Source organism: Rhamphochromis sp. 'chilingali', assembly GCF_963969265.1.
Source record: "Rhamphochromis sp. 'chilingali' genome assembly, chromosome: 6".
NCBI classification, from domain to species: domain Eukaryota; kingdom Metazoa; phylum Chordata; class Actinopteri; order Cichliformes; family Cichlidae; genus Rhamphochromis; species Rhamphochromis sp. 'chilingali'.
Genome location: NC_137933.1, coordinates 20,683,701 through 20,813,057, shown reverse-complemented (window position 1 = coordinate 20,813,057; position 129,357 = coordinate 20,683,701). Strand labels below are relative to the sequence as shown.

The 129,357-nt window shown below is 40.8% G+C and overlaps 1 protein-coding gene across 8 annotated transcripts; it reads left to right on the top strand.

Moving 5' to 3' along the window:
• The first annotated feature begins 22,783 nt into the window (after window positions 1-22,783).
• Window positions 22,784-126,631, top strand: tjp1a (tight junction protein 1a). Of its 8 annotated transcripts, none has more exons than XM_080885409.1 (30): window positions 22,785-23,292; window positions 48,448-48,661; window positions 99,131-99,187; window positions 100,153-100,277; window positions 100,415-100,517; window positions 100,626-100,947; window positions 101,167-101,270; window positions 101,944-102,112; window positions 102,426-102,561; window positions 106,485-106,621; window positions 107,214-107,319; window positions 107,624-107,774; window positions 109,078-109,186; window positions 109,284-109,503; window positions 109,937-110,121; window positions 110,491-110,586; window positions 113,481-113,563; window positions 113,894-114,104; window positions 114,713-114,813; window positions 114,896-115,246; window positions 116,268-116,516; window positions 117,734-118,552; window positions 118,679-118,761; window positions 118,892-119,068; window positions 119,176-119,282; window positions 119,401-119,660; window positions 119,977-120,125; window positions 120,211-120,431; window positions 122,028-122,171; window positions 126,206-126,631. In XM_080885409.1, the coding sequence occupies exons 1-30, from the start codon at window positions 23,201-23,203 to the stop codon at window positions 126,298-126,300; spliced, it is 5,376 nt and encodes a 1,791-aa protein (XP_080741535.1). In that variant the 5' UTR covers window positions 22,785-23,200; the 3' UTR covers window positions 126,301-126,631. The 8 variants fall into 8 exon arrangements, with proteins under 8 accessions (XP_080741538.1, XP_080741535.1, XP_080741534.1 ...); XM_080885408.1 differs by having other exon boundaries at window positions 22,787-23,292; window positions 118,889-119,068; XM_080885410.1 differs by having other exon boundaries at window positions 22,789-23,292; window positions 118,889-119,068; window positions 122,028-122,132.
• The last annotated feature ends 2,726 nt before the right edge of the window (window positions 126,632-129,357 follow it).

Genomic DNA, 129,357 nt, shown 5'->3' with positions numbered 1-129,357 from the left:
TTATTTGTGTGGATTAAATCTAATTGTTTCTTAAATCCCTAAATGGAGAACTGAAGCAGCCAGCTGATTATCTGATCAGTAGAGTGACAGAAGGCTGTTATACCAATATTGATTTGCCGTGGGTTGTCTTGTTTAGTGACCTAATGAAATATGTTTAGATATGAAATCCCTCTCAGACAACATGCAAATTAAAGATCTCACCTATTTTATACAATAAAACATTTTACAAATGTATTAGATTTTCACGATTATTTTTATTTTTTGTTTTGCATATCTAATAAATCTAGAGATGTATTATCACTTCGTTTTCACTGTTATATTTCACATGCGCCATTCTTTTCTTCAACTCTGGCCATGTCGTTGTTTGTTGTCCAGAAATTATTCAGAAAATCTCAGTTATGTTAATAAAAAAATAATAACTAAATACAGGGTTTTTCTCCTTCCCTTTTTGCCTCATGTCCTGATTTTGTCCTTTCAGTGTCGCTCATGCTGGACAGAAAAATGTTCTGTGGTGGCAGAGCTGAATGCCCAGAGCTCATCCATCTCTCCTCTGACCCTCATGATGTTGTTCCTTTGTGTGGTAGCCTGGAGTTTTGCGCAGTATTGCCATAGTTAGTGTGTTGTTGTTGTTGTTATTGTTAGGGCTTTAACTATTCATTCTCATTTTGTTCATTTGATAATTATTGTCTAGATTAACTGATCAGTATGCGTGTGCTTGCCACTTTGTTAGGTACACATTGCTAGCACTGGGTTGGACCTTTTTTCCTTTAAAACCGTCCTGATTCACATGACATAGATTCAACAAGGTGCTGGAAACATTCCTCGGAGACTTAGGTCCATATTGACATGATAGCGTGACAGAGTTGCTGCAGATTTGCTGGCTGCACATCCGTGATGTGAATCACCCGTTCCACCACATCCCAAAGGTGCTCTGTTGGACTGAGATCTGTTAACTGTGGAGGCCGTTTGAGTACAGTGAACTCATTGTCATGTTGGAAACATTTAGAGATGCTCTTCTGCATACTTTTGTTGTTACAGTAGTTGTTTGAGTTACTGTTACCTTCCTATCAGCTTAAAGCAGTATGCCCATTCTCATGTGATCATTGACATCAACAAGACCAACAAGACTCAGAGAACTACTTCTCATAGGACGTTTTCTCTTCTTGGATCTGTTCTCTATAAAACCAAGAGATGGTTGTACAGGAAAATCTTTGCTGTGTCTAAATCGAACTTGTCATGTGACTGGCTAATTCCATATTTCTGTTAGAGAGCAGTTACCTAATCAATAATTTTAACAATGTGTACAGGATTTTGACTTCATAAGAAAGAAGATTGGAAACCTAGTGAAAATTGTAGCTTTTTTTTTTTTTTTTAAGATGGCAGCACGTACACACACATGTATCGACACAGCACTCCCATCTAAAGTGCATCTTTTTATATTTTTGTGTTTTTTTTCACTGCATTTTCCTGCAATGCACTGAGCACTTTCAGTCGTCAGGAACTGATAGACTGGAATAGACAGCCTCAATATAGGACTACAGGTCTATAACCCTCACGTCTGTAGTCACGTGTAGCTGATAGTGTCTCAGCACATCAGAAACTGTTTACCCCCCTCCTCCCTTCCTGTTACATCCCCATGTAACGGGAAGAGTTGCATGGGGATGCTCTTCGTGGACTATAGCACAGCGTTCAACACCATAATCCAAACTGCAAGTGTTCCAGTTTGGACATCCTTACCACCAAACTGGAGCACCTCCACGTCCTCCCTGCCATTTCATCCTGGATCAAAGAATTTCTCATCAATCAGCCCTAATGAGTCCAATTTGCAACCCCATCACCAGCTCCTCCTGTCTCAGGAAAACCAGGGCCATGACAGGTGACTCCTCACAGTCCGATCACCACCTGTGTGACCTGCTGCCCTATGGCCGGTGCGTCAGGGCATTTAGTTCCCACACCTCCAGGCTCACAAGCAGCTTCTTCCCCTGGGCCATTCAGACTGTTAACACTATCCCTCCCACACACTCCACCTCTACATCCAAAGCACTTTGCAACTCGTTTTCTAATGTGTGTGTTTCTATTATTTTTGTAAAAATTTCTCGTTTTGTGTGTGTCCCTATCGATTGTTCGTTGTAACTGAAAATAAAGGGTTATTCTATTCTATTCTATTCTATTAGATCATAACTGACTTAAATTGTTGACCAGCTAACACATTTAATCCCAGATGACAAATTATTCAAGGATTTTAGCTCAGATTTCTTTCATAATACCGGTATATGAAAAATATAACATCAGTAGTCTCTATTTCTTTTCTTTTTTCTTTTTTGCACACTAGACTCATTTATAGTCCTGATTCGCTGATTTATCTGAATTTTCTAAATCCCTGCTGTGGATTCATTTTAGAGGGACTGAGATACATATGAAAGCTACAATCACAGAGGAATTCAACGTTGTAAATGGAGTTAAATGTTCAATGAAGCACATTGACCAGAAGCATTTAAATAATCAGCAGAATGACTATAAATCAAGATTTTAAAAAAAGGATAAGAGGAAAAAAGTACACTTGTCACTGACTTCCCTGCCACGTGGGGGCTGTAGAGGTGTTTCTCGTGTGAGGGGACTTTCCAGCACAGAGAGGTCTCGATCATGACGGGATGTGTATAAAATAGTGTCCAGAGGTCTCAGACAAGCTGAGTGTCTTTATGAATAGTTCCTTTCTCTGAATTTTATATACTGCTTCCAGACGTCACCAGATATCCAGTCAGCGGTCTCAGCGCAGCAGTTTATCAGTGCGATGGAACAGTAAACCATCCTAGCGTTACATCACTGAAGGTTTCATTTTCTATCCACACCGGTCTGTCACTTTAACTTGCATTCAGTTTAGTTCTGTGTTAAATGAGCAGTCTATTATCCACACATTTCTCTCTCCCTCTATCAAGTCTCTTTCTCTCCAGCTGAACCAACAACATCAAAGGAGTGTGCTTCAAATCGCAGGTGTTGAAGGATTAAGGCCACCGCAGGATGGGGTTTTTATTCTCGGTTTCATCTTTGATGTTGTGTCTCTTTCACTCAATCGTGTCTCTAACATGTAACATGGATTTGTAGCCTAAAGGCTCCACTGATAACCTGAAAGTATGGAGTGTCTTCAGTCTCACACAGCTATGCCTTAATCGATCAATGTTAGTAGCTGCACATATCAATCAGAGGAAAGGGAACAGGTAACAATTGTATTATTACTATTATTATTATTAATAAATGAATATTAATCATTATAAATTACATAATTGTGAGCAAAACGTTGATCCAGACAGTTTTATGTGACTGCTCTGTGAGGTAGATGGCTCATCTTGGTCCAAACCGAACAAGCTCAGGAACTTAGAATAAAAGCTGTAAAGTCTTCATCCATAAATCCATTCATGATGTCCAGAGAACTAATCCTAATGACTCTGGTGATCCCCTTAATTAAGAAGTGCCACCTAAGTTGATGTGTGTTTGCTGCAGAAAGGGGAAGTGAATACACTGACCATCTTTTCTTTCATTGTAATGCTGGGATACACCTTTAAGCTTGTTAATCATGTGTATGTTTTTCACATGAACTATCCACTTAAACTTCACTGGTAAGCACAATGGCAGCTTTCTGCCCCAACAGGATGGTGTACCTCACTACATCAGAACACCCAAGGCAATGATTTGACCTTTACATTCCCTAGATCGCAGTCCAATTGAACAAGTGTTACCCATGGAGACTCCCCCTTATAACCTGTAGAACCCAAAGGATCCACTGCTGCAAATCATCAAGACAGAACTTGAAAAACTTGAAACTTTCATGACAAATACTTTTATGACAAAAACTGACAAATAGTCATGAAAAGCTGTTACGTTTTTGTACATATAGACACAAATTGTTATGCTTTGTGTCAGGATATCTCTGTGTTGTCCTTTTAAAATTGCTCTCTGAATTCTTGGCAAGCAAAGGGGGGAAATAAGGGGGGAAAAGCATCTTAAATGACACATAAACACTGATATTAAAAAATAATGAATTTTTTCTAAAATATTGGGTTAGGGTTGGATTATCACCAGTGAAGCCATAGAACTTGGAAGATTACAAGTGTGAATTATTTATTCTTCTACATGAGGTTGTATATATGGGACTGTTCATATGACAATTTGTGTCAAGGAACACGAATCCATACATCACAAGACGTGAATACAAAAACAGTTGCCATCAGACTTAGGATCCAAAATGGAGGATGCCAGAAATGACAGGGAAACTCAGAAACGGCTTTATGGAAATTAAGACTCAAAACAAGGAAATTAGGCTAAACAAAAACTAAGAACTCTTGCACTAGGAAATAACACAGAACCTACAGGGTGCACAGCTACAGCAAAAGAGGGATGAAACAACACAGAACAAAGGGAGACGGAAACAATAAATGCACACACGGGATAGCGAGAGGACAGGAAGCAGGTGGGGGAACAGCTGGCAGCAATCAAGGAAGACAATACAGGGGAAGCAAAACGAAACATAACACACATGAGACAAAGACTAGCAAAATGGAAGTGGAGACTTGACAAGACACAGGGGAGGCAGGATGACGCAAGGAAATAAACAGAAGCCTATAACTGTAACTAAGAAAACCTGAGAACACGAATACTAGACACAACAAGAACAAAGAACAGCACTGAGGCGGATATACCTGAAGGAGAAATCAGGAAACTAAAGACTAGTATGTCTTAATGAACATAAATTAAAATGAATGAAAAAAAGTTCAGAAACACAAAACGTTGGATCAAAATCTAGGATCATGAAAAGACTGTGGTGCCCCATAGGCTTTAACAGGTTGTAGGATGTTTTGAGAGCATGACAGGGGCATAAAAATACAGTCTGAACAAAAGTATGGGGCTATGTATACGTTACACCTATAGGAGCTGCTGGACCATGAAAACCCATATAATGAAGCTCCTAGCGAACACATTTTGTGCTTATGCAAAAGCCAGAATAGGTCTGGAACAGATATCGAGACAGCAGGGCATTGGTGACTTTGTGCATTATTTGTAATAAAACCTTTCACAGATGATTGGGGAATATCTAGAATGGGAAAAATAACCACTCTTCAGTGAACTCTTTAGGGACGACCCATTTTTGGCAAATGTTTATAAAGACAGACTGCTTGGCTAGGTGCTTGGTTTTATACACCTGAAAACACCTGCATTCTCAGTTTTGTATTTAATCAAATTAAAATGTCTTCTTTGTTCTTCTTCTTTTTTCTGAGCAAATTTCCTTGTAAATGTCAACATGCAAACACACTAACCTGGTGATCACTGCCTTTATTATCAGAATAATTTCAGTTATGTATCCTGAGATTTTGGAATACATCCATCAGTCATCCTTGTCAGGGGCTTTTTATTTTTTAGTCTTTTTTTATGGAACTCAGTCTGGTAATAACTTGCAACACTGTGTGCTTATTTTAGCTGTAATTGCTGATTACCTAGATAGGTTTGAGCTGCTTGGACTGCCTATGGCCAAGTTATTTACATATAAAACTAATTTGATATTTAATGAAATGCTGCTATTGCCCCCACCCCCACATGTAGGCCACAGCCACCTTTTAAAGCAGCGTCTTTGAGTCTAAGGCCCATTTCAACAGGAAAAAGCCTCATCACAAAACTGGACTGTTTTCAAAATCAAACTCATTTTTACTTCATTGAATATCCTCAAAGTAATGCTCCATTTAAATAGCTTCAATATACACAAAGTGTCACTGTGTTGTTTGATTATGGAGCCACGAGACACAGCACTTTTTAAATGCACAGATCTTAGCCTGATAGCCAGAACTATCATGTTCATCTTGTTTTGTTCCTTTTCAGTCCAATGGAGCATCCGCTCAGGCTGATTTACACAGATGTGGAAATTTGAGTTTCTCAAACTGATCACTGTACACAAATGTATATGCCTGAAGCTAAAAGCATTTCAGGTTGACGCTGATGTGTTTATCCATACGTACAATATGCGGGTTTTGTTGGGGTTTTAAGACTGAAACGGAGTGGAGTAAAAACAGTTTGGTATATTCCTCCGTTTGTCGCTAAGTAGTGATGTCTCCAGTGTACCATATACAAAGTAATGTTCCCTGTCATGGCGCAGATTGGGTAATTGCTCATTCTGGTGCAGCACTCATTGGATAGATTGCTTTTTATTTTTTTCTAAATGAAGAAACCACCATTTAGTGTTACATTGCCTGAATCAGTCAGATAAATGGAAGATTCTGGATCCCGGCAAGCATCTTTTTCATCTTAATGAAAGGATCTCAAAACCCTACTTATGCTATGAGTAGCTGAAATCAAATTAGTTTTGTGAGAAATGCAAACTGTCACAGGCAAATACTGCTGTCCAACTTTCTAAAATCACGCTTTTTCACTTGTCGAAAGGGGGGACAAGGAAACTTTTCAGAGTGACCGTTCTGATGCTAGCTGTAGGCTCTGTGCCAACCTTTAACCCCGGTTGGGTCATTGGGGTATGTTGGTGTGCTGAGGAGGGACATTGCTTTCCCGACCGTATGAACCAGTGTAGACAACAGCCGAGCAGCATCTGACAGTAGGGTGAGAGGAAATGTCGCAGCCTCCACCGGCTAACCTTCAGGGCAACGGGCTCACTTTGAAGACTCATAGATGCATCACAGTCATGTGCAAACACATGGCACGTGTTCATCAATCTGCAAGACTGCACGGAGGTGTTGGTTAGGCAACACACAGAGAGAAAGATGCATTTGAACAGAGGACACCTGCGAGACACACACTGCCAGCAGAATCAAAGTTTTAACTGACTTGATGAAAGTTTGTGTCTCACCAAGGACTGTCGTGCTGCGAGGCCAGACCACGTGTGAATCTTATTTGCCCTTTTAGTTACTTGGGTCCATGATGACTCATCTTTTGGAGTTTGGAGGAAGGCATCACTAAGAAATGGTCACTCCCTGGGGTTAACATCATGTTGAGCACCAGCCATGTAGACTAATGACTTCACTCCCGTCATCTTCTGTCATCTCTAACTGTGCCCTTGAGTTTATGAACTTATGTTTCATCCAACTTTCCAACTAGTCATCCAGCTGTTATTTTCAGGCTTGAAATTGTAGTTGATTTTCACAAGTTGTTCTAACCTAGTCTCTCAAATTAATATGACTTTAATGAAGACGATGATAGAAACACACCCATCTGAATGATCTCAATGCACTCCTTATTAGAACCACACCTGTGGTTATCTGCTAGGGGGATCTCGGTGTTTATTCAAGGATAGTTATGTTAACTACTCTATAAATTACCTTAAAGCTGGTTGGTTAAAAGCAGTTGCAAGGAGACTCAAAGATAGCTCAGGTCACCATTAATCAGATCAGCACAAAAACTGAATTCTCCATTCTCCTTTGTCAACTTTTGGCTTAAAGTGGACTCAGTGAACAGACTCAAAAAAACTGTCAGTAGTTTTAAAAGGTCTATTGAAAGGATGGTGAGTTTTTGCAACCAACTGTGAGTGAATGGGGAGGTTGAATATTTCACAGGGCAGTGACCGGAAACTCTGCCAGAGAAGATGTTAGCAGCTGCCAAGGTGAGTTGAACAGTTTGAAATGAACTTCCAGTGGCTTACTTGTTTGTTTTCCTCAACAGGAAAACCAGAGGGGTACGCGATTTGCAGGGTCGAATCCGTAACTGACGAGGAAATGGAGGTGGAAAGTGGAAAGGCAGGTGGAGAGCTGGTAAGTCATTTCCCTCCAGGGAATAAAAGAAGTAAGACTGGAGGTGACAGGTTTGGCTGAAAGTTTTTGCAAGACTTCCTGGGATAAGTGAAGATGCAGAAGGACAGGTTTTCAGTTCAGGCTCCAAGCAACGAACAAGGAAGAAGATGGACATAAGGGGTTACAGAGCAAATAGGTAAAACGCCTCCAGGTAACAAGCAAGGTCTGATTAGCACCATAATGGCAATGATGATCTGGTGCAGAACAAGATGTATAATCCAGCATTTTAATACCAGGAGCCTAATTACATAACGCAGAACACTTATGGAAAGGAGACTCTGTGCAGGGCGGTCAGCAAAGCAGAGCCAGCCCAACAATTCCACCTGAGACTAGAGAGAAAGGGTCAGAGTTAAAACCAGATACAAGTCAGTGTGTAGACTATCTGCAATAAGACCAGTACGGCCATAAATTCAGATGTTGCAAAGAAGTTGTGCAATCTTGATTGAATCTAAATATCACAAAAGAGTGATTCAGTGCTAGTATCAGAGATACTGATATTTTTATAAACCACTGAATTACAAATAAAACATGTTATGTATATAAGTTTTAAGTAGCACTGAACGGCCTCTATTATTATTATGTGTATTTTATTACTACCACTGAATGAATGTCAAACTAACATTAACTAAGTACTACATTATCCTCCTGTCATTGTAATACAAGTACAACACAGAGAAATATAGTACATATGAATTTGACCAATTTAAGAGCTTTTATAGAAACATCAAAATGATTTGAGTAATTACCAGTACTAATAATTTAGGCCACCTGTGGCATAAACAGTACAACGGATCATGGTGTGATTAATTTATTTATATTAAACATAGCATTTTATTATTACTACTGACAAATTTTTGTGTCACCAAATGTCAAGCCAGTTAGTAAGTATTATTTTATCCTCCTATCACTGTAGTATAAGTATGAAGAAGAAAAATATCTTGTATAAATGAATAATTATACTACGTAAAAGTATGGTGCCTGGAGAACATTGGAGGGCATATGAAAGCATTCTCCAACATCCAGATTTTTATGCTCAGGTTTCTCAGATGTGCTTAGCTTCATCCTCTGTGATCAGATTTGTTGCTTGTTGCTTGCTGCGACTATAACAAATGAATAACAGCCCTTTAAATGTTTGAAAGGTTTTGTTCCCACATTAACAAGGTTTACACGCAGCATCCCTAAAACAGAAACTTACTTAAGCGTCAGCACGAACTGACGTAAACACGGGACAGTTGTGAATAACCTAAAGAATATTAATGGATGTCTGGCTTCTTTCACATTGCGACGCTGTGATCTCGAGACGCGCTCCCGCTCGTTTTTCCAGCGCAGGATGCCCCTGTCTAAACACAGGCCACATCCTCTTCTTATAACACTTAACACACATGCAGCTTGCGTTTTGGCAGTGTCTCTAAAACCTACATCTCTGTTTTCTGTTACCTGCTGTCACAGTAAAAGAAATGAACTAACCTAAACTGTATCTCTTCAGTAATAAGCCTCTGCCATATCAGGGAGAAGCTAACGGACAATTTACAACAATGTCAACAATAAAAAAGTTACATTAAGAAGAAAATAAAACGTTACTATGAATAGTTTAAAAGCATCCTGGTGTTTGTAGAAGGCTGCTTAGTTTACGGACAGTTTTTCCTGCTTGCGGAGGCCAAATAGCACAGAAGCTGAGGCTATCATTATTGTGGCAAATTCTAAACTGTTGAGACTTATCTGCCAGTTTGGGTTACTGTTGTAGATCTCCCCTGAGAGGCAGCAAAAGCAGGGGACAAGCTGACTGGAGTTTTACACAGAGGAGCGCCATTTTGTTTAAGTGTTTCTGACTGTTGCTCTGCATGCCTCCGTAGGGCATCGAAGCACAACGTGAGTCACTCCACTGTCAAAACCCCTGATGAAATGGCCCACTAATTTACCTGAGGTCATCTATGATTTCATCATTAACGTCTCGCTCCAAAACTTTAACTTTCTGTCGATGACATCAGTGATGATAAAACGCCTGGTGCGCTCCTCCACAGCCAGCTCGGATGTGATCCTTTATTAATAATTGAGGGTAAGCTGTGTCTAACCTTGACTTTATTGTGGATTAGTATGTGAAGTATTTATATATATATTACCATCTTTGATAGCCAGTGCCATATCTACCATATCCACCCATCTGAAACATTGAGTTTAAGTGTTTCTGACACTTCTATGGCCACAGATGGACATAATCAAGCAACTGGACATGCAGACTGCTTCTATAAACATTTGTGAAAGACTGTTGTGGTACCTGTGCAAGAAGTCCACTCATGAAATTTCCTTTTTACTAAATATTCCAACAAAGTGGAAGTGACTGGGAACGACAGCGGCTCAGCCATGAAGTGGTAGGCCACGTAAAATCACAGAGGTTGCCGAGGCACATAGTGAAAAGAGGCTGCAAACTTTCGGCAGAGTCAATCATTACTGACCTCAAAACTTCATGTGACCCTTAGATTAGCTCAACAACTGTGTGGAGAGAGCCTCGTAGAATGGGTTTCCATGCCCAAGAGCTGCATCCAAGCCTTACATCAGCAAGCACAATACAAAGTGTCAGATGCAGTGGTGTAAAGCACGCTGCCACTGGATTCTTGAGCAGTGGAGACGTGTTCTCTGGAGAGACAAATTTTGGAAGGATTGTCAAAAATTCCCACAAATATATTCCTTAACCTTCTGGAAAGGCAGAAGAGTTGAAGCTACACCCTACAGATGAAGAATGGGATGTTACTCAAGTTCATATTCCTGTGATGACACACGAGTGAATACTTCTGGCAGTACAGTGAACCTAATCGTAACATAATAAATGTCACGCTTGCTGAACTCTCATATCAATGAAATTAGCTGATACATAGATTTGATACAGTGAAGTAAAGTGGAAGCAACACGCATGCCATTAATGTCAAGATGAAATGTTACAGGATTATTTATTGACAATGGGATTTATAGTTGATTAGAATTTAACAAACGCCTCATCATGCACAAAGGTGAAAACAAGGCTCACAAAACTGAGCTCAGTAGTAGAACTAATAGACATTACCCTAAAAAAGAAAAGCGTCAGGCTATCTCCAACAAAGTCAGTCAATTCCCTTTGCTTGTATGTTAAAAATGTGCCTGTGTTTCCTCAGCCCTCTGTTCACACCGACACAAGGGCAGGCATTTTTCATTTCACACTCAGGCTGGAGATTGTGAGTTCTCTCTTGTGTTGCAGTTCTTGGTTCAGGTTACCGCTAACTCTGGCGGGAACTCAGCCTGCTGTGACCTTCACCTTGGCCCTGCATATCTGCTCAGTGCAGCAGGATCTCAAATAGCAAAATACCAATACTGTATGTATACGTATGTAGAGTTCCCTAATTAGGATGAAGCTGCAAATACACTTTATACTAAACATTCACTGATTACTGACTTAATGCGGGTGCGATATTGAAAAGCATTTGCCCCTTCTGAATATAATGCACTGTTATTACAAAAGGTAAAAAGTCTGTCAATTACGGTGTTGACCTTGATTATCCTGCTAATACTTGGTTAAATATTGATCCTGCTGTTATGTGTTTTTGAGATGTGAGCAAACAGTAACAATTCTTTGTGTAGATTAAATGCTGATCGGTTAAAAAAGTTAGTTTTAACAGTTCACCATGATGGGGAAGAAGTGTGAATATAATTACTGAGCTGGTAGTTATGCAATGCTTTTGTACTCTAAGCACTACAAGTGCTTTTTACTACTAGCCTAATTCATCCAATCTCCCACACATTCACATGAGCGCTTCTTTTGATACCTAAGGGCCTCGTCTAACATTTAAACACATACTTATACTCAAATGGATGCACCAGGAGCACGTCAGGGTTCAGTATTTTGCCCAAGGATGTCTCCACATGCTGACTGCTGTAGCTGGGGATCCAACCACCCACCATCTGACTGGTAGATGACCTGATCTACCCCTGAACCACAGCCACCTGCAAAGTCAGGGATGAGAAGCACAACAAGGGTTAAACTGTTTAAACTGTGTTTCACTTCATTACTCAAACTTCTCCACAGCAGGGACTAAGCTAAAGAACCAACAACAGCATCCACAAAAACAAGAGTACACACTTTACTGTCATCCACAGTTTTCCCTGTTTCCAGTTTGTTTTTGACGTGCAAGTTGACTGGCACTGCTATGGTTTGCTTGCTTGCAGAGTTAATTGGCTAAAAAACCAGACTATCCTTTCCAAGTGAATATCAAACGCAGCATGTTGAGCGACACTTTGGATTTCAGTTCTCCAAAGACACAAACCAACACACAGTGGTGCTTTTTTTCTTCACCCAGTCACTTATTTTGCTTTTCCCAACTGTTTTTATGCTTGCCTGACTAAAAACCTTCATCTCAGGATATTCTGCTGTAAATCTAATTTACCCAAACTCTTGAACTAAGTGCACTTTATGATACGAATAAAGCAGCAATCTTTAAGAAAAATATTTCAAGCCTGTGCATTAACATTGCAAAAACCATGCCTCCGCATAGCGTGCAGGGACATTACTGTAAACACATTCTTTGGCCCATTAGGTTTACAGTGAGTCCTCATGACATCAGTACTTTAATGTCTTCTTCTGGGCTTTTACTTGTTATTACTGTTTGTTTAAGAAAAGCCGCAAAGCACTTTTTTCTGCTAATATTCATTAAGAGAATGAACTTAAAAATCATTAACAATGACATTTAATCATACATTCTTTTAATTAAACACAACTATTGTCGCAAGACTTTATGTAGTCCTGTGAAAATGCCAGTCTGGAGTATTGAGATGTGCACAAAACATCACAACGTTCTCAACAAAGTCACTGACTGTTCAATGCTTTGAGGAATTGCAAAAAATAATAATAACTTAAAGTCCATGACAGAAAAAGACTGAACAAGTATGAAAGGGTTGGAGGGAAACCTGTTCTCTCTAATGGCAGCGCAGCTTAGGTTTGCAAAGCTGTATTTGAACAAACCACAAGGCTTCTGGAACAATGTCCTTTGGACAGATGAAACCAAAGTGGAGATGTTTGGCCATAATCCACAGCACCATGTTTGGTGAACACAAACACAGCATATCAGCACAAATACCTCGTACCAACTGTCAGTACGGTGGTGGAGGAGTTTGTTTGTTTTACAGCCAGGGGACACGGACATCTTCCAGTCATTGAGTCGACCATGAACTCTTCTGTATACCAAAGTATTCTCGAGTCACATGTGAGGCTATCTGTCTGATGACTAAAGCTTGGCCTAAGCGGGGTCATGCAACAGGACGATGATCCCAAATACAGCAAACCTGCTCTAGCAGCAAAGAAGAATGTCTGAAAAAGAAGAGAATCAAGGTGTTGATTGTTTTAACCTAAACCTGAAGCTAAATGCCCGCCAACCTCAACGAACTGAAGCAACACTGCAAAGAAGAATGAAACAAATTTCCTGTGATAAAGTCATACCTGCTTAAAGTTATTGATGCTGGAGGTGGTTCATGCATTATACTTTTTTATTTTTCATAGCACTGTGTAGTCCTGCAAAAATGTTATTTTTCATGACCGTATATTTGTTATGGCTGATCCAGAACTGCACTCTTAGAGCAGCACATTTCCATTCTGCATGACTTGCTTATATAAAGCAGGCATACTTAGAGCATATACATATTTTCACTCCGCTGAAAGTGCTGTGATAAGATGCATGACGGCAGCCTACACAGCACGCATATCGTTGCACGGCAGCACCTACAGCACGCCACTGTACCGCACATTCAACTATTATTAGTAAAAATAAATAAAATCGCTCTTGTCTCATATTAAAAATGTAACTCACGTAATACAAAACTAAGTAGATTAAATGATGATAATGGAAAATGTAGAGTGAGACTACAGATCTAACCAAACACTGCAGCTTCTTTGTGAGTATTTATGTATCTATGGGGATCCTGACCAAGACATTATTTAAAAAAACAAACATCACTAAGTAGCAAAGATCCATGGATTGTGTCATCTTTGTGGCAGCCGTTAAGCACTCAGGAATGTTGAAGCAAAGCTTATCTCATAAATCCTCTGTTATTTATCCTCTATTATTTATATTGTTCTTTAGATTGTTTTTGGATCCCTGTAGGCAGCGTACAGATTTCAGAAAAAGGAGCCCTAAAACTTTTAATATATATTATCTTTACAAAGGAGATGCACAGTAGCTAGTGGGATAGTAGCTAAAGTTAATGTGCAGCATGAATTCAGGTGGATCGTTCATGCTATAAAAGATTTAATTACATTTTACTTATTTTCATAAGAAATGCTTACACAGGGAGACAGACAACCATTCCCACACATTCATCCCTATGGGCAATTTAGAATCACCAGTAAACTTAATCTCATGTCTTTGGACTACGAGAGGAAGCCGGAGTACCCAGAGAGAACCCACGGAGTCACGGGGAGAACAACAGCCACACAACCCAAGACCTCAAAAGTAACCCACGCCACTGTGCTGCCTAAACTGGGGCTTTAGTCATCAGTTTCACAGAGACTGTCACTAACCTCTTGCCAGCCAGGTGGGACCTTTGTGTTTGCTTTCTGAAATTTTTAAAATGAATAAATGTCAACAAAAGCTGCGGTGAAGAAGAGGAAACCCAGACGCAGAGAAAGATGCAAATTTAATGAAATGATCGACAGTGGTCTTGTGCCTTTTTAGGAAATGCCTTTCTTCTTCAGTTATACTAATAATGTATCAAAATAGATAGCTATCAAGTATGGCAGAATTGCTTTTTTACGATGAAGTCATTAGTCTGGTATTTCCGCCTCTATTCATATTCAGTGAGGCTTTGTGTTGACTGTACAGCCTCAAAAAACCAGTGGGTACTAAGGAGTGGGTTTTATTACCTTCTACGGTGTCCTTGCATCCAAATATGCAAGATGCAATAAGTAATATAGTCATGTTAGCTAGATGAAAGACATAAGACATCAAATATGCTAACATTATGTTTTTTTACACGTCAGAGGGGGCAGATTAACTTACTTCAGTAATTCGGTCTACTGTATTGCAGTGTGGTAAACAGACTGTATATTACTGCTTTGTGGTACCTGTAAATAGTGCTTTTTAACACGAGACACCTGCTCCCTCCCACAGGCTCTTTGTACCTCAGCTCATCACTTATCTCAGCAAATCCGAAGCTACATTGGGACACAGGAGAGAAAGTCTGCACCTGGCAGACAGTTAATAAAGGTGACAGTGGGAGGGCAGGAGGAAAGGAAGCTGCTGGTGTGAAACCCTGCTAAGTGGAGGCACAGGAGTCGAGTATTACTATCTCTGAACACCTTCCGCTCCAAAGACAGTCTCACACACAAAATTCAGTTTTCTGTGCAACTGTCAGGCAGGTCATCTGTTTACTCGAGGATTCTTCTTCATGTGCAACCATTCTCTTTTTTAAAAAAATTCCCCACACACCCTACGCCACTGGACCGACACAATAAATCACTACAACAACAGCAGTCATTTGGTATCCAGGGATCCTGGCGTTCATACGCCGTCTCTCCGTCTGTTTGTCGTCTGCTCAGCTTCCTCACAGCCTCCATGCATCTTAAAACTGTGCAACACTTAATAACAGAAGCGACAGATGGTAGAACTTCTTTTTTTTAACCTAACATATCTTCAATGAAAAACTGTTTTTTAATCACATTTTTACCCTTTTCATTGTAAGTGTGACCAGAAATAGTGCAGAAACAGACAAATGAAAAACACCATACAGTGTGTGCATCTGTTTCTGCTGAATCTTGTCCCATGCAGATCTTGTGCACTTTTGCAGAAGTAACAGCAGGCGCTTTCCTTTCTACAAATGTTTCATTTACATATTGCATTACCCTTGGTTGGATTCATGTATTTCATGCATCCTCTGCAGCTGCCATATCTGGCATCACAACAATTCTCACCTCACAGGCGGGTTTTTGTCTTGCAGATACTGCTGCGAGTTATTGCTTTTTTCCCACTGTACATTCGTTGTAGTTCTGTACTGTATAGTGTTTTTCCCCCTTATCTTACATATAAACCAAGGATAAGGAAGGTAAAGTATACATTCCTTAATGACGCATAAAAGACATTTTAAAAACATAGCAAGCTCAACATTGCAATCTAGCAATACATCATAGTTACATTGTCCTGTAACTCAAGTCAAATCCATTTGTATAGCACTATTCAGGCAAGACTGTATATGAAAAATGTAAGTAGCCAACATGTCATCATCCATCCATTTTAAAGCTTACATTGTAGCATTTTGCACTTTGCTATTTTTGTTTCTACTGAAGTCAGAAATGACCATAATAGCAAGCTTCAAGATTCTTCACCCTCAATAAACATGAAGCTATCAGTTTGAGTAAAGCTGCTGATATGTACAAAAACAATGTTTTATTTATTATATTAAATAATTAATCCCTGAGGAAAATGTGCTGTGTAAACTGAACATATACCAATCAAATAAATTTCATATCATTTCATATATAAAGTTAATGTTAATGTAAAAAAATTACATGGAAAATTTACATGTACTTAAATTAATTAAATGTGCCAAAAGGGTACCACTTTAGGCAGAATTTGTTCCTTTGATTGTTGTTTAGGAATCAGGCACACAAGCCTAGATAGACCAGTCATGCTGTGACAACCTTCAGTCACTGGGAAAGATGTGTACTGGTTAGCAAGGTGTTGCTGGCAATGTGCTATATGGGTGCTGTACCAAAAATCTTTCCTGTGATTGCTTTGGATGCTAGCAGATGGCCGTAGTTTGAATGGGGGATGCTGACTTAGTGAGACTGTAGGGAAACTTGAAAAATGTGACATAAACCATGTGCGTGTTCACTGTACAGACAGATACTTGTGCTACGTAACATACAATTAAAATATTACAGGCTCACTAACAAGAACCTGAGTGCAGCCTTGCGGACCATCTATTTGTACATAAAGCACTCAGATAATAATTTAAAAGATAATTCAATTTAAATGTGTCAAAAGGTACCAAAACAAACACCTTTGACAGGTTCAGTTCAGTGACCCCAATTATCTGAGGTGACAGCCAGCAGAGAGGTAAGAGCCTAGTCATCATCCACTTGTCAAAGACGCCCAAGTTCATAATCATACATATTTAAATATACTTTAAACAAGTGATGTAGTTATATCACTTGTTTATTCAATTCAGTTTTATTTATATAGTGCCAAATCACAGCAACAGTTGTCTCAAGGCACTTTACATTGTAAGGTACAGACCATACAATAAACTATATGAACCATACGTCACCATAGGTACCATACGTACCTATGCAATGGATAAAACATTTTGATTTCCACCATCATGATTGATCACTTCTAACATGAATCTTTGGGGGATTGACTCCCATGAACAGCTGAGGAAGTTTTTGGTTTCTTTTTTCAAAGCTTGTCAGTTGATTCTAAGTCAGTTTGCAAACAGAGGGACTGAAATCTTAAATTTCATTTCTACTTTACAATAACAGCTCAAATTTACCAGCAGTCTTCACAGCCTCACAGTGACACCATTTTAGTGCTTATATCATCTTATTTAGTGTTATTTTAATAATACTTTCATGTGCATTGAGTAACTCAAAGTATTGAACTTTTACTTGTTTATCTTACATCATCTTGCTGTTGTGTATGAAGCCATATCAGGTGTCAGGGCAAAATGTGGCCAAGCCAAGAGACAGTGATGCTCTGCAGTGGAGTGTTGAGTTACAGCAGGAGTGCAGCATCCACATCGCACTGGGACACGGCTATCCTGGTTTTGAGTCTTTTTTTGGATCATCGATAGGATGTTTACGTGGAAGACAGAGAAATCAAGGTATTCATACCACCAAAGGTATCCTGGGTAATTCAAAAGTGGCTCACCCAACACTATATCCATTAAATGAACTTAACCGACTTTCCAGACTTTTCCCACTGTAACCAGAGTTGTGTAATCTCTGACTCTCAGACTTGAATCGCTCTGCTTTGCCTTTTGCTTCTTCACATCTAAATTTCACACTTCCACTACAGAAAGACATAACTGATTTTCTTCATCACTCAAAAAGTGACAATTTGGCCTCTGGCAGGGGTTTTTTTTCTTTCTTTGGCTGTCGTTGAAGGGCATGTGAGTACAGGAAACTTCAAAAAGCGGTCTATAATAACAACTGGGGCAGTCCCTGTGAGCTGTACAGACACCACTCAGAGCAGGGAGAGACAGATGACAGGTGAATGATGACACGCATCAGCCATTCAGTGACTAATTTTCTGTGCTTACTCAGACGTAATAATCTGCCGCTGTATGCTCAGCTGATGTGGTCCATGTGTCTGCTCCTGCTGTCTGCTTATTGGTATGAAAGAGAGGCAGAGCAAGAGTGAGACAGGAGAGCAGTCCAAGGCTACAGATTTAATCTGGCTGCTGTGGTCATGTGATTAGTCGTGGCCAGGGGCCAGTGGATAGTGTAATTTATGGCAGTGGGGGGGGGGGGGGATCAACACATTTGGATGGTTGCTGCTCCTGAGGGAAATCTCACTCTTAACCAAGCCACCATCCCTCTTTAACCCACCATAACATCACATCTGTGGCTGCCGGGCTTGGGGACAGTTAGCCTTGTTTTGTTTATCTGTGGCTATATAAGGAGGTGTAGTTTTATGTTTGAGGCCATAAAATGAGTACAGAAGAAGCTAAGTGAGACCCAGAGAATCTATTTTAAACATTTGGGGCTAATGGAGCCAGTAAATTGCATTTAATACCAGAGATTAAAGGGAATATTGACAGCCTGCTGAGGACTGTGCGTCAGTTTTCGCTGTCCTTTTTGGCTTAAAACCATATGACTGCTGTGGTGACCTCACCCTCCTTCAGACCACTGGCACGCTGGTGGGTGTATGTGTGTACATGTTAATTTAATCCTCTTCCCAACTCCAAGAACTGTAAATAAACATCAGAGGAGTTTCATGAGAGGCTGTGTTCAGTTTTTTGGGGTGAATTTTCTGTTTTCAGAGCTGCCAATATCAAGCAGTGCTGATAACAGCAGTTTCCTCCTGACCTTCCCCACCAGCTGCTCACCAGCTTGCTCCATCCAAAATTTACCTGCCTTTGCATTGGCTTGCTGGTCAAAGATAGAGTTTATATCTACATTTGCTTTTTTAGGGTGTATGGGCCGTCTCAAGGGGACTATGGTTTATACTCAGTCCTTCTCCCATCCTTCATTCTGTTTATTAGTCTGAACAAATATGTAAATACAGGGATAGGGACATGCTGTCTCCCCTCGTGGTGCAGCTTCATTATAAAATATGCAGGATGCAATCCAGCTTCATTGCCAAATTCTTTAATGGAAAGTGGTCCTGCCCAAGGGGTTCATGCAGAAGGAGTCTGTGAACTCTCTTTATGGTTACATTAGAGCTGGGCGATATGAGATTTTTTCATATCACGATATGTTTTTTTCATTTCAGGCGATAACGATATCTATCACGATATAAGCCAAATAACTATAATTGTAAGATTTAAATGTGCCGTTGCTCACAAGTAAAATGTGAAATAATCAGCAGCTTGTTTTTATTTAAATATTTATTTCCCATAATAAGTTCAACAGGGTAGATGTACTTAAGGAACATGAGACTTTTTCAGATAAATAAGGCAAATATTGCAAACTACATAAAAGGCAGCCGCTAAAGCGTTTAAGTTTCAAAATAGAACAAACGAAACAGACTAAATTGTCAATTCCACTTAGAAACAAAGTATTAATTCTAAAAATAAATCTTAGTTTGTTTTACAGAAGAACAGACAAAACTGACTAACTTTTGTCAATATCAAATAAACTGAGAACTAAAAGGAAATTCTCAATCTCTCCTTGTTGTATAGCTGAGCTTTTCAAACAGTTTTAACAGTTACTTTAGTCTGACAAAAGCCGAATGACGAATTAGCGCTTCCAGTCAGAGACTGAGGCTACGTCCACACGTACACGGGTATTTTTGAAAACGGAGATTTTCCGTTTTCGTTTTAAAAAATAATCCCGTCCACACATAAAGGCAGAAATGAAGGAAAACGCTGCTATGAACATGCCAAAGCAGCAGGTGGCGCTAGATTCCTAACCGTGCAGAAATGTTGGCCAATCAGAAGTCTAGAAGCCTCGGTGGGAAAAAGTAAACAAAGCTGGGGCATAGAAGCAGAACCGAGTCGTATGTGTGGACGGACAGTAACTGTGTGTATATGTAAGCATTTAAACACTGCAGAGAGTAGAATTAACAGTAACAGTATTGTAGAAATTCATTTCACCGAAACAATAACGTGGCGCACAGTGTGACGCATGCACCAGTTTATTGTATTTCCAGACTTGCTTTCGGCACAATTTACAGTGCACGCTACTCTGTTTTATGTCAGACTTGAAATAGCCGAAATACCTTCACACTACGGAACTTCTATGGCTCTTCCGTTCGACAATCTCTCCGGCATTGGAACCATCATCTGTTTTCTCTTCGGTCACGCTCGGTTGATTTTTCTAGTCGGCACACTCATTTCCTCCATTACCCGCTGGCTGCTTCCCAAACAAACACACGTGCGGCTTGGCACTTGTGCTGTACGTAACAAGTCACGCGACGTGACGCTGCGGCTGTGATTGGTTCAGCTCTGCGCTACTGAATTTGGATCGGCTGACCTTTTTTTTTTTTTTTTTTTTTTTTAAGAGGACAAGAGCGGCGAGGTCTATCGCGATAGCTTAATTTCTCTATCGAGTAAAAGTTATATCGCGATACATATCGTTATCGTTCTATCGCCCAGCTCTAGGTTACATCATAATCTAAATTATTCGACAGCCCTGAGAAATGCATTTCACTTGTTTGACAGATGTCACACACACGGGGAGTCATTCCCCCTTAGATCATGAGCGCACAGGCTCCTCTGAGTCCCCTCGTCCTTCAGGTCTCACTAAAGACTTGTGTTTACTGGGCATTTAAATTTGACACCGAATCAATCACTGAACTGATTATCATCTGTAGACACTCTGTGAACTATCAGCCCCTAAAGGGTAAGTAATTGTAACCTCAGCCTTGCATTTAGTATGGCTTGGCATTAGGAGGTATAGCATAGATGTTAAAAACAAAACACATTCGTAATCCATCATAATATCTACATTATAATGTCAACTATAATATTCTTTAATCTAGTTATTGGCAGAAAAATGTATTCATGTATGTATAATATGCACCATTAGCAAGTATATTAAAATAAATTAGGAGGAGATTTTTTTTTTTTTTTGCTTATTACACTAATTTTGATTGTCCATTTTATTCAGTTGGAGCTGTGTGGTGGTTTAAGATGATCCAAGATTTGAATGCACAGCTCATACTTCCAAAAAACTGGAAACTGAGTAAAATGTCTAAAAAAAATAGCATAATGCAACAGTTTGCAAACGTTTTAAGCTCTATATTTAACGGAAAATATTACAAATACAACATGTTGTTGCTTTTTTTCCACTGTTTTATCACCTCGTCTGTGAAAAAACAAAAAAAGAACTTGGGAAGTGGAGAGAATAATACTGAAGCATTTAAAGCAAAATGTTTTCCTACTCCAGGCTGATGTACGAGGTTGGCTTTAATAGTGTAGAGCAGGAATGTCAAACACACGTTACCACATACGGCCCCCTTTGATCTTACGAGGGCGGGACCAGTGAAACACCCCTTTCTCTCAGAGTTACCAACTTTACACATTCGATCCCTGAAGTATTTTAATGAAAGAAAAAGACATACAATTTCAACAGTACATCCCATTTGTTCTACGTGATAAAGAAAAGTCTGTCAGCATGACTCATTGGGATTAAATGTGTAAAATGATAGAAAAAGTTCTGGTAGCTCATTGTGTAGACGGCCCTCTAATAATATTTTTTTAATGTAAACCCATTATCAAAAGCACAAATTTCTATAATAGACAGTGAAAAACAAACTTTTAGTCATTTAATTGTTTATCTATTACTTAATTTGGTGTAATATGAATGGCTGTGGGAGTGTGTCCAAAATGTATGTTCTCCTTCACATATTCCAGAGCCGCCCAGGGACCCATATTGGTGTCTTTGGTGGGCCAGTTTTGGCCCCTGGGCCTTATGATTGACAGCCCTGGTCTAAAGCATAATTTTTTGTATTTTTAATTTTACTGAACATTTTTTCAGTTGGTCAACAGACATGCTGTTTTAATACATGTAGAGCGGGGTCATTAGTAAACAACATCATTAGTAAATGTTGCGCCAGAACTTGTGTTAAGCTTTAATGGTGCCTTCACAGATTTGCAACTTACCTCTGCTTCATGGTCAGATGTGCCTCATAAAATCATGGATGCTGACTTTTGTACTCATTGGTCTCTCTGTCTTTAGTCTGGAAAATAGGAGCTCAGTGGTTTAAAAAAACAAACATTTTTTTTCCGACTTTGTGTGAAGCTCAGAAAAAGCAGCCTTTTTCCTGTATCATTTGTATTTATGTTTTTAGTCTTTATATAGGGGCAGGAATACAGGAATAGTTCTCCTTTGCAATACATGGTTTTGTTTCCATTCTTTATACTTAAAGGTCCAGGTTACCAAATCTGGTCTTATTAGGTTACTTACTTGCCTCCTGATTATTTAATTCCATATGAGCTGATTTGTTCCTCTCCACCTCCACTTTATGATATTTAAATCCTGCCCATGCTTTAATTCGGCCTAATGGACCAATCTCACAGAAAGCAAGATCGAAAACACACCTTTGTCTCAGTTTTACAGTTCTGGGATTTCTCTAAGAATCACTTAGACGAACCCCCCCAACACACACACACACACACACACACACACACACACACACACACTAAAGCCATTACATAGCTTCCTCTCTCCTCCTCCTCCCTCCCTCCTCCTGTGTCACTCTCCTGCTCTCTCCCTCTCTGGCTGAACACACGCGCACTCTCTTTCCTACCTCGCAGACGCTTGGGTGCCGTCGCCGCTGCATCCTACCGCTCACTGTTGAACCGCCTCTTTCTCTCGACTCTTTTTCTCCACACAAACAAACCGGCATTTCACGGTTTGGCGGCCGGGAAAGTGTCCGCCATACGAGGCAAACCACAACAATGACCCGGTCCTGACTAAAATTGAATAGATTAGCCAATCTATTCTGAGCTCTAATGAGATTAGAGGGTCAGCGCGGGCATGGGTCGCGGCGGCGTGGCACTTTTCCTTGAACTCCTCCGGGAACGTCCTCCCTATCAGCGGTGTTTCCAGCGTGGAAATGGCGTTTTTGACACCGAGGATGCCACGGATGACGCGACAGGACAATAACAGACATTTGAATGCACGCTCACCTGTGCCGCTTTGGTGGCGCGCGGATTCCTAGAAGTAGCAGCACCAGCAGCAGTAGTTGTAGTTGTAGTAAAAGTAGCAGCAGAAGCGGCAGCAGGAGTTGCAGGAGAAGATGAAGTACCAGAAATATATAACGGTGATGCAGATGGCCATGGGAGTGACAGCCTCCAACAAAGACTGCCTCCCCACGAAGAGACAGCTGTGGTGAGTATGGACAAAGAGGAGGAGGAGGTGCGCGCTTTGGTTCGGAGCGTGTGTTGGTGCGCGTGGAGCGTGGGGGAAAACAGGTTTGAAATGAGCCTCTGGGCTTTGTTGTCTTGTTTGAGAAGCTCCAGTCGCGCTTTTCTGCTATGTCTGCTGTGAAGTTGAAGCTCAGCAGCTGCTGGCGGAAGCGACTACCTCCATCCGCCTCTGTGTCGCTCTGCCTTCAACGACAGTTTGATGTGCGCGCCGGTGACATCGACACCCAGCAGGTATTTAGGCGGGGAGGAGGAGGAGAGGGGTGGACAGTGCGCGCTCGCCCCTTCTCTGTGTTCCTCCTGGTGGTCTCTGAGTGTTATGATCCGCTGGTGAGGCTTTCACGAAACAGAGCAGGTGGATTTACAGGAACAGCGAAACGACGCGGACACACACCGCTTTCTTCTTTCACCCGCACGCGCTCGGCGATTTCAGTTTTCCGAGCAGCTCTCTGGTCTCGCGTCTATTTCTGCGATAGTAAAAAAAAACAAAACCGCTCATCTCTTATTTAGCAGCTTCTTGCCACCTGGATTTGTGTAGGAGCGGTGCTTGTGTTTAACTCTCATTGGCTGATCACGTCTCCGTGCGTTTCCATTTAAATATGTCCACCTAGTTTAATACACGTCCACGTTTGATACCATTTATCCGTTCCCTGGTGTTTCGGGATGAATCAGCAAAACGTAACAGGCAAAAGACTTCTAAAAAACATTTTTTTAGAAAGCTGTCTCTACATCTCACCTCTGTTGCAATTAATTCCCTATCGCTTTCCTTCTTTCCAAAAGTTCCCAGGTTGCTTTAATGCTGTAAGATTTCTTTTTTGAAACAAAACGAAACAAAATCTATCTTCTCTGCTTCTGGCTTTCACAGCTACACGACAAGATGACAGCAAACCTAAGATATTTTGAAGGAATTATGTCAACATTTATAAACTCCAGATATATTTTTACATCACAAAACTATTAAAATTTACCTGAAAAAAAGTTTGATAATGCTGCACTGTGCTTCTCTTCAAAGATAATTTAAATATGATACCAATGACAAACTGACCTATTTCTTTGTGCACTCGATGAATTGATTAGTTGGTGTCAGGGAGCAAGATGCTACTGCTGTAACCTTAGCTGGCTTCTGACAACCTGTCAGAGGCTGTTATACTGTGATACACTGGGAATGTGGTTGCACTGTAGGGCATAATAAAGGAAACTGTGAAGAACGCTTCTTTTACTAATTGAAATAAGGAGCATTATAAAGAAGAAAAGGAACAAAAAAAAGAAAACGTGACACAGCAGAGTAGTGTTCAGTCTAATTATAGGATCTTATCACAATGAGCAGATTCAGTCTTTCTTCTACTGTAATCCACGCAGATAACATTAAGCATGCAGCACAATCCTTACAGATTTGCACTGCTTTACACTGAGAAGAAAAACTCTGGTTCCTTGCGTAGGATGTGCAAGGCTTTGAGGGGGTCCATCTTACATGTGGGAGCAAATGGGTCCATTACTTTGAATCAGAAATGATCTCACATGGGAGAAAGGATAGGTTTTCTCCTCTCCAACCACTGTCAAACGTGTAGGACAGCGCACAGCGGCGACTTGGTTTTGACACTTCTCCCTTAAGAGAGGCGCGGTGGTATGTCCGGGGCCATCACATCACGGTGGGGGAAGGGACACGGCCATTGCCATTAAAAGTGGATTACTGTATCGCCTCCGACAGCCACTTTAACGGAGCGTAGCTGAGCCAGCGTGTAGCTGCAGTGTGTGTTTCATGGAGTCACCCTTGGATTCGCTTGCCTGCCATTTCCGTCTTTATTCAGTGAAGTCAGAGTCCAGAGTCAGTAGGCTCACGTTCACATAAGTAACTAAAATGTAAGGCCTGACTTTAGGTTGGAATACCGAAGCAATGACCCAACAGCGTCTTTTCAAAGGTTGAGTGAGTCGTCTGGTTTCCTTCCATTCATACCACAAGGTTGAGATTGCACAACGCAGGAATAAGCTGATGCTGGAGGACCTAGCTCATATATGATTTATATCAGACTCACTTGCACTCAGGTAATGGGAGATGTTGTTCCTTAACGAGCGTAAGAACAGGAAGAGACTGGCCGTGATGTCGCGACCAGAGACCACGAAAATGTCTGAAATTCAGCGAGCTGCAGCGATAACATCCCAAATAACTGCTGCCAACATCAAGTAGACGTGTAGAGCGATTAACTAATCCCAGCATCAAGGTTGGACAGCGACTGCCTCCAGTACTGTCGTGGTTGCGACAGTACTGCAACTGGTTTGAGTAATTTTGACTGATGTATAATTATTTTGTATAATATTGAGATGACAAATATTTGTCAGGATTCTTCACTGATTTTAGTGGCAAAAATTGTTTTATGTAAGTAGAACATGAAAAGATTTGTGTACATCTTCACGTATTATGAGATTATTAAAATATTAAAGGTAGGGTCTTTCACTCCATTCCTTGCACCTGCATGATGGATAATATTAATAGTAGCTGTGAGATCTCTTTATTTTACTCCTGCGACAGGTTTTGTCTCTTTGGAAAACAAAGTGTGTGAGGGGATAACACGTCTTTTGCACGGTGTGATTTTTTTTATCGACATGTGAGCATTGCACAATTTTTCTTTGACTTCATGCATTAATTATACTGCAGTTTTTGGTGTTTTATTTCAGACAGCTGAAGATGCTTTGTTGCTTTGCAGTGCAGACACACACCGCTCTTTGCAGATTTCCTTCACTTGCACTAAATCCAAAGTATTTCCAAACAACAGACGGTGATCTGCTTTGAGAAATTAGATTTTTGTCCCAAACATTTGATTGTTGTTGTATCTGTCTTTGAATGTAGTATTACTTACTAGTCCAGGTAACTTCACGGTATGTGGTGCAGAGAATGGTTGGTTACTTTGTAACCTTGGTTCTCCGAGTGAGAGACTATCTCTCCAACTTCATGCTGGAGAACAAAATTGTTTAGTGTTACCTTTACAACTATAGCTTAGCGATCAACTGTTGATCACTGACAGATGGTATGTATGCGAGCCAGTCTCTTTACATGCAGAACGGCTTTCTCTCTGCAGAGGAAACAGGAGGAAAGAATTGAAATAAAACTTTTTTCCACAGTCATATAAGCAACAAATATGAAGAGGCGGCTACGCAGCGGCCCAAAACACTCGACCCCCAGCGATTAATAAACGACTCGAGGCCATCGATCACGCTTAAAGAGCAGCTAATTGTACTGACACAATAACAAATCACAAAATAATGAACTTTATGTACCTCAGCTGATTTACATCAGATGCTACATTTGCATTTCGCTGTTTTTGTCACTTTGTTTTGTACCTGCGGCAGGAAGAATGAGATTTAAATAATGTGGAAAACAACAGCAGCATCTCACGTGTTTGTGTTTATGAAGCGTGTGTATTTAAAGAGCTCATTAAGAGCTTGTTATGTTTGCATTCCTGTGTTGTAATTGGTCTTTCATGACACAGTAGACATAAGGGCTAACACTGAAAACAGGCGAGGGAAAACAAGCATAAAAGACACCAAGTTCAGAGTGGAGTACTGTTTTGCTCCAAGTGCCAGACCAATCGAGCTTTATCACTGGCTTTATTCTTAATTGAATTACGACCTTAATATCAGATTACTTGGTTAAGGTGGTTAGCTGTAGTAATCTGAGCATTGTCATTCTCTTCTTATAATAAGATAAACGCAGTGAACCTCGAGCCACAGTACAGCCCCCCACCACCACAGTACAAAACAAGCCAGCACGTTGTTATTAAACAAAACACATGGCGTCCTGTGATAGCCAGGACACTGTAATTACTTTGTGATCATCCACATATGACAATTAGCCCAATGACGACTGTCTAATTTGTAGGCAGCTTTCCATAATATGTGGGTGTATCGCTGTGTATTGTGTGCCAGATGCCTGCTCAGCTTCCCTCCACGGTCACAGCTCCGCCTGGTGTTCTCAGTCCACCTGCCTAATGATGCATAAAGTCAGCGTCTCCTCTTCCCCCCGCCCCGTGCCACGGACACATACATGCAGGCGCCTTCTCTGCCCTCTGATTTGCCTCTCCACACTTCCTCCCTCCTCCACATTTAACAACTCCTGTCTGCCTCCCCCCCCTGCTCTCCACTCCTAGTCCCACTCACGGAGTCTACGATGCATAATCTCACACAAACTGACAACCCCTTGCATTAGTTACCTCGGCGGGAGCCCAAGTTTATGGTGGCCCTGCCATGATAATCAGTACTTTTCTAAAAACAACATGCTGACATACTATTTTTTTCACACCTACACTCAGTAAGTCTGATCTTATAAACACGAGTCATGGCTTTAATCTTTGAACATACTACTCTTACTCTACAGCCTTCACGGCCCTCGTATAGTAAGTATGAGGGTTCACACACGTGTTTGTGTGTCTGAGTGTGTGTGAGTGAGTATTCAGTGTTTCTGTCCATTAGGAACTCGCATGTTCTTACTTTGGCAGAACGGTTGTAATCGCCTCTCAGATGGTTTATGCCACTAAAGGGAACAGATTACACAGGGTTTATTGACTCGTGGCTCACCCCCTTACCCCCTCCCACTCTCCGAGCATCCCGTGGGTGTGTGGTTGTTGCTGTCGCTGTGTGTGAGTGTGTTTGTTTGTGTCTGGGTTAGGCCCTTTAGTGATAACTTTTCTGGTCTCATTTAAATGCTGCTAACTGAGGAAAAACCGTTATTTTTTCGTAGTATTGGCTTTGTTGGATGTGGTCACAATGGGAAATGAGTTTATATATACGCTGCACTTTATTCAGATGTGTTTTTGCACTTCAAATTGTGCAAAAAAATTACTATTTCTATCTTTGCATTAAGGCTCAGTGTAAATGTGCCACTGAGCTCAGTTCTGACTGCAAAAACATCCACTGGTCAATGCAGAAACGATGTCATCACATAACAGGTCTGTCTGAGCAACTTGGATTCAGTTGTTTACGAAACTGTCGACATCGTCTGCAGCACATGTAGCAACGTATCAGAGCTGAGCAGGTGGTGGCAACGCATATTTGTGTGTATAAAGGATGTATGGAGCTAATACAGAGTATGCCATTTAGTAGCTGTTTTAAAGCCTTGACCTTTTGGGCCATCTCAATGTTTGACTGATGAATATTAAAGCTTTCCTTATTTATTAGCATTTTGTATTGTAATGGGTATAAAAGTGTGGAAGATGAGTATTAGTTTGTATTAAATAAGACTTTAAATTAGTGCCAGAGGCCATAAATGCATCAACAAAGTGTTCACAAAGTTGATTTTTGAGGCTTTTTTTGGGTTGATGTTTTTTTCCCTCACAGAGATTTAGTATTTTTGAAATCAGAAGAGTCGCTTACCGCTGGCCAATATAAATAATGCACATTTAAGGTTAATGATAATTAAATGACCCCCGATGAGCAAGCAATTAGCGACAGTGAGAGGGAAAAACTCCCTTGGAACAAGAAGAAACCTCTGACTGAACAGCCATGACCGACTGGGAGTGAGGGGAGGGAGACTAACTGAGATGAGCTGAATAAGAACATATGATGCACAAACTACTTTACACAGTAAACATAAAGCCAGTGTAATAAAGTCTTTATAACACAGTATGCTGGAAAATTCTTAAAAGACAAAACTCTGAAAAAGTAGCATTCATAACAGAACAGCAAGATGCAAGATGCATGTGTGGTTTCGTTTTTCTCTCCACGCAACTTGCCGTAGGTCACTGAAAAACTCAATTGATGATGTTATTGCTGCTGATTAGTTACTGAAATTTGTCTCTGCAGCTGCATCCTCCTTTTAACATAGTTGCAACCCAGCGCATGTCTGCGTTCATGTAATGTTGAGTCTAAATAGGCGTCTGGTAATCGCTGCTTAAAGAGCCTGCTGGCGGCAGTGATGCTAGCAGAAGCCTATCAGAGACTCATCGTCTCCAGTCAGAGTCAGGAATGACTTTAAGAATCTGTGAGTCACACGTTCGGGGCCTCTGGTGACTCCCGACTGTCACAGTGGCTCACTGGGGGGCCGACAAGATGGGATCCATCACTGCTGCCCCACAAACAGAGAAGGACACAGCAGAGGGGATCTACTTAAATTTGACAGAGATCCGAGTGGGTTTTTTTTAGGATGTTATATTTGTACACGGCCCTGCCTGTCAACATTTTTTTTTACGTAGTTGAATAGTCATTCAGCAGCACGAGGGAGTGATTTAAAACACTTATAAGACTGATTTGGGTTTCAAAGATCAGAGTGTAATGATTTAACAATATTGATGCATGCAAACAGAAAATTTTGTTTGAAAAGCTGGACAGATATGAGGATGCACACACTGAACGGCTGCTCATCTATCACCACTAAATAGCAACAAATGCCAGGTTTAATTAGTCACTTCCTTTGACGTAACCACCTCAGTGATAAGAGAGAGTTGACAATAAGTTTGCTGAAAGAGCTGCAGTCGGTGGGTGAGGTGCTGATCATGCACACATTTGCACATGCAGAGTGGCCTGCAGCTTTCCAAACATGATGTATCAAGGGAGGTTCCCTGCTGAGACATCACTGCGTTTGACTGATGTCAAAGTTTAACGGTAAACAACTTCTAGCCAAAGTGTGAAGACTGCTTAGCTTGACCAAGCTATTTCAAATTGACACTGCACTTCCTTGGGTCTGCAGAAATACATCGTCCAAAGCAGTGAGTGGATTGGATTAATCGCACATACAGTCCTTTATTTATTAGACAGATGATATAATACCTGTAATCTGTGGAGAATGTGTAATGTTGTTTGATACTGCCTCAAAACAGGTTGATATGTGTCCTTACCCACAGGACCATCTTAGCGATTACACAATTCTCCTTATGATCTATTTCAGATTAAAAAAAATAAAAACTAACTCGTGCATAGAAACAGACCTAGCAATTAACTAGTTTATGACTACACAACAAATGCAACCACACTGGGATAGTACTTAAAAGATTAACAGCTGTCAGTAAACATTAGATACTTGCTGACAGCTGTTAAACATTTTAAATGGCTTTGGTTTTCGGTCTTCTGTGAAACACATATGTTGGGAATAAGTGTGATCCTGCTTGCAGCCATGGGTGGTAATAGTGTCATGATAAAAGCATTAGTGTTCCACTGGTACAGGTTAATTTAATTTAAGAAAGTTTTATGTCCTTAAAGGTTGACTTTGACAGAATACTGAGGTAAAACAGGTTTTGGGTATATATGATGTGCAGATTCTGAGCAGAAGTAATTTATGATGCCTAAGCATGCAAAATCATTACTCAGTCCACATTAACTATATGCTGCATTTAAACAGTTTATCTTATTTTAGCATTTTCTTGCTAACGTTTGGTTTTACCGTGACTTGTCTTCACTACAGATTTATGCTCATACCTGCATGGTTCAGTACTGTGCAAAGGGATTGAGTTACCCCTAATTCCTTTATATTTTGCTAGGAAACTGGGAAATAGTCGATTTAGTTAAACGTGTTTATATAAAGAAGTATTGAAATATAGTATTGATGCAAAAACTGTTCAATTCTAATTGCTTTTCTTGGCATTTCTTTATTAAAAGAAAGCTCTTCTTTGGATGTTGGCTCCCATTTGTTCTGTTTTCAGTCAAGATGATCCCACACTGTTTCAGTAATGTTGAGACCTAGGTTCTGGGGAGGCCTATCCATTGTTCCATTGTGTGTGTTTTTTATCCACATGTGCTCTTACTGCATTATTTTGAAGGTGCTGTCAATCAGATGCCTTCCAGAAGCGATACTGTAGCATCCACTGTGGATGAAAATTGGATGGTGTCTCTGTCTCTGTGTTCATAATTTCATCACTTTTAACAAGATGCTCAACTGGCTTAAATATAGCCCCAAACCATAACAGTCTCCTCCTTAGACCTGCCACTGTTTTGTCCATTATTTTTTCAGTTTACTTAATTTTTTAAGGACAAACTGAAAACTGTGTTGAAGGTCCTCTCTTACATTTTCAGATTATAAATCTTTAGGAATCACCAAAAATACTATTTCATGTCTGTCAAACCTTGTTACCTTTAGCATATTTTGTATATTCAACTAAAGAAATCTGGTCTTTAAATCTGACGTCATTAGCCATTTCCGGGTCCAAACTCCGCTTCAGGTCCCAAAGTAAAACGAACACTGCAGCATCACTGAGAGTTAAAAACTGTCTAAATTCTTTCATTTTTAGTAAAATGATCAGCGTTCTGCTCTACCAGGTGTAACAATTAAGTTTAACACCCAGGCATCCATAAAAACAGAATTTATTAAATTTAACGGAGAAGTTAAGTTAGCAGGAAGTTAGCTCGCTAGTTCCCACCTAAACATGATAAAGCATGTTCTGACTGAGGGATTTCTGAAAAATTAAAACGTACAGCTCTGCTATCACTTCCAACATAAATGAAGACAGAAAACTAAACAGCATTGACGCTTGTAAGGTTACTGAAGTTGGGCTAGCTAATGATGTGCTACATGGTGGCTAGCTACAAAGCTATGGTTAGCATAATATAAACACAGTGAAGCTGGGGGATGAACGCTAACTTTTTTCCACTCAATAAAAGTTAGCATGAGGATTCCCAATGGTTAGGGACAAATGCAATCGCATGGCAGGATGCTGTAAACGGACCAAACTTCAGTCAGGAGAACAACTGAGATAATCCATTTGTTGTCCAATGTCCAATAAAACACCTTCAGAAGCCCACTTTAAAAAGTTACAAGAAAGTCTGGCTCCTTGACAGCAAAAGATAAATTAATGAGATGAAATTTAAAACATTTGTAGAGTTCTGTACAAGTGCTTTGAAGTTGTGTTTGTGTAATGTTGGAGCAGCACTTTTTGAAATCAGCCGCTGACCTTGCTGTCACCCTCCTCTCTGCAGGGGTCAGACAACACTCAGACATGACCGTTGTCTCGCCTTGTTTGATACATGTCTATATGACTAATCTGGTCCGTCCATCTGTCAGGCCTGTCTGGCCTAATCAGAGTCTTGATCCTGCTGCAGATTTTCATTCCCGCTCGTTTCTGCCCAGGTGGCTTTCAAATGGCTTACAGGCTCCAGCTTTCAAAGATGTTTCCTTTATTTCTTTTGCTTTTAGACACCCAGTTAGTCATATGTTTCATTCCTCTGTTTGGGGACATCAGTGGGGTTTTCTAGATCAAGTAGGATGTGTCATGTACCTCTTGTCGCCACTTGTCCCATGTAGCAGGAGGGGCACCCAAGAGCAAAGTGATGCATGTTCATCGGCCACCATCACTTCGAGCTGAACAGTCAGGCATTATGGAGCAGTCAGGGCGACCTCTGAGCCATATGCTGACTGTGTCCCTCTGTGCTTTGTCCCTTTGCATTATGGTCATTCTCCTTCCTTTTTTCCTTTGTCCTCTTTCCACCAACTCTGCCTCTCAGCACCATGTTCCTTTATGCTTTGCTCACCTGTCTCCTTTATTCCCTGGTTTCTCTTTTTGTTCTCAATTTATTTTCCCCACCTGTGCAATGGGAGCAAATGGTAAGTGTTTGTGTTTATATGGAAAGTAAAATGCTGGCTAGGTAAAAGCTTCTTTGAAAATGTCTAGGAATATAAATGGAAAGAGAAAGTCACTGGAGCTATTTTGGACGCGCCGCTGCTGCCTGATGAGCTGGAAGATATGAACAAAGACAAATCCCAGGGTGGAGAGGCATCCCAGGACTCTATTTAACATTCTGGTTAGAGCACAGTCTATTGTTATTGGACATGAGCTAAAAACATAGATAAGGGTCAAAAATAGTAAGACACCTGCCTGTAGTTGTAGAAAGATCTGACACCAATGTTAACTTCTAAGTGCTCTCCAACTCCTCAGAGGAATTCTCCCAAAACTCAGACTTCACCTCGTTAACACAAATGAAGGAGGTTAGAGTTTAATTTAAAAATTGTCCTCTGCAAACATTTTTGAATGTTAAATGTTTAGATTCATATTCATCGCATAAAACAACAGTCAAAAAACAAACTACCTTGGCAACAGTTGGAAATTTTTCTAGTCTTCTGCTAACTAAATTTCATGGCAGGCCGTTGCTATAGTTGCTGCCACTCGGCAACATCATTGTTTGGTGTTTAGAGCTGGCAGCAGCAGCAGGGTGGTGGAATAAGTCTTATGACTCCCATAATTTCTTTTAAGATGTTTACTTAAATAAAAAAAAAAAGGCCACAGTACTTGAGTCCATGAAAATGAAAATTTACCCAAGTGGGGAAGAAACAAAGGGAATAAACTGAGGGACAGAACAATAATACTCTAATGAAGGCATAATCCAGCAGTGGGCAACAAGCTGTTGAACAAAAGGGTAGAACAGAGTTCTCGATGGACATGAAACAAAATGAAAGTAAAGTGATCTTACCAAATAAAACAGGAAATAAAACTGCCTCACTTAGTATATCTGTCTCAAATAAAACACAGCTAGCTGTGCACATACTGGAAACAGAGATTTTAGGGTTGGATTGGGATTATCAGGCCAGCTGGAGTTGTTTTCCAGGCTCTGAACACAGCATGAACTGCTAAATACTGAAGCTCACAGTTTAACATGCTTCCACACCAAGAAAACCCACAACCCATGTAGACTTAGTGCCTGAAAGAAATCAGTTGGTAACTATATAATCACCAATGGCAACTGTATCGGCATTGACAGTGCACTCTTTTCTAACTTTTCTAACGTTGTGATCATGTGTAGTTTCTACTTAAAATTGTTTGGTGACTACTTTTATGTTATATAGCGAAAATGATATGTACAAGTGTACAGCTCTCCACATTCAGTGCTCCACCAGGTACATGTTCCTATACTTGGTAATGTCAATGCACTTATGCAGAAGTATGAGATCATGTGTAGTTTCTACTAAGCCTACTGAATAGTTATTTTCTTGAGGGTGTTTGTTTCAAATGAAAGTTTGTCAAAAACTAACTTTTTTGCTTCTTTTGTTCTGCTGATGTTCTTCTGGTGTCCTAGCAACAATGGTGCCTGTATACAGTATTATTTGAGATACTATTATCTTTTTCATATCTAACTCTAAAGCTCTTCACACACCGAACACGTAACTTTGTGCAAATTTTATGAGCATTAAAAATACTTGTCAGACTCACCTGTTCTTAATGCATCCGCTCACACCAACCGCAGGTGTGATAATTTGGCAAGACAAAGTTGCAGCATTTATTCTTTTAGAATCAAGTTCAGTTTTTCAGATTTTCAAATGCATTCGGCAACAAGACACTCAAAACATACCCTGGTGCTGAATATGCAAGGATATCTACAATGCAAAATAATACTATTTTACCTCAGACACACAGCTGGGTCCTGCCCCGGATCAGATGTGGTTAGGTCTATTAACAATACTGCCCCACTGACATCCTTAAATATACACAATAGCGGTTGTGATATATCTTCAACTCCTGGATCAAAGCATGAAATTCTCCTTGCTGCTGCCTTCTCCTGAGAATTGGATTAACCCAGAATCTCAGTTTTTCCTTAATTTAAGCTTGCAGCTTTCAGAGAGCAGCATTTATAAGTCTGAGTAATACAAGGGCAATTTCCATCCTTTTCCAAAGAGCAGCTCTCATTGACAATAAACTTTTTACCTTGGTGTGCAGCATTATAGTATATTGTAGTGATGCAGCAGAAATAGTCAGAAATAAGTACAAAAGCAGGCTGGAAATTATAAGTAAAAGTATAAAAATAACTACTTAACACTCTAAGATGACAAAAAATAAAGTAACTTAACCTTGTAACTAGAGATGGCAGGATACCACTTTTTTAAATAATTTCCCCCAGGGATCAATAAAGTATTCTGATTCTGATTCTGATTTTATGTCCGATACCGATATCATAAATTTGGATATCTGCCGATACCAATATGAATCCGATATAGTGTTTTTTAATCAACAAAACTGTTTTTTTTTAAATATCTTGCTGCATTTTGTATAAGTTCATACTCAAGTTTAAAACAACAACTACACTAAAGCTATTCTGTTATACCTGTATGCAAAAAAAAATATTTCATAGTTCAGCAATACTGATCAATCTAATAAACTTAAACCTACACCATCCTCCCTATTCTGGTATTTTAAAGAGTACTTAGCGTAAATATTAAGCAACCGAACTAAGAGGGTTCCAACTCCCAGCAACAACAAAAATAAATAAATAAAAAATAGGGAACCACCCCTCACGCTCCACCTCATGATGCTTAATCGACGTAATCAACCTTAATTTGATGCAGTGTGAAAAAAAAATGCACAGAAATCAATTATTTTTCAATATATTAAAATATTAAATAGATTCAACATCTTTCTTCAACAAAATTGCAGACTGCACAGATGGTACCTTCCCAAAGGAAAAAGTACTATAGCTTACTAGGATATATATATTAGACTTAATAGTTACTATATACAGTAATTGACTTCTATTCATTTTACATCAAATTAAAACTTTGGGTGTCAGATAATTATTTATTAAAAGCTAGACATTTTAAATGAGAATAAGAAAGAAAAGTATGTCTTTGTGCCCCTTTTCCCTGTTAATGCCCTATCGGCCCCCCTGGCTAAACTTTGCTAGATCCGCCCCTGCACAGTTACCAGCGTCAGCTACGTAGAAAAAGATCCTCGTGTAGAAAGTAATATTAAATAAATTCTAACAACAGCTTTTCAAGCTTAAACGTGCTGCTGTTGTTTATCCGCTGGTTTCCTCTTTCTGGTGCAAAGTGGGCCAAAAACAAACCAGAGACACGGACTCACGACAGAAAAGCCGATCAGCTGATCATTAAGCAGTTTCATGATTGAAGTAGCAGCAGGAGAGGCAGTCGCTTGTTAAGCTTAACGCAGGAATGCTTTACAAACATTCAGAGATGGACTTACACACTTGCTTTACTTCTCTCGGGGATAACTTTGTCGGAGATGAAATGCCAGGTTGCTAGCGAAGCTCCAAATGCTATCCAGACCACGACAGGTCCCGCATGCCACAGCCGCTCTATCACGTGATGCATACTGCTCCGACGTGCTAACGTTCTGAGGCGAGTTACGGCGTGTTGCAAGTTTTGTGAGGTGCTTTCGTGATATTTAATGGATCGGATTACATTTTTTATTTTTCTCCGAAATCCAATCCAGTAATTTAGGTCAGTATCGGACCGATACCGATACGTAATATCGGATCGGTCCATCTCTACTTGTAACTTGTCAAGAGCTGCAAAATGTTGTCACCTAATAAGACTGAAAGATGTTCTCTACCTGGGATGCTGTTTCTTGGGTTGAGCTTTTTAAACAATTGCTTAAATCATGGCTTTTCCCACTATTTCCACATGTACTGTTTGCTCTTCCTGTCATATAGAGCGAAGCTAGCGAGCGTTCCTGCGAAGCTCAATTTAGCATCAATTGCTAGTTTTGTTGCTAGTATTGTTATTTCCACCTTTAGCTAAAACAGTTTTCGTGCATATTTTGCAAGAAAACATTTTGCTTTGTTAGAAGTTGTTGAAGTAGCTTCGTGGTTAGGTGTTAAATCTCCGCTGGGCTCTCGCTCTCAGACATGCCCGGGTTTGTCTCATTGTTGTGGCGCTAGGAAATTTAAATGCATGGCCTTCCTATAGCAATGATATCACAATATGACATTTTTATCACACATAAACATTTATACCAGCGTTATCACTGGCGATAAGATGTGGCACGGCCCTACTTAAAACAATAATCAAAGAATGTTTTTTAATATAAATAACATTACTTACTGGATGAGGTAATCTGTTAATCTTAGCTAGTGGTATTGTTAATCTGTGGACATGAGGGAGATTCTCTATTTTGGGCTGAAGTCTCATGTAATATTTATCCATTTCACCTCTCTCTACATTTAGTGCCTGATGTGTCTGAGTATTTCTTTACTTTTCGTGCTGTAAGATCCCGTCATTGTCTGTTCGCACTGGAGGGAACACTTTGAGTTTAGCTCCATGAGTGCACTCCAGCCTGTTTGTGAGTTTCTCTGTATTCCTCCAGAGGCAGTGAAAAGTGAAACTAACATCTGTCTGAACAGACAGAGAGACTGAGTCTAATCCACTGCCTTGCACAGCTAAAGATATCACACTAAATTCCTGCAGTATAGCTGAAAGTATAGTAAAAAAGTCCACAAAAAAACCCCAAATTGGGCTCAGAGGAAAATTGCTTTTTAAAGAGTTTGGTTTCAGCAAAATGCTTTGAAAAATAAACTTGCAATAGGGAGCTTACTGCAATAGGGCGTATTGCATTACCTCTTATTTTAACAACGCTGAGTATTTCAGAGCTCTGGCTTTCTCCAATAGTCCAGCATGTCTGTCAGCATAATAGGGGATTCCTAATTGGCCGCAGGTGTGAACGTGAGCAGGAATGTTTGTCTGTCTCTGTGTCACCTGTTTTCCAATATTTGGGAGTTTTATAAGGTGCCAAATATAAGTGACAGGTCCAGATTGCAGTCAGGTCAGTTTATCACCCCGACTCTTGTGCTGCAGAGCCGTTCTCCTGTTTAAATCTACAGAATTTGGCACCGTCTTGCTCACATTCACATACACAAGGTGTCATTTGGATGTCAGCATATATATTGTTTGTTCTTTAATGTCTCATTAATTAACAGCATAAACGAAAGACCACAGAGGAGGTTCGTGGATGTTGTGAAGGAGGACATGGAGAGAATTGGTGTGAGAGCAGGGCGATATGACCAAAAAACTGTAACAGTGCAAATTCCTTGCTGACAATTTAACCAAAAGGCATTTCCAGTGGAAATTGGCCGACATAACCATCAGCATAACCATGTATAACATCCACAAAACTTAAAAAGAGGTTACACACACACAATACGGTAATATTATGTTGAAGCACAGTACGTATCACTCCGTGAGGCGCCTGCCTAATATAGCCATAACGCTCCGACAATCCATCAAGCGGGTTCGTAGCTTAGCAAAGTTGTACTAAAACATTTGACAGATTTTCGAGCGCCGTGTACCACATAAAATCATTTCGAGGTCAGTAAACACAACCAGAATTCATACATAAGGCACACGGGATTATAAGGGGCTAGAGCTGGGCGATATGAGATTTTTTCATATCACGATATGATTTTTTTCATTTCAGGCGATAACGATATCTATCACGATATAAGCCAAATAACTATATTTGTAAGATTTAAATGTGCCGTTGCTCACAAGTAAAATGTGAAATAATCAGCAGCTTGTTTTGATTTAAATATTTATTTCTCATAATAAGTTCAACAGGGTAGATGTACTTAAGGAACATGAGACTTTTTCAGATAAATAAAGGCAAATATTGCAAACTACACAAAAGGCAGCCGCTAAAGCGTTTAAGTTTCAAAATAGAACAAACGAAACAGACTAAATTGTCAATTCCACTTAGAAACAAAATATTAATTCTAAAAAAAAATCTTAGTTTGTTTTACAGAAGAACAGACAAAACTGACTAACTTTTGTCAATATCAAATAAACTGAGAACTAAAAGGAAATTCTCAATCTCTCCTTGTTGTATAGCTTAGCTTTTCAAACAGTTTTAACAGTTACTTTAGTCTGACAAAAGCCGAATGACGAATTAGCGCTTCCAGTCAGAGACTGAGGCTACGTCCACACGTACACGGGTATTTTTGAAAACGGAGATTTTCCGTTTTCGTTTTAAAAAAGAATCCCGTCCACACATAAAGGCAGAAATGAAGGAAAACGCTGCTATGAACATGCCAAAGCAGCAGGTGGCGCTAGATTCCTAACCGTGCAGAAATGTTGGCCAATCAGAAGTCTAGAAGCCTCGGTGGGAAAAAGTAAACAAAGCTGGGGCATAGAAGCAGAACCGAGTCGTATGTGTGGAGGGACAGTAACTGTGTGTATATGTAAGCATTTAAACACTGCAGAGAGTACAATTAACAGAAACAGTATTGTAGAAATTCATTTCACCGAAACAATAACGTGGCGCACAGTGTGACGCATGCACCAGTTTATTGTATTTCCAGACTTGCTTTCGGCACAATTTACAGTGCACGCTACTCTGTTTTTGTCAGACTTGAAATAGCCGAAATACCTTCACACTACGGAACTTCTATGGCTCTTCCGTTCGACAATCTCTCCGGCGTTGGAACCATCATCTGTTTTCTCTTCGGTCATGCTCGGTTGATTTTTCTAGTCGGCACACTCATTTCCTCCATTACGCGCTGGCTGCTTCCCAAACAAACACACGTGCGGCTTGGTACTTGTGCTGTACGTAACAAGTCACGCGACGTGACGCTGCGGCTGTGATTGGTTCGGCTCTGCGCTACTTAATTTGGATCGGCTGACCTTTTTTTTTTTTTTTTTTTTTTAAGAGGACAAGAGCGGCGAGGTCTATCGCGATAGCTTAATTTCTCAATCGAGTAAAAGTTATATCGCGATACATATCGTTATCGTTCTATCGCCCAGCTCTATAAGGGGCACTGTCGATTTTCACAAAAATCAAAGGATTGATTTTAAGTGTGCCGTATTTTCCAAACAACACGGTAATAACGACGGCCCACTAGCATGCTCTACCAAAAATAGTGCTTTGTTGTGTATCTGACGGACGAAAGCTAAACCAGTTCCACACCACTGAAGTTGCAGCATTTTTACAAACCAATTCTGGTTCATTCGTTTCATTTAACGATCCACTTTCGCTCTTCTCATTCTGCGTCGCCACCATGTGCGTAAGTAAACAAAGGCACTGCGCATGCACGTTTTACCCATATTCTATCGTGATATTTCATTTTCTTATCGTTGCCCAAAATTACACCGGTATTACCGTGAACGGTATGATATAGCCCAGCCCTAATCCTAAATAAGCTCCTACCCAGAGGAGGCAGCAGCATTTCCTGGTAGTTCATGTCCATGTGCTTGTTTTCCTGTGTATGCCAAAGTCTCAATTCCTATTTTCGGATGAAGTGTGTTTACTGGCAGTGGTTTTCAGAAGTATTTCTAAGCCCATGTAGTGATTTCCAGCAGAGAACTGTGTCTAGAGTTTCTGTTTTGTTTTTTTCAAAGATCACGACCATTCATTATTGGTTTTTGGCCTTGCCCCTTGTGTGCAGTGATTTCTCCAGCTTCTCGTAATCTTTTAATAATATTGTGAGCCAGAAATGATGTGTTTCAGTGTGGCAAACACCCAATCCATCTTTCCTCAATCTCTCTGTGCACAATCCAAAGACCATTCACAGCCAACATGACTAATAATGCGTGATCATCATATAAATTAAAAGTCTGTTTTCCATGTTATGTCATATCATTGCTAATATGCTGATGTGTTTTCAGTAATCTGTTGAATCTACGGGTGATGTATGAATCTTGGTAACATCTGCATGAAGCTGCTGCCTTGTCTGAACCACATAACGATAATGAGCTATATTAAAATAATAAAAGTCAAATGTTGTAAGAAAAATTCAGTTTGCATTAGTTATGTCCTCATTGTGAGTTCTGCTTTATTGCCAGCAATTAATTATTATGATTGTCATTATTTAATGTGACTTTAGTCTCAGATGCTGAAAGCCTTTAAAAAAAGGCAAAAGTTTAAAAGTTAAACTGGATTTTCTTCAGCGGGAAGATCAAATATAAGCAGGCAGGAGGGTGAGCAACTTTACTTAATACAAACATTTCTCTTTGCCTTTTTTCTGGTAACTTGTTTTTTTTGTTTTTTTTTTAATTCCAGGCTTTTCAGGAAGTCACGTTAATCACTTTTACTACATTTATCCAGCTTGCATATAATATACTGCTAAGAATGCACAGGCAGACATGTGTAAGGTCTAAGTCTAAACATGGTAGTGTGACCACAGCAGACCCACATCAGCAACAGCTGCTGTTGCAAAGTTATGTAAGTGCAGTGAAACATTGAGCAGTTCTCTTGTCCTCATGGATTCTCTGTTATATCTTTCCTCGACCTCAAAAAGTATTTGACTGCGACTCCAGCCTTTTCTTGCTCCTGTTCCAACTTTCCTGAAACACGGTGTTGGCATCAAACCCAATATTACCACGTAGTTTTATTTTAAATCACTGCATATGTTGTTTTTGTAAAAGCTCCTGTAGGCTCCTCCCTTACATTTTTTATTTGGCAGATGTTTTACGCTGGAAACTCTTCCTGATGCAACCCCAAATGGATTCGTGTCTCCTCCCATATTTTCTTTGTACTTGCTCTAAATTAATCATATCAAATAGCACATCAAAGCAAACTATGGTGGTCTGGTTTTGTTGAAATTTATTTACAGGATACCAGCTGCTGTTGGAAGCAGCGTTGTGCCTCAGCTGCAAGCGTGAACTTGTTCATCTTCTGCTACTTCTAGTATTCTGTATAGTTTTTATATTTGTGCTCTGTTTTTACAGTTTTTGTGAAGCAGAAAATCAACAAGCTTACATTTTCTGACTTTCAGCATGTATGTTATCTATTGATTATAGTTCAATTACTGCAAAAATAAAAACAATTGTAAAAAAAAATGGCCCTATTCAAGGTATGTTACATTTTTATAAAGTCTCCTCACAGATTTCGGAAAGCACTGCTATAATGGATTTAGATGAAACAATGATGAGTCCATTAGGGATGCAGGACTGACAAGTCTTACAGTCTTTATTACATCATAAATTGTATGCTCTCGTACATGACTCAAAAATAAAGCTGCGGAAGGTCTTTCAAAGTTTTCTTTAGAAATTGGCTGCTCTTTCATTTTCAGTCCAGTCCCTGTACCTGACCATTTTCAAAAATGTGTTTGTTTTTTAGTCACTAAACACTGACCAATGAATTATTCAATCATAAAAAGAGTCTCTGTCTGAAGGGTTGAACCAGTGTTGTGGCTACATATAACAGACAACTTAGCAAAGAACTTATTTTAAATTGTATCTTTAGGCAAATTGTTACCAGCAGCCTGTCGCAAAAAAAGCTTCATTTGTCAGGATGGCAAGGATCCCAAACACACTGCCATTACAGTAAAAGCATATCTGGTAAGAGGAACACGATCAGTCGTGGATAGTGAAAGCTTGGACCTTAATATTATTGAATCAGTCTAGGAAAGTAGAGCTTTGAATGTCCTTCAAGAAACCTGGAGAACTATTCCTGAAGACTACTTAAAGGATTTACAAGAAAGCTCGGCTAAGAGAGTTTAGGCTGTGTTGAAGAACAAAGGTGATGACTTTCAAGCTCATTAGAGTTGTAAAGACTCTTTTTTTTTTTTTACCGTATGTGCTTTATTTCTGTGTTTATTTGCACACGTTTCAATAAATTACTTAACCTTTTTCTCATTTTCTTTGCATAATATAAAGAAATGGCTCAGGACTTTTGCACAGTATTATATCTTGCCCAAATAATAAAACAATTTTATTTTATGTAAATAGACATCATATTCATATGAACATAAAATGCAGTGCCATGTAAGCACTAATACCTCAAATCCTTGAGCCACATAGTTCCGGTTTCTGTTACCCTGTGATGTCATCTATTAGTGTAGGATTAGCAGAATGACCTACAGGTTGTAAACCAGCACACAGATACAGGCCCTATCAGCGCTCCTCATTCTTAGAAGTGTGTTGTTAAAACCAAAGAGCTTCATACGCTTTGTGTGTAAATGAAATCCCCTTGTGAAAGTAACACTGGGATTACAGTGACAGAGACTGAGCTCTGTACGTGCGTTCTAGCTGTTAGTAAATACAAAGATGAATCAGGTGCAGGTCGCATATAGAAAAGGCAAACCTTGAAGATGAAGTGCAGATAAAATGGCTTTCCTCGAGTTCACATTGTGTTAATGATAATTATCTAATGCTGGCATGATAAACTGAGATACTGAATATGGAGAAAACTGCCCTCTAACACAGCCTATAAAAAAAGAAGAATTCTACCTGATTTAATACCTAATTTAAATTTGGGTGAGTTTCCTCTTTAGTGTCATCACCTTGGGAAGCGCTTCCAGCACAGATGCTATTTTTAGATCTCTATTTTTAGATTTCTGTCTGAAGGTCCAGTTCAGACCAATTGCACCAGGGTCTCCGGCTCACACTGGATCTACTCCAGTATGTCAAAATAATCACAAATATGACAGATAGGACTGGTGATGATTGAAGATTGTGCTGGTGTGTCCAAAAAAACTAGCTGGCATGCACCCAAATTCACCCAGTCTATTACAATATATTACAGTAGAACGCAATGTACAGTTTGACCCTTGGGATGAATTTAAAGCACGTTGTTGACATTAAAAACATTATTTTTTAAAAATCACGAGCTTCCTCCTGGTCACTCTCCTGACCAGCTGTCCCACCTGCAGGGTTGGAGAATGTGAGCTCTTCCACTAAAAACTGCTTGGTCTCTTTGTCGTTACTCTAATAACCTGGGATCACTGAGAAGAAAGCTGAGTTAGTTCGTCACAGATATTTGCCATAATGTAATCACAGAGGTACAGAAGTGGTCATGAAAACCTTGTGGAGTGATGTGGAAGTAGCAGCCACACTGGTAGCCGTAGGTGCAGAAAGACATGACTTTGAAGAAGAGATCAGCCAAATTTAACTCCCCACCCCCCCACCCACCTGCAAAACACTATGTTAGCATTATCATCATTAGCATTATCATCGTCGGTATGTTAGCATGCGTTGGTTAGCATTTAGCTTCAATCATCTATGTGCACTAAAGGAAACGTCAAAGACCTGCTACTAAGATTTTAGAATCTCAACTCTTGTTAAGAAGTATGTTTTCAAAGTTGTTTAACGCATTTGCTAAAGAATTGGAGGAAAATAAAATCTATTAGCTTGGTCACCTTTTATCCATTTTTAAAGGATCAACAGGATAGCAGGACATGATGTCTACTGAGGTCTCAAGGCTTACATTAGTATTCAGCTCAGACACTGTGAAGCTATCGATATGCATTCTTTTTTTTATCCTGTTCCATATTAAAACAGAGTTGGAGCTGCAGAAAAGGGAACACAAAAAACACAATATATTCTATTTAGCTAATTACACTTGAAAGTGTTCCTCAGATTTCACCCCCTAAATGTGAGGCTATAACTGAGCCTTCTGTTACAGTTTTTGCCCACTGCTTGAACACATTTTGCAAAACCCCGCTCGCTGTGCCAAAACTGTACACACAAGTACACATGACACAACACTGGGAAATATACTATTCACATCTGTGCCAAATTGGAACTCTACTCCCAAAACCTAAACTCTGCTGTCAAAACCTAACATTCCTTTGTCAAAATGTAACTCTGTTGACAAAATGACACATACCTGCACCATATGCAAACACTCACAGATCAGGGGGAACACACTAGTCTGCTGTACATAAAACACTGCAGTCCTTGATTCCCATTGTTTATTCAGAAGGCACATTTACAGGAGACACATTTCCAAACAACCATAAACGCAAATAGACCTACTCAATACTGTACATTGCAGTACCATGAATACAGGTACAGCAAATAAAACAACAACAACACAATAGTACTGCAATAGAAAAAACACTATACTGTAAACACAAAAAACCATGACAATTGTGCATAAGTGGGCTCATGGATCCCGCCGTCTGTTGGGGTCTGGCCACAGGACCTCATCAACATCGCAAGCAATGTCCTCTCCCGCTAGGCACCGGGGTAAATATCCTCTTGCTCTCCCTCCATCCATGCTTGCAAAGTTCTTGGAATGGCTACGCTGAGGGCTTTTTGTGGTTGGCTAATTGGTGTTCGGTTTTGCAAGTAGGTGCCTTCAGGTGTGTATTTGAGTGGTTGCAATTACCCGATGTGTTTTGTATTTTGGATACATGTGTTTTCCGAATGGCACCCTGAGATTTCATTTTGTGAGCGAAGTGTCTTATGTATGAAATAGAGTGTAGCATGCAGGACCATGTGTGTTGCATGAGGGAGTAGGTGTGTTGCATAATTGGTACTGGGGTGCAAAGCAGCGCTTTTGTTTAAGGTAGGGGTACATGTGTTTGAGGTATGGTAACAACAGCTTCACTTTGTGTTACTTTAGTCTAAGCATGGGTTTATAGTGTTCAAGCAACGGGCAAAAACTGTAATAGACTCATCTTGAAATCCAAATCCTTTGCTGGACAAAAACAAGCAAAAACAACTTTTATTGACAGTTTCAGGTCTAAATGCAAGTGCAAAGTGCTTAATGTGCATGGATTAAGGCCTTCTGATACACAACACACCACAAATAAATCGTGCTAAAATTACCACAAAGCGTGTGTTTTCAGAAACTACTATGGCTTTTGCTTCAAAGTTGGCAGTGAGGAGACTAGCTGGGAACAAATACCATCATATAAGAGGCTTAATGAGCTTTAGAAAGGAGCAGCCAGATGTATTGACAGTATAGGCATATAATAAAGTGCTCTGTCATGTATGTTATGTAGCCATGTTGCCGTTGGTTAAGAAATAAGAATAAGAAATATTAGTCAAATATATGTGGTTAGGTTTTTTTATATGTTTGAATGGCATACAAATTATTACCAGGAAATCAGTCTTTAGTTTAAACGAGCCTTCAGAGGGATTGGATGGCTTTGAGCGCAGCATGTGTAGCATGTGGTGCTACCGTCTTTTGTTTTTACTTCTGCTTGGTAACTATAAAAACAGGCTGGCTATTAAAATGCTCAATAGACAGCGGAAACCCCTAATCATGCTCCTGCCGTCCTCATGCTCAGAAAGACTGACAGCCTGTCAGTAGGTTTATTTATTTTTTTCCTTGACACTGTCATGTGTTGTCAACTTTAACACATGACAGTATAATACTTTGGTACGAGCATCTGATTGATGACTTGTCATTACGATACATTTGAAGTGCAACAAATAGCCCAGTGTTTGTTTTAAAAGGCCTCTACTGCAGAGCCGAGATGGCTTAGATCTTAAAATGACTTAAATGCACTGTGTTATTGTGTATTTAAGAAATATATTCGTAAACACCATTATGAAAGCAGATAATTGGTCAGTTTGCTGGTCTGAAGCATTCAAGCGTGTGTAAACACAAAGCCACAGAGAAACGATATCAGCAATGATCTTCAGTTGTCATCAGTTATCATTAATCATTAGTTATTATTAATCTCTGGTGCTGTGAAGCCAGCCACCCCTCCCTGAGCCTGGTTCTGCCTGAGGTTTCTTCCTGTAAAAAGGGACTTCCCACTGTTGCCAAAACGCTTGCCAATAGGGGGTCGTGTGATTGTAATCAGAAGGTTGCCGGTCTGAGCCCCGGCTTGGACAGTCTCGGTCGTTGTGTCCTTGGGCAAGACACTTCACCCGTTGCCTACTGGTGGTGGTCAGAGGGCCCGGTGGCGCCAGTGTCCGGCAGCCTCGCCTCTGTCAGTGCGCCCCAGGGTGGCTGTGGCTCCATTATTTATGAAGCGCCTTGAGGCGACTTTTGTTGTGATTTGGCGCTATATAAATAAAATTGAATTGAATTGAATTGAATTGAATTCAATGTAGCTTGCCATCACCAGTGTGTGAATGTGTGTGTGAATGGGTGGATGACTGGATGTGTAAAGCGCTTTGGGGTCCCTAGGGACTAGTAAAGCGCTATACAAATACAGGCCATTTACCATTTGTATAAATAAAACTTGGATTAAACTGAATCAATCTGGGAAGGATTCTGAGAACAATTTGAAGTCTGTCATTCTACAGTGAGAATGATTTTTCACAAATGGAAAACATTCAAGACCGTCACCAATCTTTCCAGGAGTTGACGTGCCAGCAAATTCACTCCAAGGTCAGAAAAAATCAAAGAGCTAGATCTCAGACTCTACAGGCCTCAGTTGGCTTGTTAAATGTTAAAATCCATCACATTAAAATTAGAAAAAGACTGAACGACGAGCTTCTTCGCTCTAAAAAGGCCATGGCAGCACGGCTTTGGTTTGCAAGGAGAGCAAAGTGCAAATGCACACCTGCACACCACAACTCCTCTGCACACTAAAGCTATTGCCACTAAAGGTGGTTTTAAAAGCTACTGAATCATGAGGGGTACTTAGTTTTTCTCACACTGCTTCTGCACTTTGGCTTAGTTTTTGTTAAATAAGTAATGAAATGTGATATGTCACTGAGCTTGTCTTAAAGTAATTTTAAATTTTGTAAGGACCAGATTATTGTTTCATGATGTCTTAACATGTTAAACCTTTGAACTGACAGAGTGTTCTTTCTCTCTACCATGACTGTATCTTTATATCCTTTTCCTTGTAAACCATGTATGTAGGTGGTGTTTTTAAAAAGTATTTATTCCTTTGAAGAATTTGAAATAACTTAAACAATTGTATTCTGTTAACATTTTAAGGCGTGATTGAGGAAACAATCAAAATTGCAGTGACTTATTTTTCCAGGCAGTTCACCTTAAAAGACCTTTGCAGCCAAGCATGTAAGAAGCAAAGCGTCTTCATTGTGGCTTAATAATAGAAGACAAGTGGATGCTGCCTACCTAGTGCCCATCTGCAGGCTACCCGCTGACATTCAGCCCAATTATTCACACTTGCTTAAATGGCACTACAGCCAACAGGAGAAGATGTCCTTTAAAAAGTAAAGACAGCAAGAGGAAAGTTATGTCACTTTGATGCTTCAGGCATTTTTATGTTTTCCCTCAGATACAGCAGTGCTGTCTGCTAGCATGTGTGTTTTTTGTGGCTAGCTCTTGGGAGAAATCATCTTCATTGTGAGCGCTGTTGTTTTTAATATATGTAGCTACATTAAGTGTTTGAGCCCACGAGCAATGCATTATGGGAAACATTCAAGATTTTGGCAGATTTTGTCCCCAGAAATGTTAAATATGAGTGTAACAGGTGAATTCAAGTGAGACGTATGCGTGTGTTCATTTTCTCAATTTATAGCTATTTTCTCAAAGTTTTGAATGAGTAAGTTTAAATGCTGAGATACCTAGCTTGAAATTTTGAGATAATAACCAGAAATATTGACTTACAGATGGCATAAAATAAAACCAGGGGCAGAAAGGATCTTCCAAAGATTTCAACTAACTTTTGTAGATTTTTGGATTTTTATCAACTAAATGCAGTTTGGTGCTGAGTAGATACACTACATTTCCAAAAATAGAGTTGATTTGATGAGTGTGAAACTTAACCCCACTGACTCTTTACTGACTATTTCTTGACTTTTCATTGACTTTCTGTGTCTCTGTTGCAGGGTGACCCCGGCAGATGGAGAGTTATCCCCCTCAGGTGCTCCTGGATGTTTAGATGAGCCTACAGGTGCTACTGGTGGCGCTGGTGCTATGGCTATGCCTGCCACATCCACTCTCTCGTTGCCTATGAGCCAAGGTAAACCTTCCCTGCGTCGCATCAAAGGCCGCATTCACCGCAGCAAGAGCCTGGACAGCCTCGATCTGCTTGACTCCAATGTAAGGCCCATGCACAGCTTCACTCTAACTTAACTTGTACAGAAATAGGAGGAGGTGATAGATAGTAACAGCCCGACAACTGACCACGTTTAGGAGTTTGAGTCTTATAGGAAATGTGCTGTGTGTATAGAATAAAAGTGCGAATGAGGGAATGTGACTTGCAATGTGCTTTGAGTGGTTAATAAGATGAGGAACTTGCTTTTAAGCAAACTCCATTTTAACAGAAACAGAGATGTTGAAGGGAAATGATTTATTGTAGTTTCAATGCAAACTAAAGGCCCAAGAGATATCCTAATGATTTCATTCAGATTGAAGCCACAGCGTTAATACACACACACACACACACACACACACACACACACACACACACACACACACACACACACACACACACACACACACACAGAGGCTGACCTTCGGTTATGTAATATTTCTGTGGTTTTCAGATGAGCACAGTTTAACACTTTCCATATGTCTCTCTCTATGACTGGTTTATTCTCATGAAAAGTATTAATCTGATAAATGATTGGGTAAGCTGCTTGGACTTAAAAACCCTTCCTATCTCTGGGATTGTCTATTGAGCTGAGAATGGCGTTTGGCCCACTCTCACCGCTGGTTAACTCGAGTGTACTTGTGTGTGTTTGCTAGGGTGTGTGCGTGTGTGTGTAGGCAGTTTGGTATTTGGGAAAGAAACCAACGGTTTATGATGTTAACAAATGCCAACCTGCTACTAATGCATGCTGGGTAAGGCTGTGGTCACACAGATAAAGATCTCCTTCCCTGCACGGTGCTACTGTATGTCTTTCTTTTCCCTCTACTACTGTCTTTGTGTCTTGACCCTCTGTAGATGTCTCCCCTAATAAATGTTCGCAGCGTGATGTTTCCTCATCTGCACCCGACCTTCCTCTCCATGCTGACAGTCTGCAGTGTGTGTGTGTGTGTGTGTGTTTGTGTGTACACATGTGCATGCTTGCTTTACTTGTTCAGGGCATCAGCCGGCCTTAATTGAGAGTTGCCCGGTGTCTCTGTGCACAGAGCCTTTGTTCTTCACAACTGGGACTCATTAAGATTACGTTCAAGAGAGGCGGCATTTGCAGCTTGCACAAGTTAATCCATTTTTGATGTGAAGGTGGGTTGAAGGATGAGAGAAAAAGTCACAGGGTGGAGGTGACAGTCAGGAACATGCTCCGAGATGACACAGCACAGCATCGGTCTGAACGATGCAGCAAACGCACACAAACACACACTTACGACCGCTTTTGTCTGTTTGATTGACTGCTGGCATGAGGTCTCCTGTCAGTTTCTAATTTTGAGACAGAGGCGAAAATATCTCATAGATTTTTAAAGCAACCTTGAGTGCCCTGCTGCATAATACTTGGCAGTGAGCCGTCTGGTCTAACTCAGAGGATTTTTTTTTCCTACCTTGCAGACGTGATTGAAGTAAGACCAGAGGTGGGTTGCACTGGAGCTGTAGAGGCAGATGGTCAATGAAAGTTAGATGTGACTTTCCTGTTGTATCATCGAAGAAAACAAAAACGTGCAGCACTCACGGCAGAGCTTTGGTTGAGTGGGAAATGAGCCGTGCAACTACAGCAGTGCTGTTGCCAAGGATAAAAACAGGGCTGAAAGATTTAAGGAAAAAAGATATATAAGTAGGCATATATTAATTATTTTATCGACAGTAATGTGCTTTCCTTGTCCTTCCTTTTTATTAAACCCTTTTGACTGGTTTCAGAAGGGCTTAGGGTGGAAAAGGTGATGCTTGGTCTATTGGTTGTTTTTGCAAGTGTGAAATACTGAAATACAAAAGCGCTTTTTCTTTGCTTGAATCAGAATTTTTTTTAAATAAGACTGCCACCAATCTCAAGGGTAGAAGTTGTTTATATACCAGCAAACCCAACTTCAGCAACCTTACAAATGTTGCTGCCGTTTAGTTTTTTGTTTTCTATTTTCTTTTATGTCCAAAGTAACGTATTTGTTTTGTAGAAATCCTTCTGCAAGAACTTGAGATGTCGCTAGTTTCCGGAAACTAGTGAGCTAACTTCCTGCTAATTTCCTGCTAACTTCTAACTCTTTTAAACTTCGTCTTTTACATTGATGCCTGGATGTTAAAATTTACTGTAACACCCACTGAACATTTTAATGTAGAGTAAGGGTAGTGTGGTTATATTAAATATAAGGCAAAGAGAGAACTTTAAGGAATTCTAAAGTGACCATCAAAACCATGAAAAAATATTGCTGTAAACAGTTTATTTTGCGACACAATGAAACAAATGATAGCGTAATATGAAACGATAGACGTTTTCATATCGTAACAAACTGTTTATCTGTCCTATAGGTAATATGTATAAATATTAGCAGCACTGGCATGAATGTACATTAAAAAAAGATTCGAATTTTGTGTCACATCAAATTGAAAAAGAAAAAAACATTGCTTCATTTTCACGAACTTTTCACTTTTGTTCTGGCACAAGTCCTGCACTTCCTAATCTGTCAGCTAGCGCTCAATTTGTAACATGCGCCGATGTGACTCCTGCAGGAAGTATTTTAGGCATCAGTGTAGGGAAGCCAGAGTTGCTCTGAGACTCAGAGTCAAAGCGATGCTTCACAGTCTTGTCTTTAAAGACCATCCATCAGCAAAGATAGTCTTCAAACACAGCCTTGAGAAAACCTGTGATTTAAAGCAAGCCTTCCTTTCTTTCTTTATTTGTGTTTATTTTTTCAAGCTTACGTTCTAACTGAAACATAATAAAAGTAAATCTCAATACTTTACATTTTGCATTAAATATATAGACGCTGCAGACTATCCATTTCATCTCACTTGCTCCTCGCTCCATGTATCAGAGCATGTTACACAAATACATTTTCTCCCGTTCGCTTGCCCTGCTGTGGACCTCCGCATGACGTCCATGAATGTAAATTCGTAGCATGAATAATAGATGGAAGAAATGATCCACGTCGTAATGTAGCGTTTTCTTTCTTTCAGTTGCAGCTATTTTTGCACATTAAAAAAATCAGCTCAGTGAGGACTACAGAGAGGAGAAGCTGAAAAAACTGTGGTTAAACTGGGTGAACTGATATGCAGAGACCTTGAGCTGAAAGTACACAATGTTTTAGTGAAATCTGTGGGGCACAATGCCTCGTCTGCTGCACTGTAGCGTTTATTTATCACTTAGTCTGTCCAAATAAGAAAACAAGAATTGCAGATTTTAAAAAATAAGAAAAAAAGGTTCATAAGGTAAAGTTAATAGTACTTCCAACACCTAGTAGCTTCTGGACTTTTTGAGTGCGGTGTTAATATCTGGAAGGAACATATCCTGTGGACAGTGAATAGCCTTTGATGAGCAGTTGGCGATGAGGTAGGCTTGCCTGCTTTCTGTCAGGATAATGGCCAGACCAAAGATGGCAAACCCACAAACACAAACTGACAGACGGGTGTGAAAGAGAGATTACAAAATAGAGTCATAAATAAAAGGTTATGACATGAATGGCCGAGGGAGGGCTGAGCGAGTGGTTTGGCAGCGGGTGCAGCATGTACCTATTAGATGAATATATTTCCCCTGGACAGACAGAAGGCTCTGCAGACGCCTTATAACTCATTCTCCTCGTCCCTTGTTTTCAAGGCACAGTGGCACAAAATTGCACATCACATAAAGTCGTTTATTTCACCAGCGCTGAAACAGTCTGCAGCCTTTGTGGTTATGGAACGATATGCTGTGCCTAAAGAGTGTGTGTGTGTGTGTGTGTGTGTGTGTGTGTGTGTGTGTGTGTGTGTGTGTGTGTGTGTGTGTGTGTGTGTGTGTGTGTGTGTGTGTGTGGACTGAATATGGTATTACAGCAGCAACAGTGGTTATTTCTGAACAAATTATTAAATCTGCAGTAGCGCTAAGCTTCTGGTATCATCATCATCAGTGTGGGAAATTAACAACAAATAGGAGCCAAATGCTGGTGGGTTTTGTAAGTTGCATGGCTCAGCCAGCAATGGACTATGAAAAAAATACATGTCATCAAAATACATGTAAAAACTAAATCATAAAATGAAACAGATATACCTGAAGTTCACGACCTTAATAGAGAGGGAGTATGTATGCATGTGTCCTGTTGCCAGGTCAAACTCTTAAAGCTGTCCCGTTTCTTGGCTGTACAGTGTTACTGCTGTTCTGCACAAAAGCAGTCCTGATGACGTACACCAACACAATGAGATCGTTAGATGTGATGCAATCGTGAGAAATCTGCCACAAAAGTCAGCATGCAACATCTGTCAGAGACCACAGCTCTACTCGTTCTTTGCCCGCCTCAAGTGGAAGCACAAACGCATTTCATGTTGACACTGGCACATAAATCCAAAAGCAGGTATGGAATGTATGATAGTGTAAACCAAAAACTGGCAACATGAAGTCAGATGTGTTTTGGCACATTATTATTATTTTCTTGTCATGAAGAATAAAATGAAACACGAGAAAGTTAAACATAATGGGGAATTTAATTTTATTTAATTTTGTTGCGCAACAAATTGCATGTATGTACGGTGGTCCTGAGAGGCCAAACGGACTGCAACTTAAGAAAACACCAACATTAAGAAAAACGCTGCAAAAGCACACAATACACAATGAAAATAGGAAAAACGGAAATAGAAGAAAACAGATTTCCAAAAGCACAAGGGAAGTGTTTCCTGGGAGACAATAACCCAACGGACCAGTTTCAGCACTTGTGGTAGCTACCTGGGTAATGTGCCAGTAAAGTATCTATTGCTGTGTGATTTATTACTATTAATGAAGGCTACATTACAACCTGCTAGCTACAAACAAAATCATGTGCAGTTGTGATGTCCACCCTAATCTTACTCATTTTAGATTAAGATTTAAAAATGTAGTTGGCATTGCTTTCAGAACTGCACGTGATTATTTGCAGCTAGCAGGTTGTTAATGCATCAAGTCTAACAGTCTGTGGTCTATGAACCAACCTCAGCTAACACCAGCTAACAATGTTAGCTTGGTGACAAATAGCCTTTAGTAATAGTAACAGATCAGTACATTCATGTAGTTGTAAAATGCATGACAATATATCAAGTAATCCAAAGTATTCAGAATATGTTACTCACATTGAGTAACTTAACAGAATACATTACAAATTACATTTTGGACCATTTTGCATTCTTTAATCTGTAGTGGAATACATTTTAAAAGTAACCTTCTCAACACTGATTATATTGAAGTATATAAATAAAACTGATAAGACAAATAATGCTGTACGATTAATACTTTTTCTTTTGTCACTTACCAGGATTCTTGCTTGTGCTCCTTTTACTTGAATAAAGAGATCTTGATTGGCAAATGGGACATTCAGTGAAGCATTATCACTCCTCATTATTTGCATTAAGCAGCAGCACATCTATAGGCTGTAGCTTTCATGCTCCCTATGGCTTTCGTTTTGATTCCAGTGATTCATTAGCTTTTTAAAGACACAAAGCCCTCTGCATAATGACATGCTTTTTGCCTCTTGTGTTAGCTCGTGCTGCGGCCGCTGTGCATTAGTAATGTCAGGCAGGAAGGGCGTGCAGGATCAATGATGGTTCTATAGATAGATGAAGCTATGATCTATGCCAGCCACAGCATGAAAGTGAGAAAGATTTATATTTAACACAGGGTCATTTGGAACCATTCGCATTAAACTGGTTTAATCAATCCCTCTCAGTTTGCAGGGTCAGTTGGATGGGACATCAGTGGTGATGTAGCTAAAGGAATTCCCGGCCTCATTCGTTGAAGATAGCGTTCGTGTTGGTACGTCTGGCAGTCTGCTGTCCTCCGTGCAATATTGATTGGTCGCATTAGGGAGTCTGCAGGTCAGCGTTTCTCTAATGGGGGCAGAAAAAGATGGAGGAGAACAGAAAGTAGGGGATGAGTAGATAGAATGAGGTAAGAAAGGAGGGGAAAATTAAAGGCGATGAGACTGACGGGATGTCTGACTTAACGTGTAGCTATACTGGTGTTGTTTTTCTCACGCGACCTCAAGCACAACCCCATCACCGCTCTGCCTCACAGTATTGATTAGATGTGCTATAGCTAGTTAAAGAGGACCTGTTGTTCTCGCCTTCATGGTCTTTGTTTACAGCATATTAATACAAATGTTTGCCCACCTTCACCTGGGCAACTGTCAATATTAAATAAATAACACCAGCGAGCACTGTACTGTGCTACTTAATGGCTCAGAAGAATTAATTTTATTGATCAGGTCTGACTGGCTGACATCACAGTGGCATCCATGTGAGATGTTTTTGGACAGCAAACTACTCGTGGTGCTTGTGATAGGTAAGCTTTAATTTTGTCCTAATTCACATGCTATTCACTTGCTTGTTATTTAACAGCCTCAGTGAGTGGCAGCATTTCCTCAGTGACCTTCGGTAGCGCTGGTGTTTTCGTGTAACTTTAGATCTTGCTTTCACATCTATCCTTGTTTGAGTCTCTGGGCTGTTTTAGTAGCGCTGAAATGTCCTCTTCTGAATAATTTATTATTCTTAAAAGCAACACCTTGAAGCCCCGGGTAAATTAAGCCAAATGGCACGACGGATTCCCCATTGTTTGTTTGTTTTTTGTTTTTTTTAATGTTTGGGTTGGTGATGTGTCCGCTGGAAGTAAACAACGGGTCCTGCATGAAACGTGTCGGATTATGAAAAGAGAAGATCGGGTTAATGTATGACTTCAACATTCATCCACGTGTCCACAGCAGCAGCAGCAGCAGCAGCCGCGTCTAATTAGATGGGATGGAGTCTCAGCAGCTCCGCTGTTTCCATGGTAACACAATTACTGTGCCCTGGGTGGGAGGTTAGGGTGATAATGCGTGTAGGTTTACACAATGTCAGCGGACAGTTTTTTTTGTTTGTTTGTTTATGTAAAGAGGAAATATTATATTATGTTTAGCTTCTCGGATTTATTTTTCTGTTTGTGTGTGTAGAAGAAGGAAACGCTCACACAGTAATGGCGAACATAAAAATTCATATTTACCATCTGATGTCGAGGCTTCGTATATGATGTTGTTCATGAGTGTTAAGAGCTTCAAATATTTCATTGATTTGATATGACTAATGTGATGGTCTTCAGTCTGTTCTATGTTTTTAGAGAGATCCAAAGGAAAAGAAGAACTGATTGTAGCATTATGTTATGTGCTGTAAGATATTTGAAAAGCCAAAAAGCTACTTTATGCACAGGCTACTCCTGTTAATGCAGTCGAATCACTCACAAATAAAACAGTTCCCTTGATGAAATACGCAGAGAAAATTCAATTCAATTTGAAGCTGGCAGAAAAAGATGCAGACACTCGAAGGCATGGAAGTGGGAAAAACAGACAAGTGCTTCAAGGAAGTTGCAGGATCAACCGACCAGAAGTCCGATCAAGTCAATCGGAACTCAGAGGGCAATGTTGATCCAAGAAAACAGATGAAAGCCATAACTCTGGGAACAATGGTCCATAGTCTGATTATCATGTCATGCCCCTGTGGTATCATAAATAACCAATAGCATCACTGCTAGAAGATGAATGGTGCACCCGTTATGGTGGGACTAGCCACCCTCCATAATGCACGATGACTCTTTACCTCCAGGTAAAGTGGTGTAATGGGGGGTGGGGGGGGTGATGTTGCAGTGGAGAAGCCTCCACCTCTAGGGCAAGAAATCCTGAAAGTCTGAAGAAACCGATGCAATTATCTCCAAAGAGGAAGTTAGAAAAGATGCAACTTTCCACAATGCTTCCACAGTTAAAAAACAAAAAACAAACAAAGAAAAAAACAAAAACAAACAAAGTTTGGACATTAAATTTCATATTAAAGAAAAACTAAAAAGTAAACCTAATTCTCCAGCATCAGTGGGATGGCACCGTGAAAATATTCTGTACACACCTAGCAGTGACATGTTATTCTTGTACACACAATTTACACATGCCTACTGTTTCTAAATTATGGTCAGCGTGTGGCCCAAAAAATGGCAAATTACTTATTACTAAGTAGACGGATATCAGCTGAACAGCCAAAACAGTATTAAGTTTTAACATTTGCCAACTCTTTACTTCTCACCTTGGAAGTGCACGGTTCATAGTTTGCTTGTACTGTTTTCTACTGTGCACAATATGGTCTCTCCTTCCTGGGCCCTGCACTGCACCCTCACCACACACAGCCCAGTTTTTTACTGAAATACCTGAGACATGAAGAAAATAAAACACTAAGGACACATCTCCTGAAATGCAGTCACACTCCAATTTAAAAATGAGCCCAGCTGTCAGAAATATCCTCCGACTGGATCAGTGTAGCCACTCCACACACACACGCTTACGTGAAGATGCAACGTGAAACTGTAACGAGGCCTGCTCAACTTAGAATGGTCTGATAAAAAAAAAAAAAGTGTTTAAAATCTCCGACAGGACGTACACAGCGCGATTTGCTGGGTACTACACATTCTTCCACAGATATTTTTGACTTCTTTTTTGACTTTTTTTTTTTTGTTGGTTTACCTAAAACTTGATTGAAACAAAAAAAACAAGACTGTATTTGCAAACCAATTGTATTGTCTAGGCATTTTATGCAGATTGCAAATCTTGAAATATGAGTATTTATTATCTTCATAAACCCCTGGCTTATCTGATGTGTGCTGTAATATTAGTTAAAGCGAAGATGATCGCGTGTCGTTTGTCCCTTTTTATCATCTTTCTATGTTACGCTCTTTCAGCAATGTCAGCCTCTCTGATGCTGCTGTACACCGAAAGATCTCTCTAACCTTTCCTACCGTGCAGGCACCTTCAGGGGCTCTCATTACACGTTTGACTTTTATTTTCCCTCTCAACTAAATCGACCACCAGAAATGTGAAACTTTGTCAAGTGAGACACCTCCAGGGGGAAGTCACGATGGCAGCCTGCACCCTGGCTCTGTGGCATCTGTCTGCAGACTAAATCGACTGAGTCGAACAAACAGAGGACGGGAAAAACAAGGAGAAATGAACGGGTTAATCAGATCTGATGGATGGAAGGAGATACTATGTGTGTGTCTTTCTGCTTGTCACTGTATCCGTGTGCCTCAGGACGACTGTTTGCTTGGGGACAAAGGGGCTCTCAGGATGGATTCGTCAGAAGCCGGGGGCTGTGCTGTGCACCATTAGGATCAAGGATGCTATTTCAGGATGCTACCTGCTGAGGGATGTACTCTGCTCACAGTTTTGATGGCCCCCTCCGCTCAAGTCCATTAAACAGGGCAGAGATGGCCTCTGCGGCTGCTGAGTAACCGTGATAGCGCCTGTTTTCACAAGCTGACCACCTATTTTAGGTCTGATGTTTATATGTTTAATGCTTGCATTTTGTGAATGATTCTGGTCTTCTTCTATATTTAACCTCCTCACTAATATACAATCTAACTCCATCACTGGCGAGCGTTTGATTTCATCCCTATCTAAGATGCTTGTCCTTAAGGCATGACCTTTTGTGGGCTTGCATAACTGTCTCCACTTTAGGTGGGGTTATAAAAGCCATGCAGAGAGTCTTCTGCTGCTTTCCTAAAAATTAAAACAGGTACAGGTGAAAGATCTTTAAACAGTCACTTTGTACGTACTCAGCTTTTTTGGAATTTAAGTTTTTAAGTTTAAGACTTAATTAAAGGTTTAGGTGAAGAGCAAGCAACTAGTCTTTATGGTGGTATTGTTGTTAGGCACCTCACCGGGATATGAATATGCCTGTGTGTGTGTGTCTGTGTGCACGTCTGTTTATTTGAGGAAGATGAATCAGCGTTGTTTGCTGACTGACTGGTGCAGCACGGGGATGCAGAGTGACCTTGGTGGCCTTTGGGGTTAAAAGTCATGTCTAGTATGACATGTTGTTTACATTTTTGTTTTTGTTTTTTTCATTTTTTCCACGTAGAAGATGTGCGATTAAGTAAACTGAAAGGAATAGACTGGCAACCCTTCCGGGCTGTTCCCCACCTTTTCTCCAGGATCCAGCCCCCCTCCAACTCTTGGATAAGTGATTTTTTTTTTTACAATTAAGATGTGGTAACACTTAAATTTTTGTTTTTAGCACTTTGTTTCTATTTGATTAATCTTATTTTAAAAATATAGAGACTGTAGGGTGGCATCCTCTCCTTCCTCCTGTTGTCATAAGTGACTTGTTTAGTGTGGGCTGTAACAAGTTACTCCTTCTCCGACATTACTGTTCTGTAATTCACCTGTGTGGCCACTAAAAGTGCTTTTGCTGCACCAAAAGAATTAAAAAGGCTCCGAAGCTCTGCCCCCCCCCCCCAATCAACACGTCTGGAAAACAGTGAGGGCTTTAATCCTGCAGAGGGCAGAGTTTCACTACGAACCACCTTAACCCTGCTGCTGAGGGGACTACTGACCTGCTCAGCAGTGGTCTCCATTTTAAAGGACAGCATAATATACCCATAAGTGGATATATGTCATATGCTGCACACCAGTTTTAACTCTTACATAGATAATTATATCTCTGCCATATTTTTGAAATTCAGTTTGTGATGAATTGAAAAACAAAGATCAAGACGTCAGAAAAGCAAGTCATCAGCTTTCATGTTAGTCTAAAGACAATTAGAATCGAACAGCCTGCTTTACTGACATATGAACAGACATAATGAGAGTCTCCGCAGTGAATTTCTACTATCTCCAAATTCAACCGCACTAATATTACATTGGATAAATATGTACAGGGTGGGCCATTTATATGGATACACCATAACAACATGGGAATGGTTGGTGATATTAAAGTTGACATGTCAATGGCTATGGGTCCATTCTTCATCAATGGAAACCTCAAGGCCAGTGGAAATTTGAAATTGCTACATGATGATGTGTTTCCCTCTTTATGCACTGAAGCTGGCACGTTCCCTGAGTTTTTCCAGCAAGATGGTGCACCACCACATTATGGGTGCCAGGTCCGAGCATTCCTAGATGAACTGTTTCCTGGAAAGTGGATTGGTCGTCGTGGGCCAGTTGAAAGGTCTCCCGATCTGACCCCCTTAGACTTTTATCTTTGGGGTCATCTGGTGTGAGTCTATGGTGTGAAGATACGAGATGTGCAGCACCTGAAACTATGAATACTGGATGCCTGTGCTGGCATTTCTCCTGCGGTGTTGCTATCAGTGTGTGAAGAGTGGGAGAAGAGGGTTGCATTGACAATCCAACACAATGGGCAGCACACTGAACACATTTTATAAGTGGTCAAAAACTTGTAAATAACTCATGAAAGAATAACGTTACGTTGAAACCGAGCACACCATTGTTTTTCTTGTGACATTACCAATAAGTTTGATGTGTCACATGGCCCTCTTCCTATTGAAAAAACAAAAGTTATATCCAAGATGGCCACCATGGTCACCACCCATCTTGAGGAGTTTGCCCCCTCACATATACTAATGTGCCACAAACAGGACTTTTCACAAACGATTCCCATTTTATTATGGTGTATCCATATAAATGGCCCACCCTGTATATTTAATTTGCAATAAACCTCAGGCCTGTAGCTATTGTGCATCCCTCTGTGACTTCATGGGTTAGCCTTCGAAGCAGATGCCAGAAAACTTGATTAACTGAAATCGACATATCAGAAAAACCTACTGGGGATTGCGCTGCCAAGCAGAGAGAGAGAGATCTGTGTACCAACGGAGAAACAGAGGGGCACGGGCACAGATTCATCTGCAGATTAACCACATGCTTCTTGCTAAACATGCTATCTAGTAGTATTTGAAAAATGAACTCAGAATCTGGCTTTAGCATGAATATAATCAGCATTACATCTGCACTGAAGAGGAAGAATGTGTGAACAGTGAAATATAAAAGTTCCGATGTTCTGTTCTTGTTCTCGTTCATGAAACTGTAAGGGGCGACGTGAACTCCCTGGCAAGGCTGGTCACATTTATGAGGTGGTGTCGAGCCTTAGCTGGAGATATTTTATTAAAAATAAGAGAGGGGGCAGAAGGGAGAGCAGGAAGGGATGACTGATCAGTCAGCTGACAAGGATTTTATCATCCATGGGTCAGCGCCTTCACATTGAATGCAGTGTGCCTGGTGCCACTGGTAGCCTTGAAGTTCAGCTGGACTGTGCACAGTTTCAGAAACTCCGCATGGTCAGAGGAGCAGTGTTTAAAGAGGCGCCCTCCAACAGTATATATATCTCTGGCTCCTGTTCAGTGGACGCTCCCTCTGAGCCTCAGTGATGTTGCCAGTGGATTAGCTGTGCTCACATCCCTGTATCCTTTGTTATATCGTCTGCTTGTTTTCTTTTAATAAAGCTTGCTATCCTCCTTAGTCCCGGTGGAGGCTGGCAGACTGACAGGCATACGAGACACCGAGCAGGTGGACAGGAATGACAGGTAGGGAGGGTGTGATGGTGACAAACTGGGCGGAGGTGGAGAGGTGTTGCACGGGTGCTAGAAAAGGTCACAGCACCACAAACCCCTCTGTTTGTTTGGCGCAGTCACAGTTAGCGTCACACCCTGCGATGTTGTCGCTTTTGATTGTGTCTTCTTCTGTGACGAGCTACGTTCTTGTCAGTCGGAGTTGGAGCCAGATTTGCTTTCATGCATATGGGCACTTTTACAGTGGCACGAGCAAACCTGCTCGGAAGGGGGAACATCGCTTACCTTTGACACCCCCTCCCGTCAGTAGCAAGTCAAAAGGACGTGCTCTTGAAGATAAAGAGAAACTCGACAAGAGTTTTAAGCTGTGAAGAAATTTTGATCAGTAATCGTCCCAGTCTGATGACTAACAGCCTGCACCGGTTACAAATTTAGCGTGCAACATGAAATGTTGTTGCTCATTTGATTCTCCGGTGGAGGCAGATGGATGTATTGGTGACCCCTCATCCCCCCCCATCGACTGGACGAGCTCCACCTTCCTGCAACGGCAACTTAGTCATCATAGCCGCTGATGGTTTGTCCCTAATGGTGATCCATAAATAAAGGAGCAACCAATGAAGAGAATTGATTTCCACAAGCATGGAGGAGATTTATGCTCTGACTTGGACTCCTCTTCGCGGCTGTATATCACTCCTCCTGAGATGTTTTGCCCTTCATCTTTTTTTTCTTTCCTGTCTCTGACTTTAACATCCAAAACAGAGAGCTCCCTCTCTCTCCCTTTTTTTAGACAATAACATTTGCCAAATGTCTTTCTCTTTTGCCTTTGATCTTTTTTCACTTTCGACTCTATTTTATTAGTCCACATGCTCTTTTCACCTGGCCTGTAGCAGTTGGGTTTTTCTCCCTGCTCTGCGTCTGTCTGTTGTTTTCTTGTTTTCTCATTCGCTCGCACGCACACACACCTTCACCGTGTAAAAATTGGCCAGACTCTAACACACCAGCCTCTGACTTTTCTGGAATTTGCTCATTTTGCTGATTTTTCTGTTTGACTGACTCAGGTTAAGGATCTGAGAAGTGGACGTTCTTCAGCATTTTATTGACCTGATCTGTTGGGTCTGCATGCTTTAAAGGATCATACAGTTTCCTGTAATCCAGCCCTCTGATTCACTTACATAGTTAATCCACCAACGTAGCTACATATGCATTGGTTTGCTCCAGATTTGCATTTCATGTAGCAGATGTTCTCTGTGCTTCTGTGTGTTTGTGTGCATGCTTTTATGCTGGTCCACCCTGCCGTGGACATCCAGGTGCTTCTAACACCAGGAGCCATAACAGACCTGAGTTTATTAATGTTGTTCATTTCCTCTCGTCTGTTCGCCTCTGGCTGCCTCGCTGCTCAACTCTCCAGTCCAACATTCCACACACTCCACTGGAATTAAGGGAGAGGCCTGCGGCGAGGCAGGGAACGAGCTCAGGAATGTCTCTGTTATCACAGGGAGAGATGATGGAGGGAGGAAGGGAACAGGAGGTCAGGCTTGAGGGCCTCAGCGTTGTTAGACTGATTTCAGTCAGGACCGCTGGAGTCGTAGGAGTTCCCAGCATCAAAGCTTTGTGCACTACACACAGCTCTGCCCATAGGCTCATATTACCACAGAGGTGCGGGCCTCTGGCCCAATCAGAACACATAGGAATCTAATTTTAGAGCTGCGGCTTTTTAAATCAATATCTCCAGTCCTATCAGTGGCAGTGTCATGTAGATTATCTCACGGCTTTCATAGATGTCACACCAGGTTGGCTCTGCTCTCAGTCCACAGCGTGCGCTGTTGAGGATCACCCCACATTCACTCACGCAGGCAAATGCACTGGCTCGCAAACTGCACGTGCATACGGAGGGGCACATACGCGGGCAAAAGCATCCCTCTGGGTTAACCGTAGCTGGAGTCAGAGCGTGTGCAGACATATGCACATGTGTGTGGTGAGTGAACGTGAGAAACAAATTGATATGGTATGACGAGGACAGATTAAAATCAAATGCCATATTTTGGGAGGTTAGGCAGAGGCATCATGTTTTGCATGTGAGTGTTTGAATATCCGTATGATTAATTCAAGCGTTTGGTCTTCTGGAGAAAGAGGATGAGAGTGCAATTTTGAAGGTAAATGTTTCAGTGCTACGCAACATAAGGATATTTTCTTGTTTAACACTATATTTTGAACAAGAAATACAAAAAGGCGTGCAGTATAGTTTTAATGGGAGTGTTATTTTGTTGGTATTTTGTGCTCTGACTGATTTCAGTCATCTTTCAGCTCTTGTGTCTCTGTTGTGGGCTTTGGTGATGGTCGTAAATTAGAAATGAAGAGAAAGAAATAAAAAAAATACAGAGCTTTTGAACATTAATGACAGTGACATCAGAAATTCCGGATTAAACCAAAGTGTTTTCTGAGAGGTTCATAACAAAGCGAGAGCAGATATGACGATGGAGCACAGCAAGAAAATTTATGGATGTAATATTAAAATGTTTTGGTTTTTTTGTTTTTGACCAGCGAGGAGGCGTCGGTTTGTTTGGAACACAGAACGAGAAGATCTTGTTTCAAACATCTTGCCTTGGTTTCCTATAAATACTCTAGATTCCCTTTACCCCAAATCCATGCATATTAGGTGTAATATTACAGTGTAACAATTCCCTTCTGGTCTCTGCAGAGGAGTTGAAACCTGGGTTCTGCTCCTATAGTTTATGTGTAAATGCAGAGGGCACATTTCTCCATGGGACGTAAAAAAAAAAAAAGTTAGTAATGTTTACAGTGATGGTTTCATATTGAGCTTTAGCTGCTCTTCAGATTTTCTCCTTTGTCATGTGAGATAAATGAACTATTTATCACATTTTCCTTACAGGCAGTTCAGTCCTTTAAACAGTTCACTGTGTCAGTGTGAGCTTTCAGTGAATGGATTTCTGTGTGAAATCCACTCAATCTTAGGCATGCATAATGTTGAATAGTCTACCTATTAAAAATGATTGTTTTCATCCTTTTACTAGTTCTACTATTATAGATTTAAGACTAGGCTTACCATGCAACAAATCAGAGTTACATTAAATTCAAGTTAAATTCATTTGATGAATAAAGCTGAATGGAAGAGATGTTTCCTTTAAGTATTTAAAAAGTCAAGCTGTTTTTACAGTTTAACATTTATATATCTAAGCAAAGGTTAACTGCTGTGATCCAGATGCTTTCTGGTAGAAAATCCTGTTGTCCTGTAATGTGTCATGCAATCTGACCTTCCCACAGGACTGCTGCCCCTGCACATTACACACTGACTAACAGCATGACAACAGAACTAATCACAGCCTTGTAGCTGTGGTCTGCATAATGTTCCCTCACACACACACACACACACACACACACACACACACACACACACACACACACACACACACACACACACACACACACGTAGCACCTATTAGACTAGTTTTTAAATCCTTCATCATTTTAAAAATATTCACTGGTGTATTTAAAGTGTCGTCTCACAGTAGAGAGATGTGATATGAATTTTGATTTTTTAATGAATTTTGATTTAGAGAATCTCTTCAAAATTCATGGAATTATGAGCCGAACTCTAATTTCTTTTTATTTTGTTTCCAAGGAGCCAGACTTTCTTTTCATTTTTTAAAGCAGTCTTGAGCAAAGTTCTCCAGGGTTTCTGAAGGTCCTTCAAAGTTTCCTTTGGACATTGGTTGCATTTTTCCAAGCAATTCTTGTACTGAACCATGATTTTTTTTTTTTTTTTTTTTGGGGGGGGGGGGGGGGGGGGGGGTGTTTATAAAGCCTCCACTTAGCTTGTTGTGCAGTGTGGACAAGTGGAGATTAGAAGAAGTGGCAGCCCTAAAAAAAAAAGCTATGTACAACAGATAGACAGTATCTGAAAGTCATGTCCTTAAGATGCATCTGGACCCTCAGTTGATCCATATGCTGTTCACTGAAGCCTCATCAGAAATGGTGAGGGATGGCATCCCAGGTTCAGGCTGCATTTTAGCCAGGGGTGTTTGGGATCTTTTCAAAATTCATGGAATTATGAACTCAAAAATGTTTGGTCACATTTTGATCCACTATACAGTATTTGTTTGACGATGACAATGATCCCAAACACACTGTATTAATACAGTAAAAGCATACCTGGTTAGAAAAAACCCACAATAGAGCACAAAGAGAAGCTTTGAATGTCCTTCAAGAAGCCTGGAGAACTATTCCTGAAGACTGCTTAAAGGATTTACAAGAAAGTTTGCCTAAGAAAGCTCATGCTGTGTAGAAGGTGGTCATAGCAAATATTGACTTTCAAGAGTGGTAGAATTGCTGTTTATTTGCACCTATTTCAATAAATTGTGCCACCTGTTTCTCATTTTCCTGGTGCAATATAATGAAATGGGGTTGGCTCAAGACTTAATATAATGTGTAATAGGCAGGTAATTATAATACTATCTTTCAGATTTGTAAAACCTGTCAGATCTATGAAAGCAAAACTCAGCTGGCTTGTCTGCTCGGTAAAGTGAGGCTGTGGTGTTTTGTAGGTGTATTTTTTTTTTTTTAACTCAGTGATCCCTGGTGTTGTTATCCTGGCAGTGCTGCTTCCATATGCTGTTTACTGTACATGTCACATGGTTAGGCCAGTGGCACTAGTTCAGCTGAGGGAGGCCCCAGGTGATAAAGAGCTGTAAGCAAACAGAGGCAGATAACAACTCTACGCAAGCCTACATTCCCTGTTGGCGGTGCAGCAAACGCAACAACAATGTACTCACGCCGCCACTTTTAAAAAATTTCTTTCTTCTATTTTAGAATGTGGCACAAAAAAAACGTATTATATTCCAAAATTCTCTCATGTGACTCTTAAAAAAAGGGCAAGTTCATTTTGTGTATTTTGAGAGTTTAAGGGGGTCATACAACATTAGAAACAATGGGCTTCATTCACACAAATCTGTGCTTAGACCACGCCAACGAATGAGTCACGCACAAATCTGGGATGTTATGTGAAAAAATTTAGAAGTGCTTCAGAGAATCTTAAAACAGTTAAACACCCCCCCAATAATAATAAAAACAAGAATAAGAATAGGTTCATTATTTTCCAGTTTTACAACACATCAGCATAAACAAAATTAAGTAAAACTCAAAAATATGTGTTTTTCCTAGTCCAATAAAAGCTTTGGCATCATTTATGATGTCACAGTGTGTGTGCCAGGACATTCACTGTACTGCAACCCAAATGCAGTTATTGTAACACTTTGGAAATGTGTTCATTTTGTGGCTTCCTCCTCGGACATTTGGATTGTTTCGCGTTCTTCAGCTGTAAAGTTATCATGCTTTTTTGCTTTTAGCTGCCAGGCTTCTCTTGTACCACAGCTTCTCCACTTTCACCCCTCAAGCTTGTGGTAAATGCTCTAAAAATGGAGAAATGTGGGCCTGGCAGTATGCAGATTGAAAAGCACAAGCCTATCGATTTAGAAATGATTCAGATTCACTAACAGATTCATTCACCTACAGTTGGTGATCAGGGAAAAAATAGCTGGCGTGCACATTTTTATGAGGGCTAATGTATTCCCAGCTCATGCCACTAGTATGCTTCAATAGCTCAGTTTTAGAATTGTGGGCCACTGCTAATTAGTTACAAAATTCACTAAATTATAATCAGAGCTTTATTTTCATTGTAAAGGATTAATAAAATTGTGTGTGAACATTTTTCTGCTTCTGAAGGGGCGATATTTGAGGGAAAAACCAGAATGCTCCAGGTTGAGCTTGCACACTTTCACCTCTTAGACTATGACAGTTTCCACAGGTGTCATATGGATTGCAGGACGCGTCAAATGGTTCAGAACCACTAAGTTTGCTGTTACACTCCTGTTGTTTACAAAAATGTACATATCCGCTTTCCAGGTTGGCATCCATCCACGTGTCACTACAGACTTTAAAATCAAATATATGCAAATGCTCTGTTTGCCCGGTGGATCCGGATGTGTGCGTTCAATGAGCTCACAGGAACTGGCTATATACTGGAGGATAGGATATTGTAAATCCCTGCCCGCCACCCAACTCAGTCCTGACCCAGCTCAGGCCCCACAGTGTCCACCATCAGAAAGGTGGCTTAGAACAGCTTTTTTTGGTCAGCCCCCTTTGTGCTGAGTTCATCAGGCTCGTCCTCTAAACAGAGAGCCAGGGCCATTGCCTTGTGGCTCTTTCTTTCTTTTCAGGCAACAAATGTGCTAAAACAGCACTCCATAATCACTTGGCATTAGGGGCTGTTGTGTTGGGCATTAGAGGTTAGAATTGACCAGTGGGACGTTATAAAAATGAGTCTGACAAGGGAACACCAAAGCTGATGAGTCTGGATCCTGGCACTGGACGGCTAGAGGATTAGTCAGCTAACACACTGGCTGGGGCTTCTGCAGGGTCGGGTCCCATCGCATCTCATCACCACCAGGCTAGAAGCGGCCCCTGTGGCTGCCGTGTCTCCATCCGCCTCTCTGGCTGGCGTGCTAGCTTTGGTACCCATCCTCCACCGCTCTCCGTCCTCCGTTGGACCATCGTGTCTTCTTGTAGCATGGTCCTTTCACTGGAGGAGCGGTATGATGTCATAAGCTTAGGATGGGAAGGGTTAAGTGGCAGTGGAGGGGCATGATTCAGTTGAGTTCAGAGAGATTTTGGTCATCACAGGTCAGAACACTTATCAAACACACACAGACTATATTTAGTCATTTTCAAGTCCAGCTGAATGCCCTTTGTCTCTGCTGAGACTCTTGCTGAAGTGATTTGTGTCGATAAGGAGAGCGAATACACAGCAAGCTGCTCAATTCGCTTCTCATTCTCCTAATCTACCGTATCACATTCGAAACGCTTAATCGACGCTAAAAAAAGGAGCACAAACGTTATTTTTTGCAAATGGAACTCAGATTTGATGTTCCCCTCGGTATTATCTGCCAGTCACAAGGAGAAACGCATTTACCTCGTTATCAGTGAACCATTAAATCACATTTACCGCGCAGCAACTAACCACTTATTTTGCTTTTGAAGTTAATTCAATGGGTTTTTTTTTTACTGAATTACAGCCGCTTTTGTCCGACAGGCACATCTCAGCCTCTCCTGCCTGTGCCTGTTTCTCTGGAAGCTCCTGCTGTTGCCGCTTCTTTGCCCAGTGTGAGCAGCTTCATACTGCTGGAATGTAACAGTAACAGGCAGTACCATGGGAAGAGTCACCGACTGGGGGTGAGCTGCACGCCCTTTATTCAGGCCATTGCCGAGCTCACTGGACTTGAGACATTTCCTCATTCATCTTCATTTTTTTTTTCGCACTGTTGTGTAGCTTGGCCCAATCTTTGTTTGTGTTACCCCACCTACTGTTCTCTACTCATCAGCTCTTACTACTTTCCCTCTTTCTGCAATAAACTTAGTCTTCACTTTTAATTTCTTTCTTTTCCTGTTACTTTTTCCTGTTTTAGCTTTCCTCTGCTCTTTTTCACTTCATAGTCCTCCTAACAAATTATTTTTTCTCTCCTTTCAGTGTCTCGCCTTTCCTTTATCAGTTTCCTTCCTCTAGAACATGGGATCTCCTCATGATTTTGTCCTGTCAGCATAATAAAGGAAGACATTTTCTCAGTTATGATACTCTGTAAAAATGTACAAATACTTTACTGACATAATTAGCTGGAAAGTAGTGATCACACCTCCTAGTATGAGGTCAGACCTGCTTTTGGCTTCAGAGCTTGTCTTACAGTAACTCTTCATGGTATTGACTCAATAAGTCACTGAATTTTCTTCCATATTGACATGACAGATGGAAGCATCACACAGTTGCTGGCGATTTGTTAGCTGCACATCCATGATGTGAATCTCCTGTTAGGGATCCATGCTTTCATGTTGTTTATGCCAAATTCTGACCCTTCCATCTAAATGTCACAGCAGAAATCAACACTCATCAGACCATGCAACATTTTTCGACTCTTTTTCTGCCTTATTTTGGCGAGCCTGTGTGGATTACACCCTCAGCTTTCTGCCCTTAGCTGATAAAAGTGGCACCTGGTGTGGTCTTCTGTTGTTCCAGCCCATCGTCTTCAAGATTTGACTTGTGCATTCACTGATGCTCTTCTGCACACCCTGGTTGTAACTAGTGGATATTTGAGTTACTGTTGCCTTCCTATCAGCTCAAAGCAGTCTGGAACATTCCCCTCTGACCTCTGGCATAAACAAAGCATTTTTTGCCCAGAGGATTGCCACTTGCTGGATATTTTCGCTTTTTTAGACAATTCTCTGTAAATCCTAGAGATGGCTGGTTTGGATTTTCCCAGCAATTTCTGAAATACTTCTGAAATGTTAATAACAGCCCATCTGGCACCAACAACCACATTCAAAATAACTTAAATCACCTTGCTCGCTTTGAACTTCAGCAGGTCGTCTTGACACTGTGTACATGTCTAAATGCATTCAGATGTTGGCACGTGATTGGCTAGTTTGATATTTTTTTTGTTGTATGTGATAATGAACTAAAGATTTGGAGGGGGGGGGGGTCATGGTTAGTCAGACAAAGCAAATGTTAAAGACTTATTGTTCTGTGAGAAAATGAACTAGTCTCTTATCAGTTATGGCAGTTTCACGTTGCTCAGAAAGAAAGTAATTATCAAATACTGATGTTTCTCTAACTCTGTATCTGTTCCTGTGATTAAAAGTGACAATTTCAGAACAGATGCTCTCATAGCAGCTTGCTCCTTTTTCTAGATACTGTATCTTTGTAAGGTAACTTTATATGGATGCAACATGTTCTTGAGAAAAAACAACCCTGAATACAAACATGTTTGTGTTCAGGGTTGTAAGTTCCCTGTTGCCATTACAAAAAGTGGTGTAACTTGCATGGCAGCATATAGAATTTCTTTTCTTTTGGTCAGCCAGAAAAGTTAAACAGTTAGATGGAGTGAGTGGATCCATTCCTTTCAACTGTGTCTTATACACAAATACATAAGCACATAGAGACAAACAGTGAAATGACACTAAATGCCTAAAACCTGGTCCTTAAAAGCCTTTATTTACTTCTTTGTTTTAAAAATACTGACTTACTGACTTGTTTTTATGTTTTCTAAAGCATCGGTATTGAGTTTCAGGTTTACATGAGCGACTGTTGGATAGCAGCAAAGTAAATCTTCTTTCTAACAGAGGTTAGTTGTGTTCACACAGCCTGAAATGTGCAGTTGCCCCCTCTGTTAGCCTTGTAAGTCTTCACTCTTCCTTGAAAATCAATTACATGCCACTTAGAGTATGTGTCAAATGGCATTTTGGTGCCTGCTGCCCGCTGTCAACACAGTAACTTGAGCTGCAGCTGTTGGACTTACCAAGATATAATCCTGACTCTCAGTTTAAGTGGGGCAGATTTGGAGGTCTTGTCTCCAAAGCTGCCTATTTATTAAGACGGAGATTCAACACATGCGTGGCCTCCGGCATATGTTGACACGCTGACATTTGCACGCGCGCAAAGTCACTGCCTTTTGGAGAGCAAGACATCCTTCGCTTGGCATCACTTCTGATCTGTAGCCAACGGTTATTGGCACGCTGAAAATGTTCGGAGAGTACTGCATTTTTCTTTAATTTGGCTGAATAGAAACACACTGGTTCTGGCATAAAAGTGCAAAGTCAAAGTAGTGACGCTGGCTGCACAGTGTTGAAGTCATGCTCCTGTTTAGACAGGCAATGGAGCGGTTCAGCTACATTATATATTCAAAGCAAACGCAGACCTTTTATGGCCACATGTAACAATTCTCAGCTGTTAGGTTTCAATACAGAAAACAATACATTTCTGAAAAAAACATAAAGTGAAGCTGACTTCAGGATGGAGAAGGTCACCAGGAAAGTAACCAGCTGTGTGTTGATGCCTGCTGACTGCAGACTCATATGTTGACATATGATGTTCTGCCCTGCTTCACCTAAAATTGTTAGGATGAATTACAGATATATTGTAATAATATAGCTGTTGTATTGTTTCATATCCAGCTTGGTAGAATAATGCACGAGCAAAGGAAAAAGTCTCATTATCCTAATTCTTCTTGATTTGAATGTATTTCTATTTGTGTTGTGATTTATGATGATAAAGAAAATAAACTTTGCACAGTACACATTTTGTTTCTGGACTGTTATTATACCCTGAGGTGAGCCTTTATTGGAATTGATGGCGGAGAGTTTAACTGCTCCTTTTATTACACCCCTTAACCCTGTGGTGATATGCAGAAACAGTATGGGATAATTGCTGTATTTTTCTGCGAGGCTAAAATTGAACTAATAGCACGTCTCTGACACCAGTGCCACTGTTTGGCTGTTTTATTTTTGTAATTTAGACCCGGTAAAGCCTTAAAAGAGGAATTTACTACATTGACATAATGGTTTGCGGTGTAACCTCCAGCTGACAAGCACCTTCTGGAAGAACTCTGGCTGAAGGAAAGGTGAATGTCCTCTTGTCATGGTAACAAATTATGTGGGCTGAGGAAGCTAAGCGTGCAAAATATTGTGACACATTCATTCTGTGACCTTGAGCACAGGTAAACATCGGCCATACTTGACAACTTTATCAAACTGTTTGCGGGAATTGCTTCCAGAATTCCTGGACTAGTCAACAGTGGTTTTAGGGCTTGCAGTGGCAAATATTAAGGCCATTCACGGTTCCCAATGTGTATGTAATGTGAGGATTTTCAGTAGTTCACTGCACTAATGCACTGTTAACTCAGAGTTTTCCCTTTTTAAGCACTTTCTCTCTGCAGCTCCACTGTTATAAAAGATCACCGAAAGTTTCCATTTTACAGACTCGTGCATGTTTTCTTTGAATTTATGTATTTTTTCTGTACCTATTCTCACTCCCTTAACATATTTTTGAGTTTCTTTTATCTCCCGTAACAAAGGAGCTTGGAAAACTCTTATACCATGTCAGCAGATTTCATGCACCAAGCTGTAACCTAGTGCGCCTTAGTGTGTAAGTGGGTGATAAAAATCACATACAGCTGCAGCCAAGGTGAAAGTTATTTGACACGCTTCTGTGATTTTTTTTCTTACTTGCTCTTTTCCCTATTTTTTTTTCTTTTGTACAAGTTGCTTTATTTTATTATCAGCCTGCATGGATTGTGGTATGAAATTTTGGAAAAACACTCGGCACTTTGTATCTGCGTAATGATTTGGAGGCCACACTGGCTTGGCACAGGCGCACTGTAATCCATTTATCTTAACAAACAAATTGGACTGGGTAGCAACAAAGTGCTGCTTGAAGTTGCATTTGCATTGTATGCCAGAGCAACAATGAAAGGAAAAGCTTGAATTGTTGTTCATGAGATATTTACCGGGAAATCACACACAGACACACACACACCGAGACACAAACACACACACTAGATTGAGCTGAGAGAATTGCAGCATGAGATTTGACATGTTTTCAATTTATTGTCTCATTCTGCAGCAAACAGTGGGGCTGTCACGTGGATGTAAAGCAAGACGTAATGGCTTAGTTTCAGTAACAGATTTGTAAAGCACGCAAGTGTTAACGGGTGTGGCCCACACACTACACAGAAATAGTGATCTGACAGTCTGTATTTAGGTTTTTGAGGGGAAGAAAATCTTATCACCCTGCTGAATGGTTATTTGATAGACCTGCAATGAGGCTTAACTTTGGCCGTCCCTTGCTGAGCTGCTGTACTGCAGGTATTTACTGAGAAGCAGAGTGAAGTTCAGCCAGGTTCACTGCAGCACCGCTTCTGCTCTCCATCTATAAAAGGCACAGCAGCTCCTGTCTGATGAGAAGAGAGAAAGAGGAAAACTTTCTTGGTTGGTTGATCACAGGCTGCCTCTTGGAGTAAATGTTTTCAGAAGATTAAAAGGAGCCAGCTTCACTACTATCAGCCACTGACCCACCGTGGTAAATTTAGTACTCCAAAAGCTTCTTTTTTTTCTTCCCTTCATCACAAGAAGAAGTGGAACTAAGTGTCGCTCGAAATAACAGCACTTCAGACTGTTCTCGCGCACGCTAACTTCCACTGTGGTTGTGAATGATTTGGATAAAAAAAAATAATATATAACTGACAATGGCAGGGACGACAAGCCAGCTGCTTTTAAAAATAATGCCATTCTTGTTTCGGTTTATCTGTGCAAAGCTCCTCCAAAATAATGTGTGCTGTATGTAATCGGGCTTGATTGATGACTCATGAAAGAAGGGCCGCATGACTGGTCGCGTCAACAGGTTTAGAGGCTATGAGCGTGAACTCCTCGGCACTGTGTGTCCTCTGCGAGAACCCTTTTCTGACATGTGGTGAGATATCAGCTCAGATAATGAAAGGCTCTGGGCAGTTTGTTATACTATTGTTTTTTTTACCCCGTGTTCTGAATTATCTGCACAGTGGAATGTCTGTTTTTGATTTTCATGGTTTTATGGATCAATAAATTTGACCTTGGAGATCAAACTATTTTTTATGACATGTTAAATCCATGTTTCTTGAATTCCTGAGCCCACATGTGTGAGCGTGTGCCCATGGGTTTGATGGACACACAGCATCATTAGGTTTTGACTACAATTGAAGGATAAGAATTTATTTAAAGTTCCTATCCTTAAATTTCCTAATTTCCTTTAGTTTAACTCTGTACTTCTAGATTCACAGTGTCTATTTGAGTGTGTGTGTGTTGCACTTCTTGCACTCAATGGCATGTGTACTTTGTCTTCTTGTCCTACTTGACTACACAAAGGCTACATTGCAGCACTTCATGTTGTTGCTACTGGCTGAAACCTTGAATGATGAGAGCAGTTAGTGCAAGAATAACGCCTCTCTCTTCCTCTCTCTGTCTCTCTCTCTCACATGCACACACACACACACACACACACACACGCGCGCGTGCGCGAGGAGGGAAAGGTAGGAGGGAAACTGAGAGAACAGCAAATACTTTTATGTTATTTTCACCTAAAATTTCCTACGACATATGACACGCAATCTAAATGTGTAATCAACAGACACTTTGAACTTTTTTCTATATGAATGACAGAAATGAACCCAGGCCAAAGTATTTGGTTAAGAAGAGAATTCATTGAATAAGTTCTTGTTTCACTAAACACTGAAATCAAATCCCACAATCCTGAACTCCACACAAAGCTTAAGTCCTCACAAACCCTGAGCAATATTGATCTAGAAGGTCAGGAGTGCATTGGTGAGATGCCTACTAATCCTGTCATATGATACTAATCTGGTTAAAAACAATTGACCTCTTACCAGAAATGTGACATTATATGCTGATCATTACTGATTCATACCACACCCCTTCCCCTTGTACTTTTTTCTTCTTCTTTCATAAAATCCAGTTGAAAAGTATATTTAAAGTATAAAACTGCAACTGATTGGATTGTAAACTAATCTCACTGCAAAATCTCCCTGAAAAAGCAACACACACAGTTGTGTATAATAATTAAAAAAAAATATGATACCTGCATATTGACAGTTTTATTATTGTCAAAGCTGTGGATTAGCTATACTTCACTTGTGTGACATAGAGAACTTCGGTTGCTCTTGTCTGTCCAGAAGGTTTCTATTAGCATAAAGAAACAAAGAAACCCGTGCTGGATCTGCAGAGCAGCCTTGAGTCAACAGAGAGCAGGAGGGATCAGATGGCCTCTCAGAGACTCCTAACTCAGGACAGATGAAAACAGGGAGTCAGCATTTGCTTAGGAGCTTTCTCCCGTGTTAAACAACTGGTATAGATCAAACATTGCATTCTTCTTTATTCATCATAGTGTAATTCAGTGCCTCGATGTTTGTAGGCGCATCTACATCCGGTTTTACATTTTTGGGGTGTGCGGTGCACATTAAGCGGTTTCACTCTACATTAGGCTTTTCGCTGCAGGAGCGGCAGGGTTGAGTGAACCTTGTGATGTGCTCCAGCCGAATGCAGGTCTGCATGTTCGCTTTTGTTTTCCATGTGCCTGCTCTTCCATGAGCGCACCTGAGCTTTGAAGCTGCCTGTTGTCCAAAAAGAGCTACATCTCCTAGCTTGTGTGTGTGTGTGTGTATTTGTGAGAGTGAGAAAGAAAAAATAGAGATGGGATCAGGGATGCAAGCATAGAGGACAAAGATAGCTTTGATCACACGTGTCACTAATGTCCCGATCCTCTCTGTAAGAACATCTGAGGTACCATCACAGCTGCTGATGAGAGTGAGCTGCGAGCAGCAGAGGAATTACTTCTGGTTTTTTGTCATTTTAGTGCCATTTTTAAAGGCGGTTAGTTGTATTTTTTTTTTCAAATTGCCTATTTTGATTTTAAATTATTGTTAGTTGACACCTGAGTGACCATGTTAAACATCCTGCTGTCTGCCCTGATGGATCCTGACAGGCGTTTAAGGAGCTTCAGGAGGAGCGAGCGACTTGCATCCATACTAGTACGTATGCCCTGGTTTAAATGGGGGTTTTTTCTGCCTGTTTTGTGAATGCACTTTTGCAAGACTGTTGTGAAAACGTTACCAGGAATCTTTTCCTTTAATATACTTTAAAAGTGGTCATGTGTGTCCCTGTGTTAATTATGGCTGCAGGCTTTAGAGTTCTTTGTCTGTGTTGATCCTCTTCTCAACTTGACCTAGCCTTTTCCAGTGGTGACCATTGACTTGCAGTCTTCAATATATAACCTGACACTTCTGCTTGGTGGTATTTTTTTTCCTTGTTGGATTAGATCTGGTGGAATTAACTCCTTAGACCACCTACACTGTCTCCAAACCCTCCTCCACGTTTGAGGCACAGAGGAAGTGATCATTAGAGGAGCTAGATTGGGGGGGTGAGATTGCTCGGTTTGTTTGGAAAAAAACAGGGTGTGTCTTTGTGTTTATATCCTCCTCTTCACGTTCACCGTATGGCTGGACACTGAAAACTTAGTTGTGTGCCACTGCTTCGTCATCTCTTCTCCTCTAGCCTATTTTAATATTTCAAAGGCCATTGTTTGCTGGAAAGAGAAGTAAACTGTGAAACAGTGCAAACTGAGATTGTTGCATCCTGAGGGCGGGTTCTGGTTTAGGAAGTCATAGAAATTTCACTGCATTGGCTTTTGGGGTTTCCTGTGAGGTGACTTATCAACCGCAAACACCGGCTGTACCTACACGTGCTTTTAAATACGGTCTCCCTATTTAGTTTATCGACTCATTTTGTAATCTGCCAAGCTAACTGCCCCAATACGACCCACAAAAACACAAAGGACAGGGGATAGAGTCTCGATCATTCCTTATGCAACTAACTTTAGATATTCTGCTCACGTTGTTTTGCTCTAAGGGCAGGCATCCCGTGGCCTATTTTTTTTTCCACGCCGATATGCGGTGAATTTCACTTCTCTAAAAAAAAAAAGGCCCAAAAGGTGTATTTATAAACAGAGTGCAAGCTGCGATTTCCCTCTCCCACAAAATTAAGATTTGGAAGGCTGCAGTAGTCCTTGTGTAATAAACCATTCCCTTCGTCACACAGGGAAAGTGAGCATTCAGCATCAGCAGGGACAGCGGCGTCGCTTCTCCCCATTGTATCCCGGACTGTTAATTCCAAGCGATAGTGGGGGTGTGCACTTTATCGGCAGCGGTAAAAGTAGATTCAGAACAAGAATAAAAACAAAAACACGATGAGGTAATAATATACGGATGAGTAAAGTTTAACAGGAAAATGATGATAGGATGGTCATAAATAAAGTAAATGCGTGATGCCTCTGTTTCCCCCCTGAACTCACACCCCTACTTAGGCGCAATGGTCCGCTCCGTACAGAGACGACACGGCCGTTGCTCAGTGAGCGGAGAGCAGGGAAAGGTTTACTCAGCCTGCCATTGCTGCACACCGTCCTGGTGATGCCTACTCTTTCCAACTTTTCATCCAGAGGTTAGTGACGGAAATACCAAAGTAAGGAGGTCTTGTTTGGGTCGTACTTCCCTTTTTTTCTCCATCCCCACAACCCACACTTCTTCCATGACTTTGTACCCGAGTGGACTAACGATTCTGGTGGCGAAGATAAGATAATGAACTTTAGACTTTCCACACGGCTATTCGTGGCGTTTCCCGTCGTCCTGGATCAAATAAAATAACAACGTAGCCCGGCGTGGCGGCAGCTGGGCGAAAAGTGAACTGGACTGGAGGGAAAATAGCGCACTCAGCCAAGTGATTATCAAAACAGAGACAGGGACAACTTTTAAGCTGCCACTTTTCAACCGGAATAGCGGGGGAAATGACCTCCAGAGCTTCAAATAAGGTGGGTACCTGACAGGGAAAAAAAAAAAAAATCTTGTGTGGACATTATGCTGCTGGCTTATGTAACGCGAATGATATACTGGAAGGCTAGCACGGGCCAAAATACAAACAAAGGTGAATTTTCCAGCCAATCAGCTGTTTATAAGTTTGTAGAATATCAGTAGGCTTGTGGTAGTGAAGGATGCTTAGTGGTGGTGGTGTTTTCATCTGTGTGTATGTGTGTGTGTGTGTGGCTCAGAGGGTGTTTTGAAATCCACACCTTGTAACACAGCCTGCAAGCAACTATGCAGTTTCTAGTGAGCTAGATTAAAATAATCTGTCTTTTATTGATTGTCCGTGTTAAATCGCCTGGTGGTTTTTATACCATGTCTCAGCTGAGCTACCTGTTGATTTTTAGTCCTCATTTTATTAAAAGGGTGGCAGGAAATCCCCATGGATATGAAAAGTAAGTGAGCCTCTGAGGCAGGAATTCTGCTACGGGATCTTCCTTTCTTTACATTTCAGAGACCCAAGAATGGATCAGACCACAAAGTACATTGAGTTTGTGGGGGATTTAACACTACACTTTTGATGAAAACACCACTTTCCATAAGTAAGAAGCAGTCTTATTGTAGGTGGTCTAACTCTAAATTAAGTTGATTGTACTGGGACGTCCCATAGCATGCCTCTCAGGTCCCTGCTGTGTGTAATTATCCATTCATCTGTCTAAATATCTGCTAAGCCTTGATAATTTCCTAGTTTATATAAAATGTAAGCTATGTACTGATGGTATGATGTATACCAGGCATTTATTAGCAAAACAGTTACACACATGTGATTGTGCTGTTTTATAAACCACTTGTATTTTACTCATGTCTAAATAAAAAAAATTCTGGAAAGAGAATTTAAGTAGATTAGACCTCATGTTGGCTCTAAAACACCTCCCGACGATTATGTAGTCTTTTGTCTTTTAGGGTTTTACTGTTTATTAGTTTTTTCCTCACTTTGACGAGTTAGGAATGTGCTGTGTTTGTCTATCACAAGTAGTGAGATTCAGGTTTGGGCGGTTGTTCCAGTCAGACGAAACCTCCTCCCTCATGCGAGCTGATGACGACATGCTGTACTGTATCTTATGGTTGTAGTCACACCTTCTCATACAACTCACTACTGAGTGATACTTGAGGCTGGTAATGAGCCCGCTGTGGTTAATATGCTGATTGGTGTAAAATTAGCTCTTCAATCTTCAGTTGTTCTCTGTCTCTTGGGGAATCTGTGCTGAAACGCTGACTTTTACTACAGCAGGTAGGACTGTCTGTTTAAAGTGAAACTACCATCACGATGGCAGTTTCAGCTGGTTACTTTTAGCACCCTGCTAGATCACAAGCAGCCAGTTTTACTGATTAAACTCAGATAGACCAAAAAGGGAAGAAAATATCTTTTGTTTAGCTGTAACATGATTGCTAACTTAATTAAACTAGCTAACATTTTCTTTATATATTTGTGAATAAAAGCTTTTCTGTGCTGTCTGGAAAAAGTGTTAGCATTAGTAGTTAAGCAACAATAGCCCACATCCACTACTATTATGGAATGACTATAGGTTTAGTAACATTGATGAAGGCGGGAGTTGAAGAACCACAGTTGTCTGACCATTACACGTAGTAAGGGCAGGTTGGTTGATTATTTCACTAGATAGTCAAGCTTGTTACCTTTGATAGTTGGCACCAGTGGATAAAAGCTGGTGTGGCCAAACTGTCATGCCACGCCAGTATTATTCAAGTTGGAAAGTAGGATAGATGTTTTGTATTGTATTGTCATCTAGAAGATAAAAATGGGCTGTGGCAGAATGAAATGCAAGATAAACACAGATGCCCATTTTAAAGAAAGCGAGTGTGTAGACTTGCTAGCACTGCAAATGTTAGCCACACTTTTTTTGTGTTTTCTTATTTTCAGACTAGTCAGTTAGCCTCCTGTTTCATTATCTATGTAGTTGTTGGGACAGTTTCCAGTCGATGCTGTTGAACAATTCTCCAGTTCATGGCTCAGTTTGATGAATTGGTGTAATTTAACACTTTCTAGTTATGGGAAGCAGGAATGGGTATTTAAAACAAAAATACTGTTAGATTTTTACTGGAAACTGCTTGACTTTTCTTGGAAGATCACCCTCACGTAGTTTTGGTACAGTTGCGACATGCTTGTTTAACCTGACGTAGTTTGCAGGGGGCTCGTTACTGTTTATTATTTAAAGAGTTCTTTGTGGCTGTAGTCATCTTTGGCTTTGCATGTTTTTCCTGTTTGTTCAGTATTGTCTAATCGCAACAGCTAACACGTTTTATCAGTTTCATGCCTGGTACTTGAAAGTACATTCTTTTTAAAAGGTTGTTGTTCAACAAAAATCTTCTTAGGTGCCTTATCACCCATTACATCCTATCATGCGGAGGTAAAAAAAACAACAACACAAAAAAATATATTTTGGATAAAAAACAGCTTAAAAAAACAGGATACAATTTTGTAACATAATTAATATTTTTGTGTTCAAAACTCATGCCAGAAACAATCCCTAATGGGAAGGTTATGTTTCAGCTTTGGATAATCAGAATCAGAATCAGAATCAGAAAGGGGTTTATTGCCAAATGTTGAGCAGGTTTACAACATTAGGAAATTGCTGCGGTGCTTCAGTGCAAACATAGTGTCATAAATAGCACTTAAATAGACATGAAAAAATAAAAGTAGGGATAAGAATTAAAAGTGCTACGTAGAAAGATATGTGCATGAGCTATACATGAGATATATACATGAGAATAAGAATTAAGAGTGCTACGTTGAAAGATATATATATATACATGAGTGCAGGTGGTGATCAGTGCCAATCATGGAATGATGCAGTGAACACAGCGTAGGGTCATGTGTTAGTAGCGGGAACAGTCATATGGTTATTGTTCATGTGTCCAACAGCAGAGGGGAAGAAACTGTTCTTATGGCGAGAGGTTCTGGTGCGAATGGACCGGAGCCTCCTGCCTGAGGGGAGCAGGTCAAACAGACTGTGTCCAGGGTGAGAAGGGTCAGCTGAGATCCGAGCTGCACGCCGCAATGTCCTGGAGGTGTACAGGTCCTGCAGAGATGGGAGTCTGCAGCCAATCACCTTCTCAGCAGAGCGCACAACACGCTGCAGTCTCTGTTTGTCCCTGATAGTAGCTCCAGCATACCACACGGTGATGGAGGAGGTGAGGATGGACTCGATGATTGCAGTGTAGAACTGCATCATCGTCCGTGTTGGCAGGTTGAATTTCTTCAGCTGCCTCAGGAAGTACATCCTCTGCTGGGCTTTCTTAATGACGGAGGTGATGGTGGGCTCCCACTTCAGGTCCTGGGTGATGGTGGTACCCAGGAAGCGGAATGAGTCCACAGAGGTGATGGGGGTGTCAGTCAGGATGATGGGGGGGAGTGGGGCTGTGTGCTTCCTGAAGTCCACAATAATCTCCACTGTCTTCTGGGCATTCAGCACCAGGTTGTTGTGGCTGCACCAGGACACCAGACGTTCAACCTCCCTCCTGTAGGCAGACTGTTCACACTTCTCAAAACCAAGGGTCTTCTTTTCAAATTCAAGAAACAGAGCCAAAAAAAACGCCCAATTTTTTTTTTTTTTTTTTTAAATTACATCTTCCACTGTCAATAATAAAACTTATACCTTCTGTTTGACCGTGCTAACATTCCTGTATTCCTGCTGTTAGCTGTGCTCTTAACGTTATTTGCAGTCCAGCATCAATAGCCACATGTTAACTCCCACTAATGAGTAGTGCTGGATTCCTATGCCGCACCGGTATTTGTCACAGTCCACAGAATTCCACAGTTGATGATCAACTGTAATAAAATGTTGTGGTGCATTGTTTCTGGAATAGAGTTACATATGTGGGTGTGTTGGCCTCATGTCTCAGAGGTCAGTGGTGTTATTGCACAATACTGTCCACTGCTAGTGTGCCATTGGGTTAGTGTGATTTATTATAAGCATTTAACTTCCACTCAGTTGTTATAAGGATATTAGAGTGAATAAGAGTAAAGCCTTTTATCTACCCTAATCTTAGTTCAAGCTGCTTTTCAGTTTGTTTTGGTAGATCTGCAGAATAAAATAACAGTTTGGGGAGAATATGTCTCTGTCATAAGACTGAAAGGGAAACTTCTTTCCATTGGGTGCCAAAGGTCATGTTGTGGCACTGGGAAGAGAAAAGAAACTATATCTGGCTGCGTTTGTTTCCAGAATTTAGTGAAAAGTGTTTAAGTAATGATTTTAAGACTAGACTTGTCATACCTAGCATTTATGGATTTTCATTAAATCACTATGTAATATAATCAGTCATTTAACTGATATCTAACTACTTGAAAACGAATACACGTTAATCCAGCGAGGAGTTGGCCTTAACTTTCCTTCACTACACTAAATGTTGGCCTCATTCTGTGTGTTTGGCCTTCAGTCATCCCTGCTCACTTCTTTGAATGTACCACAAGAAAAGAGATGCAGTTTAGAGAAACAGCCATCCCTCTGGCTTTTTAGACGGCTGTGTTTTGAGTAGACGGACTGAAATAAATGGAAATTACGTTTGGATGGAGGAGGTTGTATTAATTAGAGTTGCACAGCGGGCCAAGAACAGCCTCTGTTTTGCTTTGATGATTACACATCTCCATTTACATCACTGAAGGAGGGAAATGCAATTAGACAAGCAAGTGCTAAAGAGAGAAAAAGAGTCCTGATGATGTTTTTGTCATGTGTCTTAAGCTCTCCATCTTTTTGAAGAACTGGGGCTTATATGGCAAGTGATTAATATATCAGCCCTTGTGTCGTCTTGTGTCTTTGACACAGAGTTGCACCACGAGTTTATTCATTATTTATCCAGGTTTTTGCAGATACACTTCTATGAAGATTTCACACAGCTTTTGTTGTCCCCTAACAAGTGTGAACAAATAAAAACTCTCAAAATATTTTTAGGAATATCCATGAAGACTGGACATTGTTCAAAACAGATGTGGTCACATGATAGAATAGATATTTGCACATGCAGATGCGTTTACACATGTTTGTCATTGCGTACAGCCTGTTTTGCACAAATGCTGGGCGTTGTGGACGCCCACTCGCCCACTCTTGGTCTCACTGAAGGTCATTTTGAGATCTGCACATGGCAAAGAGTGATGAGTGGAGGGTGGGTCCTGCCTTTCTGCTGTCTGAGTACGCAGCAGCTCTGCGATCTTTTGAGAACCTCAAAGGAGACCAAAATCCCAAACACACCTACAGATGGGTCTTTGATTAGCTCTTGATTCAAAGTCCTGTCTCAGCCCTTTTAAGAGCAGGTCTAAGCTGTCTTTGTATAGGATGAGAGGGATGCCAGTTGAAGGCAGCAGCCGGGAGGTTGTTGGTGCAGCTGGACTTCAGTTATTTTGTGTTTTGTTTGTTTTTTGGCTAATTTGTCCCCGGCTGGGACCAATCTAAACATGCTATTTTGTCTGGGACAAATGTTTAGGCATTGATCCATGAAAAAAGACACAATGTAACTTTTAAAACACACTCAGCGTAAACTTACTTTAAGAGAGGTTATGTTGCAGAAGAGCCAGATAGTGAACTGTTATGCTGTAGGCATCACCTCGTGCCGTACTTTAAGTAAACGCACTGAAAGAAAGCAGCTGCTTGTGATGTTTCAACATCAGGGGACTCGAAAGTGTGGCACTTATCAAGGATATCTGACCTGCTTATCCTTTCATCTCTGGAGGGAAATCCAGGGCAGATACACACAGCAGGGGGCAGGTGGATAGCAGAGAGAGAAAGAGAGAAGGAAAACAGAAAATGCCTTCTGAGGGAGGAGGGGTTATCGGAGGAGTGAAATGGAGAAAAGGAAGGAGCGGGAGGGAGAGATGCACCGGCTATAATCTGAGTCACATGGCAGATCTTAAAAGACTGCTTCTGTCTTCTATAATCGTGGCATTATAACTTTAGTCTAGCCCATTAATATCTGCTTTGATTGAATTCAAATGCAACATTAAAATAGAGGGAATAAATTGAATTTCCCAGTGTGGGCCAGAGGCTTTTGTGGCATAGCACTAGTAGTAGTTTTGCAAAACAGTCCACACATTTTGTTTAATGCCTTGCATTACAGTTGATGCTGTGCTCTGTCTTGAGATGGATGTTGTGAAACTGTCGAACAACAGATTAATGATCAGTAATCCTATGTTGACTGGAATTACAAAAAACCTTAAATGTTAAATACCACTAACACTCCTTGTTAATTCTTAGTTTTTTCTCATGCAGTATGAATATAAGCATTTCTGTCTCTTTTCCATGGATGTGATTGCTTCACTGAGACATCAGTGGGAATCCTTGCAGTTTACTAAATGAGCGCACCACATCCTTGGATGTGATTGTTCCACATCTCTGATTTTGTGCAATAGCATTGGTGTGGTGTGAACTCTTGCTTTCTCCTGCCACCATAGTCAGTTTAAAACAGGATGCAACAACTTGATGAATTGCATTTCATTTTAGTAGCTGTAAGGGTTTGATGATGCGTTTGTTTTGTTGTGGCTCACTCTTGAAACTGACTGGGCTGAAAACTGAACATGTTGTGTGTCTGTGCGAGGTTGTACAAGCTCGTTGTTTCATGCAAAAAAGATCATAGCAGGGGTCTGCCCAGGAAGTTTAAACCTTGCTTCAGTTATGACGAGCTTTAATGTTAAGTTTAAATGTCATGTAGCTCCCTCTGGAAGATAGACTTGTTCATTCGCAGTTGTAATGTCATCTAGGGCTGTGGGAATAAAATAATTCACCACCTGTCTCGTACCTGCTAATACCAGTGATTGAGATTGAAATTTCTCTGTTGTTACTCTTTGATAGTTTCTTGTTCCTTACTATAAAGCCCATCCAGCCAAGCAAGGACCACTCCAAGCCAGCCCTACGTCCTTTCTGGCAGGGCAGTGCAGTGCAGGACTCCGCAGGGATTTATCATTCCCGCTACAGGCATAAGGGATTTAAGTGTGTGTGTGTGTGTGTGTGTGTGTGTGTGTGTGTGTGTGTGTGTGTGTGTGTGTGTGTGTGTGTGTGTGTGTGTTTGAGAGAGAGACAGAGTGAGAGCAAGAGAGAGACGATGAGAGAGAGGAAGAGGGGAGGTACAAGAGAGAGTGCATGTGGCAGCCGTGGCTCAGCTGGTTAGGGGAGAGAGAAAGAGACTGGAACAGATTCATCCCAAGGCTTGTTGCCCTACATGCCTACACACACATACACACACACACACATACACACAATCTCTCTCTCTCTCTCGCTCTTTTACTTTCTGTCTCTGCCTGCCGTGTGTTCATTTGCTTATCTTCCACAGTGTTGGGAGCACTGCACTGTCTTTTCATTTTGGCAGCCAGTCACCCGCCTATGGAAGACACTTTCTGCAGCTTAAGCTCAAATTTTGGAATAATCAGATGTCAGAATTGATCCTCATGAATTTGCCTTTTTAAAATTTAACAAACTGTTTGTATAAAAAAGGTTCTGCGTTCATACACTAGTCTAATATCAACACATATTCTGCCTGCTAGTGACATATTAGCTCAGAATTGGTATTATATATTCACCGAATCATCCTCAGCTGCCACTGCTGTTCTCCCTCAACTCTCCCATCAGTGTATTTGTTACGTGATAATCAAGCAATTTGATCCCAGCACCATGTTGTAGGCAAGAGCCCATCATTCATCATCATTAAGCATCATCAACAGCTTAAGCACTCTCTATAAACAACCCTTTGTCCATCCTTATCTTCTCTTGCTCTTAGTTTTGAATCCTTTATCTTCCTCTCTGTCTCTATATCTGTTCCTCAGCTTTAGTGTAAAATAGATGGGGCCTGTAAACTGTATTGTTCAGTGTTTGGGGAACTGCTGTCATACTAGTAAATTTTTAAACCTGATATTTGTTGCTTTAAAAGATAGTTTGCTTAAGGTGGTAAGGTTAAAACATTGTGCATCCTCTGCTTTTTCTGTTAAATTGGCAGTCAACTGTGTTTAGGTAGCACAATTGAGCCTCCATTTTTCTGGGACACTTCAAACCTGGTGGCAGGCAGAATTACAGAGTAAACATGGGACATACACGGAACCTAAACATTGTTCTGTAGCCTTTGTAGCATGTCATTTTCATAACGGAAACAACTTGGTGAACCTGCAATCTCTAACTCACTCTCTAATGTCTCTAGGTTGTAGTTGTAATAGTGGGACTATAGTGTTTCCCTTGGTTAGGTTCTTGTACATGTGCACGTCCACATGCATGCTGTCCTGAATGAATGATTAAAAAAAGTTTTGACTCTTCAAATATTTGAATTCCCTAGTTCCCTTTTTGAGTTTAAACAAAGTAAAAAGGAGCCAATACATTCTGCTGCCTCTCTAGTGTGTCTCCTATGCTGCTGACAGACTCCACCAACTTGCAGCTGGCTAGTCAAGTTCTCGTTCTGCTCTGTAACCACAGCTCGCAATAGATCTCCAGTGCAGAATCAGTTCCACCATTGCCAGCTGAGTTAGTGAGTCTGATTGCAGAATGAGATCCTCTCTGAAGCAGCGAAGCAGGTGATTGCAAATGTAAAAAAATCAAAGAAAGAGATGCGTTAGAGGTAGCTGGTTTGCAGTGTTTGAAATTAAAAATAAGAGCAAGGGATTTGTTTGCTAGTAAACTGATTGCATATGGAAACGTATAAACAAAGATAAAAATAACAAATGCTTAGTGAGTCACCAGGTGTTTCTCCACCTTGGTAATCCATCAAAGTGTGAGAAGCATAATTTGTTTCCTCAGAAAGTCAATCAAGAACTAAAATATTCATTATTCTACAGGTTCTCCAAAAACATAATCCACCATTTTATTCATTGATCATCTTGTAATTGTCACATTCCTGCTGTATTATAACATTAATTATGTAAGATTCTTGGTCAAATTTAAAAAAAAGAAAGAAAAGCTTTTAAGGCTCTTGACTTAAAAACTCAAATGAAATGGATTCTTTTCATCACTGGAGTAATATGTACAGCTAAGCTCCCACACATTCTGCGTGCTGATAACCATGTATCATGCTTGGGTAGGACTGAAATTAAACAGGACTGTGCTTACTTGTTGTATTTGCCCTCTCAGATGCTTTAGCTTCATGTGCTCATGCATAGCAGTTGTACTGCTATGACAAGACATTTGCAGTGCTTACACACCAGATCATCGATGGTTATCTGCATGAATCGCTGTAACACAAGGGATAAGGACGCACTGATTATGACATTTTGGGGGGGGGGGGATTTTATCGCTGTCATTTTTTTCACCGCAGTTTATCAATATATATCGCAAGCTTCAAGGTTCATTTTTACTGCTGTTATGTGCAGAGAGGAGGTTAATTTTGGTTTAAGTATTCTTTATTTTTAGTCAGATGAAGATAAATACACTGTAGACAAAATACAATGTACAAACTTGTACATTTACTCAATTGTGGTCACCCTTTACTCCAAAGCAAAACAAAAATACATTTTTTAAAAAGATGCAAGAAGTGCAGTAGTGTCTCAGTGCTGTCTGACAGAAATGTTTATGGCCAGGTTGGTAATGAGGGCCAGTTACGTAAATCACAGAGTTAAATCTAATATTTTTGACTGTGCTTTTACAGTGAAGTTTTTGTCATAAGGTATGGTATGGAAGAAGAAAGAGTCTGAGACTGTATGGTTTTGCATTGTGTGTAATCTAAAGTATGGCGCTGCTTCACATGACTTGTGGTGTTACCTGCCTTCGACACAGTCCTGTCTGCTTCTATTTCGGACTTTAAATAGCCCAAATTTCTCCCTTTTATCTTGCTAACACCCCCAAACACTGGTGTGTATGGCTGCGGTAGTTCAAATGTTAGCATATGTGCTGCACAACACTTTGTGCTTTGTGTGTCAGCCTAACCTGACGTGGCTCATACTCTATTCCAGTCACACGATTGGTTCAGTGTGGCCTTTTCTCATTGTCATTGGCCGTTCGTGTTGTTTGTCGAAACACGGAAGGAATGAGTTCTGCCAACTTTATATTGACCAGCTGTGTTTATGGCTTTATTGCCAAAGCCCCAAATGATGCAATTTTGTTTCCCTTTGTTTTTATTTGTGTGTGTTGTTATTTCTTCCCTTTTTTGTGGGGGTCAGGAAAACAGTGAAATGATTCAATAAAATAAAATAATCAAATATATTGTAAGATAACAAAAAAAATCAATTGAAATCAATTGAAAAGTGAAAAAAAATCTTTTTTTGTACATGTGAATGTCTCATTTTTAGCAAGCAATACAAAGATTCATAGATTCAGATAATATTAATAATAGTTAAATGACCTACACCTTTTGGTTACTGCACGTTCTACATTACTGAATAGTGAGGTAAGCCTTTATTACTCATTTGCGTATTCTAATTAGATGAATTCCAAAGATAATCTTCCTTCAATATTTCTTCTTGTTGTCTTGGAGTAGTTTTGGGTGTTGTTGTCTTTCTGTAGTTGTACATCTTTGTAAAGAATGCTCTGACCCCTCCCGATCTACCATCACTTTGTGGAACGGTAATTGTGTTGCCAGTTTAGTTCTGGGAAAATTTGTGCTCAATGGTAACTCATTAATTCACTATAGATTCTGGCCCACAACATGCCTATTGTAGCAAAGTCCTCAGAAAGCTTGGGAATGCCATTGAGTGGGTTGGGCCTCTCGTTTTATGGCACCATGTGACAACTATGAGTTGTGGTTTCTGAGTTGCGTAGTTTGGGAATGTTGTGCAATGTGAAAGGCATCATGTTTATACTTCTGTGGATTACTAAATTCTGCTCTTATCTTCGTAAGCTCACAAACTCTCTGTACAGTAGTTTTTGCTGCTTGGACTAATTTTGCCACTCCTGGAGTGACACGAGTACAGCGGAAAGAGGCATTGCTGAGTCACACCTGTGTTTAATGTGTGCATACGCATGTACAGTGACTTCCAGCCGCAGTGTGAAGCAGAAACCATAATTTACATAAATGAAGAATGCCAGTGTTTTGTCAATGTTTAGTGTGTAACACGGACACGCTTTGAACTCTGCTGCTTGGCTTTGCCATAAAACAACCTGCTGTGTGTCAAATGAAATGGTTAGGCTCTCCATGAATATGTTTCATATTGATACTTATTTTAACATAATCTTAGTGTTGATTTAAACGCCAGGAAAAGGCATACCACAAGCAGTGACAGCTTGGCTAACTACTTGTATAAATGCTCAGTTTACCCTTTGCACACAGTGTTTGCATAAAGTCCCACAAGCATAATAGTTAATATAGTAAAAAACATTTAAACGTTCATATCTATTTTTTTGAGCAATTTTAAATACAAAATGAAAATGTATAAATGGTTTGCCGTTGCCCTAACATTGCACCTGACATCCTGATGCTCCCACTATAATCTTCCTTCTTTGAACAGCTTTTTATTTCCTGACAATGTGTGTCTGTTTCCCATCATACCCGATGAGCTAATCAAAATCTTAACTTTAATATAAATCAATTGTCAGTGTCAATCCACTGCTTTCCATTTGACTCTCCCATCTCAACAGCTGAGAGTTGTAACTAAGCCTTGGGCTGAGTGCCTGTCAAATGGTTGTATTTCACTCCTTTGTCAGGCACAAACCGCACAACACAGCCGGGGAAGTTTCTGGCAAGCTAGCAAGACACAAACAAGCTGAGAGATGCACAACAGTGTTACCAAGATACACAGACTAGAGAAGGATGCCCTCCGTGCTAGTACATCAACTTAGCATTACAGTTATTTGCTGATCTCAAATTTGGGGAGGAGAAAATTTGGGATAACGGTGTAATTGCTATTCACTCTGTATTTGTTTTTCTGTTTTCGAAACCAGAATGACAGTCTTTGTTTAATCGGCTTATCAAGTTGCTAGTAGCACATTATAGACTGAGGGGATGTGGCTGCGCAGCCATACATGGTACATAAAGATGGACTGTGATCCCACCCACTGGTTTTTAAAGTCCTGTTTTGGAGCTGAGTTGAGCCTTTGCATGGTTGTCATCTTGGTGTTTTAAACCTGGATTTGACAAGTGAGGGGTGACTCTGACAGTGAAATTGCACATTCATTGACTAATTTAAATCACGTTCATGTCATCAGCCTGAAAAAAATCATTTTCTGAAACTTCATGTAACCATAACTTAAACGTACATCTGTTATACTGTCTATGCAACCAGGTCTGCACACATTTGCACAGAAAAGTTGTTTCTCTGGGTGGGGGAGGGTGCGCTTTTTTTGTGTCGCAATTGAAAAAAAAAAAGATGTGACACTCAGAGCAAGCTGCCAAACATTAAGTATATTCAAGATATTTCCCATGCTTACTTTGATGCCCAAAATGTAACTGAGATTCTTGTTTAAATTTGTATATATACATATTATAGGTCAATTCTCTTGTTGAACTTGCGGTTTCTTTTCATTGGTTATTAATTAAATTATTAAGAGTAATTTAGATTTTATTACCCCTGAAGTACTGAATTTATCACACCTCTGAGCTAACATGTATCACAGTAAATGGCAGCACATGTCTTCAGGTGAATAGACGATCACTTATATTGAAAGCCACTGTGGGTTATTGTCATTTTTCACCGAAATCTGAATCTGATGTATTTTGTTTCCCTCATATTAAGTCACCTCAGTCCCGTTCACATTACACTCACATTTTCACTTGTGCTGATCTGTGCCAGAGTTTTCATTTTGTGCTCACTGAGTGTTAAAAGGAAAAGGAAAAAGGAGCGAGAATGAAGCAGAGAGGGCGGTTATGGCAGAAAGCTGCAGAGCCTAATGTGAGGGAAACCATTTGGAATGAGAAATGAGCTGAGTGAGAGCCTCGTCTCCTTATCTGTGCATTCCTGTAATGTGTGCATGTGTGGGAAGGGAGGGGTAGGGTGGGAAAACTGATTGTTGTGTGTTCGGTTATTGGCTGAATTCAGAGTTTCAAGTGCTGGATCTGGTTATCATTCCAGTGCTTTGGCTGACAGTTTGTTTCCACCGACACAAAAATAAAGCACAGTAGTGGATGTTTGTGTTCTCTGGATACAGTTCACAGTGGCAAAACAAAGGTTTCACCTCCTGTATGTGTCCTTATGGCACTGAGGATACCATGCTTTATCTCCACTGAAAATATAGATACCTGCATATAGTTTAATGTGATAAACCAAAGACTTCTGATAAACTCACTGTTAAAAAGAAAGAGGTTGACTCGTGAAGCGATTTCCTCTCAAGATGTCAAAGAAATTTGAACCCTTTCTCATGTATAGTTTGACGTTTAGTAGAATAGTTGAATACAGCCTCTAAAGCATGTTCATGCATTGGATTTATGTTCATTGGTACATTCCACACCCATCTGCACACAGAAAAAGAGAACAAAAGAAACTAAAACTGCTCGTTTAAGCAAAACATTGCCCACTCCTTGGATAAAAATCACCAAAGTATAAACTGCTGTCAATGAGGCTGTTTGAAAATTTTAAATATCTAAGAAACTCGCAGCCTAAACTAAACTTAAAATGGAAAGTCAGAATCACAGCAGAAGTTACTGTTGTCCTCTATGACCTCAGCACTTCCTGTCTCCCTAGGCAGAGAACAATTAGTGTGGTTGGGCTGAGATGACTTTGCTGCTGGATAAGCTGCACATGAGATGTTAGCCTAGCCTAGCCTAGCCTAGCTGTGTGTTTGGGTCAGTGGATAGCAGTGAACAGCCCACTGCACACCAGCTCTGTGGAGCTGCAGTGTGGTCAGTGACAATAAGAGGAGCCTGCACCTGACACAGAGCCTCTAATGAAGCAACAACATCACTGCATTCATTGCATTGAGATCTAGATACAAATATAAGCTGCAAATGGACATTATGCTTAAAAAAGATCAATGCAGTCACCAGTATAATCTGGTTAAACGCTAAGAGCTTCTGTATAAATGATCTAGATGAGCAATTTCTTTACAGAGGCTGTAACGCAATTAACTGACAAGATATTCTCTCAAAATCGAATTCAGAATCAGATTTAGTTCAAGCTTTGACTGGTCGTTTCCTAGTTGGCCGACATCCTCAGGGTTAAGACACGGTTGTTTGCATGTATGTTCTGCTTCTTTCATTTGAGTCTTAGCAGTTCTGCAGTTTACTGTAAGAGCCATTCTTGCTGACAAGAGGTGTTATCCATCCATCCATCCATCCATCCATCCATCCATCCATCCTGTTCTGTCTGCTCTCATGAGACGGCAGCGGTAGACTTCATAGAGAAGCGTGGCTCAGATTAACGTTTTAATCCAAAAGCCTGGATTATAGGTTTTGTATTTTATTCCTACCCTCACCATTCTAGCACTGAGTCTGTCAGATCATTTTAGTCAGAGGTGTGTGCGTGTGTGTGCGTGAATGGTTTTATTTTTTGTGACTGTGTATCTTGAGTGTTGCTTTAAGGAGAGTCCTGATGGGGAGTTTTTCCCCTCTCTCTCCAAGGAGCTGTGTGACAGAGTAGAGCTGCTATTTGAAACTAATTATCTCAAGCATATTTGAACATGTCAGCACAACCGTACATCATTGCTGACTGAGGCTCTGCATCATTGTCATCGCCGTCATTGTCATCTGCCTATTGGCTACAAGCGCTCGTCCGCGCGCCCTCTCTCCTCCCATCATAGTAACGACCTGCCTTTAAATTTGCTGCTGCTGAATTCATCTGTTTACCGCTGAAGGTGACGGGAGTCATTTTCTTGCGGTTGTTGTTAAATGTGTTCTTCGTGGAGCTGCACAGTAGACATTAATCTGAAAGACAGGATGTAAAAGCATACCACTAAGGCTTACACATCGCATTTGTTTGCTGTTGAGTGCATGCCCTCCGGAAAGAGCGTGTGTGTCTCTAATTAAGTGTTGTTTGAGTGTACTGCTGCCTCACTCTTTCCTTTGGGTCTATTAAGACGGGAGATATGGTTTCCATGGATATAAATGCCCCAGTAAAGGACTGAGTTTTTTTTTAGTAAAGGGTAGTGATACTGTCAGAGTCACCAGTCTATTCATCTTAATATCATTCTCTATTGTACCTGATGCATTGATGAATTGGTTGAACATTGGTATCAGCCTATGATCAAATAAAGATGACAGATGGTAATTGCTAGCAGCTGATTTTTATCTGTTGTGTTGTATATTTAAAAAGAGACGTTAGGTGTTTTTAAAAAAAGGAATATTTATTGGCTTCCCTAGTCGAGAAAGAAAATTGAATGAGAACAAAATGAAACGTAGAAATGCTGCTGTTAGCCAACTTTGTACTTTCAACAGCAGTATCAGCTAAGAAGATCGCATCAGTGCATCCCATCTACTCCTCTTCAATCTACATATGCTTACATGAGTAACTTTTTCTTTCTGCAGTACAATTGAGCAGGTTGGCAACAGGGTCAGCTAGTAACAGCAATGTGACCCTGGTATATTTGACTAAGATCACATTGAGATAAATAGCCTCCTGGTCATCATGCGGTGGCCACTCCCCCTCTAACGTTCCCTCCCTGTGAGCTGTGAGGTTTCATGTTATGAGATAACGCTATGCACAGAATAGTTTTTAATAGTTTGCACAGAGATTTCTCTGGAAGCTGGAGCTATTTCCTGCAAACAGGAAATGGAGTGTTTTCCTGTGGGTGCTGTGGCTGTGCTTGCCTACATCCTGCCTCAGGCTATCAGAGAGGAGCAGGCACAGTGACCTAAACCTTTGCAGGAATTTGCTTCACACTTGTCGGCATCTCGACACTGGCTTTCGCTTGCCTGCAGTTCAGTATTTCTCTCTGTGCCGCTGAATAACTTAATGTGAATAATGAGTGGCTCTCACTCTGTGGCAGAAAGGTCAGTGCTGACCAAATCTTTCATCTTTTCTTCTTTACTCATCCCACATTTTCACCCCGTGGGTTGCTGTCAAAAACGGCACCTTGGACTTTGATACGCCTTCTTTATAAAGCATTCCTGTGCTTCAAATGAAGGGAGGTGGTGAGTAATGGGTTGCTGGAGAACAGTTTCATTGGTAAAAACTGATAAAGAGCTTGTGTTGTTCTCCTTGAAAACCTCCCCTTAGCCCATGGCATTACTCATAAGATGACCTCATGGTCACCTTCTGCTTTGTCAGGATCCTTTCATGCTAATAACTGGATTAAGTGAGTAAAGGTGATAGATAATTAAGCCTGTGTTGTATATGTTGTTGTTTTTTCTTACTATTTTGTAGTCAGTGCCACCACCTGGGGGTATGAGACCAAGTTTTTGCATTAGTGGATGTTTCCAGATGAATGCTTGAATTTGTTTGCACAGAATAGATGGGTGTGTAGTACACATATTTTTAATGCGCTGACATTGTGCACACAGTTTGTGTAGATTATCTGTAAACGTGCACACATTTGAAGACTACAGGAACTGAAATGCACATGATGAAAACTTCCACGCATGCTCTGGACACTATTTATCATTTCTCTCTGCAGCAGGTTATTATTGTCCTTTTCATCATTCATTTCATTCCAGTCAGTTCATCAGTATGACCCAAAGAACCGGATTAGTCTGTGTCTTTGAAGAGCCTGAGTGAGCTGTTATCATCTGTACTGGACTGCGTGTTGTGGTGAGCCAGGCAGGGCCAAGTAAGTCTGGCTGTAGCTTGAACAAAGAGGCCCTGTAGTGTTAGATCATGGCTGGTGGGTGTGTGTTTGTCCGTGTGTACGGACAAGTACACATGTGTGTAGTTTGATGGCTGCTCTTTGTTTCTCAGCCCTAGGCCTCACTGGCCAGGGCTCAAGCCTGACTAATATGGCTGTATAAATACACTAGGCTGCCGTCAGTTTGTGCAACATCAAGCGCGCCATTGTTTCACACAGCTCTGCGACTTCAGAGATAATCCTCATCGTTTGTTCCCGTGTGTATTTTTAATATTGTTTTGCTCCAGAAAACGAGACACACTTGTGTTCATATTTGTTTTGGCCCCACGTGTTCGCTGATCTTTTTTGCATGATCGAGAACATTACTGTAATAAAACATGAGCTCACCGAATTACCTTTTGACACTGAGCTTGGGTTTGATAAAATCTTTTCCACACAGAAAATTCCCGTCTGTGTTTATTTGTTCTACACAAAATGAGAGCACACTTGCCTCCTGTATCCAAAGACCAATTAATTAGCACTTTTGAGCCTGTGTTTGTTATTCTTTTGATGTCTCTTAATAGATCCTTTGTTTTAAATATGCTAGTTATTTTCCTCATGGAGTGCTTTCATTTACCCATATCCCAGTTTTCCTTAAGCTTCACTGCTGCCTGCTTTCCATCCTACTTATATCTCAGACTCAATCAGCAAGGCTGTTAATCGGGACTTCATATTACAGTGTTTAATTACCGCAGTAATCTCATCTGAGAGGCCTAGCTGTAGTTCCAATAGGGTAAAAGTTAGAAGTAGACTAAGAGGATGACACAGTCTCTCTTCTTGACCATCTTTAATGTAAACTTTGTGTTTATAATAAACACAGTATTTCTTATGTGGCATATGTCACTAGGGAACCTCCTTTTAGTCTTAGAAACATCAGTAAAGACAGTGTTGTTACGCTTAAATCCAAATTAAGTAGTACGGTCAATTAATTTTAAAAAACATTTTCAGGCGTTATGATGTGATTGGAGGTTCAGCTGACATCTTACACATGTGCAGTTCAATCGAAAAGCACGCTTTCTCTCATACCGCCTCCACTCAATAAGTTAATTAAATCCAGGCCATTATCTGTAAGTTTCCCATTTTTCTTATGAGTCTTGTAATTAACCTATTGCCCCTCATGGCTCATACACTCAGTACTAACTGTACGCCCTCCCTAGCACGGCTTGACATCATCGTGTGAGCGCTGTAGGTTTGGACGTGTGGGATGCTTCAATGTTCAAAGCACTTAGTTTTGATGGAGCAAAATGAGTTTCATCCCATTTCTTTTTGTTTTCTGAACACATTCAGCTCAGTGTTGTGCGCATGTGCGTGAGTGTGTGTGTGCGAGTGTGTGTGTGTGTGTGTGTGTGTGTGTGCGTGAGGAACAAACGGGAACTCTTCTCTCAGCAATCACATGCCTATGGTTTAATGTACAATATTATGACTGTCAATGCTAGGGCTGAACGATTATGGAAAATAATCTAATTGCGATTTTTTTGCCCCAATATTGCGATTGCGATGCGATTATTTTTTTAAGGTCTTTGTCTTCTGTATTATTAAACAAAGACAAGCAATACATCATATAGTATGGCCAATACTATATTACATTAATTTTAAACTGTTCTTTCCTGGAAGACAGACCTCTGTTATGATGACATGAGGTGATGCATGAATTGATGACTGACATTTTTATTTAACTTCTTCAATCACAACAGTATATTTGAACATACACAATAGTTTATTTTTAGCTTACAAACATCTGAGCATAAAGTGCTGACAAGGAACCCTGGTGTAAACATTAAAATGAAAGTCAGTACAATGTGCAGATTGCAGAAATATACATAAACAAAATCAGTGGCTTTACCACACTCAGTTTTTCGACATCTGTGAACTACTAGACAGTCATTCAATTAAAAAATAATATTAAATAAATAAAACTAATAAATAAAAAATACACACATCTTACTGATCTCTGCAGTCAGTAACATTACACATAAAGTGCAAACATAATAGCAATTGTATAAACACACACACAAACACGCCTTTAAAGTTTAAAGGCGTGAAATTGGACGGTCTAGCCTTCTGAATCAGAAGGCTAGTTCTGATTAGCGTCACCGCTGTCTCGGTGGAGTTTAATAAACTCGGCCGTCTGCTTCTTGCTATCTAAAATATAACCAGACACTGGTGTAAATTCTCGACTGTCTCATACTTCTGTTTAATAAGTTTTCTGTTTGACGTTTAGTCAGCTGTGTGAAAACCAAGGAGGAACCCACCCGGGGGATTAATAAAGTTTTATTTTATCTAATCTAATAACTTTAATCTCAGCCAAACCGATTTACTCACGAACAAACAAAACACTGAAAAAAGCCCAACAATAACATTTTTAGGTTGTCTAAGTGACTTATATATTACGTTTAACCCGAGCAGCGAAACTCCGCGGTGATCTGAAAATGATGTGCCGGGAGTTGTGCCGTTCTCGGCCGCATCAGTAACCCTCGAGCTCCCGGCTAGCTGTCGAGCTGGTGGGTAGCAGACGCCTCTGAAAACGTCGAAGCACTTTTGCAAATATGGGATATCTTGATAAACCGAGCAGATATTTGATGTTTACACAGCTACTTTCTCGCCTGAAAATATGTTAAAAGTTTATTTTGTGACCCAGAAAGATTAGTATGAGTAATTTTAAAACTTAGTAGCGGCCGCCATTGCTGGAAACTGGAGTTTGGCTGGGCCGCGCTATGAATTCTGGGATATGGTAGTAATTTGGACAGCCTTCGGCGCGTCGCTGTGACGTAATCGGTCTACAAATGCGGCCTCAGGAGGATGCAGCCCATGAATTTGGACATGTCCAGAGTATAATCGCAGCCTTTGCGGTTAGAAAATTGCACTTGATCATGTCGCGATATTATCGCAAATGCGATATATCGTTCAGCCCTAGTCAATGCCATATATTGAATCTATATGCAGCCAGCAGTCACACCCTCCTGCTGCTCCTCTCTCTCCCTGCCTATCAGTGCAACCCACAGTTAAAAAAACAAGGCTGCCTGACCGCCTGGTCATATGACCCCAGCACATTGTTGTTTTTTTATAGTGTAGCCCCACTCTGCCTGTCTGCCTGGACGGTTGGCTGAATGAATGGATGAACGGATGGACGGATATGTCACAAAAAACTTTACAGGAATGGATGTGTTTAGGAATGTCATTGGGGGTGCTTTAGTTAAATGGGTCAGGTCCCCACACACTATAGAAGTGTTTCTGTGGGAATCATACTGGCTGACAGGAGGGGAAGGAGGGATTTTGGGGGGTGGTAATAGGGGGATGCCCAAGCCCTCCGCTCCAATTATGGACATAAATAACATACACACAGAGCTTCAATGGAAATTGGGATCAAGGGGTTAACTGTATTCTAAAGATTCAAGCCAAGTAATTCATTGGCATCGAGTTCAGAGGAGTAAATGGAAATGACTGACCACAAACCCAGTAATAGCAGCAGAGGCTAGTGATTACAGAAACACCCTGCTATTATTTTAAGTACTTAAACATGCAATTTTTACACATTTAGTTGGAGTTGTTTATCAGTAAGATTAATCAGCAAATATTCTGCACGCGTAAAAATGTTCAGGCTTGCTAGAAGCCTGAGCCCAAATATAACTTTTGGTTATTTGAAAGGCTCTTCTGGTCTCCTCCTTTTACCAGGTTGATTCTTTTCATTTGATTTCAGCAAATGAAGGTATCTAGGATCTTGCATCCATCTTCTGGTTTCTTCGTGTTTAGCTACACTATTATGTGAGACATGTCAGCAAACACCAGACACTGACTGTTGGTCACATGCAGTTGGCACCTCCTGTAAGCTGTATATTTAGGATAAGGGACGGTGATGACAGTAATGACCATGATGATGTCGAAGATGATGGGTGAGATGGTTTGAGGATTAGGTGATAATGAAGGGGTGCTGCAGTGGGATTATCACGATGACAGGGTGGACAGATGACATGGTGTGTTGTTTTTTTTTTTGGTTTTGTTTTTTTAAGGAAGATTAAAGGTGTAGTAAATAAGCACCCTTCAACATGCAGTGGTGTGGGTTGAGTGGTTTTTTTTGCTGTTTACTTTCACAGTGGACTGTACTGAGCACTCTGCCACAGACAGCTGTACCATCACTCCCTGCAGGCAGGCAGACATGACAGCAGTGTTGCTTCATCAGCTGGAGGAAGGCTGTAATTTAAAACTAGATCCATAGCATTGTGGGAGTTTAAATAAACAGTGATGTTTGATAAACAAACTGAAGACTATCTGTTTGACCCAATAATAGCAGGAATGTTGCAAGCTAATATTTTATTAGTTCAAAGGCATTATTTATCCCATTATTCGTGTGGATATTTCATATGAAACATTGTAAAAGTAAAAGAAAAGCCTGTATTTAAAGGGGGAAAAGAGGGGGAAAATGATGATATAACTTTCTAAGTAAAGGCAGAATGTGCCTGCCTGGAATCAGTTTAATCCAACACAGCAGCACAAATGAGCAGCTAAATATCTTGGTTGTTTTGGCTCTCCGAGTTAACCCAGCCAGGAATAATATAGGAATGCTCACTCAATCTTTGAGGCCTCAGTTAGTCTCTGCCAGCGCTTTACTCATGCTACTGTCATTCATAATCTTTTCACATGCAGACTTTTGGTACTCCAGGACGTAGTCATGCAAATAAGCAAGAGAGGTTACCTTGCTGGTAACCAAACAACCACGCCGTCTACTGAAAGGGAACAGAATATGGAAATGTTATTTGTAGCTGCAGTTTAGCCCTGTATAGTTGTATATTTAAAATCCATTAGATGTTGTCATTAGTTTATCTGAGTGAGATAATGTCAGAAATCTAAAGGAAGCCACATAGATGATGATGTGCATACTTAAGACTGATCACTTTTTTGTGTGTTGAACTGAAGTAATAAAAGGTCTTTTTGTTTGGCATTGTGCGTGTTTGCTGATCAGTCAAAGGGCTTTTACACTATAGGCCATATTCACCCATTTGCACACATTTTCATGCAGTTTTTATCTGTTTTGCACAAACTCGTGCATTGATGGATGCGTCAGGGTCAGTTTGAGGTTTCCTCCCCCCCCCCAAAAGATGCTTTCACAGTAGCTAGCGATTTATAGAAATATGTTTGTTTTTTTTAATTTATCAATTTGCATTTGAGTGTACACATGTAACTCACTAAAAAACTGCAGGACTGATCCTTTCTCTCTCATCTCTTGCTTTGCAGAGTGCGGCGATGGAGGAAACCGTCATATGGGAACAGCACACAGTTACCCTTCACAGGGTAAGTGTTTACAGTTCTTTAATCCACTCTTCCCTTTCTCCTCTTTTGTCATTCTCCCTCTCTGCCTGTCTCTGACACCCAGATCCTGTAGTATGTCTTCTGTGTTTTTCACTTTTCCCTCCCTGCTGCTTTCTGTCCTCTGCCTGTCCATGTCTGTTTCTCTCTGCTGAGTCGCCCAGCTGTAGCTGCAGGATGTGCGGTAGTGAAACAATAGTCAAGGAATCCAGATGGCAGGAAACAAAGCAAAGGAAGACAAAAATCAGCATCCACTTCCTTGCTACTTCATTTCACTTCCTTCCTGCTGGCGATATGCTCTTCTCTTTAACACAGCACTAGAGAGCCTTTTTGTATGTGCTTTTTGTCCTGTAATTATGCTCAATTGCACCACCTAACCTCTGCAGCTATTGTCAGATTGATGAATCACTGACTCGCCACTCTGGTGCAATTCACATCGTCAGGCTAACTGTCAAGCTATCAAAGAGATAGAAGAGTGTACTCTCTGTAGGCTTAATGTCTGAATGTACTTTGCTTTGAGACCTGAAACTCTTGTTAGTTGATACTGTTGTGTCGTGAGATTGTCTTGAGCACCTGTCTAGACTGCCCTGCTTGCTGTAATCTAATTAGTGGTGGCTTTATTGAGACTGAAGGAGTGGCCCAGTGCAATCTGTGGTTCTCAGCTTTGCAGTTCTCCTGTATTGTTGTGGTTGTAAGATTAGCTGTTTGCATCACATATCAAGATCTGTTGATGTGAAGGCAGGAACAGAGCTCTATGCTTTTTGCAGATAATTGTCTGAAGATCGGCTGTTAGCAGATCAGAACAATACTAACCCAGCTTTTCTCCTTTGCCAGTTTGATCAACATCGCACAAGCTTACCTAAGTTGTCAGATGTTTACAGCATTACAGTTACAATGCATTTACCATTTGTCTTATTAGTCAGCTGTGGTTTATATTTGTCTTTGTATAGGCCCCAGGATTTGGGTTTGGCATTGCAATCTCGGGTGGGCGAGACAACCCTCATTTCCAGAGTGGTGAAACATCTATTGTAATATCGGATGTGCTGAAAGGAGGTCCTGCAGAGGGTCTGCTACAGTAAGTGTTGACTGTATTTCCTTTATTTCATTGGGAGTAATATTTTAAGCAGCATTACACGTAAGCTGCCCTAATATACGTAATGCCGACTCATTTTTCTGCACTGTTAATTATTTTCTATTTATTTATTTTTTCAGAGAAAATGATCGAGTAGTAATGGTCAATGCAGTCTCTATGGACAATGTAGAGCATGCCTATGCTGTTCAACAACTTCGAAAGAGTGGCAAAAATGCAAAGATAGTAAGTACAACGCTATAAATATATAGCATGAGTCAGGGCTAAGTACTTCATGGTCAGAGAGCTAGGGACTAACAGGCTTTTAACATTGTAAATGTTCTCTCTTTCAAGACTATTCGCAGAAAAAGGAAAGTACAAATCCCAGCGTCACGGCATGGGGACAGGGAGACGATGTCTGAGCACGAGGAGGAGGACAGCGATGAGGCCGATGCTTACGATCACCGCAGTGGACGCGGTGGACAAAGTGCCTATGCAGGTGCAAGCGGAGGCACGGGCACTGGCAGGCGTCACGATCGGGAGCGTAGCAGCAGCGGGAGGCGGGATGCCTCACGGGAGAGAAGCATCTCACCACGCTCCGATCGCCGATCACAAGCCTCTTCTGCTCCACCCAGGCCCTCCAAGGTCACTCTTGTCAAGTCCCGCAAAAACGAAGGTGGGTAATGTGTCACCAATCAAAAAGAGTGACTGCTTGTTTTGTGAATTCATCCAATTTACATAAAAGTCAAATTATTGAATGCGCACGTTTCTCATTTACTGATATTCACAGTAAGGTCGATCACATTTTTAATTACCTGCTAACTTTATTTGAACCAAGTGATCGGTAACTGTCTTGTAGTGTAACTTTGTTATGCTTAATCACCCTTGAAACCAGAATATGGACTGCGGCTGGCCAGCCATATCTTTGTGAAGGACATCTCTCCGGAGAGCCTTGCAGCCAGAGATGGAAACATTCAGGAGGGAGATGTTGTACTGAAGGTGAGAGGAAAGACGAGCAGATTTGTTTTCAAAGTGGTTAAAGCACAATAACTGGGAAATCAACTGGTCAAAAAATGTAATCTCATTTAACAGTAGTAGAGTAGAGCGTTTATCAGACGCCCTTTTTACTTGAAGTTCTTACAATTGTGCCCTTGTAGTTGGCGATCTGCTGAAAGTGGCTTTCAGAATGAGGTCACAGTTCATTACTATTCAGACTCACCAGCAGAAATACAAGACATTGCATTATTCCTTTAATTTTTTTCCCTATTCATTCAGACTTTGAATAGATAAATCCCCCTTCTTCCCAAACAAATGCCTGTTGAAATCCAGTTTAATGTTTCAGTTTTACTGAAGAGAAGTTGAATCGTTTTCTAGTTGAAACCTGATCACAGGACAAAGTATTACATAAAATAATGTGTGTATATATAGAATAGTTTTGTTTTAATATGTGTAGTCTTGGCTTATTTTCACTCTCTGTGCTTGTGACCGCACCCTCTGTGTATTATAAACACATTAAATATGTTTATAGCTTCCTCTTCTTATAGGCTGTGCTCCTAACTTTTACTCTCATTAGTTTGTTATCACAGCACACTGTAGGCTCCACAGAAAAACTGCAAAGAGGATATTATGTACGTTTACCTCTTGTGCTGACTTGTTCCTCTTCCTCTGGCAGATTAACGGCACAGTTACAGAGAACCTATCACTGATAGATGCCAAGAAGCTGATTGAGAGGTCAAAGGGCAAGCTGAAGATGGTAGTGCAGAGAGACGAGCGGGCCACGCTGCTCAATATTCCTGACCTTGACGACAGCATCCCATCAGCCAATAACTCAGACAGAGATGGTGAGACAACAAACGCGTACTCGTGGATTGCAGCTAACATTTGATTACACAACTTGTGTGACGGTGTTTTTTCCAAGAGATGTGATTTATTTTAATGACTGCGATGTCAAGAAGACGGGTTTATTTATAGAGCGCATTTCAAAACATCTCTAAAACTACAATGAGAAACAGAGAACTGATCCTCGCAGATCATTCCACTCTTAACTAAAATAACGTGTTTTTATTGTTGTTCCAAATCTCAAATGTCGATTTCTTTCTTTTTTTTGTTGTTACCGATAAAACCGTAATACATACTTCAACTCATCTTTCACAGACATTTCAGAGATACATTCACTGACATCCGATCATTCCAATCGATCCCATGGGAGAGGAACTCGATCCCGTTCGCCTGACAGGGTTGAAACATCCGAGCATCTCCGCCACTCACCACGGCAGATCAGCAATGGCAGGTAGGACACACACACGGACACACACACACACCTCTGACAACTATTCTGGTTACAAGGCACACTGTCACCCACCCTCTTCGACCTCATATATCTTGCTCAAGACATAACATACATAAACCATCACAGTCCCTCTGAAACCATCAATAATTTCCAGTAATGGATTTCTCTGGGAAAGAGCTGAGGAAGGAAGTAGGGATTGATCTGCTGGCAGATTAATGCCTTGCTTTTAAAGTATACTAGACTGTTTAATATTAAACACAAACCTGATTTTGAACCTTGCTGGAATAACTCTTTTAAGTAGCCTCACCACTGAACCTTGAAAGTGGAGTATATATGAATAATAACGCACGCTTTTAATGATTATAGTCCAATTAATAAAAACGATTTGCACACATTATGTGTTGTTCTTTTTTTATCACTTTACTGTCTGTTTGTCTTACTTTCTCTTACTGCCTGTTGCATCTTTCAATATGTTGTCAGTCTTTACTGTCATTTAGATTGCATAGGTTTTTGCAGCTGGTTTATAGATGGATAAAGATGGCTAACACATGACGCTCTCAGTGGGTGTGGAACTTGGGCATTGAGTGGAATGAGGTAATTAGCTTTTCAAGACTTTAATCCAGTTAATTAAACAGGAATGGGTGGTGAAACAGGAATGGTAATGTTAAGAAAGAGACCCATTTTGCAATGAGAACACGTTACTGGTTTGTTAATGTGGTCCACAGTAAAAGTCTAACTGTGAAGTAGGGGTGTTGAATCAGGGCCCTCCAGCACTTGTTCCAGACTGAACTACTGTTTCATATCAAAACTCCTTTGGTTGCAGATACAGTGGGCTGAGATACAAACTAAAAATGCTACAGAGACCGTATTTGTAGCTAGATAGACAAGAGGTTAGGGCTGCTCGATTATGGCAAAAATGATAATCACGATTATTTTCACTGAAATTGAGATCTCGATTATTTGACAATATTTATTTAACAATAACAATGTATTGAATAATGAGTTTAAAGATTGTCAAAAAATAATATAAAATAGTGCGAAAATACTGATAACAGTGCAAATGTTTGCAATATAAGAAATAAATGAAAAATGTGAACTTTGCAGTGTTGCTCTGTGGTGCAGCTACGACACCATAGCAAAGTTTACACACTGTGTCTACTTGATCCACGTCTGACTCCGCGAACCCATAATGTTTCCACACCACTGAAGTTTTTTTTTTTTTACCTCTCTTTTCAACCAACAGCAGTCACTCTCCTCTCCAAATAACTTCTGCTTAGCTTTCCGAGCTTCCCTCGGATCCTGTTAATTGTTGTGACAGGTGTTCGAAATGCAGAGAGGTGCGCTCGATTTGCCACACGGAGCAGCGCGAGAGTAAAGCACGAGGGCGGGGCTAATAATCGGCTCAGTCATATTTAATGATCGTTGAAAGCCCAGATCGTAAACGAGATTAAAATTCGATTAATTGAGCAGCCCTACTAGAGGTTCTTGTCATTGTTACATTCGATGCTAATTAACTTCATCTTTTGATGTTTGTGTTTTTTGAGATTTTTGAGAGGCAAATAAAAAAGGGTAAATTCCTCAAATCTCAATGGGGTAAAAAAACAAAAGGCCAATAAAAACTTGCCTTATTGAGATGGTTGTTGAGAGGTTCGCAAGGTGTTCCTGATGCTCTTGCTTGTGTAACTGTCTGGTGTATCACGCTGTGCCAGACTGAGTGACCCTGCATCAGGATGAGTGCAGGTTCGCCTTTGCTTTGACCACACTCGTCCACATGTTGTGTTTTGAACTCTTATCCCTCTGTGATCAGAGTATATACGCACAAAATGTTGTATGTCAAAGTCAAAGACACACATTATATTTTTCATGCATCCGTTTGTGTAACGGGTGAATCTGATAAGCATGGAGATAAGGAGGAGTTTCACCTGCTTCTCATGTGGCTGGGATTTATCAAGTGAGTGAGTCTGACTGTCACCGCATGGTGATGTAAGGGAATGTTTTTAGGAGCGGTGAAAGGAATTTGACATACTTCCCACAGTGCTTTGGCCCAGACGAGATGGTTTGTTGAATCTGATTGGCGTGCAGCGCAGGCGTTGTTTTCTCTAGGACGCAACGCTGGTCCAGGCTTTGTGTGTCCAACAGATCATCAAAAAACAGCCCTTCATTAAGCGTCTCTCTGTGAGCTCGAGTAAAAGTTGTGCACAGGCAAAGGGCTCCCAGTGTTGACTGTCAAGGAATTAAGATCAAATCCCTTAATTGATAATGGTTGAACTTGCAGATGCACATATGTGAGTAATTATTGTTTTCTTCTTAAAATATTGTTGTGCATGATTATTTGATTTCTAAATACTTTGTTTTTCTGAAATGCATCTAGTCAGTGTTTCTGAGTGAATTTCTTTTTCTTTCTGCAAATATTCTGAGGCTTGTTAGTTATAGATAAAGGGATTGTTGTTCAGTCTGCCTGTGCAGCCACTTCTCTCCTGTTTCTTCACTTTTTCTGCATCTGCCTTCCTTGCTGTTATTTTGCCTGTACCCATACTATAAAATGTGTAAGTGAGGGGGTTGAACAGAGGGTTCTGTCAAATGGTGTTTGTCAGTGTGACGCCTTTTTTAGCACCATTCTGCGGCAAGGAGCAGCAGAGATTTAGGCCACTCCACTCTCTCTCCCTCTCTGTCCCTTGCTCTTGCTCAGTTTGTCTCTTTTCTTTTCCTCCTCCTTCTCACACTCTTCATTCATCCATTCATTAAATGCACTCCGCGTTTCTCTTTCTCCAATTACAGTTATGTTATTTATCCTCGGGGAGATTTAATTGCACTGAAGGAGTACATTTGTGATACTGAATTGTCGTGACAACTGCTGGGCAAATTTGTGGGACCAGAAAAGGCCAAACTGTGGTGGAAACTATTGCAAATAAGTGCCGCATGCTGCACTTACTTTATGCATCAGTCATTTGTGTGTGTATGGATGTGCATGCCTCATTGTTGTATGCGCATTAATGACTGCAGTGTGCATTTTATTTTATTGTTTTGTGGGGGGTTTGTACTATGAGTGCTAAACTGAAAGGGCAGGAATCAGCAGAGCTGTGTAGTCTGAGCTGCCGGTGCAGCCTGCACCTTCATGTTCTTGTACAAAAGCTTCTGAATACAGCTCAAGTACTGAGCCAGCAGTCAGTCATGTGATCAGATTGGAATTCAACCATTGTTTTTAAGCAGCAGAGGCCTTTCTACCCTCTTGGACATGACTTGCTAGACTTGCACACACACACAGTTTTCCCTTATTTATTTTACCCAGGTTAAACAGGAACCGGGACTGAAACGTATCCCAACTAAAGAGTTTACACTGGGAGATTCAGTCGGTTCTCTCTTCGTGCCTGCCTGTGTAGTCTATAAAGTGTGAATTTATATTCTTGGAATCTGGTTTGCCACCTACGTACTGCACAGACCATGTGAAAAAGGAAGAAAGAAAATGCTTCACTGCAAAGAACACACAACTTTGAATCACTAGCAGATGTGCGGGATCTTTTTGACAGAGCCACACATCCTTGTTTTAATTGCTTATTGTCTATTCATTAAATACTTTTGTCCACGTGCCCTTATGACGTAATCTACTGTTCATGCTATTTCCTTCTAGGTTCATTTAGAGTGTGTGTGTGTGTGTGTGTGTGTGTGTGTGTGTGTGTGTGTCTGTCTGTCTTCCTGGTAATCTCAGCACAGGATGAAACTACCACCAGTCAAAACATGAAGTCATTCTTAAACACACTAGTATAAAAGAAAAACAACAAACAATGTTACTGTAATTTAAGAAATTCATTAACATGTCAAAACTGCTGCCTTTAAATTCTCCTGCTTATAGTTTTAATTGTCCATGAGTACTAAATTCACATTTTTATTATAATTATTTATTTATTCTTTTTTTTTCATTTCAGTCATCGAAGTCGAGATGAGGATCGCATATCCAAACCGGGGTCCATGTCCACACCAGTCAAAAACTCTGATGATGTCCTGTCACAGGCCAGTGACCAAGCCAGCTCCAGAGATGACAAACAGTTACCCCCACTGCCTGGTAAAAAAGCCTGACATCGTCATCATTATCACCACCATCATTATCGTTAGCGTTAGTAGTGTGTTCTCTCGTGTTTGTGTCTTTCACCACCTTATATAGTTCTCTCTGTTGGAACCTTTAACGCAGTGAAGTACAGTTTAAGTCTTAAGGCAGACAGATATTAACTGAAGCTGAAAACAGACTGCTGCCATGGCACATCATATGAAACATGTCAAGTGCCGCCCTTAGCGTAAATAGGAGGGGTTGTTCTGCAGAACGTCAACACGAAGGGCACACACAGCATTATATGTCTACTTTGTTCCTCTCTTTCCCATCACAGCAGATAGAACCAGGTTCGGGCGTCTGTCTGAGATTTCTTCCTTCCTGTTAAAAGGGAGGTTTTCCCTCCCTCTGTCATCACCATGTGGTTGCTCATAGGGGGGTCATCAAATTAAATACAAGTACTGTTCAACGTATTAAAGTAACCGTGACAGTTTGGGCAAAAAGTAACATGTAATATATAAAACATCAGATGCTTTAATTTTTAAGGGTGGTTTCACTTTATCTCCCACTTGGCCGTCTCATTCATACAGTGTGTTTGTGTTTATGCCAGAACCAAAGCCAGTTTATGCACAGCCTGGTCAGCCTGACGTGGACCTGCCTGTCAGCCCATCTGATGCCCCTGTACCCAGTGCTGCACATGATGACAGCATTCTCAGGTAAATATTCTTGATGTGGTGTCTTCCAAATTGAGTGCAGTGTATATACTCTGTAGATAAAATATTACGAGTGTGTGAGAGTCCTTTTTTAAAAAAAATTTTTATTAAAAAAACAAAACACGAATAAAGCTTCGTGCCACTTGTTCAAATTGTAGTTCTGATTCAGGCAGAAACTCTGCTTTGGCTCTGTTGTTATAACCTGTCATATTTGCTTGAATAACTGGCCGTGTTTTTTTGTGTGTCTCTTAGAATGATTGCTAATCTTTTTACTTAACTCTGTGTGTCCACCTGTGTTTTCCCGCAGACCAAGTATGAAGCTGGTCAAGTTCAAGAAGGGAGAGAGTGTCGGTCTGAGGTTAGCAGGCGGAAACGATGTGGGAATTTTTGTGGCAGGAGTTTTGGAAGACAGCCCCGCAGCCAAGGAGGGGCTGGAAGAGGGAGACCAGATTCTCAGGGTAAGATGTGTTGATAAATTAGGAGAACCCTATTTTTTTTGCTTAAGAAACCTGACATTTTGTCTATGCACTGTACCAGATTTCGGATGCGAGAACGTGTTGCTGCAGTTGACTGGTTCAAAAGAAAAAAAAGATAAAGATTAGACAGATCTCTTCATTTCATGCCATGTAACTGCCCTGTACGGTCTTGGTATTACGTAGCTTGTAAGATGATTATAAAATATTCTTTTCATTTATGTTTTTGTCCTAACTGTCGCTATTTTTGTCACGTCACATGTTCGAGAGTGAAAAGAACATCTGGTGTTGTTAAAATAGGCGAGCCATAGCGGCTAACACTAACTTAGATAATATGTAGCAAAACTATGTAATCCGTGGCCACAATAGATTTGCTTTTGCACAGAGACCTTGGGAATACAGTACAATGTACCCATCAGTCAGTGAGTCATTCTTAGGCCCTGCTTCATATCAAAACTCCCCTTGTTTCCAATGTGAAGACACAATAGGGGTCGTTCTCGCATTCTGACCTCGGAACAGTCGACTGCCTGTTTCACTGAACACTAGAGTAACATTGTGGATGAGATGATGGAAACCCTCTTGATGTCAGAGTTGGATTTATTCTGACATGTTTATACAGCAGCAAGACACCTGCTGTGAAGCCACACAGTTTAACTTGTCAATTTAGCACAAGCTGGGGGGAATTGAGACTAACATTTAGAAACTGTTTACCTATTAAACCATTTTGGTATCTTCTTCTCTTAATGAACAAACGGTGTCTTCTATTCCTCCCACTCTACACTGTAGACCTCTTTTGTGCCTGTGTTCTCCCTGCTGTACAAACAGATCTTAGAGACTTCCAGGACATTGTTTCCAATCTTTGGTGGTTTCCCCTCGGTCATGGTGTGCTAGCTGGAGATAAAGACGTCAAGCCCTTCTGTTTCTGAGAAGAATAAAGGTGTCTTTCTGTGGTTCAGTGACTCAGTCCATGTGTTTCTGGTTCCCCTGCTGCCCCTCAAGCAGAGTCAATAAACAGTAGCTATTGTTTTAAGGGCAGCAGCAGGAGAAGAGGGGGTGGCTGCTCGGTTAAAAGGGGAATGCTTTCCTTTCTTCTGTTCCTTTTTATCCCCTAAGAAATCAGATGAGTTGTAGTCAACAAATAAAGTTGCTGAGGCAACTGTGTAACCAAGTAAACTTAAATCCAGTAGCTTTCAGCAGCTCTTATAAGCGTTTAACAGCCATTATTAAAAATAATATTAGCCTTGAGTTGGCTTGTGCTGTTTGTTGTTCATTTCTTCTGCCTCTGCAGGTGAACAATGTGGACTTTGCTAACATCATCCGGGAAGAGGCTGTGCTTTTTCTGCTCGATCTTCCAAAAGGAGATGACGTTACTATTCTGGCTCAGAAGAAAAAGGATGGTAAGGGATGATGGCGTCGAGTAGCGTTTTGTATTGTAAACATGAAAGATTGTACGTCAAAACTAATCCTCTGTGTTATTATCTGCTTTGGCTTCAGTGTATCGAAGGATAGTGGAATCTGATGTGGGCGACTCCTTCTACATTCGAACGCATTTTGAATATGAAAAAGAGTCACCATATGGGCTGAGCTTTAACAAGGGAGAGGTTTTCCGTGTGGTAGACACACTCTATAACGGCAAATTAGGCTCCTGGCTCGCTATCCGTATCGGCAAGAACCACCAGGAAGTGGAAAGAGGCATAATCCCCAACAAGAATAGGTAAAAGATGTTTCATGGCACACATACAGTTGGTTCTGGCATTTGATGAGTGGGCTAACAATGCAGGTAGAGGAATTAAAGCAATATAAATCTGAAGAATTAATTTTATGATCTACTGTATTTCACACATTTATCACAATTTATGATTAAATTATCATATCAGCCCCACCAATGATGACCTGGGCCTGCTGACTTGCTCAGCTTAACTCAGATGGTTGGTTAGCTGTACAAACAGGGCTTTTAATGACGCAGACACCGGTCAGCTTAACTTCTAATGTGATGGCAAATCCATAAAGACCATCATAACTGGATAACCAGTTAGCATTCAGTGCTCTACATTATTGTTGCAGTTACAGTAGGAGTATGTTACCGTGACTTGTCTCTCTGGTCAGTGTAAAGTTTTACACTTTTACACCTTTTCTTCCCTTTCCAGAGCCGAGCAGCTATCCAGTGTGCAGTACACCCTTCCTAAAACGCCTGGGGGCGACAGAGCTGACTTCTGGAGGTTCAGAGGGCTGCGGAGTTCCAAGAGGAATTTGCGGAAAAGCAGGGAGGACCTGTCAGCCCAGCCTGTTCAGACCAAGTTCCCTGCCTACGAGAGGGTGGTGCTGAGGGAAGGTAAGAGTACAGAAGCCAAAGGCAGTTATAGCAATAAAATGGGAGGCTTTCATCCTTATTATGCTTTCTTCTTTACTGTAGGACTAAGAAATTTTTAGGTTTGTGAGGTAGCGCTAACTAGGATTTGCTTTGTAAACACTGAAAAATACATGTACACAAAACAAAGGTAGGCTTTTTGTATAAGCAAAGCTTGGATAGTTTGGCGTGTACCAGTTATGTCAGTGCACTAACGGTGTAGCTTCACTTTTCTCCTCTGGCCATGTAAGGTCTTGAATCTGTGTGGTTTTACACCAAATGTATTGAACACGTCTACAAGAACTGACTGTGATGTGATATGTGTAACACACACGTGATGTTGTTGTGATACAGCTGGGTTCCTGAGACCTGTGGTTATCTTTGGGCCGATCGCAGACGTGGCCCGAGAGAAACTGGCCAGGGAGGCGCCCGAAGTGTTTGAGCTAGCCAGTAAGTAACAAAGTACCCTCATGTCTAATATCTCATGTTTCTCTGTCCATTTTATCGAGACCGTAATCACCCATCACACACGCCAAAGCTGAAAGCTGCTTAAATCTCAGCATGCAGTTCTCACAGGAATGATTAGTAGCGAGTAGATGTTAAAGTCACTGTTGTGTTCTTATTATGTATGCGACATCTTTAAAAATCCACACTGATTATTTAGATAAATAAGGTCCTTATTAAGGATATATAAAAATGTTGTTTTAATTTAATTAATTTTACATAATTATCAGAAGTTGGGGATTAAAATAGTCGTTATTCACAGGGCGCAGTTTGGATTTCTTTACAAAACATTTGCCTAGTGAATTTGTTTTTTACTAGAAGACCTCCTCCTCCTATTACTACCTACTTCCTGTTCTTTTAATAGGCCTGTTAGTCAGGTTTGTCAAGCTGTGTTTATTTCCCCTGTCACTCTTTCAGTCTTCCATTTCCTCTGTTTATCTTTCACTCTTTGATACTCCAAGCAGAGCTAAACACTCGTCATCCACCTCCTCTCACTTGTAGAAATTTCGAGCATCTTTTAATGTGCGGTTTTCATTTTAATACTCGGTGTTGAAATTCAATTACCTGAAGTGCAGAGCCGCACATGCACCAATGTACCCAAACACATGTTCAGCAGACACATCCACACAACTGTTTCCAGTCGTTGATGTTCATTTGCACAACTCAGTGATGTTTGTGTAACTGTATTTTCTTTTCAGAAACACATCAGCAACAAGGAGGGGAAAGTATGTGACTTGGTGCATCAAGTTTTGTTTCTTTTATTTAATTGAGTGAATGGCAGATAATCTATAAACTAGTGTTTGGTGGCTAGTTCCCTATTCTGTAGATGTTTAAAGAGCTATTGCCTGGTTTATGCATATTAGGGAATAGCACTTTATTTAATTTTCTTTTGTCATCACATTTGGGAGTAACTCTATTATTACATTTCGGCCAGTGACGCACAATCTTGCAAAACTTGACACATGAGACTCGAGACAAAAGAAATATTATGTTGTACTGACTCGCAGCTTTGTAGTGCATGTCTCTGTTTAATTCAAGCGTGGAGAATAAACTTTTTGCTGTTATAGAGTCTGCACAATTGACGTCTCTGATCCTGTGTGTCATCGTGATAGCTTCTCTTGTCCTAAGTTGCAGAAGAGATTAGCATGTGCAAGTGAATGACAAAAAGCGTGCTTCCTGCACACAACAACATTTTTTTGTTCGAATTAAATCGAGTGCTATTCTCCGTCTAAATGCAGGTTTCATGTTGAATGACAACAGCAAGGCTGCATGACGAGCCGTGCAGTTTAACATGCAGTGGAGACTGAGCTGGTATTTGAAAAACACATTGACAACCTCATGTGCAAATACTGATAATAATCATAGTAACGATAACCATAACAGTATTGATGATCGTAAAAGGTATGACTGAAGATCAGGATTTACTTGACTAAGCATATTTGTACTTTCATCACCCACTTTTTGCCCATTAATTACACCACAGTGACTGTTTAAAGGGAGGCTCATAAACACAAAATCAAAGTGGACCTACTATGCTTGTTTCCAGCTACATATTTCTTTTTCTTGGACTCCAACAAAGTAGCTCTGCATGATTCACAGTTCCTTCTTTATTACACGGCGTGTCTTGGTGGAGCCCCTCAGTTCATCATCAGCCAGAGCTGTGTGCCTGAAATGGCCATGTCAGTGAGAGGATATCCTCTCTCACTGACATACAGAAACAAGAGTATTAAAAAAAAAAGAACTGGAGTATTTAGAGCAGTCTAAAGTCTGAGCTTTTTTTTTCAGGTACAAACACTCTTGTTGAATATGGGCGAAAAGCTTTTAAATGGAAGTGCCAATTAGGAAAACTGCTCAAGTTTTAAGGTTTATTTTTAGGCCGTTTTGCTTTATTATTGGATTCAAGTAAGTGGACGATCGAAAGCAGGAAAATGTAAAATACTGTCATAATTTACTGGTGGTGCAAAGAAGGTTTTCAATACATTTGTGGTTCTTTTGACAGCTAGTGTCAGTGTCTTGTTTCTCTGCATGCGCCCATTGCAGATTTAATAACAGATTTATTTAGTGACTGAAAATGAATAGATGTCTCACTTACTGGCCTTTTTAGAATGGCAGAAAAAGAACTATTGATTTTAGCATTTACTTTTAACATCGCTGCATATGCTTGAACCTGTGCATGAATGGCTATGTTTATTTGCCCTTTAATAAAACCCTTTTGATAGTTACAGCCAATGATTGCAGAGCTTAGATGCTACTAGATGGGGCTCTATGATGTATTTGAGGCCTTGCTATCTATTAAGCCTCCTGTGGTGAGCTGACTGCCCTCTTCTGAGCCTTTCTATGCATTTCTAGGCAGGAAGCAATTGCTTGTCTTTGTTTAAATTATAAACCTCTCTTCACATCCTTGCTTAAATCCTCTAGGCTTACAATGGCACCTCAGTCTCATTAATCCCAAATGACCCTCCTGCTATTGTATGTGCTTATTTAATGTCAGTGTTCCTCACGTAACACATTTCCTGCACCATGTTTTAAACTGCTACATGCACTTGCACACACACATTTTAACGCTGGATTTCATTCCCCGAACCTCCCCAAAAATCCGTAATGACCGTTGCATGAGTTGGCTGCTGTCCTCATTTTGTGTTTTATTACGTAGCTGTTTGTATAAACGTACACTTGTCCTCTCCTGTACGAAGATCGTCATTCCCTATTTAACTGCTCTATTTATGGGAGTCGACAACTGCACGCTACAAAGATGTCTAATTGGGGCACAGCCTGTGTTTCTTGGTATCGTTCTCTTTTGTTGATGTGATGCAGTGACTCTGTCCGTTTGTCTTCCAAAGAGAGTGAACCCAGGGATGCAGGAACAGACCAGAAGAGCTCTGGCATCATCCGCCTGCACACAATTAAGCAGATCATTGATCGAGTGAGTTGAAATGAAATATACACTTGTACTGATTTGAAATTATGGAGGATTGTGGATAGAAAATGTCTTTGTTGCCCATTTGTTTTGGTGATTTTTAAAAACATTGAAAGGAAAGCCAATAACATGCTCAGCTCACTGCTGCCATCCGGTGTTCACTCAAGGAAATTATACATTACCCAAAGTAATGTGCTAAACTCAAGATTGCCTGTTTGTGAATAGTGGAAAAGATGGTTCACAAAATTCTACTTTATGGAGACTCAGTCCTTAAATGGCAAATAATCACATTTATAAAGCGTGTTTTTTGTTTTTATTTTTTGTCTGTACCTGAAGGACAAGCATGCGGTGCTGGATATAACCCCGAATGCAGTGGACCGACTGAACTACGCTCAGTGGTATCCAATTGTGGTGTTTCTCAACCCGGACACAAAGCAGGGCATCAAGAACATGAGGACACGGCTCTGCCCCGAGTCTAGGAAGAGCGCAAGAAAGCTTTATGATCGAGCCCTCAAGTTAAGAAAGAACAACCACCACCTCTTCACCAGTGAGTCCAGTGGAAGGAATAAAAGGGTTCATCCACGGGGCGGGAGGGGTGGAGGGTTTAAGTGGGAGATTTCACAGGGAGCAAAGACGAATTTCACACAGTTGACAAGTGAGAGCTGCAGTGCCGGCTGCTGTCGCAACAGCGCACTTGTTGTGCCTGACCCTGTTCTGTTAAAGTCCTCACAAGTGTGCCCCCAGGCCTCTTTCTCAGCGTGCAGTCTCCCTGTCAAAGGATGTGCTCTAACCGTGTTTGAGGAGCATCTGTTGAAGATAAACCGAGCGGGCCGAGAGAGCGTTGCCATCAGCTTCCATTCAGGCTTAAGCACACATTCTTCTCATAAATCATCTTTCTTAACATTATTGTGCAACTGTGCCTCTTTTTAAAATCAGGATGTTTATCTGGTTATTGATCTGTAACAGCATACATACCGGGTCACCAGTGGAGAAAATGACTGTCGTTTAGTTTCTAGTCCAGAGTCATATTGCTCCAGCGTGCAAAACTTAATTTCTAGGAATAAGTGATACAAATGTTTTTTTTTTTTTGTTTTTTTTAATAATTGTGTGAGTGGATAGAGTTTCATTTTTGCCCCTCCCTCTTTCTGCCTTCAGCAACCATTAACTTGAACAACATGAACGATGGTTGGTTTGGAGCACTGAAAGAAATAATCCAGCAGCAGCAGAACCAGCTGGTGTGGGTTTCAGAGGGCAAGGTAAGACATGCGCACACGTACACGATATTGATGAGATTTCTCTTATCTCAGTCCCCTTCTCATTGTATTCTTTATTTCACAGGCTGATGGAATTGGCGACGATGACCTGGACATCCATGACGACCGCCTTTCCTACCTGTCGGCGCCAGGCAGTGAGTATTCCATGTACAGCACCGACAGCCGCCACACCTCCGATTATGAGGACACAGACACAGAGGGAGGAGCCTACACCGACCAGGAGCTGGATGAAACGCTGAACGATGACGTGGGTCCACCCACGGAGCCTGCCATCACGCGGTCCTCCGAGCCTGTCCGTGAGGACCCGCCTGTCATCCAAGAGCCCCCTGGCTATGTCAGCTACCCGCACACAGTGCAGCCGGACCCCCTGAACCGCATCGACCCGGCCGGTTTCAAGGCACCAGCGCCGCAGCAGGTAGCGTTTCTGAGACCTGTACGTCTCCCCTGTTGTCTGGAGGACGCGGTGTGCGTTAGAAGGGTTTTCTGGAGGCGCTATTGAAGTCACTTTTTTGTATTTGCAGTTAATCTATTAACTGTTATAAAACAATATCAACGGGAAAGTGAAAACTTTTGTGGTCAGGTATTTATCATAATATATATATATATATATATATATATATATATATATATATATATATATATATATATATATATATATATATATAATATGCGCAACTATAAAGAAATATATATCTTTATTATTATAGTATTTATTTGCCTCTATGTGTGTGTTTGACTGATATTTGTGGGCGTGTGTTTTTTTTTTTGTTTGTTTTTTTTTTTAATTTTGAAGAGGAGAAGACTTCATACCTTTACTATTACTCTTGCACTCTGTATTACCACAAGCTGTCTTATTAGTGTGACTATTACTAATGTCACTGAGTGAGGGGAAAAAAAGAGCCAAAAAATCCCACTTCTGTCTGTCTAAGTGTCTGTATCAGTATTCACCTATGTGCACTTCCTGCCTTTGTTCTACCTATGATTGGGACTGTGACAATATGACACCAGAAAGTATTATGTGCATGTTGGAAATGCCAGTGTTAATCCAGTGTACCTGTGAAATGTATTTATCACTACTCTATTGGTAGTTGTGATATTACAGTCTAAGCATTTGTCGTCTCATGATGTGTTAATGAACATGAAAAGGGAGAAAACGACTTACTGTATTGTAACCATAGAATTAAACTCGAGTTAGTATCACCTAACCTTGAAAACTTGTCCTGCTGCTAATTCCTAACCCTCACTTGCTATTGGTTGATCTGTAGCTACTGTTAAATACGGCGGCGAGTGATAGGCTGTTTGTATCAATGTAAACTGTAGGGGTAAACAAAGAGCAGACCACTGTAGGGGGGGGGGGGGCTGAGAAGGTAGAAACACTTGTACTTCACCACAGTGTGTCAGCGCATGTTATTAAACATTTTTGAACCACTTCACAGAAAGCAGAGGCCGCTGCTGTCCCTAGCATCTCCCAGCAGCCTGAGCCCAAGGCTGAGACAATGCCCCCTGCTGTCGACGTTACTGTAAAAACTGTAGGGGCTCTGAGCTCTGAGTCTCCTGCACCTCCCTACAGCCAGTCAAGCCCCATCCCAGAGGCTGGCTCACTTAGAAGGCCCACACCTGAGGTAGCACCTCAGAGCATCTCGCCAGAACCTCTACAGTCTGGACTGGGCAGTTCAGAACCAAAGGTATCCATCTGATCGTCACTGGATGCTCCGTGACCCGGCCCGGCTCGGCTCGGCTCAGCTCGGTCTGACCTGGCTGAACTTCTGTGCTGCTGCTACTGCTGCCTGTCCTCCTATCTTCCTCTTGCTGCCACGCTTCCCTCTCTTTTCTTCTGCCCTGCATGTCTGCTGACCACAGTGCTGCCCAGAAGAGACAGATATGTGTGTGTGTGTGTGTGTGTGTGTGTGTGTGTGGTGTGGGGGTGCAAATGTGTGTGTGCAGATGCTGGTAAACAACAGTGGGCTTGAAGGGTGATGGCTGCGCTGATAGGCCTACGTGTAGAAGAGCAGTGGATATCCTGCAGCTCTGACTGTTGCTTATATTCTTTGCATGGCTACATTGCGTTTGCCTCTGTTAACCAATAGCAGCAGATCTCTTTGGGCTGTGTTTATCAGTGCAGACTGAATGGATTGTTTCTTTGTAAAAGTAGCCATTCATTTTCCTGAAACTTTATTTTCCTCCTGTCCCGCATGTATCTATGAGGACAAAACATTTGGCCATGATAACCTTTAACAGAAACTGTGTTTAGCTGTTGATGGAGAATTAATGGTTACTTCTTAAATGTCAGGGTTTTTAAATGTGCTTCTGTAAAAGGAGTTTGTGCTTCGGTCCTTAAATACTGTTTGTTGTTTTGCGACTGCACCAAGACAGTGGGTGACATTTTTTTCGTTCCCGTTTGTTTACTACAGATCGGCACGTCATGCCTGAAGCAACCAGAAATAATTTTTCTAATTAGTGAAAGGAGTTTTAATTAAGCGTTATACGCGCTTAATTTTGTAATTTTATTTTCATTTTTTTAGTGAAGGTGAGAAAAATGAACCCCATTGTTTTGTTGCGTATTTCAAAAACTTTATTCTTTCTTTATTTAAACTCTGTTAATGTTTCTGTGGTACATTGCGATTTTTTTTTTTAAATTATTTTTTTAAGCTGGAGTATTTGGCTGTGCTGCAATTTCTGTTAAATCTAATATATTATCTGACTAGTAACTCCTCCCTCTCAGTTTCTCTATTTCAGGTCTTTCCCTTCTCGTTTCGTCTTCTGCAATTCATTTTGCAGATTTGTTTTTTCTTTAGTCTGCGTGTGTCCAGTTTTCCATTTCACATAATTCACATCTTTGCAGTATATGTTGGAACCTGTGACGTTGTTAACCTCCTTTTTTTGTTGTGTATTTCTTCGGTAGATGTTTCAGAAGGATCCGTACAGCACAGACAACATAGGCAGAGGTGGTCACGGCATGAAGCCTGTGACGTACAACCCTCAGCAGGGTTATCACCCTGACGAGCAGCCGTACAGAGATTACGACCACCCACCCAGTCGGTATGACATCAGCAGCAGTGGTGTCGGCGCTGGCTACCAGGAACCAAAGTACCGTAACTATGAGAGCTATGACAACAGCGTGCCTCACTATGACCAGCAACCGTGGAACCCCTACAACCAGCCGTTCTCTACTGCCAACACCCAGGCCTACGATCCCCGTCCTCCTTACGGCGAGGGCCCCGACTCTCATTACACCCCTCCACTGCGCTACGACGAGCCGCCACCTCAGCAGGGATTTGACGGACGACCTCGCTACGGCAAACCGACAGTTTCAGCACCTGTCCGTTACGATGATCTTCCGCCTCCTCCTCAGCCGTCTGAATTGCACTATGACCCAAATTCTCACCTGAGCACATACCCCTCAGCTGCCCGCTCACCAGAACCCGCTGCCCAGCGGCCGGCCTATAACCAGGGACCAGCATCGCAGCAGAAAGGCTACAAACCTCAGCAGTACGATCCTGCTCCAGTGAACTTCGAATCTAGCCCCACCCTTCATAAAGTCGAGACTCCCTCACCTTCACCTGCTGATGTTCCAAAAGCTGCACCTGCAAGAGATGAGCAGCAGGAGGAAGATCCAGCCATGCGGCCTCAGTCAGTACTGACGAGGGTCAAAATGTTTGAGAACAAACGCTCTGTGTCCGTGGACCGAGCCAGAGATGTCGGGGATTCATTTGGGAATAAGGTAAACTGGCATGATATGAATTTCCAATTCTTCAAGTTACTTTCAACTTTTAGGAAATTAGCAGCTTAGAAGAAGAAAACATTTGTTTTATCCCTCTGATAAATTTCATTGCTTTTCCTGCTTCAGGCTGCAGATTTGCCCTTGAAAGCTGGTGGAGTAATCCCTAAAGCAAATTCTCTGAGCAACCTGGATCAAGAGAAGACCTTTAGGTAAGCCTATAGTTGCTGTTCAAAATGTCTCAGTTTCATTTTGGCTCTGTATTGTAAACTCCTTTTCATCTGCTTTGCTCTAACTTCTGCCATGTGTTTTACCTTCTGGACTGTGTTGTTACACCAGCAGAGGGCCAGAGCCTCAGAAGCCTCAGTCCAAGGGATCCGATGACATCGTGCGCTCCAACCATTATGACCCTGATGAGGATGAGGACTACTACAGGAAACAGTTGTCTTACTTTGACAGACTGCAGGTTGGCTCCAATAAACCCCAACCACAAGCACAGTCCAGCCACAGCTTCCCCAGGTGATTCTCACTTTCCCTATTATTTCCATATTTTTGTCTTTTTCTTTTCTTTTCCTTAATGTTTTTTATATTTCTATCTAACTTATGCTTTTCATTTTGTGATGTAGGATGGACTCAGTGGAGAAACCAAGTCCACTGGAGAAAAATTATGAACCAGTTCCCCAAGTGACACCAGCTGTGCCACCGGCCATACTGCCCAAGCCCTCACCTGATGGTAAAATTGACAGGAGTCAGGATTTTTATCTCATATAAGATCGCGATCAAAGGGGAAATACACTTGTGTTCTGTACTGTAGAGCTTTTTTTTGGCTGATGTGCGTTGCTCTTCTACAGCCAAGCCTCCTGCTCGAGAGGACACGGTCCAGACCAACTTTCTTCCTCACAAGAGTTTCCCTGAGAAGTCTCCAGTCAATGGCACCAGTGAACAGCCTCCAAAGACGGTCACTAGCACTGGGGGTTTGCCCACATCCACCTACAACCGCTTTGCGCCCAAGCCCTACACCACCTCTGCCAAGCCTTTTTCGCGCAAGTTCGACAGTCCTAAATTCAACCACAACCTCCTGTCCAATGACAAGCCTGAGAGTGCTCCCAAGGTAAACCGATTTTGGCCCGAGGTCTCACAGAGTCAAATATATGATGGTGCAGGGGAGGTTGCAAGCTTTAAAATCAATGTGTGTTTGAATCAAAGTCAAATGGCGCTCTTAATGTGACCTCGGCTGTCAGCCTTCGTGTCACATTAAAATCATGAACAGGGTAATACAGTTTTTTAAAACGTAAAGAAAAGTTTCCAGTGTTTTTTCAAATTTAATGACCAACAGGTTTTTCTGAAATGTTGGTGGCATATGCTAAAATTTCTAAAATGTTTAAATGAATAAAGTGTCCCATTTAAACCTCTTGCATCTGTAACAGAGCTCGAGTCCGGTAAAGCCTCAGGTACCCCCACAGCCCCATAACACAGACCAAGACAGTGGCCTGGACACTTTCACACGCACAACGGACCCCCGATCCAAATACCAGCAGAACAATGTAAATGCCATGCCCAAGGCCATCCCTGTGAGGTAGGAAGCTATGTCTGAGTAAATTTAAAGGTAAAGGTTTATTATTAAATATAACAGTGTGACACTAAAGCCGTTTGTCTCCCAGCCCCAGTGCCCTAGAGGATGATGAAGATGAAGACGAAGGTCACACTGTGGTGGCAACAGCTCGTGGTATCTTCAACTCTAACGGTGGCGTTCTGAGCTCCATCGAGACAGGTGTCAGCATCATTATCCCGCAGGGTGCCATCCCCGACGGCGTGGAGCAAGAGATTTACTTCAAGGTCTGTCGAGACAACAGCATTCTGCCGCCACTCGACAAGGAGAAAGGTAAGATGTTAAAAAAAAATGGAGGAAGAAAGAAAACAAAATGTATTTTTGTTTTTGTTTTGGAGGCTTTTTGTTCTTCTGCTGTCCATAAGTGCTGTCCACATGTACCGCCATATATCCATCTTACTGATCAACGCCCTAACAAAAGGAATGATTCTGAGTATCCTCTGAAAGAACAGTCTGTTCTGTCTCTCCTTGATGAGGCTGTTATGAGTCCAGTCCAGTCCAGTTTTTTTTTTTTTTTTTTTTTTTTTTTTTATTGAATTGAATGGTAGGGTAGTTTCTTTATTGCCCTCCCCATTGACGAAAAAAATGAAGAGGTGAAGCTTTCATTCCTGTGGAGTATGTCACTGCTTTTTGAGTTTAAGAAGATCCCATTCCACCATGTAATGAAGCTTTAGATCAGTCCTTGTAACACAGTAATCCACTGTAACCACACAAATCAATAGATACCTTAGTTTTATGAAATTGTCTCAAGGTCTTAACTCCATTATTTATATGATTCTGGACAGAAATGGATGTAAGCTCTGCAGGTTGACTGGATGGTAGAGGCAGACTTTATATTCTTAGATCAGTGTGACCAGTGATTATGTGGAAATATGTGACAGCGTAGAATGGTTCACGTTTTAGTGATGCACATTCAGAGAATCTGAAACTGCAGCTGCTTTTAGCTTTACAGTGAGACTTCACTCAGCAGGCAGCTGTTTTTAGTGAACCATCTCTAAAAACCCATTGCACGCTACCTGCTCAGCCTCAAACTGCTGGCAGACGGTGACTTAGTGGTGAACATGGAGAAGAATTCAGCAGCTAAGCAGACAGATAATTCCCTCAGGAGCTGGTAGAGAATAATCAGAGCCAAATATTGTAATCAGTTTTGTTTTAAAAGGCAGTGATGCTGGTGCTGTTTCAGTAGCAAATGAAGAAGTTGGAGTAAAATATGTTATTAGAACTAGTATAACATAAAAGCCACAATTTTCTGCCGATGCTACGTGTGAAAAAGGAAGACTGCTGAAAATGTCTACAGCTGGTTCTCCTGCTGTCACAAAGATTTTTATCCCTTTGTTGCAGCCATTATCATCCACGTTGTTAGAGTCTCACCAATTTATTGGCAGGTCGATATTATTGGTGACTATTTTGTCGATCTGTCAGTATTGGCATTTAGTTAAAGTAAAGAAGAGACGGGAGAAACCCCCTTCAACCATGTTATGAGTGCTGATTGTGCACAGTTTGTCCACCAGATGGCACTCTGCAGCTTTCCTGTTTGAATCGCCACAAACGCAGCATTCAGCTGATTGGCCAGGATCATTAAAAGATTCTGATCCCTTATTTGATGCTATTGCTTGGGTGTTGCATTGATTGAATGGCTGTTGGGTGGATGAAATACGTAAATGAGCATTTATTAGTTCAGTTTCATCTCAAAACAAAATGATGATTCAATAAATTGTTTTATTATATAGATTGTCATGAAACCCAATCCAAATAATCTCATATGCCTAGAAGCAAAAAGCCAACAAAAGCTTCAGGCTAAAAGGACATTTTATACCTGTGTGGGTTTGTGACAGAATGTTTAACCCCGCTGTGTGTTTGTATTTGCAGGAGAGACTCTGCTCAGCCCTCTGGTGATGTGTGGACCTCACGGCCTAAAGTTCCTGAAGCCTGTGGAGCTACGCTTACCTCACTGTGCGTCAATGACCCCTGATGGTTGGTCTTTTGCTCTAAAATCCTCCGACTCCTCGTCGGGTATGCTGTGCTCTCTCTGTTCTTCTGGGGTCGTTTGGGCTGGCTGTGTGACAAACTGAGGGTTTTGGGGTCACTGTTTTTAATCAGCTTTTACCCCTAGTTTTGATTCTTCTCTTTATCAAACATCCAACTCTCAAAGAGAATCAACCAGATGATGTATGACACGATGTTTGAGAATCAATGTAGGGGGGAAAATCCACCTTATTTCATAATTCTGGCTTCAAGTCTATTCATTTCCTGTATTTTTACTGACTAACCCACAGTCTCTTACACTGTACCACTGGTTTATTCATTTCACATGCTGAAACTTCAGCATTTCCCTCTTGCTTCCTCTCAATCATCTTAACAAGCTCCTCTCATTTTTTCTTTTCCATTTAACATGCATGCACTGGATTCTTGGCTGCACTATAATTGAACTTCATCAGGTGTAATTACTCTGAGCACAGAAGCATGCATTACAGATTCATATTTTTCACATAGCCGCCCAATCCCGACCTGAAGAACAAACAGCTTTCACAGATCTTCTGGAAACTGGGACGCTGTCATAAACGATAACTTATGTCATTATCCTGCATAAAAATTAAAAAAACACAGACATGTTGCTATGATGTCAGGCTGTAGCTTTCTAAATTTAGCTCTCATTTTTCAAAGTGTTCCTATTTGAAGGCAGCTTTCAGGTGGTGAGAAATTGAATTTTCATGCTAAGAACTCTTCCAGACTTACTGGAAGAGTTCGGCACTCTTATCAGTTTATAGCTAGTGTCACTCTGCTACATAGCTCCAATAAATTTAGCTACAATTACAAGTTAAACATACGCAGACTGCAGAATTAGAGGGCCTGCAGTGTGACGCAGGACTTAGTTTAGTTCAAATGTGTCGCTGCAGGTCCTTATCTTTTCATATTTGAGTTGTATAAAGCAGGATATACACTACAGTGTCAAAGTACAAGTAAAACCACAAAGGAGATTATTTCTGAATGCTAAATTCTATATTTGTACTGTACTGTAGACAAAACAAACCTCTTCAAACTGGTTTTCATTTAATCTATAACGTAACTGAGCAAACCAAGAAAGACCCAGAATTCGAACCCGGGTTAAACATCTGTATACAAAGAAAAGTGAGAGCTGAACACATATGAGGGAAGCAGCTAAATTAGCCTTTTCTTCAAACTGTCCTTCCCATATCCCATCTTCAAAAACAGTGGTCATTTTGGCAGTGGTCAGGATTAGCTGTTAATTAGCCTCATTTTAAGGATGAGACATGGAAGACTGAATGAGATGTCAGCTCACTCTGTTGTCCTGCTGAATTGTGGGCGGATTATCGGGCTGCGTCGTAATCCTCTTATTGTAAAGCAAGGCCACTCTCCGGCCTCCTCCTGTACCCTTCTGTGGTTTTCTTCGCACTTTGCTTTGTGCTTCTCTCCTTTTTTCTTTTTCATTTTTTTCACCCGTTTGCAAGTCTCTGCTTCTTGTTGCGCCCTTTATCTCTGCTGTGTTTAAATACTTACGTTATAGCCAGTGTGATGCAGTTTTGCTCTGTAGAAGAATTTGTTTGTTGTTTCTAATAAAAAGCAGAAGTTTGGCATCGTAGTATATTTGAAGGGTTGATCCCATCAGTGACCAGAGAGTGAGATGAAGCTACAATGCTGTACTTTGATAAGCGACTGTTTTGTTTGTAGTTCTTGCTCATTACAAACAAAACGGGGACCTCCTTTCACACATTTTAGGATACACCTGTAATGTATTTGTTAATATATGTTTATTAAGGATACAGTGAGGGTGAAATGAGTGATTAACAGAAACTTAATTGACTGTTTTGACAGGGATTCTTTTGTCATCTGTAAGTAAAATGTCAGATTTCTGCTCTCAGGTGTCACTTTCGGTTGATATTTTCTATTCTATGCAATTTAAAGCAGATTTTTTTTTAACTGCTTTATCATACATACGCCGCCACAAAATAGTTTCTGACAAATGGATATGAGATTTGTGACTTCCACATTGGAAGAAAGTTGGCAGCTATTCTTGTAAGGTCACATACTGGCATCAAAGGAAGGAGGCGAAAGCCCGGAACTCATAACTCAAATGCAGTTTTTTATTTGAAGTTTTAAAGGTAGGCATTTTGGCTCTCTGCCTTCCGTAGGATAAAATTTAATGTATTGCAATTATCATGAACATCAAGAATTACTTGCGGACAGACTTTATTAGTGTCTAAGCTACAGGCGCTCTGTGAAGCGCGTGTGAAAGAACATGGCGATGAGTGAAGGACAGAATTGAAAGCTTGTTTTGTGTTTATGACGAGCACATACGCAGTCAGCTCGAGTGCAGAGCCGACAAGCGGCCAATGAGTTCATCGAAATGAACGTTTTTGTGTTCTGTTTGGACTAAAAAGGAAAGATAAATGTTGGTGAGGCGCGTTAACAGCTCTCAGAAAAAAGGCAAACAGGTGTCGACTCTGCACATATAAGCTCTACACCTGCGCCTCAGTCGGTGCTGTTAATCAGAGCACTTTACACACAGCCGCTTGAACTATAGCTCGCACGTCTGTGACAGTGAGCGGCCATGTAAGTGCTGGTCTGACCACTGGGAATTAGTTGCATCGTGCTATACCTTCAGAGCCACAGCCTGCCCACAGTAAACAAACTTTCAATTAAGGCTTTCATCTGAGTTATAAGTGGTGCTTTTAATTTACCTGAGCAGAAGACGTGGTTATCTTCGCTTTAATCTCTTCCCTGGCGCCGAGTCTTTAGATTAAGCCCTCCCCTTCTTCTATACAAAATATGTGTTTTTACTCATTTCTGCTTCTTTTGGATGTAAGAACATCCCTATGGAGATTAATGTGCAGTTTGACACTAGAAAGCTGTTTTCACATCATCCTGGAAAGCTTCACGGTGCTCACCTGACATCTCATTTCTACTGTGTGACATGACAGCTAAACGTGGCACAAAAAGTACGGAAATTTGCGTTTGATCGATTGTTTCTTTGTTGTAACGATGCTTCTTGGCATTGAATTTTATACCGTTGGAAAGCCTGTTTATTTTCTCTTGATTAGTGCCACATTTGAAAGAAAAATGTGGGTTGAGCAGCAGAGTTGAGTGTCTGCGTTGCCAGATCTTCTCTGCCAATGCCAAACAGCTTATTCTGTGACCAACACAACCACAACTTGGTGACCAGCATGAGGAGGAGGAGCCAAGCTGTCATGGCTATTTAAGGTTCTTCCACATGCTGCCGAGGTCCCTGTTTGTTAATTGACAACATGTCTTGTTTCTTCAGAATACAGTAAACGACAACACTGCACCACTCAACTCTGCTGCTCAACCAACAAAAGCATTTTCCTTATAAACGAGTCAACATTTAAGGGGAAATAAAACAGCTTTCCAATGGTGTAAGAGTTTAACGCCAAGAAGCATCGTTACAACAAAGAAATTATCAACCAAACAAATGTTCCTACTTTTTTGGGCTAAGTTTAGTTCAGCCAGCAGCAAGTCCACGTATGCACCAGGGGATGGAGAGAGATGTCCACCAGTTAGTATTTTCATGTCAGACACAGACTGTCTGACACAGATCTAAAGTGGAGCGTTTCTCTTTTAAGAAGAAGCTTTTAAAGTATGGCTGTATCAGTGAAGAGGCTGCACACACACTGTGACATGCACTGTGGTCAGTCCTGTATTGATGGACCTCTGCTGAGCTCGCTCTGCCTCCTTTGATTCCTCTTGGCACAGATACGCATGTTTATAATTGCAATTACACTCAGACCTCACAGTGACCAAGGTTTAATTTGCAGTCAACAAGAGGCTGGGGACATTCAATAAAAACACCAAAGAGGTTTTACTAGTCTCTCGCGCTCCTCCGCCTCGGATACGGGCTTTAAACATTCACATAACGTGGCTCACAAACCATGAATATCATTAACTTGTGCAGGCAGGGCTCTTTTAAAATGAAAGCCCGAGTTCACGACTTTTAAAGAGAGGTTTGGGTGTGAATTTTTACATTAAAAAAAAAAGCAGCTAATATCAACCCCCCATCTGTCTGTCCTCAGGTGATCCAAAAAGCTGGCAGAACAAGTCTCTCACCGGAGACCCCAACTACCTGGTGGGAGCCAACTGTGTCTCTGTGCTCATTGACCACTTTTAAAGAAGAGACAGCAGGTGTGATGTTACCGAATGTGGAAGAATGGCGGATGAAATGAAGACGATGGGCACGCACGCAAACACACACGTATACCACTACACACACACTGACAGACGCACTCCAAGCAAACAAAACACACGGGATAATAGAGCATGAAGAAGACCCAGACAGTGCTGGACGAAGGAGAGACACCAATGATCGCTACGAGCTGTTCTTTAAACTCAATTTCAAAGTTTTGATGTAAAATGATGCATGACCCACGTCACTGACGATTGACACTTATATATAAAGCAATGTTTAATGTAATTTTTCTTTTTTTTTTTCTTTTTTTTTTTTACAAAAGTACAGATGGATGTATGGCTTTTGAGGCAGCATACATGCTTGAAAAAATCTGTGTCAGTGTATTTATGCTATATATGCCTACAGTATATATATATATATTTACTTCAAATTGGACTCAAATTCGATTGCCAGTCGACATCTTGTTGTTTTTCAGTGCAGGGGACTGAATTATTTGTTTGTTTTTTTCCCCCCTTCCACATTGAAGGAATCTTACTGAAGGTTTGATACAGTTGGTTTAAGGAGGTGGCAAGACATGAACCCAAGAAGCAGCAGCACATTTTTAGAGACGTTCTTCCTACACTTCTCACTCTGTTCTTCCTTTTCTTACCTTTTGTAACTTCCTCTCTTACTGAGCACCACCTCTCTCCTTCCAGCCTGAGGGAGATCTATGCATGTTCTTTACTCAGGTCCAGTAGCCTCCTCGGTTCCTTCCTCACATCTACTTAATATCTTTCCTTTCTCTGTGCACTCTTTGCACTCACACAAATAAGCAGTGATGCCTTATCTGCAGATTATTCACTTTTCATTAAGAAAAAAAAAAAAACTAAGTTATGATAAATTATGGTATAATGTCATTTGTTTTGCCATTTTTTGTGAACCCTCTGTATAAATAAACTTGGGTTTAGCACACGCAGAAACGGTTGATAAAAGATAACAAAGGTATGCTCTTCTTTTATCTGCTATGCATTGCTTAAAAACAAAAAACCATCTGAGAAGAAGTGGCTGTAAATAAAGCTAGCATATTGCCTTGTTTCTCTTTTGTTGTAAATGAACTTTTTGTATGTCTTTCTTTTTTGTATAAAACTTAGAGAAAACATGTTTTAAAAAAGCAGAAGGAAGTGAAAGTGGTTATCTTTGTATTATGGGCATACCTTCAAGCCTTTGAATTGTAACCTAACAATAATACATCACACCTTTTCTACCGATATGTTGCCACCGCTATTTTACGGTCTCAAAAAGGTCGTCTTTTTTTTTTAATTTTATTTCTATTTTTATTACTTTGTCCACGTAGGGTTAAGGAAAGTCTTTGTGGCTCAGATGCATTTAAAACATCTTCATTTGGAAGGGTGTGCTCTCAAAGTGTCCCTCTCACTGATTTCTGATACTGGATGCTATATTGTGTGCCCTTAAATGTATTTTTGTACTAATAGACAATATATTACGTATGGCACACCAGTACTGTTTTACTTTTAGATATAACACGGCTTTATTGGATATTAGCTCTTCACTTGTGGCTGACTTTTTTTTTTCTCCTCTGCAACACAATTTTAAGTATACCACTGTATTAATAAATAAAATCATTTTTAAATTAAAGAGTGGATAAGGATTTAGTTATTTTTTTAACCTACAGGGTTTTGTATTTCCGCCGCTGCTTTCTGAGTGGAAATGGGCTCCCTCCGAAAGGTGCCTGGCCTCTCCCTTAGAGATGGGGGAAGGAGTTCAGCCATCCAGGAGGGGCTCAGAGTAGAGCCGCTGCTCCTCCACATCGAAAGGAGCCAGTTGAGGTGGTTCGGGCATCTGATAAGGACACCTCCTGGGTGAGGGGTTCTGGGCATGTCCCACCGGGAGGAGGCCCCGGGGCAGACCCAGGACATGCTGCAGAGATTATATCTCTAGACTGGCCTGGGAATGCCTTGGTGCTCCCCCAGACAAGCTGGAGGAGGTTGCTTGGGAGAGCTGGGCTTCTCTGCTTAGGTCTGCTGCCCCCAGATAAGCGGAAGAAGATGGATGGATGGGTATTGTATTTATATATAATATGCAGTATAGTGCAAAAGGTTTTAAGAAACCGCCCATTTCTATATTCTTTTCAGATAATTGGTCATAACAATGACCTCGAACACACTGCTAATGCAGTAAAAGCATACCTGGATATAAAAACACAAGGTCCATAAGACCCACTGCAACAAGTTTTATGGAAAATTGAATCCAAATTGGAAATTTGTGGTTAGAATTATGGTCAACATATACAGAGGAGTTCAGGAGAGAAGTGCAACACTCAATGTCTACATTGGATTTGTCAGAGGTCAGATTTTGGCCCACCATGCAATTCCATCGGAAAAGTGTCTGATTGATGACAACGATACCAAACACTCTGCCAGTGCAGTGAAAGACAGAAAAACGACACCATGACACTGTCAGTCATGGATTGGCCTCCCCAGAGCGGGACCTCAGCATTATTGAAGCAGTGTGAGATCATTTTAACAGGAAACAGAACAAAACACTGCCAACATCCAAAGAAGAGCTTTGAGTGTCCTTCATGAAGCCTGACGAACTATTCCTGAAGACTACTTAAAGAAATTAAAAGAAAGCTGCCTGACAGAGTTCAGACTGTGTTGAGGACATCTTTCAAATAACCAGTTTAATAAACTGTAGCTTTGTTTGAACTATCCACATGAATGCTTGGCTATATTTTATTTCAGCAGCTGATACATAAAATATGATTTCATCGTTTTATCATGGACTTACAGTCATGAATGGATTATAAAATATATTTACACTATTTAAAGGTTTCAGGGTTAATAAAAAATAAATGTAGCACTTAGTAATCAGAAAGCAGTAAGCAGCATCTATGACACTAAAAAGGAAAAAAACAGATTAGAGTATATTGTGATTTAAATAAAAAACAAAAATCACCGCTGCTCACCGCTTGGTGGCGCTGGTGAGCTGTGAATGGGTCTTTTCCGCAGGACGGAGCTAATCTTTCAGCTGTGGAAGTAA

What these genes read in the sequence shown, in the direction of transcription:
- tjp1a (XM_080885408.1), top strand. Translation starts at nt 23,201, where the DNA reads ATGAAGTACCAGAAATATATAACGGTGATGCAGATGGCCATGGGAGTG. An exon ending in TTAAGCAGATCATTGATCGA is followed by an intron (nt 113,564 to 113,893) that starts GTGAGTTGAAAT and finishes CTGTACCTGAAG; the next exon opens with GACAAGCATGCGGTGCTGGA. An exon ending in TGTGGGTTTCAGAGGGCAAG is followed by an intron (nt 114,814 to 114,895) that starts GTAAGACATGCG and finishes TTTATTTCACAG; the next exon opens with GCTGATGGAATTGGCGACGA.